This window comes from Centropristis striata, chromosome 14 (genome assembly GCF_030273125.1).
Source record: "Centropristis striata isolate RG_2023a ecotype Rhode Island chromosome 14, C.striata_1.0, whole genome shotgun sequence".
Taxonomy (NCBI): domain Eukaryota; kingdom Metazoa; phylum Chordata; class Actinopteri; order Perciformes; family Serranidae; genus Centropristis; species Centropristis striata.
The window spans coordinates 7,938,103-8,054,943 of NC_081530.1; the positions used below are offsets into that span (position 1 = coordinate 7,938,103).

Sequence of the window (116,841 nt, forward strand, 5' to 3'; positions counted from 1 at the left end):
ATTGTCATTATATAGGCAACTATACAACAAAATTGAAAGTGCCACTGCGTAAGGTGCATAGTTATGACAATCATAACACAAAACAACCTGAGTAAAAACATCTAAAAAAATACCGAGCTAAACAAGGACAAAAACAAGAACAAGGACATGTGTAAATAAATAAATGACTACTGAAAGTGCTATCATTTATAGATGAGGTAGATTGTATGTTTTGCACATATCAATTATGTTGCGTTTTATTGCACTTTTTAATTAATTTATCCTGTGTGGGTGTTGAGAGTTCTGTGTGTTGAGAGTTGTGACAGCCCAGGGAAAGAAGCTGTTTTTCATCTTTCTAGTTCTTCTTTTTAGGGTTCTGTACCTTCTCCCAGAGGGCAGCAGGCTGAGCAGGTGGTGACCTGGGTGGAGGTGGTCACGGGCGATTTTCCTCGCTCTGGAAAGACATCGGGAGCTGGCGATGTCGTCCAGGGAGGGCAAGGGGCAGCCGATTGTTATTTTTCAGCAGACCTTATCACCCTTTGCATCTTCTTTTTATCAGCTTCTGAGCAGCCTGCAAACCACACAGTTATCGAGAACATAAACACACTCTCGATGGTGGAACGGTAGAATGTTACCAGCAGCTTCTCCTCCAGTCTGTTCCTTTTTAGTACCCTCAAGAAGTGGAGTCGCTGCTGGGCCTTCTTCACCACTGTTGATGTATTGTTTGACCAGGTCAGGTCCTCTGAGATGTGAGTCCCCAGATACAATACGACATGCTGAGTATAGTTGCTCTCCATTGCTGGCTATAGTCCATTCAGATGACAAAAGATAGCAAGCCCAAAAATGTCGACCAGTAGACCGGTCACAAATAGCTAGCGGTTAGGAAATTGTTGTCATGCGGTTGAATTGTACAAGAACGAAGGAAGTGCGGTGTCGAGTGGGAAGTTGTTCGGATGAGTGGTATTGTAAACAATGAAGGCAAAGCAATCGGCCCAATCCAGTTGGCAGAGAAAATGCTGGCATTGTACTTTTCTGAAAAATACTGATATGTTTAATGTCAGCGTTTCTGAACCTAAACCTGTTCCCTCACATGGTGGTAAAAAGTATTTAATGAAAACAAAACATGTCAATGCACTGAGTTGCAGTTTAACACATGTGGTTAACATTGTGAAATAAAGCAAAAAAGTATTTAGTTATTTTTTAGGCAACAAAACATACTTGGTTATAGCTATGAAAAATCAAGGTTTGTCAACTACTACTACTTTTCGTACATAAATACAGGACGCCGTGTAAATAAAGATTTGAAAACATTGTACTGGATCTAGTAAAAGGAGGTTACATAGAGCTTGATGTTAGGACAGGACATATTTACATATGGAAATTTACTTCAAACTTAAGAAAAGTAACAGATTGACAGTGTCATGTCCAGCAAATTACCTTCTATGTGGGTTTTTTGTATATCCTGTTTTATTTTGTAATCCTAATTTTTTCTGATTGTCTTTAGTTTTGTGTTTTCCCGCCTTTGTGATTAAATGTCCCTGATTTGTTTCACCTATAAGACGCAAATGGGCACAAAGTGGTTACCAGCCCAAAGCTAAAGCAAAAGGATGCTGAAAACATTTCATATCAGCATACCTCTGGTTTTCAAAAATCTACATTGCCAACATTTTTTCCTGACGACTAAACTGTTTGTCATGTTCTGAACAAACATATTTTGAAAGGGCATTGCACTAGCATTGAGAAACCCACTTATTAGACAAGAAGATATGTTGAAGGGGGTCATCCCTATGTTCCCCGCTTTTAGAAAACAGGTCCTATGTTCCCCGTTTTTCCCCAAAAAAGGGTCCTATGTTCCCCTGTAGCAATACATACTGGGGAGCATAGGGCCCTTTTTCTAGAAAAGGGTCCTATGTTCCCCACTGTTGCATGGTTAGGTTTGGGGTTAAGGTTAGGGTTAGGGTTAGCTTGAGACCTGCAGGTTTGCCACCCCAGACCGAATCGTTCCTCGTCTAGGCCTATTTGCATATGCGTGTCAAACAGCCCGTAGGCCTACATAGGTCTACATAGGCCTATTTGCCATGGAATTTGGCAGTCATGGTGGAAAAAGTAACAGACCAGGGAACATAGGGCCCTTTTTGGGAAAAGCGGGAAAAAGGGTCCTATGTTCCCCAGTCTCATACAAAGAGGGGAACATAGGACCTGGGACACGCTCCTGTTTGAAGGATAAACATAAAGGTTAGCTGACGTTAGCTTAGCTAAACTAAGCTTAGCTAAGCTAAGCTTAGCTTAAGTATTGGAAACGGGGGAAACAACTGGCCTGGATCTGTCTGGTGGTAATAAAATCATACCAAACAGCACTTCCAAAGCTCTCTTATTAAGGATGAAGGTATTTTGTTATCTTTTGACAGAGTCCTTGTGCTACTCTAAGCTAACCAGCCGCTGACGGTAGCTTATATTTACCGTATCTACACAAGAGTGGTATCGACCTTCTTATCTAACTCTTGTTGAACTATTCCTTTAAGTATTACATCCATTCCTCCTCCATTCTCCAATTTGTCTTCCTGCCACTCCTTCCCTCCTCCCTGCTCTAATTCAAAAATGTATAATTGAAAGCACATTACTTGATATAAAATGAATCTCTCGCTCTCTAATTGAAATATGCTTTATTGAAAATGGCATGAATATAGTATGAAGCTCTCTCCCTTTTACTTCTGTGAATATTCATGGGTGTGTGCGTGTGTGTCCATCGGCAACAGAGGGTTGCCACGGGAGACAACCCATCGAGCCTGTCCTCATCCTCTCATCCCTCTCTTCTCTCTTTCATCTCTCCAGTCCTCTGTCACCATCCTGCCATTAATCTCCACACTTTGGCACTGTTCGGTTGTACTTTCCTCCACTCTGCTTTTAACTACTTACTCTATTCCTGCTGCAGTTTTGTTATTGTTGCCATTTTTATGTTGCTTCCTGCCTTTTTATTTAAAATTTTTCTCGAATAATTTAATATTCCACCAGAAAGAAGTGAAATATTCATTTCACAGGCTGATTTTTGAATCAAAAGTGAAGAAAAATGACTTGTTACTATTCTTTTACAATGCACTGTTATAATAGAAAGGGCAGACCTGGAAGATACGGTCTGTGTAGATCACAGCACGTAGCTGTGATCTCAGGCCTATTCCCTCGGCGAGAGGTGATACAATCTTATCCATGCTAATTGATGGGCAAGTTGGCTGCCTGATAATGAAATTCAAACCTCCATTCATGTCTCCGTGTGCGTCTGAGGTTGCATGTGTTGTGTAGTTCTGTGCGATGGTGGCCTGTAAACTGTCTAATTGACCTTTCCACACTCCACAAAGGACGGCTCCTCCGCCCGCCTCCTTCCGGATGTTATTCCCCTCTCTTCTCCTCTTTCTCCCATCCTCCTTTTCCATTCCCCCTTGATACTTCCACTACATCTGTCCTCTAGTTTCTCCTCTCCATTTTTACCGTTCTTTGACATTCATTCATTTTGTTGTTGATTCATACAGTATTTTAATCTTGATATTTGGTCTTATTTTGTAGCCTCAATGGATGTTACAATTACATTTCCTTTTTTAAATTAAACATTATTTATGTTATGTTGGCATAACCAATGAATACCAGACATAGACTGGATTACAACCAAGATCAGTGTGATGATTACTGAGGAGACAGTGGACAGCTCGAACAGATTGTTCAAGGCATGGATCCACCAGCGTGGAATCCTGCCAAGCATACTCTGGCCACTGCTTGTTTGTGAAGTCCCCAGGTGGGTGGCATGGCCCATTTATGGGAATAACACCAAACTCCAACTACACCTGTAGTACCTGGCGGAGGAGCAAAAGGTGACTCTGGCGATGCTGTTCAAAGACACCAGTGACCCCAAGGCTGTCCAGGCAGGGATGGAGCCATTGGGAGCCGATGACTTGGAGAAAGAGCTGGTCAAGGAACAGGTGTGGAGGAGGAAAGGTCCAGCAGAGTGGTCGGCTTGAGGCTTAGTGGCCCTGGACAGGATGGGAGCAGAGCATGGACCAAGAATCAGATGAACTGATCGCTTGCAGGCCAAACCACAACCTATCAAGTGGTCCAGGCAGTGTATGATGTCCTGCCCTCCTCATCTGGGGCAGAGCAGAATTTCTGGGTAGTATTGGGCAGAGCTGATCAATCAATCAATCAGACTTTATTTGTATGTCTAACTTTTCATACAAATAAAATGTAACAAAAAGTGCTTCACACAATACAACAACCCACCAAAACACTTGGAATCACAACCAGGTAGGGCTGCACAATTAATCGAATTTTAATTGAGATCACGATTTTGGCTGCCATGATTAAATTAACCTGATTGTCGGCGATATTTCAATTTTAAAATGCGGCTCTCCTGCATATCTAATCAAGCACTTTCTACACCAGTAGTCCACCAACCACCAGGGGGTGAACGCATAGTTAAGGTTTCATGTAGCTGCCTAAATAAATAACGAGCGAGCACACCTTGCAGCGGTACCTTCAAGCACTCTGTGGACTGTAGCATAAAGGGTGTTTCCACTACAGCCCAATACCCGGAATGAGGCGGGTCTCACTCGCCGAAACGCCCCTAATTTCAATGTAAGTCGTCCTGAACGGGACTTTTTTGGCCCTGTGGAAGAGCAGGGCCGTTTTTCTCCCCTGAAAAAAGCCTGATTGCTGATTGGACAGACCACTAAGCAGGATGTGATCTAGTACTCGACACCACAACAACACGCATCATTTGTAAAAGCCGGCAAAGCAGTATTGCCAACCTAGCAACTTTGTTGCTATATTTAGCGACTTTTCAGACCCCCTTAGCGACTATTTTTCAAAAAAGCAACTGGCTACAAATCCAGGGACTTTTTCTGGTGTTATTGAAGACTCGTTCTTACTCTTCTTAACGAGCCGCTCTTCTTAACGATATTATTATTAATCGTAATTAATAATCGTGATTACAATATTGATCAAAAATAATCGGGATTATCATTTTGGCCATAATAATGCAGCCCTACAACCAGGATCTAAAACCAATTGCAGAAACCTGCAAATCAGCATGGGAATCAACAGCTGCGGAAAGAGACGCCCAAGCACCCAAATGATCAGCCTCATGAAGGCTGGAGGGAAGCTGCCAAGAATCAAAGTAGCCAAGAATTCATCACAAAACCTGGTGACTGCGCTGGACTGGCAGCTCTCTGTGGATCTGATGAAACAGCTGAAGTTCCCACTACACATCGCCATGACTCCTTGGAGGCCAGATATCCTCGAGGTCCCATAGGTGACAAAAAACATCAACTTGTCTGACAGTCTGACAAGGACCATCTGGTAGGCTGGCGGCTCAGTTGGTAGAGCGTTCGCCCAGGAACCAGAGGGTTGGTGGTTCGATCTCGACCATGGCAGCTACATGTCGAAGTATCCTTGAGCAAGATACTGAACCCCAAATTGCTCCCAATGCTGCGTTCATATGTGTGTGAATGAATTCCCAATGGTGGCAGGTGGCACCAATGTGCCCTTGTAGCCTCGGCCCCAAGTATGAATGTGTGTGTGAATGGGTGAATGAGCGTAGTGTGTAGTGTAAAGCGCTTTGGATAAAAGAGCTATATAAGTGCACCACCATTTGGTAGCCCACAAGAGGAAAAAGACCAAGATTTGGGGTTGAGGTGGGGGATAGGGAGGGGTAATCATATTTCATAGGGGGTGCATCCCAAGCCCAATATTCTCAGATTTATGCAACTTATTACAACCTTCCAATTTATATATATAGAGATCAATTTATATAAATTTATATCCATTGGGAGTAATATTCACTATACTAAATGATATATAGCAGTAGGAAAAGTAAGAGTGTGGTGTTGGACTGGATGAATGTATGGCATGTCTGAATTTGGCTGTCAAGTGTAACGAAGAGTGTGTGCGAGAGAGATGATGGGTGAGTGTCTAGGAGACAGGAATGTGTCCAAGCAGCTAATTGCCACAGCTGAAGATTAAACACATCGTGTGAACGCTGTGTATGTGTGCTTCAGTTTTGTCGATCGGTCTGGCAGAAATTTGCAATACTTTCTCAGTCTACTTTACAGATCTTGTAGTGTACCACAACTTCTACCATCACCTTTTCAGGTTTTAAACCTGCAGCTGCGTCTGAACCAGAGTCCAGTGACCTTTCAAAGAAGACCAAAGACATTCCTCTCATGTCTCCTTTTAATGACCCTTCTTTTCTTCCCTTAGCCCTCTCTCTCCTCTTTATTTCTCCTCCTCTCTCCTGTCTGTGGGGATGTAATGAGATTAGGGAAAATGTCTTGTAATGACCTCTCCATCGCAGGTCAACATCTGCCAATTTGTTTGATGGTGTAGATAGAAACTGGGAGTCAGGACGCCTAAAACAATACTCTAGCATCAGATCAGCAGAGGAGTTATTGTGCATCATGTATGCAGGTGTTATTCACCATCATCTTATTATTCTGATTGAGTTCAGCCTCCTCCTTCTAGACAGGCAGGAGGAGTCATTTTAAATTAGCTGAAATCTTAAATCTGCTGATGAGAGAACTCATTCCAGTGTGGGAGTGTGTGCTGTCAATCGATAAAATCTGCAGTGAAACTCGTTTTCAAGACGTCATTTTACAAAAGCCTTGAAGCACAATTAGGAATATCATACATTCAAATAGTGCTCATACATGTCCATGACTTATATAGCGGAGCATGAAAACCGTCATATGCAATGCACGTGAAAGACCACTGCTGCATTAATTAGGGAACATTCTTTTTAAAACATCTCTGCAAACACTTTTTAAAAAGAGAACTGGACACAGCGTTGGAAACGGGGCTCTGTTCATTCCTATGAAAGTTCCTCAGTGGTGAATGAAGCCAGGTCTTCTGTGCATGTAGATCTTCTATGGCTTTTCAATAGTGGGGCGGCATAGCTTAATATATCATACCAATTGTTCATTTTGTGATAAAAGCACCAAATTTGGCAGATGTGTTGATAATTATATTGGAAACAAAACTGGATACTGGGCCATCACAAACTCAGACCCTGGTTGCCGTGGCAGCCATTTTATAAATAGGCAAACATGCTTGTTACCAATGGATTCCTTAAATCATTTTTCATAAGATAGTTTCATAAGATAGATATGATGTGAAAATTAAGCCCACTATAGCCCCATGGAGTCCAATGTGTCACGGACACAGTTCCATTTATTACTGTAACATACAGAGGCAATCTCACCATTTTGTTGCATTTTCTTTAATTGTTTTACATTGTCAAAAGACATATTTTCACTTGAACTTTTATGTAATTAATATTTGTGGTGTTTTAAACATGTGAACAGCAGCTTGGGAGCGGCCCAGGTTCTATCTGCTTGTAACAGCTGGCCGCCATTTTGGAAAATTGCCGGCCATGGTCATCAGATTGTGAATATGCAATGGCCCAATATCCAGTCTTTTTCCAAATATGTTAAGCTATACATGTACCAAATTTGGTGCTTTTATCACAAAATTAACAATAGGTTAGCTATGCCGTCCCACTACAAAGGTTATTGGATGGAATGAATCACATTCTGACCGTGGGACATGAAAATTGAGAGGGATTGTTATGTTTAAAAATATGTATCGCCTGATTTCCGTCACATGATGGACCTGGGGATTGTAACTCCGCCATCTGGCTTCAATTGGCTTCATTGTAGCAAGCCAGGCCCATAGTAGGTAAATGGTTGCAATTGGCCTGACCAGTTTTGAATGGAAGGGAGACCAGCTCATGTCCCAGAACGAATAAGCATGGTAGCCCTGAAAAACTGCTTCTTAGCCTAAGTTTATATTACTCTTCAGGCATGTTTTACTGAATATTCTTGAGCTGCCAGTGTACTCCCTCAAAGCTGATTATCTGAGGGTAGGATAGCTTTGGATAGCCCCTCCCCACATTTTTCCAATGTCAGATTATTTTATAAGGGCTTTGTCCAATAATTTGTCTAACTTTCCGAACCCAACAATTCAACATTCAAGGCCACTTCATGCTGTGATTGGTCAGCTTTGTGGAGGCAAAAAAGGAACGGGGGTCTGAACTTCTCTTTCTAAAATATTTTATGATTCTCTAAACAACAATGTTACCCACTTTTCATGTGTAACACTGTGAATGTCTTCCAGGAGAGACTGTCTGAAAATGTTGTCTGCTGCTGTGATGCTGCACCTCCAATTTACTGGCAGCATGTTACTTGTTTGTTTGAACATTGGGTGGCAGAATCAACTGTAAAACCTCTACCATTCTATCACCACTGGGATAGTTGCTGCCTAATCTGGTGTTTAAAAGCAAACATCAGTTTATCTACCTCATGTATTCTAGGTGTTTTTTTGTGTACTTAATACTCCCCTGAACATATTATGAGGATAAAATGCTGGCTATAAGCACCTTCAGTCAAAAAACAAACCCTGACATCACCACTGGCATTAAAAATCCAATATTACTTCAGGCTTTTTACATTGGTAATTCATATTACAGTATGAACTTTTCCTCAAGACGACTCACCTCTCTGTAGAGTACGCTGGTGTTAATGACCCTGTCTTTAAGCAGACCAATGGATGTACCACCTTGGGCACTGAAGCGCTTAATCATAAGGGGACAAAAAAGGGAGCAGCCAGGGACAGATGAGAGGGGGGAGAGCAGGGGGCGGGGGGTTAGGCAACCATGACGATCACCTCGCTCGGATCAGGCAATGATTCTACCTCAGTGACTCCACATGGAAAGAGAAAAAAAGCAAAGGGGGTGATAAGGAAAAATAAGAGAGGAGAAAGAGGTAGTCTGACAGATACTTAATTAGCTGTGGTAATGAATATGAGAGGAGAGGGGGAGAGGAAAGAGTGGGATCCTCAACTCCTTCATCCATCTGCAATGCCTTGTTATAAACAACTCAAGCAGGCCCCTCCTTTGTTACTGCTGCTATGCCTGTCAACCTTTCCAACCACACAGACTGTATAGATGAAGTGGGTGTAGCCTCCAGGTCAGAAAAGTGAAGCCAATGTGTAAATGCCTTCTGCATGCATTATTTCAAATGGCCAGCAGGGGGCTACTCCACTAGTTGCAAAAAGAAGTAAATTTGAATATGAGTCTAATATCAGGAATGGACAGGAATCTGAATATAGGGATTTAATAAAAGCCTACAGTAACTGGAGTCACAGGAACTATCTCCTAATTAACACCTCAAAGTTGGAGTAAGGACTAAGGAAATGATCATAGCTATTTCCGAAGGTTCAAGCGGTTGGACAGACTGGTCTAAAGAGCTGGTTCTGTGGTTGGAGCCAGGTTGGACACACTGGAGGAGGTGGTGGAGAGATGACCTGTCAACATGTTCCAGGCCATCTTGAAATATCCAGATCATCTGCTACACAAAAACAGCAGTGGACGGCTTCTCTCTCTCTGTTTCAGGGCGGAGAGATACAAAAGATCCTTCTCTCCTACTGTTAGAATATTCTGTTATTCTGTCTCTGTTGACGTAGGTCACTATCTATGCATGCGTAATTCACTATATGTGTGTGTGTGCCCTCTTTGTGCATTGGTAAATTAATCATGCAAGCTGCTTTGCTATAATGCTCATGTGCTAATATTGTTGTTAAACTATTGGTGAACAAGATACATTTACTCTGCTTAAACTTCCTCTACCCTTTTTAGAGTAAGAATCTATCATCACAAAAATATAGATTTTAGGTGGATATTTTTTGTTGGAAAATCTGTGTCTCCAGTAATATTTCTGCAGGTCATATCAAGGCAGGAGTTTGTATTTTGAAAGTTTGTTACAGGTCAGGTCATGGACATGATGTGCTAAGCAGAGAAATAACTGTCTTCTCTGCTTGGTGACATGACGTGTCCACGTATTGAATAAACTGACAAATCAGCGGATCGAGATGGAGGAACCTTCTGGAGAGATCTACCTACATTCTTAGAAAACTTGTGTCAGGCTATGAACTGGGTTTTAGGGAAATTATGATAATGTCATGTCAGGGATGTGTAGTTTGAACCCAGAGACTCTGTAACTGCACATTTCTTGACGAACTGTAATAAAGTGAAGTTAAACTGAGAACTCGGACGTCGTTTTTTTAAATGGCGAAAGCTAAAATGCCAAACTCAAGGCTTCGAGACCGTAGTCCACAAACCAGTAGTTGATGTCATGTTGACTATGTCGTCTTTTATGCAGTCTGTGGTTTGTAAGTTACACTTGAGCAGATAAACTCACTGTTGAAACCATTCCTTTACTCTTGCTTTTGTGTTTTTCTGTTGGGAAAGGCTAACCTACAAACATTTAAAATACATCCAGTATCTGTCAAGTAAAAATTGGTCTCAGCATGTGGAGAAATCCAACACTCGGCAGGCCTGCCATGCCTAGCCACATTTGCTCACTTATGATTGGGCAATCAGTATCCAGAAAGGTTTAACAATCTTGGTAGTTTCAATCAGTAATGGAATATTGTTATATTATCAATATTTTTTTGATATAATGAATATAATGATTGTAGCATCAACAAAGTGTCGTAAGCAGAATGTTGTCCTTTTTATGTTGCAATATTACTCAGATGTAATTTCTATTGTGATTACATAATAATATAATGTCACCGTTATAGTTAGAATATTATGATTGCCATGTAATGTCAGTATCCTCAGAAATTACTTAATTATAAGGCCATACATACCTCCACAGATTTGCATATGAAGACAATGAGCACATATACACACCAGTTCACACACTTGCTTGTCACATCCGCGTCTATTTCCAGAATGCCCCCAACCTGCACACACATGTCACTGACTGACACACACACCTATCGCTGATACAAACACACGTGAGCACATGCAGACATACGCACACACAGGGAAAACACGCACGTTTCACTGCCATGGCTACCATGAAGCTGACCCAGTTTCCATGGCGACAGCGGCAGGGTCGGCTGCTGGCTGCCGATCCCCAGGCCACACCCTTTTTTCAATACAGAGAGAGACAGGGATGGAGAGATGGGTGGTGAGACAGAAAATTGAAGTGATGGAAGAGTCAAAGAGAATCACAGAGAGAGATGATAAGAGGTAAAGAGATAAGAGACACAGAGGGATAAGAGAGGGATGGGTGAGAAGAAGTAGAAGAAGTAGAGAGGAAGTCAGGAGTGAGGAAAGAGGAGAGAAGAGAAGTTTGAGACAATGCTGCAATAATTTACACAAATATCCTATGAAAAGTACCTCCTGTCATATTGTTACAAAATGGTAATTTGCTTTGTTAATCCAAATGTATGATCATTTAAATACTGTCAAAATTATGAATCAAACTCTGGAGCTGAAAAATGAAGTCAATGCGGAAGTGCCAAAAACTGCAGTTCCTTAGATGGCCACTTGAGGCTAGCTCCAAAACAAAGTCAATCCCTATAGACACCCCATGTTAAAATGCCCAACTTTACAGCAGAAATAAACATGTTTACAGCCTGGTACAAAAACAATTTAAGTCTCTATAGCTATATTCCCCGTTTATGACAATTGTCATGGCGGGATTTTTATACTCCTCACCTGTTTAAATCATATTAAGGCTTAAATGTATGCATAATTAAGGGCATGGTTGCTGTGAGTGACAGGTGGGTGCCATTACGAGTGGTGTGTTTCAGCCTTAATGGCGGCAAGTATCAGTGCTAGCCGATGTGACTTTCACGACAGCACTAATTTAAAAAAAAAAAAATTATGTCTAGCTTGCAAACCAAATGGTCTGGTGAAACTCAACTTCTGTTTTCAGTGTCAAAGAGTGATTGAAGTGGTTAACAAGTGAACTATCTTTGTTGAGCGTTGCACTTGTGCAGAACTGATCGGGCAGATGAGACGTATCGGGCAGTTGTGTGCAGCAACTTTTGTTAAAATTGTTGTGATACATTTTTTGTCAGACAAAATATGCAAATTATTATTACATAAGTACATTGGAAGACTTATGCAAATTTAAATGATGTAAGCAATGACAATTGTAAACATTTTGACAAATTACGAAACAAATGAATTAATATCATGCAATGGCAATGCAGTTTTTGTTTGATTTCTTTGAAGTTTTTTATTAAGAAAAAGTTTGACATTTTTGGTAAGAAAGCATTTACCCAAAATATAGAGCGTTAGCTATAGATTCCTTTAGATCCTTTTGTGACAAATTGATTCCATATAAAAGACATTGCCTTTCTCTCTTATGAGAGAAAGTAAGAGCTAAAACCTACTCAAACCTCTGTCTGCTCCTAGCTCCAGCCATGATAAGACTTCTGTGGCAGAACAAAGCTGGAAATCAGTTTCTATTCTTGTAGATATAAATGTATTACAGCAGACAGAAGGTGATGTATGTGACAAAGGCCCTAAAATAACTGCTGGGTTAAATTTAGGCACAGCTCGCCTCCGGCACAGTAGAATAAAATAGAATATATGAATGAGAGCTGGGCTGTTGGATGAGCTGCGGGTCTGCATTTACTATGACAAAGATAACAGGTGGTGGTCATTTGTTGTTTGTTTGTGTGTGTAGAGCGAGAGTGAATGAGAAAGTGTGAGGTGAAGGTGACAGGGATTTTCACTTCAAAGGCAGGCAAGAGCACAACGCAGATTAAAGCGCACCAGGAATCAAAGGGCCTCAGGTGGTAGCTAACACACAGGTGTCTCCCATGTGTGTGCGCGTGTGTGTGTGTGTGTGTGTGTGTGCGTGTGTGCGTGTGTTTGTGTAGCAGAAGAGAGTGCCCATCGTCTATTTTTACCTCTTATCTTTCCCCCCACCTCTCTTGGTTCTTACTGTCTGTGGTTTGCGTGTGCGACTGAGGACTTTCAACATGGAGGTGTTGTTGTGGGAGATGAAGAAGTCTCCCACAGATGAGAGCTGCTCTCTGCGTTTGACCTTGTTGAAGTCCACAGAACATGCAACATTTGAGGAGCCTTTTATACTGTGCAGCATCTTGTCCCACTATTGGTGGTATATACAGTTTTTCTCAGTTGCTTTGGTGCATTTCTCACATCACTATTAACATTTGCACGACAGTTATTACATTTCTCAAAATAATTAGTACAAACTGCAAAACCTAGTTGATAACCTGGTGTGTGTCACTTGCTCAAAATGGATAGCTCATTCCTCAACAGCAAGTATTCATGTCAATGAAAGTGTCAGTGATATCAAGATGAAAAGTCCTGACACCATTTTTATCCCATAAGAATCAATGGTGACACCAGTGTAACAACCACTTTAAATCTTCTAGAATCTCCCATATTCAGCTTTATGCTTCACCTTAACTCTTTAAATCCCTAAGCGACACATACTCAACTCCCTGGTGTGGTGGTCATGTGACTTTGACAAGAAGTGACTTCTGCAAAATATGTGTGACTGGAAACAGAAATAGTAAATAGAAAATAGAAAAAGTAGCTAATTTAAAAAAAGCTATTTTTTTGTTACGAGGCTAAGTTTAAACACAATATTGTTTTATATATGTGTTATGGAGATGCAAACAAAAAGGCGAATGGTTATCTGTTTTTATTTATTATTGATGTATTATTATTTTGTTAGTTAAAAACAAATCTGAAAAATAATTTATTGTTAAACAGCACTATTAATGTCACAATTTTGATAAATGTTGTTTGGATGCAAAGAAAAAGGCAAATTTGTGTTTCTGTAACCAGAAAATGTGTCTATTTTTTATTTTAAAATAAGAAATATCATAAACATAAATACCATAAACGCCCAATGTAACGTTTATGTCACATCACAGATCTTTGACATTTAGGGCTAGTGTTTTAAAAAAAACATCATAAATCAGTGAAAGCTGAGCTTCACCTGAGAGAAATGTATTCAATTCCGGAGACATTTTCAGTAAAAAATAAAGATTTTAAAAAATGTATAAAATTTGCTTGACAGATTCTGACAAGTAGTTCAACATTTTTGTATGTAATGACTCAAGCAATGAAAAAGGGACTAATGCCCTGCTTAACCTGCTGCCCCCGCGACCTGGCCCCAGATAAGCGGATGAGAATGGATGGATGGATGGATGGATGGAATGACTATTTAGCATTCACAAGTATAGTTCATTTTGACTGACATGACATAAGCAAATGATACTGTTATAAAACAGCAGAGAGTTGTATGAAAGCAATTGATGCATGTCCAAAAGCATTTGTAATTTATTGTAAGAAATGAGAAACTACTACTATGACGTGCACAAATGACTAAATGTTGTGGAGGTTGAACTAACTGTTGTGCAAATGTTAATGATGTGAGAAATGCACAAAAGCCACTGAGAAAAACTGTAATACAACAATGTACGTGTATTAGGTGAAAGTCCTGCATTAACATTTTGAAATAGGTATGAGGACAAAGGTATTCTCAAAATATACAAGTGTTCAGTGTTGAAGTACTCATTAATCTTCCCTCAAAGTAGACATTGAGTTAATTTAAATCAAACCATGTCATCAGTCAACCCTGCTGGCAGCACAACGAGCCTCAAGTATCACCTCAATGCTAAACATATAGCAGCTAGCGGCTAGTGTGGTAGCTAGCGTGGATTGTGTTTTACTTAAAAAACCAAAGTATTGTAGTTTACAGAAGGTCTACCTACCTATAGGCTACCTGGATTTATGAAATGTACTATATTTCTAAATATGCTATTGCTACACTTAATGGCAAAAATTGCACTGGTCTGTTGGACTTGAACAAAAATAAACAATATTTTTGTTGCTTAAGCTTATGTATTCAGTCATTATTCAATGGTATACTAAAAATCCATGTTAAAAAATTACTTCTCGCTGTTTTCGGGTCAAATATTTATATGCGATTAATTTTGATTAATTAATTACAAAGCCTCTAATTAATTAGATTAATTTTTTTAATGGAGTCCCGGCCCTATTTTAAACTAAAAACCTTGCCCAATCTTACACATTACCCCTTTAATGTCCAATATAGGATAAGGTGGTGAATTTCGATTTCTTAATGCTCTTCACTTCATTCCCTTTGACAAAAGTATGTCGATGTCATCCAAAATGATGCAAAAAAACCTATAATTTTTTTTCAATATACCCTTCTCAATGCACAGGCACATAGAAGCTCCTCTATGCAGAGCACTTTTCATCAGCCCAGCAAGGAGTGTGAGGACGCAGATTAATGCTCAAGAGCAGCACACACTCTCAGGTTAGGAGGAGATAAGTGTCAGGCCAGGTCAGTAATGCTCCCAAGATTATTTAATGGTAAGAGGAAAATGGAGGCAAAAAGAGTGTGAATATTGGTGCAAAAGAGTGTAGAGAGAGAGAAAATATGACGAAAGGAGGATAAATACAGGGAGGAAAAGTAAGATAGATGGATGGATGGATGGATGGATGGATGGATGGATGGATGGATGGATGGATAGATAGATAGATAGATAGATAGATAGATAGATAGATAGATAGATAGATAGATAGATAGATAGATAGATGGTGCAAGGATCCGTAGATAATGAGAGAAGAGAGGAAACCACTTTAGACTATTGACATTTACTTTGTGTTTCACCTCGTAAGTGAAGTGTGCAAAAGTAGCATTAGGGAGATGGAGAAATAGGGCGAACAAGTGTACACACCCACATGCAATCACACACACACACACACACACACACACACACACACACACAGACACACTGTGAAGTGCTTCCCCCTATCCAGAGTGCAGACAGCCATTACAGCCCCGTCCCTCCCAGTGGAGAGCACCCGGCGTGGGCCACAGGGCTGAACCTCTCAGCCTCCCTTCACAGCCGGCCACGGCTCTCCACACACCCCCTCAGCACTCCACCTCGGGTGGGTGGGGGGGAGAGTGTGCGAACTCCATTTACTGCCCCAACTGCTGAAGGAGTATCGTGCAATGTGTCTCCGTCAATCACACCGAGCAAGGAGCAGGATACACCGCTTAACACACTTTTTTCACTCATCCTCTCCCCTGTCTTGGCAGTCTTCCAAGTACACATTGCCACACACATGGGTAAACACACTCACACAAATACACTTACACAAACTGACAAGTGACTGCTTCAGCACAGGTTGCCATGGCAACACGGTCAGCAGCGTTCTTGCTCTTTGGCTTCGTTGAGCAAGAAAGCGAGGTTAGTCAGTGTTTCAAGTACACTCGCACGTGCACATATGTACCCACCTCTTAACACACACACACACACACACACACACACACACACATCCTTGTACTTCTATCTTTATGAGGACCCTCATTGGAATAGTGAATTCCCTAGCCCCTTACCCTAACCCTTAACCTAACTTTCACCATGACAACTAAATGCCCAACCCTAACCCTAACATAAACCTGATTGTAACCTTCACCCTAAAACACAGTCTGAACTCTCAAACAAGTCTTTCAAGAAGTGAGGAGGACCAGCCAAAAATGTCCTCACTCTGTTGGTTTAAAAAATGTTCCGGTCCTCACTATGTGGGAAGCACAAGAACAGACACACACACACACACACACACACACACACACACACACATACACACATCCTTGTACTTCTGTCTTTGTGAGGACCCTCATTGGAATAGTGAATTCCCTAGCCCCTTACCCTAACCCTTAACCTAACCTTCACCACGACAACTAAATGCCTAACCCTAACCCTAACATAAACTTAATTGTAACTTTAACCCTAAAACAAAGTCTGAACTCTCAAACAAGCCTTTAAAGAAGTGAGGACCGGCTGAAATGTCCTCACTTCACAAAAATGTCCTCACTCTGTTGGTTAAAAACGTGTTCCGGTCCTCACTATGTGGGAAGTACAAGAACACACACACACACACACACACATTCACACAGCATGCATTTTCACTTCACACACATCCAAGCATTTATGAACTGTATTCTCCTGCACATAATGTATGACAATGTTACTCTGATTCATGTATTATGGGCTATCTCTGGTGGTCTCACAGGTTATTTGGCTGTAAATTTTCTGGTGAAACAAACAGAGACAAGATTAATAAATACCGCCACCTACAGCAAAAACACTGCAAATGCATCAGTTATTGCAATCAACTAAAAACATGAACATTACAGGATCAAAAGTAAGTAGCCATCTGTACAGAAGCTCTTAACAGCCATGGTTCATATATTTTATATCCTCCTTATTTCCGTAATAAGTTAATTAGGGCCTGAGTTTGAAAGTGACAGGGGACCAACAGAACCTGTTGTTTTTGTAGAGATTATTACTATTGTTATTTATCATTAATATTATTATAATTATTTTGTAATATTTTTTATTATTTTTCTGCTAGCTGGTTTCATAGTGCCCCTGAACGCAGGGCAGGATTGGGATAACGTTCCTTTGATATTCACAAAATGTGGCTGGATCATTGCTCTCTGCTTTCACGGATATATTACATTTTGTGGATTTTTTTGATGGCAGCCATCTTGGATTTTATGTGTCAATTTTCATTTTACGAAGATATGTTCAAGGACTTTAGGATGCACAAAACTCCTGAAATCTTAATCTAAATCATTTTTTGAGTGAATGAAAAAAAGGCGACGATATCGCTATATCTTGGGAAAACAAATAAAAGCTCATTATCTCAAGAAAATGATAATGTTATCAGCATTTATAAATACAATTATCTTCTCATGGGAAAACAGAGGGAATAGAATGTTGAAATTCATGGCAGTTTAGGGCCTCCATACCAAAGTGTTGCCACAAAGAAAACTATTTTCTGAACTAACATTGTATGTTGTAGCTTTAAGATTTTCTTTCACTAGGTAGTATAGACTCAATTGAATGATACAGCTGTTTAATAAATCCTTATTCATAAACACACGTATAACATAGAGGTAGAAGCCGAGTGAAGAGAGTTCAGGACCACGGTCAGCGACACACAGACTCACTGTAATGAGCACATGTGACCACTAGAGGGAGATACAGCTTCATATCAGCAGCACTTTGACTCAGTGAATGTGTCTTCTGTGTGTGTTTTCATGTTTTGGCACCAAAGTGTCAACTCTTCTGAAGTGAAAATATCTTCAGGGGGTACTGACTGTGATCTTTGACCTTTTTGAGAAGTGGAGCAATAGAAAGAAAATATTGAGCTTACACATGCATGGATTACTGAATAGGCCTGTCAGGCCTATGAAATCTGAAATCTTGACTATTATGTCCATTAATAAAATATGTTAAAAAATATTTACCATGCCATGTTGGTATCAGTTTTTTTGAGTGCAACCTCACCTATATGTCCTGATAATTCATTTTTAACTTTGACTTACTTGATCAAAATTTTGAACCCAAAAGAAACAAAGGAAAACATAAAATCTGATATTGAAAATGATGTTTCACACACAGAAATGTACATGTTGCAAATATGAACACAGGTTGCAGATATAACATATAACAGGTAAAATGAGGATAATATGTAGTTCAATATTTTTATACTAAATATATCTGACATTATCTCTGGTTTTACTTGGCCGAATATCATCCAAAAAAAAAAATCTGGTATGGAGCTTCAAGCCAGAAATTTAGAGGGAAGCTGATGGCAAGACTGTGTCTTATAGTGTTCCTATAGAATAAATGTGACACATATGCATGAGCAACTTGGTTGGCTAACTATCATTCGAAGAAGCTACAAAAAAATGTCCAACTCACTGGACATCCCACAGAGTTCAGTTAAACCATCATTAAGAAATGGAAGCAGTATGGCACTTGTTTAAATCTGCCTAGAGCTCAACATTCAGATAAAAAATGATAAAAATAAAAATAAAAACTTGGAAGAACATCTAAAATATTTACAACCCATTGAGAATAAAATAAATAAATAAATAAAGGTACACTGTTAAAAAAATAACAATAAAAACACTGTCAAATACATCAGAAATAGGGCGTAAAATAAAAAATTGTATATCACCATATTAGACACTTTTAATTAATCAAAATCAAATCAAAGAATAGCATAAAACTTTTACTTTTTTCTGCCATAAAGTGGAAGAAACACACAGTTGTGCTGTAAAAATATAACATTTTCATGCCAAATTTATGGAGAAATACCATGATGTGTGAATGAATGACACAATTACCCTAAAAATAACAGGAATACTCAGTCTAAATTACAGTTTTTGCTGATATTTACATTTAAATTTAGAATAGAAAATCCACTCACTGTAATTTTTACGGTGAAGTTCTGGCAACCACAGCTGCCGGTATTTTACCGTAAATTAAACAGAGTGTACATTAAATATTCTTTGTGGTTGTGAGAGTGGACATTCCAATCAATAACCTCAACCTGCAGCTCCTCACAAGGTCCAGACCCAGAACATGCTGCAGTACACATTAACTCTGGAGAAATTCAATCCACTTTTCCATAAACAATATGAAGAACTGTTTGGTAGAGGAAGAATATCTGAGCTCTGTTGTTCTAATCTATCTCTACTCTCTCAATTATGGTTGATGGACTTTAAGATCTTGGTTCTAAGGATCTTTGGCAAAGGAGACGGATGTAATGTGATGCACGAAGAAGGGAAAAAATCAAAACTCATCTTGTGGGAAACAAAGATAGAACTTTTTCTCTGCTGAAGCCAAACATTCACCCTGCAGACTGAGCCCAGTAGACTTTATACTTATGTGTACAATATATATTTCTGTGCCACAAGGTTGGGTATTATTTCTGGCCTACAGTCATTTTTTACACATTCATGTTGTTTGTTTTGTGTATTTAGCACTGTCACGTCTGTAATACACCCCACAGGCTTTATTTGTTTAGGTTGCTGTTTTACTTTTATTTATCTATTTTATTCAAATTTTGATTTTATTTTTTAATTGCTTAAAATAATAATAATAATAATATACATACACATACATATATAATTTAAAAATAAAATGTTTCATTCAAAATAATAACAATAATAATAATAATATATATACTTATATATATATATATATATATAATATATATATATATATATATATACATACACACATATCATTTTAAAATAAATGTTTTAATTCAAAATGACATTTGTTATTCATATAAAAAAAATATTGAAAAGAATTGTGGATAATTAAATCAGGCCCTACATCTGTAATACAGCCCACAGGCTTTATTTGTCGAGGTTGCTGTTTTACTTTTATTTATCTATTTTTAATTACTTTAAAAAAATGTATATATATATATATATGTAATTTAAAAATAAAATTAAAAAAAATATTGAAAGAATTGTGGGTTATTAAATCAGGCCGTACATGGACCGGATAGATGTGGATTTAGACATATATATATATATTTATACATATATATATATATATATATTTATACATACATACACACACACATATATATATTATATATATGCACACACATATATTATATACATATTTTTATATATATATAATTTAAAAATAAAATTAAAAAAATATTGAAAGAATTGTGGGTTAAGTCAGGCCCTACATTGACATTGATAGTGAATTTAGACAGCCCTCACCACGATCAACAATTAAGAAATGAATGAAAGAATTTAATATACTATATTTTCAAGAGAAAAAAATCTGAAAATCCTGAAAGATTTTATTTTATAACAACTTTATTTGGTTGTTGTGTGTTAACTTTGTTGCACAGTGATGAACAGTTAGAGAACTACAGTATCTACCAATCATAACGTTTGGCTGATCTGAGTGCAGCACCATGTGAATATAACAGTGGTAGTTACACAGTTATAGCAGAGGAAGATACATGATATGACATAGGTGTATTTAACATGATAAAGTATAATTCTCTGAAAAATAAATTGCATAGAAAAAAGAAATCAAGATAAATCTCAGTCATCAATAAAAAATATATATATACATCCTTGCAAATCCTGTTGTTATCCTCTGCATAATAAATTTCTTTGGTGGTAAGACTTAATATTTCCTCTCCATATATGGAACCAATGGAAGCACTGTGGAGCAGCGATGCTCTAACCAGTAGGTCCAGACACATCCAGATGTGCAGCCAGTGGTGGTAAAAGTGGGAATGTGCAAGTGAGAAGAGAGAACACCACAATATGTATAGAATACAGGTTTCAACACATTAAAAAGGCTTGGGAAATATTATACGAGGTAGTAAATAGATCTGATGTGTTCATTACAAAATGACACATGCATCTCTACATGGCACCTTTGTGCTTCTTGGCCAGGTGTGATTTGTGTTAGTACAGAGAGACACTTGGAAAACATGTTCATTAGGCTGAACTTTAAAGTGATATCAACTTGAAATGAAAACTGATGTCAACCCAGAAATCCACCTTGTAGTCAACCACCAACGTGACATCACTGCTGGCAAAGCAACAGGAAGCCGTCAGTATTTGGAGGGTACATGACAGGAGGCCTGCTGTCACTTGGAAACAGTCTGTTCCTCCATACCAGCCTGTGTCATGAGCTCAGACACGTTCTTCTCAAGGCCATCGATGCGGGTTCCCATCTCATCTAGTGTGAGCGTGAAGGAAAAATCTGCTGGCAACTGAACATGTAGCCTGGTTAGAACCAGACGGCCAAAATACAATGCAGCAACTGATTCTGATAATAACAATTTACAGCATACATTTAAAGATGTCACTCCTAATCCTAATAAGTTTTTATTGGCACGAATGTTAAAAACCAGTATTGCCAAAGCACAAGTTCAACTTTTTCCAAATATTTGGACAATACACAATAACAGCAAGACATAAGAATCAATAAAACTAAATAGATACATTTCATAAAATATATGTGTGAGACAAATCAATGACATATATGCAATTCATTAAGTAAAAATAGTAAATGAAGACAACAACAATTCTAGCTAGGCGAGCTTACGATTCCTGAGATATTTCTATGAAATCATATTTATAGATGCTTATTATGGCATATTAGTAATGTTGGTTGGTTAATTTAGACCGAGTAGGTTATTTTATCTTCATTGTATGGTTCAAAATAAGGTTTGTGGCTCCATTCCGACATTTTTCTCTTTTTTTGGCCAACAATGGTTCTTTAGTTAGTAAAGGTTGCAGACCCCTGACCTAGGTTAAGGTTTTACACTGTCGCCTGTAAATGTAAGTGTTACGCCCCCCAGTGGCCATGCACGTTACCACAGGTGTGTTTTTGAGGGGAAGACAGTCTTTACCAAGTGCTCTCAGGTGTGTTTTAGCTAACTCGACACTGCTTTCAGGCACGAGACCACTAGCTTACTCTATCCAAACATAATGCCATGTGCCAATGCCATGCCAATGCCGTCATTTGTTAGGTAAACCGGAAACGTTAAAAAGTGAAGCATGCAGTGAAGTTAGTGGGTGTGAAGTGTCACATTAGGAAGAGGTTACTAAAAGGATATTTTTGGACTCCAGCTGTTCAGACATTGCCTGGAATCTCCCCTGAAGTCGCTGCATCGTTTCCTCCATCTAGAGGAAAGGGACATGTCAGACACAAAACGTTTTGATAAAACATGTCGTTTCCAGTGGGATTTAAGCTCACATCAGGCAAACTTACCGCCTCTGTCATGTCTTTAGCGGCTTTGCTGTCTGTTTTTGACATCTTTTCTTCAACAACACTCTAATGTTTCGATGGGATTCCGCCCTCGGCCATACAGCCTGACTAGAGTTGTTTGTGGCTGTGACAACGACTGTAAAATCCTTCACTCAGTTTCCCCTCAGAAGCGTTGGCAGTGACTCGAGTGACTCCCATAACTTTGCGGTAAGTTGAGTCGACAGAGTAAAAACAATGTCACTTCCTCTTGTAGTGTTCATCCTTTCAAAATAAAGGTCGCTTGGCAACGCATTGAACAGAAAATTCTACTAATTATTTAAATGTTTCTGAATTAATGAGATAATTGTGTCACAAGGTTATTATAGTTAACGAAAACTAACGAAATAAGGAAAACTAGAATTGAAAAGAGTTTTTTAAAAAACGATAACTAACTGAAACTGTATTTTGTGGTTACAAAACTAACTAAAACTAACTAAAATTATAGTAAAAATGTCCTTCGTTTTTGTCTTTGTCAACTTTTTTCATACGTAAACCTTTTTGGTTGATATGAAATCTATTTAATCTATCTGGTTTTATGACTTAATAACCTTATTAGGGTTGAGATGGATAATAAAAGGAAATAAAGGCAACATTTATTGTGACTTTTTTGTTTTGTGACTTGAGCACTTTTTTCTTGTTTTTTAACACAAAAACATATAAAAAAGCATTTTCCCAAAAATAAAAACTAATAAAAACTAGCAAAATCACCCTAAAAATTAAATAAATGTAACTGAATTTGAAAACAAAAATTCACAATGAAATTAAAACTAAAACTAATTAAAAAACCAAAACTATTATAACCTTATCGTGTCATTAATTCAGAAAAACAAGAGGACTTTTTAAAAAATTCTGATACAACTCTCTAATTATTCAGAAAAACGGTGAATATTTTTCTCATTAAATGAATTCATTATACTTCCGTAATATGAGTATTCTGCACTGAAGTTATAAACTGCTGTGATAACAGCTCCCCTTAAAAAAAGGGAAAGTTATTAAATTAGAAAGTTAGTTTATATATAAATATGAAGTGACCCGCGACCCGGCCCCGGATAAGAAAATGGATGGATGGATGGATGGATGAATAAATATGAAGTTATATAATATTAATATGCATTCATATCCCCATTATAGTTAAAATTCAAGGTTGTAGGAACCAGTAAATCACAGTGATACCGGTAAGTGTCACTCAAAGAGGCGATGAGTTTTATATTTAGTTTCTTCACTAACTATTCCAACTTATCATGTGCTTTAAAACAAACAGACAAAATCTATCACCAAACATACCAGTCAATTTAGGGGCATGTCATACTATTGCACTTTCCAAAGGAAAATAAATGGGACCCCGAACCTCAAGGTTTTAAGATTTCAGTCTGTAGGTTGGTTGGTTACTTAAGGTTTGATTATATTACATTTAATCTTTTCTTGAGGCTGGTAAATGTGTCTATAATAACAAATGGGAATTTCAAACAAAACAGTAGTAAATATATAAAATATTATAGATAGATAGATAGATAGATAGATAGATAGATAGATGTGTGTAATGCTAGTAGCAGCATTACACACAGATTCAATAACAACACAATTAAAATAACAACCTAAGCATACTTCAAGCAATAAAATACAATAAAAATAAAAATGTCTAAAGAAGGAGTATGGATTCTAGTGCAGAATAAAATATAAATATACAGTATAAAAATATAGGTGCCATGAAACAAATAAGGTACAGTGAACAGTGTGCATAAAAAACACAAAGTGCATAGGGACTGTATGTCATGACCAGACTTTTAGCTGTTATTGTACAGTGTGATGGCATGTGGCAGGAAAGATTTTCTATCTATATGATTTGTATGGGAATGTAATTATTCACTTGAGAACACTTTTTTGTCTTGTGAATCAATTAAATGATTACATCAAAATTCTGAATTAAGTTTTCATGGGTAAAAAAAAAAAATAACGTTTTTCAGGTTTTATGCTTTTATTGTGAAGGTTCACTCTACTGAACGTCCGGTCTCTTATTAACTTAGTTGGACTAGCTTGACTTTGACATCCGTCTGGATGTATGCACAGTTGCATAGGGGCAGGGCATTTTTATTAACTCTTTGTAGACCGGTTTGTCCTGTCAGGCAGGTCACAGTGTTTGTGCTGCAGAGAAGCAGGAATAATTCTCTCTTTCCACACTGAGCTTTGGTTTTTATATAAGAGATCATCCTGGATCATAGGGACAGATGAGAGATGAGAGGCTGTCTGCCACCAAGGTTACATAACTTCCATTAAACCTTTTATAAATCTGTATAATCTGGATTTAGTGTCAGTGACAGTCACTCCTGCTGAATAAATTAAATTTAAACTGTGTAATATGATTAAGAAGGACAGTTAATCTGGAGTGCAGCATTCAGTGTACTTGCACTAGTGTTATGTGCTGAGTAATAAGTCAACTAAAATAAACCAGGTTGCATGAAATATTTAAGATGAAGCCCAACCATCAGAGCATAACACAGGCAGAGGGGAATTCTTTGCTTTCTATTTCCTTTCTATAATACAATATTTATTGCCTGCAGCAAGGCCAAAGTAATCCAGTATGGGGGCCCCAGGGAGGAAAAGGAGCTATAATGGGCCATAACTAAATGTAATTTACAAATAGGGCAGAGGTCCTTTTATGTCATTTTAAAATGACTATGGTCTTTTACGTTCAGTTAAGAACTTGTACCTTACCACTGGCAATTGAGGTAGGCAGATAAATATTCCTGCAGAGCAGCATTTATAAATTCAATTCCTAACGGATCCTTTCGTGAAAGTTTTGCAATAACGATCCATCCTCAACGCTGTTGGTGTCTAATGTCTAGAAAGCCAATATAGGCTGAGCACCCGATGGTGCAGGACAATCAATCAATCAATCAATCAATCAATCAATCAATCAATCAATCAATCAATCAATCAATCAATCAATCAACCAACCAACCAGTGGTGGAATGTAACTAAGTACACTTACTCAAGCACTGTACAATTTTGAGGTACTTGTACTTTACTTGAGTATTTCCATTTAATGTTATTTTATACTCCCACATTGTGAGGGAAATATTGTACTATTGATATTGATATTGGTATTGACCTACTCCACTATATTTAGCTGTCAGCTTTAGTTACTTTTCAGGTCGAGATTTAACATGAAAACATGTTCTTTTTTAAATTAAACCTCATTATTAAGTAGTTTAAATGACCCCTAACTTAACTTGAAACAATTAAAACACTGCTTATATAAATGCATCAATAATAATATTGTAAAATCCAATAATGTATTTAAAATATATAAAACAATCTGATGGGGCCATTCTGCATAACAAGTACTTTTAGTTTTTAGTCTTCAAGTACATTTTGATGCTGATACTTTCGTACTTAAGTAAGTTTTGAATGCAGGACTTTTACTTGCAGTGGAGCCATTTCACAGTCTGGTATTAGTACTTTTACTTAAGTAACATATCTGAATACTTCTTCCACCACTGCAACAGACCAACCAACCAACCAACCAACCAACCAACCAGTGGAGTTGGCTGCTGATAGATTAGCTATCCAACAAGATGACTATATCATATAGTACATTCAATAATGTGTTTTGCTGGTAAACCATGTATATATTCATGTATATCCATAGTTGACACAGTCTAGCCGTACGTTTAAAAAATCCTTGTCCCGAGCAAGGTTATTATAGTTAACGAAAACTAACGAAATAATGAAAACTATAATTGAAAAAACATTTTCGTTAACTGAAATAAAATAAAAATGAGAGTTCTTCAAAAAAAAGATAACTAACTGAAACTGTATTTTGTGGTTACAAAACTAACTAAAATTATAGTGAAAATGTCCTTTGTTTCGTCTTTGTCAATTTTTTTCATACGTAAACCATTTTGGTTGATATTAAATCTATCCATCTGGTTTTATGACTTAATAAACTTATTGGGGCTGAGATAGATAAGACAAGTGAAATAAAGGCAACATTTATTGTGACTTTTTAAAATCTGAAACCCAACAAATACCCCATTACAAAAAAAAAAACTAACACTAAAACTAATAAAAACTAAATTAAAACTAAGCATTCTCCCCAAAATAAAACCTAATTAAAACTAGCAAAAACACAATCACAACGAAATTAAAAACTAATGAAAAATCCCAAACTGTTATAACCTTGGTCCCGAGCTGGCTGTCACCGTCAGTATTGGGTTAGGGTTAGGTTATTTGAGTTGTAGTGAACTATCTTGACTGAGTCGAACATCTTTGTCGTAACACGTCACGCATTACGTTTCAGGAAGTGTGGGCTTGACCGCATAGAATAGAAACACAGTGGGCCAGTCAGTGAGGAAACTATTGTCATTTAGGGACTCTGAGCGGAAAAAAAGCTATTTTATTCCAAGTTTCCACAAGATTTCAAGGGCTTTTTATACAATTTCAGGAACCTCGGGAGTTTCTTCTCCTGAGTTTAGCTTAGCCTTTTCAAACAACGCCAGCTAGCATCAACAGAAGTGTTGAATCAGAGATTAACAGCCGTCTGTCTCCTCCACTGAAACACAGCCGCTGCCTTCAGTGAGCGTTGTTCTGTCGGTAGTAGCTAACATATTGATGTTCTTACTGTGTGGGTTATTGTTCTCAGATGTTACTGTAACGTTACCACTCGGCTCGTCGTTCCTCTCTCTCTTTGACTTGTGATGGCGTGGCACTAGCTGCCTCTTTGTCTCTATAATCCGTGTCAGGACTATGCATGAAAACACGGATGTGTGTCTTTTTACAAAGTGACAACAAGGAACCAGAGGACAGACACCTCATCATAGTCTCCACTGAGCGAGAGACAGCCAGCTGACATCACTTCACAACTTCTGGCCAAGGTGTTAGGTGGACTAGTGCGCAGCTGAACATGGAAGATGAGGTGTTTGACCAGATTGTGTTTGTGTTTCACAACCTGGTTTCGTGGGTCGCTGCTGGTGCCATGGTGTTTGGTGGGGTGGTGCCCTACATCCCCCAGTACAGAGACATCCGCCGGACCCAGAATGCAGAGGGCTTCTCCACATATGTGTGCCTGGTCCTCCTGGTGGCAAACATCCTACGGATACTCTTCAGGTAACAAATCACTAATGCACTTTCTGTTCTGAAAATACTGAAACTGTCACTCATTTATTTTGGTACTGCCCCTTTGTCCAAGGTCTTTGGATTGAGATTTGTAACTTTATTGCAAGAAATGTTTATAAAGATTTTAAGTTGTTTTGGAGGGATGTACTATTTGGGCTCTTTGACAAAAATAAAGAAAAACTCAACGAAATATTTATTAGAAACCTGATCATACTGATGGCGAAATTTCATATTCATAAATGCAAATTTGCTAGAAGAAAACCATCTTTTGTTGCCTTTCACCATGAGCTCAGGCAGTACATCGCCTCTATTAAATTGTCCAATAACCAAAAAGCTATCAAAACAGTTGATATTTGTGAACTATTAAACATATTATTGTAAGCCCTTCCCCCCGGCGTAGATTATACATGTGAAATTCTTTTGTAATGAATTGTATATTTTTGATGTTTGTGAAACAAAGTTATAATAAAAAAAAAAAAAAAAAAAAAAAGTAACAAATCACTTCCTGTCAACTTACACCTGACCAGCTTCTGACCGATCCCCATTCAAAAATCTGCCAATTAAATACTTTTTTGCTTATAAGATAAGCCTTATAAGACTACATATTATGGATCAAGAGTTATGTTTAAATAATCACCGTGAAATTGTCTGACATTTGGCCTAAAGAGATTGTCTTTTTGAACAGTGATTATGACCAAAAGAGTAACCACTGTCACAAATTTCCATTTACACAAGTTAAAGGTATAATGTGAAAGAATTTGCATGTATTAAATGCCCTGTGTTGCCATTGAGGGAATGGATTGTGCCACAACAAGACGTGCCATTTTTAAAAGCCGGCAAAGTAGCGAGTAGCCACAACAATAATTCATCCATAATAATCACCGCCATGTGCATGAACACAGCGACAAGAAACGCAGCAAGCTCTGCTCCTTCCATCTCAGCGTCTCCTTCCTTATTGTTTACCTTTGGCGAATAAAATCCGTCGTGTATGTGACGTCAATGTCGATACTGTCGCTAAGTGATGATGCGACGATCGAAGACCGTACGTCACCTCAAGAGTCTCGTACATCCTTCTGGGGCCTTTTTTTGTAATGGAGACACATCGAGTGAGTGGCCATTTGAGAGGGTGTGGCCTGAAACTTTCCCAGCGGCCACTAATGGAAACGCTAAACCCTAACCCTAACCTCTTTCTACTAGCCAAGAGTGATGCAAAACAGGGGCGGCTAAGGCAAGGCTCAGCTAAGGTTAGCCAGCTAGCTGTAACTTAGCTATGTGTCATGGGTTTGGCATTGGATGTTTTGTAATATTAGCTGATAAAGTAATTTGCAAACAGCAAGCTAGTTAATAATGAAGCCAGTGATAAAAAAATAAAGTACAGTCTGAATATGATTGTAATTATGATGTTATGATGTTAGGGTGTTGTGACAATGGGTGTCATCGAAATGGAATAAAACATGTTCTATATTATTTCTATCATGATGCCGAAAAACCAGTGGCCGAACTGCCATACAGCAATATTTGCGTAATTTGAACGACTCTTTGTGTTCTGATTTTTGAGCGAAGCAGGAGTGAACCATAGAGGTGCTGTTTTTCTAATATGAAGTATACAACAATATGCTTTACCAAATGGTTATTTCGTATAGACCTGCATTCTATCAACATAACCCATCTGGTCAATCTCATCCAGTAGCAACAAAATACTTTTTGTAAGGTAATAGCAATACATTGATCTTTATCAATATATGTTGAATGCTCAATGTGCCAAAAATCAAAATTTCAATACATATTATCATCTTAAAGTTACACCTTTATTTTAAAATCCTCACATGATATTTATTGTTTTCTTTATTTGAAACAATAGATTCATTTTTATTTAAATATCTGGGAAAAACTCAAAATCCTCTCATGTAAATGCCAAAGGCTCATAGGTCCTTGATAAGAGGGGCTGTAAAAAAAAAATATATATATATATATATATATATATATATATATAACTAATCTAATGTGGCAGGTACTTTAAAGAGAGCATTCGTGTGAACCTTCTGTGATACTTTTTCTTCTGTAGTATGTTCCTGGAAGTTAAAAACACTTTACAAGTTGCTGCAGCAAAGTACCATAATTGTATTGCGCTGTCTTTGCTGCAGCACAGATTCTGTAAGAGAACTACAAAAACATTCAAAGCATGTTTAGTATTCCTCCCTGAGAAAGGTCACTGTATTTCATGCCTGCTACGTTTTACATAGTAAGTTCACCGTGTTTTTTTCCACCAGATTTGGCCGCTACTTCGAGACTCTACTGCTGTGGCAGAGCATCATCATGATCGCTACCATGCTCATCATGCTGAGCCTGTGCACCAGCGTCCGCATGGCCACTGAACTCAACACCAAGAGACGCTCCTTCATAGGTCAGAAACCCTCCGCAGGGCCTCTTTGCAGTTCAGATAAAGCTCAGTTTTACCTCAGTTTACTGTGTGTTCCGCTTCGCGTTTAGTGCTTAGAAGAGCGAGAGTGTTTGTGGGAGTGTATGTGAACTATGGGTGAGAGAATGTGTGATGGAGTTGTTATTGTGTACGAGAATATAAAAATATCTGAGAGCAAGCGAGAGTGAATGTGCGTAGGTAGGTGCATGTGCGAGTGTTTGTAAGAAATGTTAGAGTGTGAATGATTGTGCAATGAGAGTGTGTGAGCATGTTGTTAACAGGTCCCCTTACCTCTCCTTTGTGTGAGACACCTTTAAACGGGGATGTTTGAATAATCCAGTTAAACCTGTTTCAACACTTGTTGCAAACTGAAAGTGAACTGAACTACAGATGGTTATCGCCTGTGACAGGATGTTCAGGTTTGTTGAAGAGATTATTCAAAACATTCTTAAAAATCCTCCTCCTAAAGAAATGACACTGGCTTCATACGTCACATCAAAACTGTTGGATGAACTGCTTATTTAGGTTTCTTTTAAATGACCAGATTCGTTGGAATCTTTGCATCACAAATCATGATATATATATCAAAAATGTGTTCACTACCACAACCAGTTTTCCATAAATAGACTGGTACCTGTCAAAGAATGCTGACAGATGATTGATTTGTTGGTCCAGAATTATAATATGTTAAAAGGGGAAATATAGATTTAGAGATTTACATAGGCAGCTTTTTACTATTCTGTTAAATGAAACATATTAGGTACTTTCAACACTAGATTGTATTAATTGATTCAAATCCATCTGATTATCATGTGCCCCTAACAACTCTTTCTCCTAAAAACACATTCCCATACAACAAAACTGCATTAAAACTAGTGGTCGACCGATATGAGTTTTTTAATGCCGATACCGATTATTTTGACATCAGTCTTAACCGATCCCCGATATGTGCTGCCGATTATTTTTGGGCCGATTCTTGAAGCCGATATTGCCTTTTCTCCCTCCATTTAAATGATAAAAATGACACAATGATACCAAATGTTACACAAGTCTCAATTTAAACAAAAAAAGAAACATTTATTAACAAAACAAACAAAACATGTCAACAGTTGGATAGCAAACAATGTGTATTTTGTTCTAGGCCTGGAGGTGGTGGCGCCTCAGATGATCCACATATTTGATGTGTTTTTCTTTTTTCCGGTATCAGCAGCAGCTCACCAGAGAATGGCAGATGTTGTACCGAGCCTTGCCTGCTGTTGGCTCAGTGAAATGGGCTAACTGACCGGCGAAATAGATTATGTATTATGTATAAAAACAGTACTGTAAATAAAAATACAGTAGTTCTACTGTAAATAATAATTACAGTAAGTAACTTGTTAATTGCTGCCAATAATTTACTGTAAAAATCACAGTAAATTCTTTACAGTGTACTCAACAGCCCTATAAAGTTGCTCAACACCCTACTTGTTGACACACTGGATCCTGTTTTTCTGTGTACATCCTCCTGCACACCACAGCTCTCTGTGGTTTTGTAAGTCATTAGCCAGTATGACGTGTTGCATGCCGTGGTAAGGTCTGCTCCTAATGTTCTAATACTCTAATGGGTGCTCAGCTATGGTTCCTTTCCCTGTGGCAGTCTGAAGACAGGGGAGTGGAAGACACTTTAATAATGAGCACTAATGTCCCAGGCTCAGTATCTAGTTACTTGTGCTTTACATGAGAAAGATGTTTTTCACTCTTGTATTTGTCCAAAAAAATATGATTACAGTAGCCCCTGGAGCTCACTTTTTATCAAGTTATCTGTTTGTTTAATTCAGACAAAATCAAATTTCTACTTTCCAAGGGGGTTATGTGCCAGTCTGTTTTTTGGCTGGGAGGAATAACTTCTTTAAGTCAATGTGAGGTTTAAAAATAAGTGTATTATTGTAGAAAAATTGTATTACCAAAAAGTTGAACACTTACTATTGCCCTAAAAACTCTGATATAAAAATGATGTTCCCACAAAACAATTATTGATTCTCATTTCCATTTTGAGTAAAATGTATTTTTTCCCGGATACGGTCAAAGTTTTGAGCAGGTGGTTAGCGTTGAAGTTGAAACAAAACTACTCGATACTGTTTAGGAAGTAAAACTACTTGATTAGGTTTAGGAAGCAAAACTACTTTGTTAGGTGTAGGAAGCAAAACTACTTTGTTAGGTGTAGGAAGCAAAACTACTTGGTTAGGTTTAGGAAGCAAAACTACTTTGTAGGTTTAGGAAGCAAAACTACTTGGTTAGGTTTAGGAAGCAAAACTACTTGGTTAGGTTTAGGAAGCAAAACTACTTTGTAGGTTTAGGAAGCAAAACTACTTGGTTAGGTTTAGGAAGCAAAACTACTTGGTTAGGTTTAGGAAGCAAAACTACTTGGTTAGGTTTAGGAAGCAAAACTACTTGATTAGGTTTAGGAAGCAAAACTACTTTGTAGATTTAGGAAGCAAAACTACTTGGTTATGTTTAGGAAGCAAAACTACTTGGTTAGGTTTAGGAAGCAAAACTACTTGGTTAGGTTTAGGAAGCAAAACTACTTGGTTAGGTTTAGGAAGCAAAACTACTTGGTTAGGTTTAGGTAGCAAAACTACTTGATTAGGTTTAGGAAGCAAAACTACTTGGTTAGGTTTAGGTAGCAAAACTACTTGATTAGGTTTAGGAAGCAAAACTACTTGATTTAATTGGGTTAAAGTAAGTAAAATAAGTTAAAATATGTAACATAAGTCACTAACATGAGTAAGGTAAGTTTCTGGTTTGGTTTGATTTAAGTTAAGTATCTTATCTAAGTAGGTGCATTGTGTATTTTTGTCTTAAATCTTTTCATAGTGTGTTTTTAGTTAATGAAAGATAATTCATGATTGTGCTAGCATTAGCTGGAAACTCTTCTTCCCCAGCTTTAGAATCTCATCAAACTGGTCACTTCTGGTTGTGAAAAAACAAGGCGTACACAGCCAAAATGTCAAACTCAAGGGTTCATATTGTTACTTTATAAAAATAATTCAACACAGACTTTGGGTTCCACACCGGACACAAACAGTGGTTTTCTAGTTGTATAAGTCCAACCCATTTTCTCCTGAGGTAAAAATATAACTCTCTCAAAACGTAATTCACAATGCAGTTTTGTTGTACTAGAACATCATTTTTAGGAGACCATGCTGGAAAACTTTAAAAATCTACAATTAATAATTTCTGACTCAAAAACTCTTCAGAACTGTTTGCTATTTATTGATTTACTAACAGTGACCTGGTCAACAAAAGCAAACAGCCTTAGTTTTGATTGTTGACATAACTTTTTCCCCACTGCGCCCTGCTCATTTCAAAGCATTAGGAAGCATGAACAAAGACACAAATAGAGAAATCTCTCACCTGAAAAAATCTGAACTGTTCTAAATTTGGCAGAAATATGTTTCTTTATGCAGGACCACATCACTTGTAGTATAAAGACAATGAGAATGTGTTTTCAGGGCCTTCAAGGTGCAAAGATGCCAGGGATACTTGAACAAACACTTCTACACTGTAAAAAATGTTTGTTTTATGGTCAAATCTTTAATTCATGCAGCATTTATAAAGTATTTCTTGTCAATTGTATGGCAGAACAGCGAAAAACTTTTTTTTATTTTTTACGGTAAAATATGGAATGAAATTACAATCTTAAATGTGAAATCAACAGTGTTAATATAATTTTACCGTAATATTACAAAAAGTTGCACCGTATTTATTACGGTAAAGTTCTGGCAAACACAGCTGCCGTTTTTTTTACCGTTAAAACAACAGTTTGTTTTTTCACAGTGAACCTTTCGAAAGCTATTGACAGATTAATGGAATCACTGTAATCAGGAGATCTTCCCCCCCCAAAAAATAACCCCATAAGACCAACCTCATGTGTAAATGCAACTGTTACGTTAAGGTCAATGGACAAGATGATTTTCTGACACCAGTAGGGGCTCTTATTGAGCAAACCCTTTTGTGCAATTGCAGAGAAAATAGAAGGTAGGAAGCAACAAAATATATATGGTCGTATCACAGTCTATATAAAGAAGTGAAGGCAAAACTTCTTGTTGGCTCACTGGTGGCTGGCTGCAGTATAGGTCATATTAACGGATGGGACATGGGCCAAACAAAAAAATCATAGTACATGTCAAAGTTAATTAAAAATAAATCCTCCACCAGCTGATCTCCACTGCACAGACTCAGGCTCCAGGTGATGTCAGAAGTGCAAGATGGTTGAACCCATATGTGGGATGTTTTAACTTCTCTTTTGTGCAGTGGGAGAAAGTGTGGATGTGTTGTCCATTATTAATGGAGTCCATGGGTTCTATGGGTTCACTGCAAAAAATGGTGTCTAAAAACAAGATAAAAACACTAAATCTGAGGGAAATGATCTTGCTGCATGGACAGATAATTTCACTTTACAAGATTTCTTAAATTAAGATTATTAAATCAAGATAAATTAAAGCTGCAAGCAGCGATGAACTGGCCCGACCAGAGTGCACTGCAAATTATTTGTTTCTTACCAAGATTAAAAAAAACCTTTAGATTTAGAAGTGTTACATAATTTATCTTGTTTTAAGAGTTTATTTCTTATTTTAAGTTTTCAACATGCTTATTTCTAGATTAAAAATCTTAATTTAAGAAATCTTATCAAGTGAAATTATCTGTCCATGCAGCAAGATCATTTCCCTCAGATTTAGTGTTTTTATCTTGTTTGTAGACAACACTTTTTTGCAGTGTTGGAAGACTTGTTGGTGATCAGTAACTAATCCTGGAGTGGTTTTGCGGGCTCATTGATTACTCATAATAACCTGAAATGACTGACTTACTGTGACAATATTACAAAGTCACTCCCAAGTTCATGAAGAAAACCAAGCTCTTTTTTCTTTCCTTTCCTTTTCCTGTTTTTTTTTTCTTCTCCTTTATTTTTTATTTTGTGTCTGTAGCGACAGACAGTAAGGACGAGGAGATCAGAATCCCTAAGAGGCTCTTTCTGGGTATGTACAGAACTTACTGTGTCTGCCATGAAACATCAGTTGTAGTTCATCTGCCTCTCCATCTCTGTGTCTTGTGCATGATGACCCAGTGTGGCTCTCCCTCCAGCCCAGCCAACACTAACTGATGACTAACACTTTTACCACATGTCTGGATGAAGCATGAGCCCATTTCACCCGCATGTAGTCCTGTTGTTGCATCCATGTGTGATTAACAGTACATATTGCTGTCCGTCCATTGTAGCCACTGCTTTCAGTGCATGTTACACTTCACATCGTCAGAACAAATGAAAGATCTGCTTTCACTGAAATGTGTGAATGTGATTTTGCATGTATTGTTTGTGGTTTTAAAATGACAGTTTAAGTTCTAAACTCGCATAGATAAGTTATTAATCAGTGATTAACACTCGACTAACCTGTTGATATTCCAGTCTTAAGCCTTTTACTGACATCTTGAAGTTGTCTAACTTCATGCTGTTGTTTCTTGCGGTTTGGAAGTATTGTTTGATGTAAGCTCTAAAATCAAATGTGTTTTTTAATGTGTTTAATACTGATTTTGATACCTAACCATGTGTTTTAGACGATACCAAGTAGAGCAAGGCTGTTATTGAATTTTTGTTTCTAATAGCAATGTCAACTATAGAGAAAAATTCATATGTTACTGATATTGCAGCTGATATAGTGAATTTTTGCACTGGAATGACCTTTTCAATGGGGATTGTGCACAGATTTTGCACCAATATTGTAAAACTAATCTCTTAGACGAGGCTGCCTTCTTGAACAAATAACTTTATTAGAGAATATTTAACATTATTATACATTATAAAAGAATGATTATGATATTGATATATATATATATATATATAATTTTTGTAATTATTAAAGGTGGGAATCACCATAGGCCCCGCCAAATAATTTTATCCCGATACTTGAGTCACGATACGATATTATTGCGATTTTTTAGCGTTTTGCGATATGATGAGTATTGTGATACAATATATTGTGCGCCTGTTCCACCCCCGCGCTGGCGTATGACCCCGGAACAAAAACATCCAAGAAAGCCGATCGTATTAGCTCCTCGCACATTAGCCGCTCGCTCATTAGCCGGTCAGTAGCGACGGCACAAAGTATCGCACTGAGGTCAAGGGGGACCGTTAAGGGGACCGTATTAACCTGCTGAAACGACGTATATCGCCAACTAGTGTTGAGGAGGAGGACACGTTCCCGTCAGTTATTACATTTTCTTAGTTGCATGTAAACTGGGACAAGGACAGAAGTCAGATTAGATGCCAATATCGATTTTTAAGCATAGCTCGAACTGCATGTAAACGCACTGAGTGAGCTCACTGAATCGATATTATATTGCCACGCAAAATATCGTGATGCTATGCTGTATCGTTTTTTTTCCCCACCTCTAATAAATATAAATTACAGACAGAACCTTGTATCGAATCGGTGCATAGATTGTTACAGTTGCTTACCAAACGTTATTCGATTCTGCATTTTAGGCGCTACTGGTATTGGTATCAGTAAAACTCTCCTTTAAACTGGTGCATGCCTACTTTATTCTGTCCTGAAATGTGAATGTAAAGCATCTTTTGTTTAATGGCTGTTTTATGCAAATTGATGTTGTCTTCTAACCTCCTTCTTAAAATTGTTCTTTGAACTACACTTGATTTCAGCCCAATGTTCCTCTGGTTGTGGATATGTCATGAAATCTACGGGGTGGGGTGTACCAAACTGTTTTTCTGTGTGGAGCTATTGTTATTGTTCTTGCCATGAATAATTTGATCATGTTCAAGGAGTCTGCATAAATGTAACTCTATAGACATGCATTGCGTAGGATAATGCAGTTTAAACATAACGCTGGTGCCTAATTTAAGGATAAGGCTAGTGATATTTCTCATTTTTCTTATTGACAACGAAAGCAATAATTTAGTGATGATACTAACAAGTTAAGGCAATTAGGAAGAAACAAAATGGCCACATATAAACCCCTTTTACTCACATTTTCATGGTCCTTGGAATGAGTCCATATCGCCATTCTTGCCCTATCCCAGATTCTAGAGCATTTGAAATTTGGTTCAAAATCAAACCCAGTTTGGGGTCAAATGTCCTTATTTTTGTAAGAAACGCATTTTTTTTAAAAACGTAAATAACAGACATACAGCGCAGACATTCTTAATGTGGTAAATGACTATTAAACCTGGAAACAGCTGATTTTCTTATGAACTATTATAATAATATTATCTATTGTCAGCAACCATCACTCCTGTGTTCCAGTAGCACATTGTGTTAATCCACATTTATAGTGTTGAAAGGCTGATTGATTATTAAAACACGTGTGCATTATGTTAGCACAGCTGGAAACTGTTTTGTGCTGAATTGAGAAGTAATAAAATGATCCTCCCTCAGGCTGGTTGAGTATCAAGAAGTGAAAGTTGGAGATTTGTACAAATTATTATTTCTACCCTTGTCAATGTCTTTACTATATTTTGATTAATTTTGTAACTCATTTCATGAATACAACAGTTTGTTTTCATGGAAAACAACAGACGTTTTCTAAGTGACTCCAAACTTATGAGCAGTAGTGTATATACTGTATACTTTCCCTTTTCAAGGGTCAATCATAAAGCGTATGGAATCTGTTTGTGCCTTCCGAACTTTTGGATGCATCATTTCGTCTGTGCCCCTACCAAATATAATTGGTTGTAGTAATCATGTGTCGGAAGATATTGAACTCTGACAACATTGCCAGTGAAAAAAACTTTCTAAATTCAGCCAAAATATTGGCTGACCATCACATTTCTTTGTTACAGCTGCCATTCTAAATTAAAAAAAATAAATTAAAAAAACATGAAGGATCAGTATAAAGTGAACACTGTATACAATAAGTATGCACTATGGAATTAGGACATAATATCAGTGAAGAAAGAGCTTTTTCCTGGTATGGACACAAGATGGCAGTAGAAAACAATGTTTGTATGAGATGGAGAAGCACAGAGTACACTTGTCTCAGCAGGTTTTAATATATGATAAATTCTCCTCTTGGGACTCACTTCGGCACACTAGATGGCTTAGTGTTGAAGCACTATTTTGTTCCCTTTTGTTGGATAATTTTTTACAAAAAGGGGTGAAAAAGCAAGAGCAGAGGGAATATATTTTTTCACCAACATTGTGGCTTTCAGCCTGTTTCTGGCATCAGAGGAGGACCGTCTTGTCTTGTCTTGTCTTCAGTGTCCAGATGTTGTGCTGCTGGCTCGGTCTTTGCCCACATGTTGGATCCAGCTTTTAGACGCCTCCATAAATGGTCATTGATCAGTGAACTCTGCCAAGCATCATTACAATTGACAGAACACCGTGTTCTTTGATCGCAGCTCTGCTGGCCTGCGTCTGCCCATTGATCTGTTCGTGGAAGTATCCAAGATAAGCATGTTGTAGTGTACTGTTAGAAGGAGGAAAACACTGAGAGGAAGAAATAAAGAAGTGAAGCAGAGCTGTGGATTGGTTAGGTCTGCGGCATCACTTAAGGCCTGGAGCAGCTGTGGCCAGTGTGAGGTCTGTAAGATGGATGCAGGATCTGAGATGCAGTAAATTACAGAGAGCCAACAGAAAAACATATAGCACTAAACTGGTGTCAGTGTGCAGCCGTCAGGTGGAACAGCTTCACATTGTAGCTCTCTGCAGTGACTCAACATAGTGATGTTTAGTCAGCAGGACACATTCTCACCCTGTACATTTTTCTTATTGTTCTGTCTGTTCCCTTTATGTGCTCCAAGCCTGGCTTCATCATAGCACATATTTGTTCTCATAGCAGCAGCACTTCATTATCACACCAGGCACCTCCATCAAACAGCTGGACGTTTGTACTTAGAAGACAAACACAGTGCGGCTGACTTTTAATTTTAACTTTCTATGTTACCCAAATAAGGCTGTATTATAATAGATATTGTTGGCTGGCACACATGATGTAGAGAAATTGTGCAATTTGGTAGGTGAGATAACATTTTTAGGGCTTTTCCAGTGAAGTCAAACCAAGGCAGCTGTGCCGTCAGGCCTGAGATGGTCTGAAGTTAGGTTAAAGTTTGCCCAACCCCCTCCAAGTGAGTTATTGTGATGTGAAATGGGTTTTGTTGTCATTTACCGTCATTTCAGCAGCATGCTTAAATGGCCGCTGCTTTTAAACGATATAAAAAAAAAAGGGCACTGCTTTTAAACGTCATCAAAAAGAGGGCGCTGCTTTTTTAAAATGTCATCAAAAAGAGGGCGCCGCTTTTAAACGACATCAAATAGAGGGCGCCACTTTTATACGTAATCAAAAAGAGGGTGCTGCTTTTGAACATCATCAAAAAGAGGACGCTGCTTTTAAACGTCAAAAAGATGGCGCCGCTTTTAAACGTCATCAAAAAGAGGGAACTGCTTGTCAACGTCATCAAAAAGAGGTTGCTGCTTTTGAACGTCATCAAAAACAGGGAGGGGCTACATGGTGGTTAGCACTCTTGCCTCACAGCAAGAGGGTCGCCAGTTCGCCTCCCGCCTGCGGCTCTTCTGTGTGGAGTTTGCATGTTCTCCCCGTTTCAGCGTGGGTTCTCTCCGGGTACTCCGGCTTCCTCCCATAGTCAAAAACATGCATTTAGGATTAATTGGTGACTCTAAATTGCCCGGTGTCAGTGTGATTGTCTGTCTCTATGTGTCAGCCCTGTGATAGTCTGGAGACCTGTCCAGGGTGTACCCCGCCTCTCGCCCAATGTCAGCTGGGATTGGCTTCGACAAATGAATGAATGAAAAGAGGGCGCTGCTTTTAAACGTCAACTTAAGACAAGCACATCATCAGTTACAAACACACCTTCAAGTGGGTAACTCCGTTGTAATATAGATTGAAATCCCAGCCCCACTGGGATGATGCACAGAGACAAACAGAGTCAAGTTCAATCAAACAATGTGAAGAAGATTGATAGTTTAGTTCTATGATGATAGGGTTAAAGAGAACATCATTGGCGTGTCACATCTGCGCTCTCCAGCTTGTTCCTAGTTGTAGGCTGCGTCTCCGATGGGAGAAATCTTGGTGTAATAGCAGCTCAGTGTGATTTATATGGAAGACTGCCTCCTGACTTTAAAGAGATTAAACGATTAGATCATTTGGCTATGTCGGCATCAGAAGGGCTGGTGATCACTCAGGTGGAGGTAAAAAGGTTTGGAAGGAAAAACCAAGATAAAATATTTGAGGAAAAAGTTCAGGCAGTGACAGTGGGGAAAGTTTCACTGTTGTATGTGAGGCAGAGTCAAACTTTACCTTTTTTTTTTAGACTAAGCAGACAGAACCCTGATTGGATTTTTCTGAATCTCTAGCGGCATATAAATGAATTTGCATCAGCAAGCAAACCATCAAACAGGGCTCTGCTCCCTGATTGAAAATCCTTTATGTAAACTTTGGGGCGTCTGTGGTTTCAGACTTCGAGGTAGCGTGGCTGTTTATCCCCAAGAGGCAGCAGCTCTGTCTGTGACTACAGTTTTTCATTCTCCTGCTGTGAATAGTCTGAAGATGGATGGAGGTCTCTGAAATCTTTGCATTTATTCCAGTAGGCACATCTACATAGAGATGTTCTGATACTTGTGCTGTGGGTATTGGCCGATACCGAGAACCGATCCAATGCCAGTATGTTATAAAATAAAAAATATCATACTACAGCTTCTAAATTCACAAAGGGGGTATTTACTGACATGTTTTATGTCATAAAACAATACATGAAAACTTAAGCCTGTGTTAACCAAGGACCTTATTTCAGACATGGAACCAAAAACTCATTAAAAAAAACACTGACTTCGAGATAAGGGAAGTGCAAAAATGCTAACTCATTCCTGCAGCACTCTATTGGAATATGGAAAAATCCACAGTTATCTTGATTATATCACACTGATTGAGTAGTCTCGTACTGCACAGATGCTACCTAACAAGGTGCATGGCACTACAAGAGAATTCCATTCATTTCTATTGTTTGGTTGTGGCTCATAGCTCATTCTGGTCACATGGGGGTCTGGAGCTGTAGCTTCATTGGGTTTGTCAGCTTAAAATAAATCAAAGTGTCCTGTAGGTGCCGTTATCCCCTCCCAAAGGGACAGCCAGAGGCCTAACTTCGCCTCTAAAGAGACTTCAGACGAGGTGGAAGTGCAGAAAAGATGGTGTGCCTTGGCTTGGCACTGAAAGCCTATTAGTCATAGTGAAAAAGCTGTTCAAATTTCAGCAAAATGAAGGTCGCTGAAATCTGAGCTTCAATTTCCCCGGCTGTTCTAACTGTCTTTCATAATAACGTTCCTGCTGCTCCCACGGGCGCATTTGAGCGACAGCAAGCCATTATTTCAGCTACCCCCATAGACTTTTCCCGGGCCTGACTGAAGCTGGCAGGGAACAGTTGGTAAACAAGCGATTGAAATCTCCAACTCTGACCGCGTCTTCCTACACATGTACCACAACTCTGTGGGGCTTCAAACCGAGCTGTGCACAAGACGTTCGGCCACCACGGGGAGTCTATTGTATGCAGCTCCAGTCTGTTCCCACACAGTGCTGCTGCGGCTGCCACACAGCACAGGGATTAAAGAGGAACAGGATGCCCTGGGGTACACAAGTGGCACAGCTAGAGAGGGTGTGTGGCAGAGAATGGCTAAGGTACAGTCCTTGGATAAATGGAGTGCTAAGTTCGCAATAGTTTGAAACTGATCCGTCTCAAAGATATTGGTTTTTATATTTTTTGCTGCTCAGAAATGGAAGATTTGCATGCATCTTCAAAGGGAGCACACACAGGATTAAGAGATGATGACAGCACAGTACTGGCGTGAAGGAGTGTAATCATTAAAATATGAGCTGGGAAACAAGAACTGTACAAATAATTGAAAAGGAATGTCTTTATCACAATGCTGTTGCCTTTTTAGTTAGAGCCAAAGGTGTTCTAATGGAAGTTGTTAAGCCATTTGCAGAATCCCTGGCTGCCAAATTAAGATGCAAGATTGAAACATAAAATAATCTTAATTTCACTACAGAGGACATTTCATGCATTATCTCTCCACCTGCACTCCCCATATCCTGAGAGACGAGCGACGGGAAAAAGTTAAGAAAAAGTTCTTAACCTTTTTATTCTAAGAACTGCAAATTAAATATGATTAAGAGAAATTCATGCATATACAGACCTTGCAACATTCCCAATCATCATGATCTGCCTAGGTCATTTAAATAAAATAAAAAAATTGATAATTTTGTAAGACATGAAAGGTCTCAAGAAGTTGTACATTTAAAATAGTTGACAAGTTACCACAGCAGTTTAATCAGGTAGCAAAAAAAATGACTGTGGTAGAATTAAATGACTAAAAGCAATTACTAAGCCGTCCAAATGATTAAATGAAAAAAGGAAGAAATGGTTAAAAGTAATGCATAAATAGTATTTACTAAAAAGCACTGACTAAACAGTTCAACAATTGGCTAAAATGAATCGATAATGATCGAAATCGGTAGCTAAAAATAATGTTTAAACAAGAAAAAGTTAAAAGTAAGGTAAGTGATTGAATGATTGTAGCAAAACGTAATGGATAAAATGTTAAAATAGGCAGCTAAAGGTAACATTGGGCCTAATTGATAAGTAGTTGAAATGGTAAGCTAAAAGAAATGGATAAAAGCTGGAAAGATTTAGCTTCACTTTCAGTAGTAGTAGTAGGAATGCTGGCTAAACCAACCTAAATATTGAGAGTTCAACTGGATGAAAAACATTGACAAAATCGACATTATTAAATATTACAGTGTTATACATTTGGAACATACATTGGGAATCGATCAAGTGCAGTTTTACGGGTAGAAGAGACGAGCTAACATACAGACAGCGGAGTTGTTTTGGCTAACATGTTAGCAAAACCTGACACAAACTAGCATATTTATACCTTCAGCAGACACGTACCAACATTAGCATTCAGTCATTGTTGTGTTTTTGGACTCTTGACAACCAACTGTTCCTCAATGCAAACATTACCCTACCACCAGATCCTGCAGATTCTTGCTGCATAACATCAGGAGAATCCGCCCGTTTTTCACCCAGAAGGCAGCTCAGGTCCTGGTCCAGGCGCTGGTCATCTCACGCCTGGACTACTGCAACTCCCTCATGGCAGGTCTGCCTGCCAAAGCCATTCGTCCTCTGCAACTCATCCAGAATGCAGCTGCTCGATTCGTCTTTAATCTTCCCAAGTTTTCACACACAACACCACTCCTCCCCTCCCTTCATTGACTACCAGTGGCTGCGCGGATACGCTTCAAGACTCTAGCTCTGGTGTACTCCGCTGCTAATGGTTCAAGTCCTGCTTACATCCAGGACCTTGTCAAACCCGACACCCCTGCTCGTCCTCTCTGCTCTGCATCAGCCAAACAGGTGGAGACCCCCACCCTGCGTGGCTCAACTCTCCTCAAAACCACTTTTCTCTGTCCTGGCACCCAAATGGTGAAAAGAGCTCCCCACCAACATCAGGACCTCAGACAGCCTCTTCTTCTTTAACATATATCACTCCTGTAGCAATTACAGATGGCTCTTAAAAGTTATGTACTTACTTGATTCCTGTGGTCTAAGGCTAGTACCTTCAGGTTGAATGCATTTATTGTAAGTCACTTTGGACAAAAGCGTCAGCTAAATGACGTGATGTAATGTAATGGCAAATTTAAGTCCAGTAAATACTCCTGTTTTAGCTCTGTTGGAGGGCTTTTACACTGTTGACTAAATGTGTTAAAGCTAATTTAACACGTGTGACACTGTGTTCAGCCTTGGTCTTTACCCCACAAGTCTGCTGAGCTGGAACCTACTGTTAGCTAGCTAAGAAGACAGCCGGCTAGCAAAGCTATATACTGTGTTGTTTTCACTGCTTTTGCCAACTACTACTACTGTATGTGTGTGTGTGTGTGTGTTATACTATCCAAGCCGGGGGACAGTCATATCATCACTTTGAGCCATACATTAAATGTCTCACATTTTCAAGCTGTGTGGGCCTTTAGCAGCCAGGTTGGTGTTGAACGCTGCTCTATTGGTCTCTGATTGCTTCCCTCTGTGTTTGGCTGTTATCAGGCAGCACCAGCCTGGTGCTAGTTGGCCCGGATTCATAGTCGTCTGCTGCCAGCAGGGCTCCACAGCCACACCAGGCATCTGCAGCTACAACACCTACAGAAACACTGCTATACAGTACACAGAGCAGCTCTCAAAGGGTATTTTGGTGTTGATAATACTCCGAACAGAAATGCATGCTCTGGTATACCTTTTAGGAACTGTTTTAGTTCAACACTGCATAGTGGTGCCATCCTATGTGGTTGTAAGGTTTTGCATGGTGCATCTTGGTGTATGGAGTATGTGTATTGGGTTGAAGAGGCTGTGACCAGCCCTGAATGGCTCTTTGAGATTAATTTGATTACATTTATAAGATGTGTTTGATTTGTCTGTCAGAAGGGAACAATTGGATTGGCTCAATATTGCAAAGCCAGGTTACCTTGCAAGCATTCGTGCCCGCAGTGCGTATTCATGTAGAAATGCCATCTAAATGTCACAATCGGTCACCATTAATTCTCTAATGAAACAATATTTCATTATACCAGAAACTGAAATGTCATAAACGCTAAATAAATGCTATGAAAATAACAGGTTTGTTTAATTTAGGCACCGTATTTCGTGTTATTCCAAACATTGCTTTTCTTTTTGCTTATTGTATAGGCGCTTCTCTGGGGGGCCTATGGAGGCCTATACACTTGGCCTCCTTAGAGTGCTTAGATGTGCTTCTTAGATAAAAGAGCCTCATTTAAACGTGATTAAACGAATCAGCTGTATTGCATTTGAGGCTTGTACAAATCTCATTTAAGATACAGTGGCAAAGAAACATCTTTCGCTCTCAGCCATGATTTGATTTTCCTGATAAACTCTTTTAATGTCCTCTGCTCACGCATTAAACCAGCAGCTAACAATGTATATTTCTATCCCTTCGTTGTTAACCTGTAAGATCTGCTGAATTGGTTTTAGCAGAGAAGATATTGGAGGTAAAGATGTCTGGCATCGCATCAGGTTTGCCGCCTTGAGATATTATCACAGAATGATTAGTATTGTCTGTGTTGCTTATTACAGGAAGCCGTTGTTGCTGTGCTCAGAATCTGTTTCTCAACATTTCGTTGGGGAAAGAACACACACAAGAGGTGTAAGGGCAGAAAACAGAGTTTTAATCATTCATCAGAGTACGGATTCCCACCAGCCCTTTATTACCAAGTGAAAAATACTAAACCACGACTGACTGTCTGTCACCCTCCCTCAGGGTTTACCACCATCATCACCCTTTCTCACAAGGCTCCCGCCCTCTGAAGTGAAAGGCTTTTGTCTTGCAGGAATCTCAATGAGAGCAAATGAAAATTGTGCGTAGTACAGATGACCTATTTGTGGAAGTGACTTATAGTTTTTTTCTGAATATGACAATGGGGTTGTGGGAGTTGTGTGAAAAATCGCAGCTCAAGTGTGAAATAAGTAAAAAATAATCGAGTTTGTACTTCATTTTGTTAGCTAGATAGAGATAGAAAAAATACAAAACATATTGGATTACTAGATAATTACCTCCTCCAGTGCTGGAGAAGTGAGGACAGTGGGGAAAATATAAATTGCATGTAAGTACAAAGATGAGAAGTGTCTCACAGCTGGCTAACTAACCTGGAATTGAAACAATAATTGGTAACACTTAGGGAACACATATTCAACATTAATTAGTTGCTTATTAGCATGCAGATAAGTAACATATTGGCTCTTAATTAGTCATTATCAAGTAGTTATTAATGCCTTATTCTGCATGGCCTTATTATACAACCAGTAAGCCATTAACATTAAGAGTTTTCCCTCAATAACCTCAGAATTATTGCTTATTAGTAGTAAGTAAGGAAGTTGTTGTACTCTACAAAGTGGGTCACTTTGCGCCAATGTTAGTCTACCAGTGACCCACTTTGTAGATTAATGATTGACATTACAATCTACCAATCCTCATCCAATCATCCAAAAGGAGCCACCAGTCACGTCAAAGGTCTGGAGAAGGTGTTTGCTATTTGCCGTTTCCATGGTTTCGTTCGCCGCTATGTAGAGACTTATAAAGTCCATACAAAGTAAAGCATATTAAGATCATAACTCATATACAACAACTTCCTTACTTACTACTAATTAGCAATAATTCTGAGGTTATTGAGGGAAAAGTCTTAGTTAATGGCTTACTGGTTGTGTAATAAGGCCATGCAGAATAAGGCATTAATAGCTACTTAATGACTAATTAAAAGCCTATATGTTACTTATTTGCAATAAGCAAATAATTAATGTCGAATATGTGTTTCCTAATCTAAAGTGTTACCCAATAATTTATGTGTCATTACTCATGCCGCTGTTAACAAACTATGACTCTAACATGTTGCACCAATATAGTATTGATGACCTTTTTCTGCAAAATAGCATTTTTGATTAAATATAATGTTGTGTTCACACAAAAGATGAAACAATTTTTTGCTTCATGTTTGGCCGTGATACATGCTAGCGTAAGTACCGAAAAACATAACTTTTTGCCATCAACTATGCCGGAAATTATGTCAGAAAACCAAATGTCAGTGTGTCTGGGTTCATAATATAATCCAAAGGTGCACACAACTGAATTTAGCCACCATCTCCAGGAAATGTTTGGATTAGTGATGCCACTACAGTTGTATGAACCCCATATAAACATTTTCTGCTTTGATTCAGTTGCACACCTTTTTAAAATGATTGTACTGCACCTTTAAAAAAAAAAGCTAAATCATTGCCAATTTTATCCTGGGACTAAACAACACTTTTTGTGATGTAATGTCTATTGCATCTTCTGTGGGCTACTTAATAAACTTTTGACTTTTTGTTTGTTTCCCCCCAAAAGTCCCTTTGGTATGAAACTCTTCCACTGTTATGTGTCTGAAAAAGTATTTTCATCTCAACCAGGAACAGCATTACTGTTGCATGTCTCTTTTTTTAGAACAGCCTTGCTTTACTGTCTTTATATTCACAGGAAAGCTGCACATCAAGTAATGTTTCTGTTATTATGCCAGTGTTGGCCACCTGGTGGAGAGCTGTACTCCCTTGAGTTCTAGTTATTCAAAAATATTTAATTCTGTGGACTTATTTGTGATATCCTTATGTTTTGCACCATTCAGACTTTGACTGGAACTACTTCTGGTCATGGACTCGCTTCGTGGACTACATACAGTGCGTGCTGGCCTTTACGCTGATGGCAGCCTACATCACCTACCTCTTCCTGGACTCTGCTGTTTTTGTGGAGTCCCTGGGCTTCTTGGCCGTCTTTACTGAAGCAATGCTGGGCACACCGCAGCTCTACTGCAACTATCAGAACAAGTCCACAGAGGGCATGAGGTAAGGAATCAATACTGATGACACTAAGTGCCCGTGGAAGTGAACAATACATTACTCATGTGTAGGAAAAGTTATGACAGAAAAGTTAAAGAACATTTATAAAAATATCCATAAATTAAGAAAAAGCAAGAACCACAAGCATGTCTAAAACTAGAAGAGCACTTAAAAGAGCTCCGATAAGGCAATGCCCTATCTCCCAATCCTAGAGAAAGTGACAGTTTGCATATCCGCCCCATGATTCAAATTCGATCAAAAATTAAATGGGTTCTTCCTTGGCCCATGCTTCACCCTTCCACCAAGTATCATGAAAATCTGGCCAGCAGTTTTATTGTAATCCTAGTGACAAACAAACAGACAAACAAACAAAAAACATGACCTCCTTGGCAGAGGTAATGAATATGTTGGTGACAATGTCATTTCATGTTGAATTCTGATTGGTTGGTTTGTAGACGTGGGTCATAGCAGCAGTAACATTTTGAGAATTTGGTCTTAAGATTCTTACAGCAGCCTGTCTTTGGTCAACAAAGCGCCAAACTGACTGCCTCAGAGTGAGAATTGAGGCTACCTCTTCTGGCAAATAAAGACTTCATCGTTTCTCCCACAATTGACCGCAAAACTCCCCTCCCCAAACGCTCCTCGTCCAATCATACCTTAGCAACCGTTACTAAGAGAAGAAGGTCCATCAATCTGAGCTCTGAGCAACAAATGACACAGTGGACAGCATATAAAGATGGATGACATGACAGCTCCCCAAAAGCCAAACATCTCGGTCTCCCCCTGGTGGCTGGCTGCAGGATAGGTCCCAAACCCCGCCCCCTCTATCTTAACAGATGGGCCAAACTAAAAACTCAAAGTACATGCCAAACAACTTTTTCCCCAAATGGTTTCTGTCATTTTAGGTAGTTCTTATTACATTGATGTTTGGTCAAGTGTTAATTTTTTGGATAATTTTAGTTTTAAGCAGCTATTTGATTCTATAAAAGGGGGCATGACGTTGTGATTGACAGCTGTGATTGACTTGCAGTTGGTTTGCCAGGTGTATGGGCAGCTCTACCAGCCTATCACTCCAGGCTCCGGCTCCAGGCTATAGCGCCACAAGCACAAGATGGTAGCACCCATATCCAGGATATTTTGGCTTCACTTTTGTACAGTGGGACAAAGTAGAGATACATCGTCCATCTTTACATAAATTCAATGGGTTATTTACTGTCACTTTTTCTCTTTTTTTTTCAACTAATCATGCCTTGAGTTAATTCAACAACAGTCAGTCAGATGTAAATCAAAACAAAGCTTGTTGCATCCTTGATTAATGATAATGTCTTTATCCTGATGAGTGCTGTTTTATTTATAAGTGCCACTTCCATCACAGGCAGCTTTGAGGGTGTGTTGTACTCTGGCACTAACTCGTGAGTAATGGCTCAAGATTATATTGTCTCACATATGATTATTAACAGTGACACATGCTTATTAAGTATTTCTGGCACCTGTCGAACAGGAAGTAAGGACGGGGCTCCTGACAACTATTTATTATGCGAACATGACAGTTGACCCTCTGAAAATCAATATGGTAATGAGGTATTCTGTCTTGCCGTATTGAGTGCTAATGTATCATTTTGGCTCATTAATGTTGCTTTGCATCAAGTGTCAGGCTGTAATTACAGGCATAGCCGTAAAATAGATTTCTGAAAGCATATAGTTACAAAATCTCATTTAGCTATAGCCAAACCCCTGCTTTTAGTGTATAGCACTTTTTAACAGTCAATAAAGAAGCAATGATGCATTCATGGATTTACAAAGAACCCAACAGCTCCACAAGAATGAAACAAGATACAGGCTAAAAGAAGTATGATACCAGAAATGTTGAAGTTGTAAAAAAAAGTAATTGAAAAGATGAATCTGATAATGCGTTGAAAGACGTGTGAGTTTGAGAGTGTCCACAGAATACACAGGCACGATAAAAAGTGGTCTCGCGGTGTGTGTCCTGCCTCCGAGCAGTTCTGCAGCAGACAGATAACAGAGCTCCAGCAGGGCTGCCTGTCCACTTAACCGGCCATGACAGCTCCCACGCTGGGCTTTCCATACCCTCTCTGTCCCATGCCTTATTTATTTTTGATTTTTCTGTACTTCTTACTCCCCCGAACACCTCATTGTTCACTGAGCTGTCTACAGTATGTTCTTACAGAGGAATCCAGCCGTTGGTTGCTCTTACATCACTAAGTCTGTTGTATTTCATGATTTTATTTTTTGATTAACTAGTGTATCAAACTTTTTGGTGGTTCCAACTTTTCCATGACATTATCAGTCAGTTTTTTATCTGGTTTCCCAGAGTGCATTTCAACAAACCCTCCAGACAATGGTTGTAAACATGCTTACACTCAGGGTGGACAAAGAGGTATCTATAAATATACCATATCGTCAAAAGGCATCATTTCTTGTATAGTTGCAATGCATTGTGGTATATTTTGGCCACAGTTAACCCAGGAAATTGGTGTACATGTTACTTTCATGATGGATTTCCACCTGTCTGAATATTAAAGCACTTTTATTCAGAAATCCTCCCAACAAAACCCTAATGATTGCTATTAATGTTTTTAGAAAGAGCCAAAAATGTCTTGCTGCCAAACCCAAAAGCAGGAAGTATCATGTCATCTACATTTGATCAGTCACCCATGGGGATACTACACCACCTAACACCACAATGGATGCAGAAATACGAGGCCTAATAGCTGTTATCGTGTGGATTACTTCCTGTGGATAACTACAGTATTTTGCTCTGGCTTTGACTCACTTCTCACAACAGTTCCAATGTGCAAAACTCCTAATGCAAAGAGGCAAATTGACTTGCTAAATTCTTTTAATTTTGTGACACCCGTGGTTTCCGTGGTAACAGCAAGTGCAGTTCAATAGCACAGCAAAAACTGCCTTAGCAGCCACATTATCAGAAATGCAAAATAAGATTAACTGGTTTACAGTCTGCCCAACAAACTCACATTGTTTCGATAAAGACTCCAGGCAATGTTAAATATCATTGCGTACATAGTTTTCCACACAACAGCAGGACACAATAAAATTTGTCCTTCTTGTTCTATTACTCTCTCACAAAATGGTAATAATAACCCACTGTCAAAAACAATCTTGTTCTTCCTGTTGCTGCTTCACAATAAAAGCCACCCTCTTTCACCAGCTTTTTTTTTTTGAGACAAGATTCAATTTGCAGGAGCAAACATATAACGTACAAAGGGCGAAATGTGGGAAAGTTTTGGGTCATATTTGAATGAATAGTATTGCTTTTGTTTAAACCCAACCATACACTTAGATGGGTGAGGCAGATATCAGCAAGATAACATACATGCATCATTTCCTGTTGCTACCGTCTTTCTAGAAAGGTAGCACCCCACCACAACCAATATAAAACTAGATGTGTTGACGTAATCTAAATACAGATGTAAATACATTGAATGGCTATTACAGAAAAAATGAGCACCATATTTTTTTTAATGAAAATGAAAGTTTACTTACTCCACATCATTTCAAACACATTAATTTTATATGAAACAATGATTAAAGTTAATTGATAAATAACAATGTTATGAATTGATAAAGGTACTGCAGTATGCATTACCTAATGTGATGTAGACATTTTCATTGTATGTGTTGTGCAAGATTTAAGGCCAAAAATAAGCTATATTGTAATGTGACCCAAATCGAAACTTGTCAGATGGTGCCAGATTAATTTGAAAATACTGTCATACCCAGACAGTAGGTCATGTCTTTTCTGCTGGTCAGTTCTCCGGTTTTACCTTGTTACATATTCCTGCCTGTGCAGATAAAGCTCCCATAGGAGGCAGAGGACATTGTCATTTCCATTTCTGTTTATTGTTTGTGTCCTCTCCTCCCTTTGTGCACAACCTGTTGAGTCTGGCAGGCTGTTGCTAGGTTACTTTACCTCAGCACTCCGTTCAAGGTTCCTGTGTGTGTATGAATGTGTGTATGTGTAGGCATAAAGTGAGGATGTTTTGCTTTCAAAGTGAAATTTATAAAAGCAAAACATTTTTGCTTTTAAAAGATCATAACCCCGAACTGCAGACCGGGTTTGTGTTTATGGTGAGGGTATGTTTAGGCATGCGGAAGTGAGGGTTAGGGGATGGAAAGTAGATATCTATATATGACTGCAGAAACTGTAGGCAACAGGACAAGATTTCAGAAGCTTCTGGTTTCTGTTTGTGGTTTGTTTGTAGTCCAAGTGGTATTGACCAATCATGTTTGAGCAGGTTTTGGTTGACTTCAGGTAAACAGTCTGTGTAGAGCAAAAGAGGCTGAATGCATTGGCCAATATGCAATTTGGAAACCTCTCGGCTGTCATCTGATGATGTAAAAACACAAAAGAAAAAATCTTTATTCATATGCACATGTAAACATCTGTTTACAGAGATTAGCTGAGAGTAGATAATCAAACTGTAAACAATGACTGGCAAGCGAAAGAGGAAGTCTTGGCCTGGATATTTATTATCTGGATATTCGTTGGAACCCCTGAAATATTTGCCATTGCCCCCAAAGGCTAAATCGCCATCAGACTGATAGCCAATAGGTTTACGGATAGGGGAACTGGGGAATTAATGAATTAGCACACACGTGCTTTTTGCATTATCAAAAACAAACAGACAGGGAAGGTAAAGCAACATGCCAGTTCCTCTAAGTACACTGAAGAAAAAAACAATAACATCCCAACATCCATCCATCCATCCATTTTCCTCCGCTTATCCGGGGCCGGGTCGCGGGGGCAGCAGGTTAAGCAGGGCATTCCAGACGTCCCTCTCCTCAGCCACAACGTCCAGCTCCTCCTGGGGGACCCAGAGGCGTTCCCAGGCCAGGAGAGAGATATAATCCCTCCACCGTGTTCGGTTTGGGCATCTGGTAAGGATGCCTCTGGGCACCTCCCGTTAGAGGTGTTCTGGGCACGTCCAACATCCCAACATCCTCCCATTAAATGGCCCAGCCAGTATGTCCCACACCGTCTGGAGAATAATTTGTAACTAGAGTCAAAATACTTCCAGTAGGAAGCTTCACCACCTTATGCACCCTTAGTAGGCAGGAGATAGAGTCAGAATATGGTAAAAGTTTCCAGCACAGTGAGTCATATTGGATGTCCTCAGTATGTGGAACAACCTTCCAAACTCCATACAATCTGCTGAATCCCTCTCAATTTTCAAAAAGAGACTGAAGACCCAGCTCTTAATCAACACACAAAAAAACAAACAAAAAAACAAAAATACCTGCACTTGCGTCCCAAAACGTCCTAAAAACACTTAGGTCCTAACAGGACTCAACGTAATATATGCCACTTATTCTTGCTTATTCTTGTGGTGTTTCTTGACTTCATCCTTGCTTGTGTTGTGTTATCTCTCAAATGTGCGTCGCTTTGGATAAAAGCATCTGATAATTGACATTGTAGATTGTAGACTGTAGTATGTATACACATCAGTGCTGCACCGTGGCGACACGTCATGTAGGCAGTATAAGCCGTTTTTAATAATGAAATATGGATAGAGTTCGGGGGGAGGGTGATGCGTTGGAGGCGTTTGTCCCAGGAGGACTTAGCTGAGGGTCTTGGTATTTGTCTGATGTTAATTGACCCCCAGGTTCTGTGTTAACCTCCATGATGCTGTCTGACACCGCTAACTGCTTGGTTACCTTAATGGGTCCTTGGGGATTTGCATTAATGCCACTCATACATTGTGTATGTGATGGTATTTCGCTATTCAATGTCCCATCCAACCCTCATTTTGCTTCTCCTCTTCCACCAGTTAACTTATACTGTTCACAATGACACGGACAGAATTACCATCGAAATGTGTACTAATATTTACAACAATAGGTCCATAATTTCACACAGAAGTCAGACAAAAGCAAGATTCTCATTTCTAGTTAAGATATTCAAGATAGTCTAGTATTAAAAGTATTATAAGGGGAAAAGATTTATGTGTATATTAATGTTACATAACCCCCACACGCAACAGAATTTAGATTTATGCTTTGTTACTAGTAATTTGCAAACACAACCTGAATCCCCACAATGTAGCTTGCATTACGAACCCTTTTTCCACTCAAATCAGGGTGTGTTTATACAGGTTTTTAATGTTTTTTAATTTTAATTAAAAAAAAATTTCATGTGGGAAAAGCTGCTAGAAATAGGCCTTATACTTCTTTCCCTATCTCTTTCCTTTTTTCTGGCGTGTCACGTTCAACATCACAAATGCGCCAGAAAACTGTGTTAGTGAACAAAACAAATGTAGACGAATGGAAAGTCTCTCTATTACACTTGGAGCCCACTAACTTGAACCAAGTTTGAGCACTGCTTGGACACACATAGGTGTCATGTTTTTATCACTGCCGATCAGGGCTTGAGCAATAAATACCTGACTACTGCAGTCATTTGTCTGACAAAAGCAAAATGTTAGTGGGTTTTTGTCCAGTGGGAAAGGGCCTTGGTTGTAAAAGGTTGTTGGCCAGGCACACAAATGTTTGCAGCCCACTTTGAAGCAGAAAAACAATTTTTTTTCTTGCACTTGTGCTCTTGTGTTTTTAGCCTTGAAAAGCCTTAAAAAAAGATTCCACTCCACAAACTCTTGAGGTAGTGAGATGCACCACTTTATATTAGCATATGGAGTAATCCAAAGACAGGAGAATTGTGTGTGGGTGGGAGGTTTGGAGAACACAACCATGTAACACTTTATACTTCACTCCAAAAGTATCACTTATATGCACTTTTCAACAATAACATATTGTGGTGAAATAAAACCTAATACCTTTGTGTAAGTGCTGAACTAAATTGCCAATATGACGGGTGGCCTTTTTCACACTGATAATATTTAAAGAGGATGTTGTGAATGTACTCCTCCTCAGTCTCAAGCTTCTGTGTGCATTGTCCTTGGCTCATAACCATGTTTGATTTTGTTTATTGTCTTTTCACTCCATCCACCAGTTGCTAGGAGCACAAACCCAGGTCTAAATTTCACCCATATTTGGAGAGAAAAGAAAAAAAGAAACAGCGCCCTCGTCCTTCTTTATGTCCATAAAGCGAGCCAATTCATGTAATTTGTGCATCTACCCGAGGGCCCTGCCCTTTTTGCGGACTAAACTGTGATGCAGTTATCAAGCCCATACAGCCACTGGCAACCAAGACCTCTAATTTTACAGCTCAACTGAACCCTCGAGAAAGGGAGAAGAGGCACAGTGGAACCTTAACAAGGACAAGGGTCATTATTCATTTATTTGAAAACACTGATATCCAACAACAATGTGAACCAAAATCATAGACTATACAACCCAGATTCCAAAACACTTTGGAGGCTGTGGAAAATGTTATAATAACAGAATACAACGATTTGCAAATCCTCTGAGACCTACATTCAATTGAACACAGGCAAAAGACAAGATACCTAATGCTCTAAGTGGGAAACTTCTATTTGTACATCTATACACTCATTGTCATTTGATGCATACTTTTCTTTATTTACGTTTTAAACAGAATCCCAACTTTTTGGGGATCTGGGTTGTATAGTAAGTAGATGTAGCCACTATGACAGCCATTGTTTCGTGGCCTTGAGTTTTGAAGTCATCAGTTTGGCATTTTGGCCATGGCCAGCTTTTTGCAGTGACCATATTTTGATGAAAGGGTGAAGCTGAGGAGGTTATGCAGATAACCAGCCCTGCAGGGCCAAATACAATTTGCATAGCAAATAATACCTTACCATTAAACCATAGATAGCTTGGTTAGCAATGTGCATCCTAAATTCATGTTAACTGTAATATCAAATCAAAATGTACTTACTGGAAAAACAGCTGACTCCTGAATGTTTTAACTTTAACTTTGATGACCTGAAAACACACTATGAAAGTGTCAAAGTTATAAAACAAAATACCAACAGTGCCCAAAAGCAAGTTCATGGCTATTTTAATGTGCACAGTGCCATGCATATGCATAATTTCACCTAATTATTAACAGAACGCTATGGTAGCAATTTGTCAACCACAAGGTAACCATGAGCTAAAGTGTACACTGCTTTTCCATCTATTATATTTTAAATACAACCATGATTCACAGATACATTTGTGTACTGATGAAGATTCGGAACTAGCGATCCTGAGGTTATCAATCAAGTGAGATGTAGGGTCATTTTCTCATAGACTTCTTAAAAATTTGACTTCTTTTTAAAGCCAGCAGTCGCCCCCTGCTGGCCATTTAAATGAATGTAGGTTTAAGGCACTTGGTTTCACTTTTCAGACCCGAAGTTTGCTTGAACAAAACTAGGAACTCTTAAAGCTGGCTGTTTTTTGTGGCCTAATTTTAAATGTTGAATAATTTTCAGTCTTTTTCAGTGTAAATTACCATAACTTATACATTTCCTAAATCATTTGAACTAGTATGAACCAAGTGAGACTATCTCAGCCTGTGCAGCTCTAAATACATGAAGATGTGGGACATTAGGCCAGATGAAAGGTGTTTAATATGTGTGAGTGTGTGGGGGTTGACATTGTTTCGAAGTCTTGGTGTTAATAGTTTTCAGGCTGCTGCTATTTTTAGATTGTCTACAGCTTGAAGGGCCAGAGGTACATGCTGATACTGACCAGCCTGCCATAAAACAAAAAAATACAAACACTCAGACAAACACAAAACAGGGAGATGGGACATCCAGACAGCCAACTGCAGCCTTATAAGGCTTGTGGTCTTGAGCTGCATCCCAGTATGCTAGATAAGAGTGCCAGTGCCTTATTTAGCCCGCGGGCTGCTGTCCACACACACACACACAAAGAAGGCCACGTGCTGGGATAGATCTGTATTGACTACTGATGCTGCTGGGCCGTCACCCTTGTGGCCGGCTGCATGGGGCTGCTGTGTGCAGCAGGGCTGTAGAACAGAGCAGCTCTGACTCCCTGCAGCGGGAGAACCTTTAGATCATCTGTCCAAGCCTCTCCACCTCCATCTGCTCACATCACTCACAGGGAAGCTCCCTCTTTATCAGGATACATGAAAATAAATCAATTTGTTTCTATTCCTTCAGGGTGAAAACCCTGCTGAGATTTGCCGATGGAAGTGAAGAGTTATTTTGCGAGGGAAATGTCTCAGCATTTTGTATGCTGTGCGTTTTTCTCACAAAAGAAACTGCAGGTAATTAAGTCACGGCAAAAAATGATACAGTTGATATAGGAAAGGACCACCGGAATAGTGTGGCGTCAACTCTTATTACACTAAAATAAAGTTACTAGTCATAGGAAACTCAATGCAAGTAAAAGTAAACTGCTTCGTCCACAAAATGCTAATGCTCTTCCAGCCCAGACACAGTATATAAAAAAGTGGATGATGAGTATGAGCGAAGGCACAGTGAGTGTCAGACCTCTGATCTCTGCAAATATTTGCACAATGATACATAGTTTTCCTCCAATATCCCCAGTACTATGTGAAATTATATTATATGAAACTTGAGGTGAGGTATGAGGTAACCCTTCACCACCCTCTGTTACATCTTAATTTCCCCTTAAAGGATAGGATCCCATTTTTAAAACAATGCCCATATGTATTAAAGTTGGGTCAATTTCCAGTTTTTCCAGTCCAGACTGGTGTACAAGCTCAAACCGGTTTGATTTTATGCCAACCAGCTGAACTGTCATTTTTCAATATAACAAATTCAGGTAAATTTAAAAGGTATCTTACATCATCAACCTGTGCAGATGGTGGCACAGCGCTAAATCCAACCTGTATTTACAGTATTTCCCACACTAAGACTTTACTTGGGTGGGCCATTAACTTTATTAAGCCCAGTTCAGCCTGACTTAACATCGCCACCATTGTACAGTGTGAAGAGCCACGATGCATTTTGGGGCAGTATGTCTAGTAAGCTCCTGATGCAGACTCAGAAATTACATAGAAGGTGTAGTATAATATCTGGGTATTTCTCGCGTACACAAAATCCACATACTATGTAATGTAATCCACTACATTCTCTTTTTTACGTCATACTTATAATTGTGTGAATATTATGGCAAGAGAGAGAAACATTCTTTTGTGATACAGTAACTTTGGAGGGCACAGATGTGGTGTAATATGACAGCATGGTTAACCTGATATAGCCATGTTATACTATGGCCGTTGTACCGGACCGTTGTAGTAAAGAAGGAGCTGAGCCGGAAGGCAAAGCCGGTCCATCTACGTTCCAACCCTCACCTATGGTCATGAGCTTTGGGTAGTGACCGAAAGAACGAGATCGCGGATACAATCGGCTGAAATGAGTTTCCTCCGTAGGGTGGCTGGGCTCAGCCTTAGAGATAGGGTGAGGAGCTCAGACATCCGGAGGGAGCTCGGAGTAGAGCCGCTGCTCCTTCGCTTTGAAAGGAGCCAGTTGAGGTGGTTCTGGACACATCCAACTGGTAGGAGGCCCCGGGGAAGACCCAGAACACAGTGGAGGGATTATATCTCTTACCTGGCCTGGGAACGCCTTGGGGTCCCCCATGGAGGAGCTGGACATTGAGGCTTGGGAGAGGGACGTCTGGAATGCCCTTCTTAGCCTGCTGCCCCCACGACCCGGCCCCGGATAAGCGGAGGAAAATGGATGGATGGATGGAACCTATGTTATGTTATTACAACTTAGAATGTCTGACAGACACTTCTTCTCTCCAGTCCATACTGGACACCTCGTGTGTTTCCATCCACCTGTTTTTGTTCAAATTAAGTAGCCACAGATGAAAACATCAGATGTGTGAGGAAATGCCAAATTCCCATTATTTAGTTAATTTTTTTGAGGTTTGACTGGCACTTGAATTATACCATCTTGTTGCACCCTATTCCTCTGAAATGTTCTAATGCTATCCAACTGGACTCTTTAATGGACCTACTCCTAACTTTTGCACAACCATAGTGGATAGAAGCATTCTTTGACAGAGGCAGGCAGAAATTCCACAGTCGTTCTGTGGAAAAATGGTTTTGAAAGTTAAGTCAAAGTCAGTATGAGGCTTTAGCAGTCTGAGACAAATCAAGTGGGTGTCTTCCAGCATTAGTCTTTTAGTACAAAATTCCCTCTTTCTGTTACTATCATTCTGCCATGGCTCAGCCAGCAAGCTGTAGAAGCTTAGAAAGCAAATTTTGTGTAAAAATATCCTAACATATTTATTTGTTAGTAGGGTTGTTGAGTTTAATAAGAGTGGAGGCTTTTCATTTTGGGACACATAGCCTTTTCCTTCAACACTTTCCTTCTGATCTCCCTAGTATTTACCTCAGTTATACATCCCAGTTTATAGGTAGTATTTTAGTAAGTGCATGATGATTCAGTGCTGGACCCTCCTATAGCTCCACCGTGTCCTCAGTGCTGCATCGTAGTTTAGAAGCGAGGAAACTCACAGCTGAATCCTAAGAGAGGCACTGAAATACATAAAAGCTGGAGAGACACGATAAGAAATTCAATAGCTTCACTAAGTCTCTTTAGTAAGACACGACTACATACTATGAAAAAGTAAGGTATATTTACATCAAATATGTTTAGCCTCCTCAAATGGAAGTGGATTTTGGTTCAAAATAGGCTTTAGCGCTTTATCCAAAACAGCTGAGGGGCTACTGTCTCACTTTAGCTCTCACTTAGAAACCGCTGGAGCAACTGGCTCAAACTTATCCTAGTTAAAGCTAATTAAAGCTTTTATAACTACTTATTATATATGTGACATATATTGTATATGTGACTAGGTATGTGTATGTTATTCTTCTGATCAGTTGCCTGGTTATGAAATATTTACGCCCAGTAACCGTCAGGTGTGGCTGTTGCCAACAAAACATGAAGCTATATCAATATTATATTATAATTATAATATATATATATTATAATATGTTATGTTGTTCAGATATAAAATGCTGTTTGAAAATGATTGGGAATAATTTAAATTACATTTGACAATTACATGACAACATACCTGGAATTGTACCAAATAGCGTAAACTAGGTTAGCATAATCAGATTATTCCAAAATTAATTTTATTTGAATAATGTAGAAATCTTCTGAATATATCAGGCTTCAACCTCTAAGGCTAAAGAATGAAGCCAATGTGGAAGTCCCAAAAACTGCAGTTCCTGGAATGGCCACTTGAGGCTGCCTCCAAAAGTGAGTCAATCCCCATAGAGCCAATGTTAAAATTTACAGCTTTACAGCAGAATTTAATATTTTAACAGCCTGGTTGAAAAAAAAAAACTTTTTTGGTCTCTATAGTGAATTTCCCCATTCCTGGCAATAGTACAGAGCACACATTTAAAACATACCTTTTTTTAATTATATTAACACTTTAAGTTATGCATAATTAAGGGCATGGCCACATTGGGTGACAGGTGGGTGTCATTGCAGGTGACGTGTTTCAGTAACCATTCATATTTTATTGTACTTTTTTTAATGTTTTTTTTACCTTTTGCAGTTTCTTGCCCTGGATTGCGCTTTAGTTATGTTTTGTTTTTTATTTACGTGACAGTACATTGTTGGTTGCTTTTGATTGGACAATGCTACAAAGCAACTCGGAAAGTTTTTGCACAAACTTTGTCATCGATTCAGACGGTACAGCTCCTTTTCTCCTCCCTTGTCAATATTACTTTTTTAAAGTCATCTTTTATACCCTGAAATGGTTCCAAAATACATTTGGTTCTTTCCAGTGCATTCATCTGGGCTTAAAAGACCCTAAAAAAATCGCGCTGGGCTTTAACCTTCAGTGTGTCTTTATGTATTCAGCACAATAAAACCAAAGCCAATGTTCTGTGTAATGCCTCTGCAGCCCACTGTAAAAACTGTCTGGTCCAGCTCTGCGTGTTTCTCTCTTCCTCCCTTTATTTATGTCTCCAAGCAGGTGAAAAACAAGTAGCCAGACATGTTTGCAACCTGTTCCCTGGCCCTCCCTACGTTACCTCGTATTAAGGAACCAGCGAAGGAGCTGATCAAACACGAATCCTGCCTCTCTCATCATTACCTGCAGATACACATCACCACTGCTCAGACAGCAGCCACTGAGGAATGTGTGGGGGAAGGAGAAGGGAGTGTGAAAGGAGGGTCTCTTCCAATAGAGCTAACAAGCTCCTTACTGAGAAGGAAAAGTGCAGGGATGGTAGGCAGGGGGGAGGCAAACGCAAACAGGTATAGAGAGGCGAAGGAGGTGGTGGGAAGATGAATGGACAAGGAGAAAGAGAGCTGTAGAGAGTGGGCTTGTGAAAAAGGAAAAAGTATGTGAAAATTGAAGCTAGAAGGGGCATTCAGAGATGCTGCAGGGAAGGAGCCGGTAAAAAGTAAGAAAAGAATATGTGGAAAATGGCAAGGTTTGCAAAAATTGGCTTTACAAATGAAAAGGGCTAAGGTGAAGCTGGGGGCATGAATAATGCAAGAGGAGATTTGGCTGCAAGGCTTTGCCCCGACGAGGCTGAAAGACAGACAGTTGGGGTTGCATTCAGCTCACTCGAGAAGAGAGACCCTAGATTACCTCTCATCCATCCTTTACATCTGTTAAGAGGCTTACACAAAGGCAGGGAATCTGCTAACACAAAGACTCGTCCTGTTTTCTATATTGTCAGACCACCATGTTTCACCTGCTGCAGGAATCAAAGCTTTGTTCTGTGACGTGTTGATCTCCATGTGGTCCGTCAGAGCATCCACAGGGGTCAGCCCACGTGACATAATTCAGTTATGAGTAACAGATAATACTTGACCCTGCCATGGATTAATGGTCATGACCCTGTTATGAGATTACAGCAATGATTAATCCTTGTTACATACATTGACTACATGTCATGATGTTGTGAAATATATGATGAACATTAGCCTCTGGTCTCTTGTTGAGGACTCAGCTGTTTAGAAAAACGGACATGAAACAGACTGGATAGTTCTTACATTACCTTGTCATTCATCTTTAAATGTTTGTGTTTTATAGGGTTAGTTCACTGAAGTTACAATACAAAACTGCACCCATACGTGAGATTACACATCTAAAGGAACATGGCGGCAGGGATTTTTTTATCATTCAGTGGTTGGACAATTCTCAACCTCATTTGCATTCAATGCCAAAGTTGAATGGCAGCGCAGGAAGTAGTGTGGCCTATATTTAGTGAGGTGAAAGGTAAGGGTATTGACTGAGGTCAGGGTGGTGCAGGAGCACGTAGCATATCCGACTCTTAGGAGACTGGAGTTTGTCTCCTACAAGCAATTAATATTTATATTTTGCCACAATCTTGGATGGTGCTAAGCTCATGATGCAGTTTGTAGAAGGGGAATGAGAATCTGTCTACTTCTGGTATCACAATCTCTCCCTGAACTTACAATACTGTATTGTCATGCAAAGATCTTTCAGAAGAAAGAATTTGTTGGTCATAACAGAAAAGAATCTTCCATTCATTATTCTGCTTGGCAATATTGTTGAGTATTGAGTATTGGCAAGGTTGGGCATCAGTGTTGGGTGCTCACAGTCAGCCAGGTATAACATGGCGTTCAAGTCAGCACTCTCGATAGGCAAGTCACGTTCCTCCTCAACCAATTTATAAGCAGATATCTGCATATTAAAGGCGGAATCTGTCGGCATCGGGACCATGTTTTGATATCGTAAGCACTCAGGTTTCCGTCAGTTTGTAGTATCTCATTGGAGCAGGCTTTAGATGACTGTAGATCAACAGTCTGCGTGGAGCGCAAAATAATAGGAACACACTGGCAGAAATGAAATCTCAGAACCCATCAGTTATCGTCTGATGGTGATTAAACTTTTTATTAGCTTAGCTAGCTAAGCTAATTTGGCTACTTGTGAATAGAGGTTGACCAAAACATCGGCCAGCCTATATATATCGGGACGATATTTGCGTTTTTTACTTGTATCGGCATCTGCCAATAAAAAAGAAAGAAAAACATCAAATATATGGACTCGTCTGAGGCGCCACCACATCGACGCCTATAACAACATTTTGTTTCTTTTGTTTGTTTTGCTAATAAATGTTTCTTTTTTTTGTTTAAATTGAGACTTGTGTAACATTTGTTATCATTGGGTCATTTTTATCATGTAGATGGAGGGAGAAAAGGCAATATCGGCTTCAAGAATCGTCCCAAAAAAATCGGCAACACATATCAGGGATCGGTTAAGACTGGTGTCAAAATAATCGATATCGGCCTTAAAAAATCTGTATCGGTCGACCACTACTTGTGAATCATCCCAGTCATAGACGTGTTGTTCAACTCAGTCTCCATTCTTGCATTTCAAGTTGCTAATCGGACAATAAACAATGACCAGTGCATATTAAAGGAAGTCTTGGCCTGGATATCCATTACCTCGATATTTATTGGCTATTACAGGACTCTAGAATTATTGGCTCTTGCCCCTAGAGGTCCAAATTGTCATCAGATAGGTTTCCAGATTGTTCCTTTTCAAACCATGTCTTTATTGACCTGGTGTGTAGCAATGTTTTATGCGAAACTTTTTCCCCAAAATTGGAAGCAAACTATATTTTTTGACAGATGGTTTTGTGCTGCTGCAGCATTATTATTCCCTAAGTTGTGCCTGAGGAGTGCAGCCCAAACCATATAAAACAGCCCCAGACCAAAAGTTCACAAAGGTATGAGGGCAGCACAATCCATCTACTATTGTCCATATAGTTGAGCTTTTATTTTGTATTGATTTTGAGATATCTATCTCTAGGATTTCTACCAACACCCCAGTACAATATCAATTAATTGGTCTTTACAGTACAGTTTCATATGTATTAATTCATAGACGTCCGTTCCAATCAAATGGATTTTCCAATGCAGAGTAATGGGTTTCTCATTTTAGACAAGATGTTGCTGATTATTTACTATGTCTGCTTACCAATATGTAATGGATTCAGGTGGAGGCAGAACATCTCAGCGACATTTGTCTCACAACCTAGACATATAAAACTCAAACCATCTTCATCGCTAGGTAGCATTGGAGATAAGCCACCCGTTTCTAAATGTGGAGGAGCACTTGGCTCAGTGACAAAAAAATCTCCTGCAAAGCTTATTCAAATAGTGCTGACCAACCAAACCGGCACGCTCGAGTGAAAGGATTTCAAATGTCTCAGCAAGTGTTGGTATTGTATAGAGGTTGCTTTAGGAAGCACATCTGAAGAGTCCTGTGGATGTTTGTGTGCACATTGGGTGCAATGTAGACACAGTGCTTGATCAGTCCTTTCTTTGCCAGCATTGCCTACACATATCTCTGCCTCAAGCACAAAAAAGTTTTTTTAAAAACAGCTCTGCAGAAGTGGAGAGGTGTGTTGATGCTGTCATAAACTGTTATGGAAAACACCTATAACCAGCAGAGCTGTTAATGGGGCCTTTAAGGACTTTAAAGGCCGTGCATCCTCATTTCCTCAGTGCAGCTGCATGTCTATTTTTAGAGAGCATGACATGTATATAAAGTTGTGTGTTTGGACCCCAGGGCTTGCTTCTTTTCCCACGTTTCTCCTGCTCTCGTTAGACTTCCTCTTCGATCTCATTAGTTGAGTTCACAGTGCTTCCCAGTGCCAGCGAGAGGACAAAGCTTATGCTTAAAGGAACTCTGCCTTCTCGAATCACATGGCTGCTCTTCACCAGTCGCTTCTAAATTAAAAAAAAACTTTTATTTTACTGTAACTCATCCCCTGGATTGTCTCCCCCTATGAACAACCAGCTCAGTGTGTAGCAGAGACGCTCTAATGAACAAAACAGAATTAAACGTGCCACAGGATGTAGAGTTGAGAACCCTGTGCCCTGAGAAGATTCATCTCATGGTTGTTATTGTGGCAAATTTGCTATTTCCTTCATGACTGAACTGATATTGCATTTTTCTTTCCTCTTTTTCTGGCTTCTTGTGGGCTTAGTAACCAAATTGAATTTAGACTTCATAACCAGAAGTGTGGCCAGAGAGTGCAGACTTCCACCAAGGTCAATGCCCTATCTCACAGTGATGACATGGATTTTCACCAATCGATCCTTCGCTTAGCTCCGCCCCTTTGTTGTCAACAGCTGCTATTTCATCAAGCTGTCGCATCTTCTCCTTGAAGATATATTATGTATTTTGGGGGGGGGGGGATTTTTCATGGAGAAGCAGATATAAAGGCTTGATATGTGTTTGAACTTACTCAGCAGAAAAAACAGACAAAAAAGATAAAGGTAGAAGTTAGAGCAACAGATCAAAGTGTAAAGTGAATCATCACATCACCTGACATGAGTGATCAAGACTTGTTTTGGAATTACATTTTGTGGATTAAGAATGCTTTGACATTTTTAGTTGCTCTAGCTTACAGTAGCTAGATGATGATTTGGTGGCTCTTGATGAGCTTGCTAGCTAAACCCATTTAGCCTGGAAAAAATGCCTGTAAAACCTCTGGGCGATTTTAAAATAACCCCCTAAAACCTGAAGTTTTTCTGGAAATTCAGAAGAAGTGTCAGCGCTTCCTACTAAATAATAGTTTTTTCAGCCTCTGTAGCAGATAGAAATGAAATTCAACAAATATTTGAGAGCTTATAGCTGTTATATCTGAGCTTCCTCCCTGTAACAGCGATTCCATTTGGTCCAGGACATATTTTGTCATATTCAGTAAATATATACTTTTGGTCAGGTGTTCATACCAAGCAGAAAAAATGGAGCTCAAAAATGAAGCCAAAGCACAAGTGCTAAAAACTGCAGTTCCTCAAATCGCCACCTGCAGCTGGCTCTAAAAGAGAGTCAATCCCCATAGACCCCCATGTTAAAATGCCCACTTTACAGCAAAAATAAACATGTTTACAGCCTGGTACAAAAACAGGACTTGTCTCTATAGTTGTTTTCCCCATTCAACTGTGCATGGGGGGAATTTTCTATACAAACCACCTGTTTAATTATGTAAAGTCTTAAAGTCATGCATACACAAGGACATGGCTGATGGTAAATCAGGCACATGGTAATGTTCTGTAGGAGCACAGAAGGGAGGGGTGTTGTTTATTTGTTTGGGTGTTGAGTTCAAATGTCAACAATCTTTCTTAAGAATCGCTGACTCCACCTTTAAGAGAGGCAGGGGGTACGTGACTGATTGACTGCTGCTGTTGAGAACAACGCTGTTGAGAAAAAGTGACAATATGAAATAAAATCTGACTTGAATTAAAAGTGTCACTGGGGGGAATATGCCACAATAAAATAAAAGCAGTTTGAAACATGTTTGACAGGTTTGAAAAGGAGTATTTTGAAATAAAAAATTATAAAATGACCTCCAGCTGTTATTTTGAAAATAAGAATGATGAATAATGTTTCATGAAATTGAAATGAGTGTTAACAGTTTCTGTTTTAATGATGACTTTTTATTTTTTTCCTCCCAGTATCAAGATGGTGCTGATGTGGACCAGTGGAGACACCTTTAAAACAGGCTACTTCCTGCTCACCCAGGCTCCTGTGCAGTTCTGGACCTGTGGCCTGCTGCAGGTCTTGGTGGACTTCACCATCCTGTTCCAGGTTTACTATTACAGCCGCTACCCACAGAAACCAGTGTCCCACACTGTCTCTCACACCACCAGTGCCAAAGCCCTCTGAAAGTCTGTGCAAGCTCTCTGAGGACATGCCAACAGTCAAAAACAGCAGTGAGGACGCACTTTTCGAGGCGCTGCAGACATGTGTAAACATACACGAGTACCAAAGCACCTTGAGATGGTGCAGGCTGCTCACGCTCACCCCCGAGTATACATAAAGACACATACACATCCATAAATAAGGCATGAACATACACAGACACTTGGTCGTGTCGGTGTCTGCAGCGGTACCTGAAGGACACTTGTTACAAACAAACCTTTTCATTTCATTTATCCTACAGACTTCTTCTCAACCTGACAGTATGCTTGTGTCTTGGAATGCAGACACAAAAGAATATATCCTTGAATCGACCTGTGCATGTGGAGAATATTATGCACATAGATGAATATAAATAACAGCAGGCGTACGCACTGAAATCTGTGCTCAAGGAAACCAGCTTCTGTCGTCCACATTAGCTGATGATTGTTGCATGGACCCTCTGCCTTAAAACACACACATTCAAACATGGCTTGCTGCACAACCGGCAAGATAAATGTATGAATCAATCAAAAATAATTAATACACAACATTAATGAATGTACAAATTGTTATTTAGTTATTTTTTTTCCAACAGTGGGGAAATGCTGGTCAGTCTACCACTTGTTGGACCGATGGTTGCCATGTGCTGAGACACACGGGCTCAATCTTGTGGGATGACGGAAGAATGGAATTGTAAGAGAGGCAATCAGACTTTACGGAAAGAAGAAAAAATCCCAAAGGCTTGAACATTGCAATGGCTTTTCAAAAAAACAGTCATCAACATTAGTGGCCTTGATGGTAACAGTGATGAGGGAATCAAGCTGTAAAAGACATTAAGACTGTCTGCTGCTGCAAGCTGTTGAATTGTTCATTAAAACATCATGAACATTGAGACCTCTGTTCAGGCCAATGCCAAGAATTTTCTACTGAAGCTGTTTATGCTATTTTGTATATAATTTTCATCATTTTCATTCCACAAATTCTAAAAACCCCAAAAGGAGATCTGGTGCATTTAGACCAAAAACAACAAAAAACATATTTTCTCTTTTATCTGTATGGCTTTTTATCAGTCTAGATAGTTTTTGTGTGAGTTGCTGAGTGCTGGAGATTAAAGCAATGTCTCTTTCCAGAAACTCTGACCCAGTTACTTTACATAATCCAAAGACTTTGGGAACTATTTTCCTTCTGCCAAATTACACCTGCCAGGCATATCACCGCACAGAAGGAAGTACATCTACTGTAATGTAAGCTCGCTGACCTGAACTAGCTAACGTTACAGCTCAACTGAGGAAGACACCAGTCATTATGTCTTGTGCTGTCACGAATATGAGCCTCTCATCCAGGAGCGATGCTTCCTTCTGCATCATTATACGACTGGCAGGTGTAGTTCGGTAGAAAGAAAATAGTTCCTACATGAAACTGCTCACATGAAACTGCTCAATGTGTGTTTTTTGGTGCTTTGTATGCACCCTAAGCAAAGTGCCATATAGTTACATTAAAAAGGACAGACATCTCTACAGTCAATATCTCAAACACTTGGTATCTCACACCAAAACAATCTCAATTGATAAATAGAACTACAGGTAAGAGGAAAATTATATATTTTTTTATTTTCAGGGTGAACTGTCCCTTTAAGACAAGGCACAATTGCATGGAGGCATTAATACAAGTGGGCGAGACAATGCTGTGGACAAGGACAAGAGGAAAAAGAGAGACTGGACTTTATAACAAAAAGAACTGGAGTTCTTTCAAAGTTCTGAGATTTCATCAGAGGCTTGACACACTCTGTATAGACTCGTATGCATGCACGAGCCAAGTTGCCATCCAATTTAGTGCAGGCTTTAGTCATGTTTCTAGAAAATCAGCAAAAGAAAATGCGAATTAATACTTGTTTCTATCCACCGTTATGTGATTATTAGAGTTGGTTCATGGGAATAAGCCAGAGGTGCCGCCAATTTTTCAGTCAGAAAAACATTTTTATACCATTGCAGAAGAAGAGATAACATGGTTAAAAGAGCACCACCTCAGATAACTGTAAAAAAAAAAAAAAATGTAATTGTTTGGTATAGGGACCAAACCACATGGTTAAAGTTAGGAAAAAAAGAGCAGGATTGGGCTCAAACAACAGTATTTCTTGACATTACATCCAAAAATGGGACACAAACACCGGACTTTGAAGGATAGTAATTATTTTCAGTGCATTAAGTTTCGTAGGAATAACTAAGAACTGTTGATGAGAACACGCCTGCAAAGATGCAGCGTTATTTTTCAAATGCGGCCATCACTCCAATCTGTAAGAAAAATATCCACCAAGTTAATTACTCATCATTGAACAGAGCAACATCGCTACAAAGACCAGTGAAGCAGTTCAGCCAATAGAAATAACAGCCAAATACACCTTTTACACAAGCTCACAGACTTATATTTCTGAAAATTTCCAGCAAAATCATACCATAACTTCCCATCATGTCAGCTGTGGCCAACACTGACTGGCCAGTTTATTATTTCTATTGCAAATCCAATAACATCACCTCATATTCCATGACTCCACATCTCTCTGTACCCTGTATGCATCACCATTTTGTCATAGGGAATTAATTTCCTGTTGGGATGGGGAAGCAGTCACATAACACAGTGGAGATTTTGTTTGTTATTGTTGTTTTGTAATCTTTCTCTGGGGCTGAAGTGAAATGCCAAACCATGAGGTGTCAGGACTGTCAGCCCTTCAGTGAACTGTGGACCACAGCAGACCTGATTCTGTCCTTCTCTTCTAAGCCTCAAGAAATGGAAACTTCCCTTTTTGTTCCACAGGGACATGGCAGGAGATTTCTATGAATATTTCTCTCCTCGCTCTTAAAGAAATACGGTGGTTTCTTTCTTTTGGATGTTTACTTTTTGTGTTCACACCTGTTTATTCACCTCATTTATTTTGTTATCCCTTTTTATAAATCTTCAAATGTCAGTGTACGATAGTGCTTGCCTGTTGTTTACTCAGACAGTGGTGAGGGTGGCTGTGTCGTATGGATAATGTGAAAGTTTCACTTTATTTACTGTTTCATTCCATGAATCTAGTTTACTTTTTTTTTTTACTTTATTTTGTATCATTTATTCATTCATTTTACCATGTGAAGGTATTTTCCCATAGAAACTGCCATATTGTGTTATCTGTGAAAACCCACACATAGTGTCAATGTACCAAAAAATTTAATTCTCAGTATGTTTTTATGCTTTTTTTATTCTCACATTGTTGGTTTGTGTTTCATTTTTCTTTTAACTGCCAATTGTCCATCAACACCAACTATAGTTGAGAGTCTACAGCAACGTGGCTTTCACGCCCAATAAAGAGGACACGGAGAGACTCGTGCGTCATGTTTTTCTTTGATGGAGATGTTTTTGTAAGTTCTGCAGACATCCACCGTTGCCCCCATCAGCGGCGCAGCTCTGGCAGACATCAATTGTCAAGGGAAGAATAAGCCGACCGGCCCTGGTTCGTCTTTGGGCATATGCCATCTAAATAATAAGCACATAAATTGCAATGCGCTGGGCTTTCACATCAAGCTCCCCACTGGTACAGAGAGAGGCAGTACACAGATAATAGATGTGCCAGAAGAGAGAGATGGGCTAAAAAGATGGATTTGAAAAGGCATTTTCTAAAAGCAGACCCAGATTTATAATGTTCTCTTTTTAAGTCTTTCTCTGAGCCATCAACTGAGATTATGCCTTTTGTAGATTAGGCTTAAATAACGTGCATTGGATTTACATTTTTGTTGATGTAAGATATTAATTTGCTAAACATAATCACAAGATAATGGAAAAAATATACACAAAACACACAACACTGTGTAAAAGTCTTCCCTACAATACATACAGTCATGGAAAAAATGATTAGACCACCCTTGTTTTCTTCAATTTATTTTTAATTTTAAGGCCTGGTAGAACTAAAGGTGCATTTGTTTGGACAAATATAATGATGACAACAAAAATAGCTCATAAGAGTTTAATTTAACAGCTGGTACCTAGACACTTTCCATGGTTTTTTTGATAATAACCAAAATCATCATCAATAAAACCATGGAAAATGTCTAGATATCAGCTGTTAAATTAAACTCTTATGAGCTATTTTTGTCGTTATCATCATATTTGTCCAAACAAATGTATCTTTAGTTGAACCAGGCATTAAAATTAAAAATAAATTGAAGAAAACAAGGGTGGTCTAATCATTTTTTCCATGACTGTGTACTGTATAGGTGGACTTCAGAACTAAACCACACACCTGGGCACTCTGATAGAGTTGTGTCTCTAATTTAAACTCCAGGTCAGGGATTCATAAACACAATCCTCAAAAAAAGATTCTGAATTGTGCTCAGTGCCTCTGGTATTTGAGTGGGTGTGCAAGAGCTTCCTTGCATGATAAATACTGTAAAATAGCTGCTACTGACTTGCTAAATCCTCCAGTGCCTTGTGCTGTGCCAGTGTCACCTCAAACATCTTCACATTTGCATCGCTGCATCAAAGTGACGAGAGTATTCTAACTGATGCGCTTCACTAAGATCAGCTTGCAAGAACTTTATATATTAAACTCTGACTGTGCTACCTGGAGTGACTCTAGAGTGGCTCCATTGGGATATCTGTTTGTACATTTAACCCTTTGGAGTTTGGGGCTATTTTGTCAGTTTAGGACTCCTTTTCATTCTGCCTGTATAAATCACTTAACAATCTTTACCATGACCTGTTGCTATCATTGTTTTCAGCACAAACTCACCAATATGACCTGATTATTTTTTTCATTTTGGCTTACTGGATCAACATTTTGAACACAAAAAACACACACACAAAAAACACATAAAAACACACACAAAAAACAGTAAACACAAAAGATTGCATTAAAAATGCTGAATGCACACTGCAAAATTAGGAAAAAAATTTAAATCATGTTACTACACTTGGTCAAGGTGTTTTTACCTTTGCTTATCCTTGTATAATCAAGAATCGAAGTGACGTCTGGAGTATTACCTACAGTTAGTGATGGCCAAATCAAGCTTCCTGAACTATTTTATTTTCAGAGCCCACTAGATGGCAATCTCAATCAATAAAGTGTTTGAAAGAACCATTTTGCCATTCCTTAAGCCTGTTTCTTTTAACCAAGAGCACCATCTGGTGGCGTCAACAAAGAAAACTAATGGTTCATGAAGCCTCATTTGGTCATCACTATCTATAGTCGATGGTGGCTGCCCCAAATGAGTACTGACACAGAAGCTAAGAAATGTACCGCTGTGACTGAGGGCAGACAGAAATATGTAACAATATTATAGGTTTGTTTAATTGTGTAATCGTGTGACTTTGCGTTATTGTGTAATTTAAGTGAATCTGCAATAATTCTTTGAGACATCAATCAAACTTATGAGCGAGGCAGAACTTTATCAACTAGTGGACTGTGATATAAAATTACTGCTTTTGTCAAAGGAGTCTAGTGACTTCAGCTCCCTGTAAAGCAATGAACATATTCCAAATAAAGAGTACACTTAAACGTCTTAAAGTACCTCATACAACCCTCTTCAAAAAATCTGAACTATCCCTTTAATATCTCCTGCCTACGCTGCAAATTATTTGTTTCTTACCAAGATTAAAAAAAACTTTAGATTTAGAAGTGTTAGATAATTTATCTTGTTTTAAGAGTTAATTCCTCATTTTAAGTGTTCAACATGCTTATTTCTAGCTTTAACAATCTTAATTTAAGAAATCTTGTCAAGTGAAATTATCTGTCCATGCAGCAAGATAATTTCCCTCAGATTTAGTGTTTTTATCTTGTTTTTAGACACACCTTTTTTACAGTGTATACAGACCTACAACACAATATTCTCTCACTGACTTGTGATTCACACAGGCATTTAAAAACATACAACAACAAAGTGTTGCACTCTGAGGTGAGTTAAGTTGAAGGTCTATTTTTCCCTTTGGCAACATGATCTTTAGCTTGACCTTGCAGTGTGAACAGCAGAGCCCATTCAGTGAGCTCCTTTTGTTGAGGACTTCATTGAAGCACTGTCATTATTTATCAGTGCATCGTGCCAACACACCTCCTGGAAACAGAAGTAATTTATTATTCATAAAGGATGTGGGACAAAAAACATGAACCAAGCCACAGACAAACCAATTTAGGATGTTCTAAGTGCAGAAGTGTGGCACACACTCTAATTTAAGAGCGTCCTTGTGTATAATGAATTGTTAAATCAAAGCCTCTCCACATGGGGCTGTGTTCATTATAATCTTTATTTCATTTTTCAAAGTAGGGTGTTCCTCAGGCTATGGATTCATGATGCAAAGCACAGCTCCATTTAAGTTGGCTTTCTACGCAAATGATGTCTCAGTGCACCATTTGCTTCTCATCAAAACAATATTTTCATTTCTTAAAACCTAAATATTGTAGATATAATAGTTTAAAGTGTAATATTTCCATGCTCCTTAATGATTCAGTTCATCCAGTGACTGCGATTCAGAGTTGGTAGATTGAAAGTGCCCTTAAAACCTGTATGGCTGGCATATTAAACATACCTAAAACTTAATTTGCACTCTTGAGCACTTACGCTGCTTTGATGAGTTCCAACTTGACAACAATTTGGGGAAATGGTTTTTTAATGAGTCACTTCAAAGTACAAGGCACTCAAGTCAAAGAAAATGAAGTGCTGTGTATGCAACTATGTGAGAAAATTGTGTAAGACCGTGAAAATTATTATTAAAATGATTAATCATCTGAAATGTTTTTAGACTTAAGCAGTTGGGGTCTGTTTTTTTCTTTAGGTGGGTGTGTATTTGCCACAGTCAGTCAGCCTCTTTGAACTGAATTGAACTGTAATTACACCTCTCTGTTAGTGAGCTTCTCTGATTATTTTCAATTTTTGGTCCACAGCTCACTTAATCCAAATATGTGACAAGAGGACTGGCACCAACATCCATCTCTCCAACAGATGCAGCAGCTCTAAGCAGGGTGCACTCTACTTTTAGTACCAAGGATGTTGAGTACTACAGATGATGAGAAAATGATGCAGCCATTTTACCTTTGGGTGGTTATTACGATAATGACACACACACAATCCTGTCTGAGTTGTGTAGAGGATTGAGCAAAAGAAACTGCACACTTTAATTAAATTAGAAATTGTAAAAAATTGCCTGTAGCGGCAGGAAAGGGCAGCCTCCCACCTGTGACTGATTGAAAAAAAATATATATATAGCCTATATTCTTAAAATATATATTAAATAAGTAATCTGTTATGTTTAAAATGCTCACAGAAGACCTGTAAGTTTTATTGTTTGCCAGACTCCATTGACTTGCATGGTATTGTCTTACTCACTGCTTTTATAGTCAATATTAAATTAAAAATGTATTTTCATCCCTTTTAGATCATGTCCCTGATTATATGTATAATTATTTATCTGATCGATCCCAAGCTGTGACTGGCGATGGTTTTATATCAGAATTTTTAAACATATACAAAGGGGGACCTCAGGGTTCGGTTTTAGGACCTCTGTTTTTTTTCTATTTATATCAATGATTTTAATTGTGGTGTCTCAAATAGCTTAATTCATCTTTATGCTGATGATTCAATCATATATCCTTTTGCTCCATCTGTTGAACAAGCTCTAAATAATCTTTGAGGTGATTTCTGCATTATCCAAAGAACTCTGTCTAACCTTAAATTGGTTCTAAATCCAGGGAAAACAAAGCACATGATTTTTACAAAAAAACGCACTGTTGACTTAAATAAGTTTACCCTCGACGCAGATGATGGGACTCCCTTCGAAAGGGTTTCTTGTTATAAGTAATTGGGTATTTGGTTAGATGAAAAATTGTCTTTTAAATTACATGTTACAGAACTTTTAAAGAAGCTGAAGCCTCAATTGGCATTCTTTTACAGAAATAAATCCTGTTTTCCTCAGCACTGTAGAAGGCAGATAGTGCATGCTACATTTCCATTATCCATTATATCCATTTTAGATTATGGTGACATTATTTATATGCATGCTTCCCTCTGTTCTAAAACCACTTGATACAATTTATCATTCTATTATTAGATTTATTACCAGCGATGGGTAGGTTGGACTTCCCTGGCTTTAAGAAGGGAGCAACACTGTATATTGTTTATTTATAAGGCACTACTAAAAAAACTTGCATTCTACTTATCGATCCTACTGAGCTTCAGATCTCTTAACTATCCCACTCGTGCACATAACCCACTGGCTCTTAATATCCCTGCTGTTACAACAGAGGTCGGGAAATTCACTTTTGTTTATTTCGCTCTTTTTAAATGGAATAATCTACTGTCTCAGCTTCAGTTGGATACACTGATTCCTTTTAATCATTTTAAATACATTCCTGTTGATCTTATGATTTCTGAATGTACATGTGCTTGTTTAATCCATTATGTGCTTCTGTTGAGTGTATATTATTATGGATTTGTATTGTGTTGAATTGTATTTGTGCTGTAATCAGGGCGCCATTGGAAATGAGAGCTTGCTCTCAATTGGCCCTCCCTGAATAAATAAAGGTGAAATACAGCCATTTAACAATATATGCTGAAAATGACACAAAAAAAAACAATTTATTTGTAATTTTATATCAAGATTCAATCATACTTTCCTCCTGTAAAACAAAATATAAAGTGTGCTTAAGTAAACTAATATAAACCAATTTTAACCAATAATGTCATGACTTCCACCTGTTATAAATGGAGTACAGAGCTAAGATTCATTAGCTGCAAGCCTGCTCGCTAGCAACAGCTGTGAAGGGAAAAAGGCTAAATTAATTTTTGGATTCTGTTTGAGTAGAGATGTGTCACATGGATTAACTATTCAGGCCTTTTAAACGTAAAAGCTGTCCTAACTACGGCAATCACAGAGATCACTGCTGTAAGTCACCACTTATCTCCCATCAATACGTAACTCAGGCTGTGAGCTGTTGTCAAAGTAAAAGTAACAGTCAGTAGATTCCTTTTTATTCCCTTTAGTTCTGTCCACACAGGTACTGCAGCTGCAGAAAAAAAAGGCTTTGGTCGAGGGGTCCTTTATCATGATTCCACTGTCTGTTAAGTATTTTATTTTCCCTTCATGGTTCATGTCTTGTGTTTCCTGTTTTATTTTGTCACCCCTGTCTCTGTTTCAGGTTCCAGTCTGCCCCGCCCCCCTCCTCACCTGTATGCACCTGGGGCCAGATTCACAAAGCATTCTTAAGAAGAAAATGTGCCTTTTTTTTAAAAAAAATTTAACTTTGCCCTTAAGAAAAAATGTAATAAGATTTGGTTTTCATGAAGAAATTCCTTTTTTTCTTTAGTTGTTTTCTTAACTTTCTTCTTAATTTTTTCCTAAGATAGAACTTGGGAACAAATGAGATTCTTGAAAACAAAGTTCTTAGATTTCTTCTCATATTTCTTCACAACTTTAAGAGAAACCCTCAGCAGTCTTAAAACAGCTACAGTGAAAAGATAAGTCTTGATATGTATTTACTTGAACAAATTTGTATGACATTTATTTTATTTCTTTAATATTTAGTTTAGCCTTAGACAATGTGGTAACAAATTTTGTTCATTGAAGTTGAGCAGAGTAGTTTTTTTGTGAATGTATCACATAAAGATTATTTTGGCAGTTGACATATAATTAAAATGTCTTTTCCGTCCGTGTGACATGTGACTATTTCTAGATTATACTATAATGTACTCTTTGGATATCACGGAGGCAGTTGTTGTATTTGATACTACTTAATTATTCTAATTATTATGAATATATTATTTAAGTAGGCCAAGTTACTGAAACCATGTCCTTACTATTATTACTTTTAGATGGAAGTTGTCACATTATTTCATGCAAGTGATCTTAAGTAAAAAATCTAAGAACGTCCTAAGTGAGAAAAACTAAGAAGCTCCTAAGATGTAAGAAAATTATGGTGAATAGCATTTAAGAACATTCTTAGGAACATCCTATTTTTTTTCTTCAGAATTTTCTTAAGTTTTATCTGAAAAACAATATTGTGAATCTAGCCCCTGATCTCTGATTATGTCTTACACACCTGTTTCTCATCACTCCCTATTAGCCCTGTATATAACCCCCTTTGTGTCTTGTCTCGTTGCCAATTCATTGTTTTCATGATTCTTTTTTTTTTTTTTAACTCTTGTTTTTATTTCTATTTCAGTTAACGAAAAGGTTTTTTCAATTCTAGTTTTCGTTATTTCGGGGCAAAAAAAAAGAAAAAGTGACCAGCTGCATGCGGTGGCGCAGTAGCTCACAGAAAGTTTTCTCAAACTTCAAAATCAATAAGCATTTGACTGAAAATGTGAAAACTGTCTTTTGAAGCTGCAGCATGGGCACCAGACAGACTAATCTAATGGAGACACATGAGTGAGTGAGCTATCCTCCTGTCCTTTGCCAATGAACAAAACAACCAAACCGACTGTAAAGCCCTTTGACAGATAAATGAGTTTCGTGTTATCATGCTGGAAATTAATCAGCTCCGCTTCATTGCAAATAAATGTGCTGACATCATCATGTGTATGTGTGAACCTTTTATAACAGAGCCCCAGGTACAATAAGTTATTTGATTTGTCCAAATACAAACAGAATAAAAGGAGATGATATTGCACATTAATAATAAACTGCATGTCTGACATCTCAGCAAACATCTTTATTTCAGATGATCCTCTCAAATGCAGCTACATGAGGAACATGAATAATTAGTCTGAGGTTTGAGTAACACTGTGTGATGCTTTAGTGGTGATTTCCCTTTAGCACAAACTTATCTCAAGTCTGAATCGCAGTCAGAGAGCACTGTCTCTATCACTAATTTAATTTCATTTGACTGGTTGTTTAATCATGATTATTGTACTATTAGCCTTGTTTTCAAGTCAAATTTGTGATTACAAAAAAAGAGACCTCTGCAGCTTCTCTGTAAAACTTAAGAAACTCAGATACAGTCTGGTGCACAAGCACAAGCACGATCAAAGCAGAGACCTCAATCTCCAGAGAGAAAATCTCCTCTCTGCTCACAATCCTACAGCTTGTCAACTTGGAAGTCTCAGCATTGGGTGTCAACGCCGCCACTTGAACACACAGAGAAGCTAAGTTTTCATGGATGCTTTAATCTCAGCAGCCCTTTGCGCAGCCATGGACTTCCTCCTCTGCATGGCTGAGGCTGCGGCCTCAGTGATGCCGTGGTAGCTGTCCGTCTCCTGAGAGTCCTCACTGTTCTGGGACTTGGTGCTGTCCTGCGAGTCCGGCTTCTGCCTCAGCGCCCGGTTCTGTTCCTCCTTCAGCTCCACGTAGGAGCGCGAGAATGTGTGAAAGATGGACGTGACGGGGAACGCCATGAGGAGGATGCCGCTCAGGATGCTGCTGAGCGCCACCACCTGGCCGGGGATGCTCCTGGGCACCATGTCTCCGTAGCCCACCGTGGTCATTGAGATGACGGCCCACCAGTAGCTACCTGGGATGCTGGTGAACTCCTGCTTGGCGCCCATCTCGCTCTCCGCTAGGAAAACCAGTGGGGAGAAAAGAGCCATGGCAACGCACAGGAACAGCAGCAACAGGCCGAACTCACGCGTACACCTCCTGACTGTCAGACCGAGAGTCTGTAAGCCTAAGGAATGACGGGCCAACCTCATCACGTAAAAGATCCGTAGAGCTCGCAGGACCCTGAGGACTAACCCCACCTTCTCCAGGTAGTTGTTCCCTGAGCCCGCAGGTTTCCCCCCCACCGACAGAGAGTCCACGATGAGGGTGATGTAGTAGGGAAGGATGGCCACCACATCAATGACGTTCAGAGGCGTACGCAGGAACATACACTTGCTCTGCGTCTGAATGAAGCGCAGAAGGAACTCCAGGGAGAACCAGGCAACGCACACCGTTTCCAGCACAAAGATGTTATAGCACCTCTGGGAGCACTCACCCTGCAGAGAGAAAAAAAAATCACATTAAGGGTTGTGTTACAACAGTAATCAGAGCCATCACTGTGCAAGATATGAGAGCTCCAATGAAGTCAGTGATTAAAAATCTAGTTCAAAGCCTGCTGTTTGATTCGTGGGTTCGTCTTGACAGAGGATGCGTTTGATCTGACAACAAAAGGTGACAGAAGAGAAGAAGAAAGAAAGCACAAAAGACAAGGTGCTGAAAGATTCATGAAGTATAGAACAAAAGGCTTTGATTATCTAATTTAGAAAACCTGTCCAACCCAGGCAGTAGGTTAGAGTTGCTTTAGAAACCCCAAGATTTGGCCAAGCAGCTACAAAGCCACCCAAAGGCTTTCATGATGAAAACTAAAGATGCTTAGAAATTAAAACTCAGGCCCAACTGATACAGACTGTCCTGCTTTCAGGACTGATTAGAGCAGTGGTTCTCAAATGGGGGTACGCGTACCATATATATATTTATAAAGTAGCATCCATGCAAAAATCCTTTAAAAAATAATAATTTAATAAATATTTTAGTAGGCAGTGGCTCAGTAGGCTATTTAATTTCATGATCCTAAAAACCCAGAGTCTCGTAAGACTTCCGGCAGCGGACTACAGCAGCAAGATGCCTCCCTTTTCCACAGATGATTGTGGAGGTATTGTGGAGGAAGTGAATGTGGAGGTAAATGGACAGAATGGGAATGAAACTACTCTGCCGATTTCCCTTAACAGTGAAAGGGAGCAGGCTAATGGAAAGCTAACTAGCACCACCAAGACGCAGCAGGAGCTGGGTGTAAATGGCAATAAACCAACCACTCCTCCCTGGAACTCTCTTGGTGCAAAGCCAAAGCACTACAAATCACCTCCCTCAGTTTTGGGAAGACAGTTATCAGGCAGAACCCAGCACCTGGAGACTTACGATGACACCAAGTGGCCTGCACTACCATCATACAGGAATGAATGAATTATTAATGAGCGTAGCAGTTATAGTTTTAAATGGTTATATGCTCACTGTTTTTACTACATTAGTTTGAATCACTACATTTCAGTGATGAGAAATATTTGCAATAAATTTAGTCATGGATTATTAACATTTAAAATGTTTGATTTTTTTTTTTTTATCAAATCTTTGAATTTTTCTTTTAATCAATTTTTTTAATTTTGTATGTATAGGGGGTACTTGGCTGAAAAAATATTTGTCAGGGGCTACATCACTGAAAAAAAGGTTGAGAACCAACGGATAGAGGGTGTGTTTACACCGTTAACATAGGAGCTTTAGACCGCTGTAAAGCTGGTTTATGGGGCCCGGGGTGAGGACATGCTGCTCGCTGGTGTTGTGCCAGGACAGGAGCCCCTACGGATATTATGGCTGAGGCGAAGAGAGTCAAGAGGACGTTAGAGACGAAAATAAAAATAGAAAAAGGAGAGAGTGACCGAGCAAGAGGCTGTCGGACACAAGTAAATCTGGGACTGACCTCTAGAGCTTTACAAAATAAAAGGCTGCTAAGCAGGACTTCTTTCTGTTGGCCTAGTAAGCAATATTAACTGGCTTTTTATGTCTTGTGTTGCTGCGCTTGTTTGATGTTTGGCTACAGAATAGTTGTTAGCTAGTTTTAAATTCATAAATACTGTAAGTATAACAAAGGCTTACATACAGCTGTTCATATTCACGGCAGTGGTGTAGAAATCAATCACACTCTGAAACTGTTTTTTTGAAACTTTTTGGGAATTGTGAAAATTAAGTTCTCAAAGTAGTAAAAAAAATAATCAATCAAAATTATGAAAATAATTAAGCAACAAATCTTCACTTCTTAGCTATGAAAAGTTTTTACATGAAAAATGATTTTTTTTTTTTGAAAAATGATAACGTTTATTAAAATAGTTGCCAGTTAGTTTTAGCTAATTTCATTACTTTAGTTAATTGATTTAATATTCTAGCTGTACACTGTAAAATATAATCTGTTTAATTTACTGTAAAATACCAGCAGCTTTGGTTGCCAGAACTTCACCATAAAAATGACAGTGAGTGGGTTTTCTACTGTAAATTTAAATGTAAATATCAGCAAAAACTGTAATTTTGACGGAATATTCCCGTTATTTTTAGGGCAATTGTGTCATTCATTCACACATCATGGCATTTCTCCATTAACTTTACATGAAAATGTTATATTTTTACAGCAAAACTGTGCATTCCTACAGTAAATGACAGTAAGAGTTAAAGTTTTGTGCTATTCTTTGATTTATGGTAATTAAAAGTGTCTACTACGGTGATATACAATTTTTAATTTTACGCCCTATTTCTGATGTAATTTGACAGTGTTTCACTGTTATTTCTACAAACATTTTTTTACAGTGTACTTGTATATTTTCATATGGTTTGTGTGCAAAAGTATTTATTTGTAAAGTAAGTAGAGATATCAGATGATTGTATTTCAATAAATGTCTAATATTTTCCTCTGAAAAGTAGTATAAAGTGGCATGAGATTCAAATACTAAGTTCATCCACCTTAAATGTGTACCTAAGTACAGTACTAAATACACTTGACATTAGTTATATTTCAGTGTTCAAGAGGTGAAACTGTACAGACAGAAGTAATTAACTGTCTCAGAGGATTCAGCCATTGACCTGGTTATTACAGGTACAGCAGCTGAATTATTATCCCTTTTACAATGATAATCTATTTTTTCAAGACTGCTGAAATAGCGTTCATAAATATTTAAAAATATAATTATAAGAGATTACTTGGTTATGAAGTCAAAGTCACCCCTGGAGCAGGCTGAAATAAGAGAAAGTGTGCATTTCATTTTTCTGCCTTTACTTAAGTGTTATTAATTACAAAAGTCTTCAAAATCTTTGCTTTATTTTTTGTCAGCCAATTATGTCTGGATTAATTAAAATACGTGGAGCAATAAAGAAAACTTTTTCATTACATGCTATAACTTTTAAGTAAATCCTTCTTTGAAAAATCACGTCATACTGTGAAATCGGTATTTCACACTCTGTCTCCCCATTGTGTTTCTCAGCTCAGATATTCATAACATGACTTTTGAGGTTGATGACATGAGCCATTAGGGAGACAGTTACATACACTGTGGTTATATCTCCAGGTGTGAGTGTGCACAAGCTTGAATATAAAAGCAAACCATTTCCCTTCGTATATGCTCGGTCAACAGCTCTGCTCCATGGAAACATCATTCCAACTGGCTGCCCTCACAGGAAATCAGTCCTCTCAGATTGAGCCTCATGCATTTTGCAGAAAATACACTTAGTTTTGCATATGGTTTTTGCCCTAGAGACCTCAAACTTGCTAAACCCATTAAGGACCATGTAAATCACAGATAGGCAAAGCTGGAGTTGCAGCTTTTCCTACAGCAGCAGCAACAGCAATAAACTGCTATATGAACTTGGAAAAGTAGTCATCGTGATCAAAAGTGGTAAACGCCATTTTCATTGAAATGTGAAATGTTTTACTTGATCAAGGTTGTACACTGTAAAAAATGTCTGTAGATTTTACAGTGAAAAACTGCTAAACCATGTCAGTAAAAGAACGTAAAATGATAAATGGGTTAATTCAGTTTCAGTATCAATGGAACACCGTAAATGTATATATCAGCCAAAACAGTATTTTTTACAGTTTTGTTTTTTGAAAAATACATTACTTCACTGTAAAGTACACTGTAATATGTATTTAATGTAATATATATACAAGCCACCACTGTAATTTTTGCATTTATCTTTTGTAAAAAAATATTTTTCTCAATGTACTAAACACCATATCTCTAACAAAAATATACTGTAATATTTAATGGTACAATCTTTCATTTATGCGTTTTCATTTATAAGTCTTGTCTTGTCTTGTCAATTATATGGCAGAACAGCGTTTCTTTTGATGGAGAAATGGAATAAAATGGCAATCTTAAACGTGAAATCAACATTGCTAATATTTTTTTACTGTAAAATTAAAAAAAGTTCTACTGTATTTATTACGGTAAAGTTCTGGCAACCACAGCTGCCGTTTTTTTTACAGTGTAAATCTCTCATAATATTTGTTTTACATTGAAATGTGTTATGTCGGACCTCCACAGTGTGGATGTGAAAGTGTTGGTTTGGTTTACTTACCAGCTTATGCTTATAAATCATAAAACTTTGTGGTCCATGATTCTTACGTTGTAATCAGATAAAACACATAATTTAATAAGGATTTTACACAAAAACTGTATTTTGGCCATCACCATCTTGATTTCCTTTGCAACCACCACATGTGCAGAACAGCTGACTTGCTATGTTTTGTGTTGTTGCAGTTGCTTGATGTTTGGTTTTGTTAGTGAAGTTTTAGACTTTTTTTTAACCCAAATTTGCAAAACCAAATTCGAACCAGCTATATTACGTGTAAATTAGTAATAAGTATTCTGCCCAACAAAGTCTAACTGCAGTAACTACACTAAGGGTAAAACTGAGGAAAACTGTTTTAAAGTTTATTAACGTGTTTTAACTGGCCAGCCACATGGGTTATAGGTAGGTTAGTGATATGACACTTATTTCTACATGTATTGATGATGTAATTGTTGTGCTAAAAAAAATCATGATTTATTTGACCTTTGACCCCAAAAATTTAGTTACTGCATTGCTGTAAAAGGATCTAATAGTAATGTGAAAACAGAGTGCAGTAACTTCAATGTTGTTGTCTTCTTTCAGCTTTTATATTTTGTTTTCAGTGAATAAACATTTTCAAATTGATTTTTGTTTTAAAGTGTTTCTCTCTATTCAGGAAACTCTATTCAACTTTGTGTATTTTAGACTTATTATAAAGAAATAGATAAATTATATTTTAGTCTTAATATAATTTTATCTCACTTTTTTAATTAAACACTATCTAAATAATAATTTCCCTACCAAATAAACTTATAATTTCTATTATTTTTATGATTAAATTAGTATATATATCTAAAGAAGACCGTGATAAGTGCAGTAACTGCTTGGTTTTGAGTTGGATTTTGTGGTTTTTATATAATTATTTTTTGAAATAAAGCAAAATTGAAATCTAAAACTTTGTCACAAGATAAAACAGACATCAAGGAGTTCATTTTAAGTTATAACTAAATTTCAACCAATAATGTAGTTACTGCAGTTAGACTTGGTAGGGCAGTGTTGATTAAAGCTATTTATTAATACATTTTCAGAGAAGTTGCTGCATGCTCAGAAGTAACCTTGCTCCTGACTGACCCTAGTGTCTGTAAGGAACGTGTCTGACTGGTGGATATATACAAAACCACAGCTGGCATTTGTCTATGAACAGTTGGAAGTTCAAAGTAGTTCAAAGTACTTTGAATTACTTTTTCTCTGATTAACCAAACAGGATTTCTCCCTGGGGTAGCTATGTTGTAGTTCTTCCACTGAAAATTAATTGGTAGCTTGCAAAACTATGTTTTCAAAGTATCTTCCCCAACACTGTATAATTGTTACTTATTAGCATACTGATGTTAGATTAAAACCTTTATTTAAATTTCAGACGCTACAGGATATACTGGACATATTTCTTAGCAAAAGCGGGAACAAAAGCAGTTATAAAGTAAAATCCTCTATTTGAGTTTACAAGTGTGGTGTTACAGTGTTACTGAAGGCTTGTTTACATCTCCTACCACACAAATAAAGTACATCTACAGTACAGAGACTATAGTGTAATTATAACCTGCTTACAAAGGAATAAAAGGAGAGCATAGGGACATATAGAATTTTATTATCTGTAAGTCACAGTCAGAAGGTCTCTATTGGCTGAAATCCACAGTTAAATTAAAATGAACAATAGGGAGTCTGTTTATTGCCTCAGCACAGCTCCATAGGTCCCTGGCCAGCTGCTAACAAGCCTTGGTACTCTCATTATGAATTGAATAAAATAATAAAATAACTGTGAGGTTAAGAGCACAGATTGTTAGCTTCACTTTGAGGTATTTTAGGCTGAATTGGACCAGAAATGTAGTTTAAAAAATAAATAAATAAAACACTTTTTGTTCATATTCTCCCATTTCAGAATGCCAAAAAACATTTGGATAGATTATAGAGGCACCGGTACTTTGCAGAATATTATTGTATCCAGTCAAACTGCCTCTCTATTCAGTCTCATATCGCCAGTCTCATATTTTGTTTTTCTCTCTCTAACCCATTATCCAGACGCTTGGTGTCTGGGTTATCAATCCACCTTTGAGTCCTCGTGCAAAGTATCAGTTTTCCTGAAATGCGGGTACATTAAAGTGCCGCAGCACATGGCAATCTTGAGGCTGTGCTGTTGCAGCGGAGTGATTCAAATTAGAGCTGAAATCCACCCTCTAACCACATGCTGTCATTTCACATCCAAAGTAATAAGAGTCTGAGGCCAAAACAAATAAATGTGCTACTGTCCAAATCCTTAAGGGGCTAACTCGATTTCACATGCTAACCACTATGTTTTGCACCTCTTCTGTCATTTTGCTCTTCTGAGTCCACAAGGGAGTGTGTCTATGAACTGATACTCTCCCTTTCCTTTAATTTGAGCATATGTGTATTGTTCTCTGTCAGAGGCTTTCCAGCTGAGTGCACTTTCCCCTCCCTCCTGCCCGTCTCCCTACACTGAAAAGCTTCTGATGTATGCAGAAGAGCTGAGGATCAAATTAAAAGCACACAATTATACGTCTCAGGGTTTAGGGTGACTCTGACCCCATCACAGCTGAAGACAAGCATGTAAACCAAACAGTGAAGGAGGCGACGGCTCACCTCTGATAAGTTGGAGTGGGTGTGATTTACAAACAGGCTGACTTCAAGTAGCGAGCTGCTTCAGTAGTCGGCACACCCCTGCTTTTAATGCCTTTATTTATTCACCTCACTAGGCTGTGCTGTGGTTAATGAGCGTCTGAATTCGTCCTGCTGGACAGATTGAGTTTTAACACGTTTGCCAGAAATGTAATATGCTTTTTCAACAATATGCGATTGTATGTGAAATGGTTGGAAGTCATGGCTTAGGTCAGTGTTTCCCAACCTTTTTTGTGCCAAGGCACATATTTTACATTAGAAAAATCACACGGCATACCACCAAACAAAAATGTCAAAAAGACAGTAAAAAACACCCTTAATATGTTTTGAACTACATGTGTCATCCGTCCCAATTCCAACCCTCCTCCTTTATCTGGCCTAGGAACCGGCAAAAGTGACCAAAAACAGACTGGCGACTTTGCACATGCACGATTCATTTGCAGACTATTTTTGTCGGACAACGGAGCACGCCGCATCAATTCGGCACAGAGCAGATCGTTCGGGGCAGGAAGTCGTGCACAGACACAAAATAAAACATCCGGTATATTTTCAAAATAAAGTCGTATTTCACAACTTGAAGACGTCATGATGGGCGGGGACAGACCTGAAGTCAACAGGTTACACAGGTTTTCACTCGTCTTTTCACCCCACTGACACCGCTCACTCCGGTGCTTGTTGTAAACAAACAGAGATCACTAACTGAACACCTCCTGCAGCAGCAGCACATACACACTGTACTGCTACAGAGCTAACTGTAGCTAACTGCCGCTCACTTAGAGTACCAATCAGGTAAAATTGGATAATCTTCCACGGCACACCTGATGAATTCTTCTCTTCTTTCGTAAGGGCCCAATAGATGCAGAAGAGCACAGAAAGATCCAGGTATTTTTTATGCAATGGAAGTTGAACTTTTTGGGCATGATGCGCCACATAGCCACTTTCACAGGAAATAAGGAGAGCCCTGTATCCACTTCTCTTTATACATCACTGACTCCTCCCCCGTTGCCATGTTTGTTATTGTCTCCAGTGGATATATCCCCTAACAAATATGTCATTTTAAAGGATGCATTGTCTTTTACTCAGAGGTTGCTGTGTGCTCTGCCCCCTCACTCCTCTGTTACATTTTTAAAATATGCTGCACTGTAAAAAATTATTTTACGGTGAAAAACTGCTAAACCATGACAGTAAAAGACCGTAAAATTATAAATGGGTTAATTCGGTAAAAAATACAGAACATATGTCAACATCTTTACAGAACAACTTGTAAATTTTACATCCTAAAACTGTAGTAATTTAAAAATATATATATACATTTTAAAGTTGTAGATTATAGCGTCCTTTACTGCTAATTTAACAGGATGATGCTGCTTTTATACTAATTATTTATGCAAAATTTACATGCAGATTTTGCTTATTGTGCATTGAATACCAGTAAATTAACATTCAGTTATTATTTATTGTACACTGAATACCAGTAAAATTTACAAGTTGTTCTGCAAAGTTGTTTACATTTGTGCTGTATTTTTTGCAGAATTATTCTGGTAACCACAGCTGCCATTTTTTCTTTCTGTAAAAGCAACAAAAAATCTTACAGTGTACATACTTTTTTAAAAATCCTGCAAAAGTCAGTTTGAAAATGTTCCTACATGCAGAATTCCAGTCATTTATTGACCATCTACATAGTCCATAGAGAAAATATTGTCCGTCTATTATTTGCCTGTCTATTTATACCCCAGGAAAAAAAGACTGACGACCTCCTGCCACTCACACAGTGCATGCTGGGATATTCTCCTGCCCCCCACAGTTAACGATGCATTCAATAAGCACTAATACTCATGTAAGATGTCACATTTCACTGTCACCACAGGTCCTCAAGCCTGTCTACTGTGTATCTAAACACTGTCAGTCAAGTTTATTTTCTATCCCTGCCTTGATTCTTCTCCCGCAACCTTAAAATTACTTTCATTCAGTGTAAAATCTGTGACACTGAGTACTGAAGTGGAGAGCAGGATTGTTCAGGGAAACTTGCCTCAGGGAGATATCTGAGTCATTTTACACAAATTATAACAAATAAGACCGATGTTCCCAAGTTAATAGCTTAGTGACCTGCTGTGTGTCTAATCAATTCTAAAAATGTCCAAAAAATATCGTCTTATTAGTCATTCCTCTACTGCGTGTGTGATTAGGGTGCAGAATCTTGATTAGGAGACAAATTATTCTGCTAAAAACCCAGATTCATAATTACATAAGCTTTCTCTGGAACTTTTTTAAAGATATTATTGAACTAAGTCTTTGGAAAGAAGAAGAGGTCTAATCCACCACCAGCCGTGGAGACGGATCAAAAATTTTAATCATTTAGGAAATTTATTTATTTTTCAATAGCCTGGCTATAACTCTCACACACGGAGCATTGGCTTGAGCCCGACCTGTTTTGCTGCTAGTCAATAAGTATTTATTATTTTCAGTTCTTATGGGGAGGGCAGGGGAAGTTTACAGCAAATGCTTTCTGCTTTCTCTTTCCAACCAGCAGCTCTCAGAATACATGCTTCTGCCTCTGTAAAAGCCACTAACACTCATTTACACACCTTAACCCTTTGGGGCTATTTTGATGGGTTTTGACTATTTTTCATTCTGCCTGTATAAACGACTTAAAAAATGTTCATCATTCCATGCTGGTATCATTTTTTTCAGCACAACCTCACCTGATTATTATTTTGTCATTTTGACTTACTGGCTCAACATTTTGAACACAAAAAAAAATAATACAAAAACCACACACGAAAAAACAAAGCATAAAACACACAAAAAAATGACAAAAAACATACAAAAAACATAAAAACACAAAAAATGACAAAAAAACATAAAAAAATACACACAAAAATACAAAAAACACATGTAAAACACAAAAACACACACACAAAAAATACAAAAAACACAGAAAAAAACACAAACAACACAGAAAAAACACAAAACATTACAAAAAACACATAAAAAAAACACAAAAAACATTAAACACAAAAGATTGCATTAAAATTCTGAATTCACACTGCAAAATTCAATAAAATCTCTGCAAAAACTTCAGTAATATCATGTTACACTTGGTTTAGGTGGCTTTTACCTTTGCTGAAAAGGAGTTGATGTGCTAAATGGGACATGGAAACCTCTGGAAAAGCCAGAACTTTAGAGCGAAGCTGACAGCAGGGCTCCATGCTGCTTCGTTTTTACGTTGCAACGGCATGAGGTGTCATGCTCCGGTGCTTTCGTGGACTCAAGCATGCACGTTATCTGCAAATGCTGCGCTGTTAATAGCCTGCACTGTGTTTGGACTCTTCTGGATACATTAATGCATTGTTCCGTTCCTACACCTGATAACAGCTGAATCCACTTCAGCCTGCGACAACAGGAACACTGTGTCTTTACACTGTTATTTATATCCTCTTCTCTGCTGCTGTGACAATCCAAATTCCCCATGGGGGTCATTACAGATCTAACCTAATCTTAAATACCATCTATACTGATGGTTGTGGCCTAACAAGTGCATGCTGTCACTCTCTCTCTCCCCCCTATGTTACACAACTATTGACCTTTTTCTTTGCCTGAATAAGTGAACTTGTTTTGTCATTTTGTAATCTGACATCCGTTTAAGAGCACAACTGCAATTAATTTGCTTTGCCTTCACATGATTAATATAAGAAAAGAATGAAAAGACCGTATAAAGCATAAAGGAGTTTAAAAATGCATAATTTGGAGGACTATAAAATGAATAACTGCCAATAAAAAATTCTAAATGTGATAAAAAATAGCAAAGAAGGCAATTACAATAGTAATTTCAGTGCAAATCAGACAAAGGGAAAGCTTTTTTCAAGCTTAAAAAGCTGAAATACAGTTTTAATATTTTCATAGGTGAGAAAAGTAACCATTGAGTTTCCCAATTTGTGATCAGTTTATCAGAATAACACGTTTTCGGAGCTGTGAAGAGCTGTGTTTCCTATACATTGATTTATTTTTTTGCAGCTTGATACAATATCAACATTAACCAGCATATTTTTACTCCACTGTTAAGAATTTATTATGATTGTTACAGTAACTTATTGACAGCAATTAACAAGTAACTAACTAACAAGTAACAAGTAACTAATTAACAAGTAAGTAATTATTATTTACAGTAGAGCTACTGTATTTTCTAAATGTCGTCCCACATGACTTAAGAACATTTTCAAACTGTAAAACCATCCGATCGCTGAAAAAGTGGTCCAAAGTGGTCTAGTTGTACCATCTAGTTTTGGTTCTTTACAGCTGACCTTTGTAGAGACAACATGTTTGGACTATTGCAACTTAAATGGGCTGATGCCATGAACATAAACATATATATTATACTCCACTTATACAGAACAATTGGACAAGACCTGAAAGCTCAGTCTCATAAGAACATTTATAAAAAGTAATTTCTACCATCTGCAGTCACTATACTAAATAGTGGCCAGTAACACTGTACCCCACGTCATTCTTTTTATTGATGTTGTGTTTTTACTGAAGTGTTGTTGTTTTATCTCACTTCATGTAATTGTTGTGTGTTTTGCATTAATTTTTATAGTCGTGTCGAAAGACAAATTTCTGCTCTGTTGAACAGACAATAAAGATATATTCTATTCTTCTATTCTATTCTATTCTTCTATTCTCCTGAGATTCAAAATTCTCTCCAGGTTCTGATTAGATTTCGGTACAACTATTTCTTCTTCTCCCCAGAGAATCATCAGTCAATTTCCTTTGTCCTTTCCACAGCAGAGTGAGGAAATATTTTCAAATATCGGGTATTACTGGACATTGTTTCAGTAAATGGCAGACAGAAAATTCTAGCTGCAAATGTTTACTAATGCAAATGCTACTATGGTAACAGGATAAGCTTTTCTAATACTTAAAGTCAATGGCGTTCCCTCTTCATGTGTCGAGAGGCTGTTCAGCTGGGGGAGCTTGCAGCTCCGCAGGGAGGAGCAATTAGAGTGAGCACAACTGGAGCATTTTTCAGTTAGCAGTAAGCAACCGGAGGGTTGGAGAAGTGCAGCACATTGTTTAACCTCTATTGCTCTCAGTTTTTGTCAGGTCTCGATTAATCCTGAAAGCAAATAGCAATGCAGCAGACTGACAAAGAAAGCCTCTGTGCTGGTACAAGCTTGGATTTTACCGTAGCAGTTGTTGAAGCCTTGTCAAAATGGGATTTCGATATAAAGGCAGTAGTAGTAAACAGAGCTATATTAGTCTTCAAACATTTTGCCTTATGTTTTTAGGATGAGTGAATCTGTACACTTAAAAGAACACTCCCACGACTTTTCCAACTGTTGCAACTTTTCCTTGCTCTGTAGTCTGACACACAAGTCAAAGTAGCTGCTCGAATCTCTGCTAACACTTTACAATAACCAACTAAGTAATGTTTATAGATAGTTTATAAACCAATTATTAACCATTTACAAAGTGCTATACATATTTAATCTTTAAATATTTTCAACCAATTTCTTAAAGCTACACTGTAAAAATGTCCCGTTGTTTTTACAGAAAAAAACTGGCAGCTGTGGTTACCAGAATATTTCCGTAAAAAATACAGTACATATGTCAACATCTTTACAGAACAACTTGTAAATTTTACATCCTAAAACTGTAGTAATTAAAAAAAAACATCTTAAAGTTGTAGATTCTAGCGTCCTTTACTGCTAATTTAACAGGGTGATGCTGCTTTTATACTAATTATTTATGCAAAATGTACAAGCAGATTTTGCTTATTGTGCATTGAATACCAGTAAATTAACATTCAGTTGTTATTTATTGTACACTGAATACCAGTAAAATTTACAAGTTGTTCTGTAAAGTTGTTTACATGTGTACTGTATTTTTTCCAGAATTATTCTGGTAACCATAGCTGCCATTTTTTTTCTGTAAAAGCAACAGAATTTTTTTACAGTGTATATGAATCATTTCAAAATCATTAACATACTTAATATGGTGTTAAAAATGTTATAATGAGTGCAACTAAAACTATTAATAAACTATTAATTATAATTTAATTGTTTGTTAAAAGTAACTAAACTTACATTAATATACCATCTATTTGCCATTTATAAATGATTTAGTTAGTCAAACATGAATAAATTATGTATTTACCATTCTAATTGGCCTATATACGGTTTATAAATGATGATTAAACATTAATAAACTATCTGGTTACCATTTATAAATGACGGTGATTGTAAAGTGGTACCGAATCTCTTGTCATTAATGGTTATCAAACTGCTGCATCAATACTGCTTCATTATACATTTTTAGACCACAAGGTAGCAGAAAGCAACCCAGTTGCAAGAAGAAAAAGTTAGCATTCTACATTTCTGTAAACCACAGATACTTTCTTGACAATTCAGAACCCCTGCAGCCTCATTCCCTATTCCTCACAGAGCGACGCTCTATCAGGACTCCTTGGAGAAACTTTTTGACAACATGAGTGCTATAGGGCTGTGAACGATTAAACCGATGCGACTGGATATTCAGTTAACAAGTGAGAGATACGGCTGCATCGGTAGCAGCCTCCTCAATAGATACAAATCAGCCATGAGTTCCTAGATGAATCGGTTGTAGTCATGGATCGGGTATCACGAGACTTGGAATCGGTTGGCGGCTTCACACACTTTTGCGTCAGCGTCTCTAAAACAATGCGAGAGCTGAAGCTTCCCGCAAAACAGTGTTTTCTCTTTTTAACAAACAGCTGCACATGAATAACAAGCTGCATTCTTTATACTGTGAACTGTGTCCTGCTCAGGGACACTGGAATGCCTTTATATTATATTATTTATGTATTATTATTATTAGCGTCCGTACATAGACGATCCTGGTGACACCGACCAATGTTTTATTAGGTTAGATGATTAATGGAAAATGCAAATGATGTCACTCAGATCAAACCTGCACTCAGCAATGATCAGCCTCACATGGGACTGAATGGAAATGACGATGTTAAACGATGTTAAAGTGTTTCTTGCTGACAACGGCAATTCCAACATACAAAGTGATTATGTACATTCACTTAGTGAATATTTAGAAAATAAAACATATATTTCTCGCTAGAAATGTGATCAAAATCAATTTTTATGCAGAAACTAAGTCAAAATATTATTTTTTTCACTAAAAATGAGAGAACTGTCCGCCATATTTTTTGTTCTGACCGCCAGGACCTTGAAAGTCACGTGACTTGGAACAAACCAATAGGAAAAAATATCCATGGAATAGCCACAGCATATGACTGTCATTAACTTGCATTGTAGCGAAATCCGTGTCAGTTTCACGGAAATTTGAGTGATTCCGTGGCTATTCCACGGATTTTGAATTAAGCAAATCCGTGGCTATTTCACGGATTCCTGTGAGACCAGGTTCGATGAAAACTATAGAATTGCTTACTGAGCCTTGGATGGATCACTCCATGCGTCATGAGTCATATGATTCAATGTTAATTTTAGAAAATTGATATAATATAAATGATATATGGAGGCTGAACATGAAAAACAACCCCCCTCCAAAAAGCAGATGATTGCAGCTTTAGTTTAGGTCGGTGGTTGTCAAGCTAATTTACTACTCTCAGACAGCTCAGTACCGTAGGCTAATATATCTTTTGGTGGATTTCATGTATTGTTTTTGTTACAGAATAAATGGTATATTACCAACTTTAACTAATTAATACCTTTTTATTAAACATCTCCTACTGATTTGATTCCAAGCACTAAACTAATATTAAAGCTTTAAAATAACATTTGAAATTGTATAGCATTTCCATACAAATATGTTGATCCTCCTCTCTGTGTATGACACCTTTCACATTTTGAAACTGACAATAAAAAGAGGTTTTCTAAAGTCCCAGTATTATATGACAATATTCCCATGGGGATTTACAGTTTGTACTTGAAAAGAAATCACTCTCCAACCCAGCAGAAATTATTCACCAAACACTGAATGAGAAACACAAATCATCACCACCATGATGGATTGCACACTTCCCCGTGCACGAACAGCAGCACGTCTAGCTTACAGTCAGGAGAAATGACTGATGTTCACCTCCTATGTTCAGCAAATTCTCTTTATTTTCCTACAGCATTGTCACCCATTTCTCTTCCACTTGTCCACACCCTCTGAGCTCTGGCTTCCCATTCCCCTGTGATGATATATGGCTGTGGTGAGGGTGTACTTTAAAGTGACTGGGATTTACATCAGAATGGACTGTGTAGGGCTCTGAGGCATGAGCAGAGTCACTGAAAGGTTAGGTCCACATCAGGGCTCTCGCAGGAGATAAATAGGACAGAAACACAGTTTTCAAAGATGCCTATGTGAACAGAGTAAGCAATTCTGAGGGAAGAAATCGACAAAACACTTGAGATGTTTAATCCCCTATTCATCCAGAGAGTGCAACGGGCGACCATGAAATGTGAAATGCAATATAGCTTCTTTTTCCTTTTTTTGCTTGTGTGTGTGTCAGGAGGGGGGGTGGGGGGGAGAGAAGGGCCTCTCAGCCACCACTGACTGCTTCTCTAAGAGCCATATTAGATTAGAAGTCAGGCTAAGTGCTTTCCATTGCAGAGGGCTCCTTAAAATCTTCTGGTTTCTGCCCGAACTCCCTCCTCCGGCTCAAGTCACAGAGTGCATAAAGATGGACACTTCCTGGGTTTAGGTTGCATTGCTCTCCTGTTTTATAGTGCAAATTAATTTAGGAATCCACATGTCTGAGAGCTTCATGACATGACTTCATTTACTGGCAAATAAAAATGTTGAGATGCTTTGAGCTTCTTACGTGAATATATAAATGTGAAAGGAGTTGCTGCTTGCTGTTCAGCTCATTTCTACAAAGTGTTTTAGCATATTTCAGCCAAAGTTAAAATAGTTTTAATTTGTTTTCGTTTTCATTTGTTGTAATTTTTTGTTTTCAAATTCAGTTAGTTTTAATTAGTTTTTAGTTTAGTTTTAGTTTTTTTGTAATGGGGTATTTGTTGGGTGCCAGACTCAAAGAGGTCATAATAAATTTTGCCTTTATTTCCTTTGGTTTATCCATCTCAGCCCCAAAAAGGTTATTAACTTTTACAGTTCCGGGTGTTTTGAATTTTGGTTGGAGTGTAGACATCCCAGTCTCAGTAACATATTTACCATGTGTTCCTGCATGTTCACTAACCAGCAGCTATTTGGTCAAAGCTAAATAAATACATTCCGTATCAACCAAATAGGATTATGCAGTGTTGCCCCGATATGTATACTCCAAAAAAAATGTGATTTGTAATATCATGGGCGAATTGAAGACTTACACTAGCACACAGTGAATGCACAACATTCAAAGTTTACAGAGTGTTACGCCTGCAACAAGTTTGTGCAATCGCACTTCGAATTACCATAATAACTAAATGGTTTACGCTATCGGTGCCATTACGGTAATTTCACTCACGATTCTCCCGGAAGCCCACAAAGCAGGAATACACACACTCAGCAGTGGATAATTAGAAACACTGGATTCTGTATGAAAAAAGTTGACAAAGACGAAAACAAAGAACATTTTCACTATAATTTTAGTTAGTTTTGTAACCACACAATACAGTTTCAGTTAGTTATCGTTTTGTTTTTTTTAACTTTTGTTTTTATTTTTATTTCAGTGAACGAAAATGTTTTTTTAATTCAAATTTTCGTTATTTCCTTAGTTTTCGTTTACTATAATAACCTTGATCTCAGCTCACTGCTTTGGTTTTCTTGCCCACAGCTTAACTGTTTTGGTTCACTCCAAATGGCAACGTCCAGGCCTGAAAAGTGGAGTCAATGCATAAGCCTGCATTCTTTCTAATGGTCAGCAGGGGGCGACTCCACTAGTTGCAAAAAGAAGTAAAATTGTATCGTAGACTATAAGACAATGACCCTCCTTCTCACATGGTTTATTACCACAGTAAACATTTTTCGAAAGACTTTATGGCCTCAATCGCAAGTCCCAAGTTTTCTTCAGTAAGGCTTAATATTCATTATGTAAATTACGTTCCCATTTAGAGTAAAATGGATGACAAAGTAGGGTATGCTTTAGAGCATGGTTACCTTGTGACTGACGGGTTGCTACCACAGCACCACTGTCAGCTGATAACTCTCATCTGACTATGGTCACTCTCACCACTTTCATGGGATTGTAATTGCCGGTAGCCTTTTTCAGCAAGAAAGCTGTAAACACAACTGTAGTCTATGCTACGTGCCCAGCATTAAACAGCAGAAGAAAGTTAGCGACTAGCTTGTAAACACATTTTACATTACCATTTAGCAGCTAAAAAGCCTGGATATTTCCCTTAAAGACCACAATCAGACAGAATAAATATACATTTTCATTCGTAACATGTTCAGAAATTCCAGTAAAAATGATGATGTTGCTTTGTTTCTGCTGGTTGTGTAACAAGACCAAAGCAGCTGTTTTCATTGAAAAAGTCATTAAAATTAACTGTACACTACCTGTTTAGACCATAGGCCGTACAAAGAATGGACGTCGTCAATAAAAATACAGCTAACAAATATAATTGTGATAATAACGTCAAATGTTCCCATTCTGGGGGGAAATGTATCTGATTTCTGCTCCTATACTGCAGGCTGCCACCAGGGGGCGATTGAGATGTTTTGGCCTCACTTGTGGAGAGCTGCCATGTCGTCCATCTTTATATAAAGTCTATGGTTCAGACAGACAGAGGTTAGCAAGTTGGTGAACACACTGGAGCATTTAGCCCATGTTTGAAATGTAAGGGGGGAAAATATTTGTTGTGTTCAAAGCTGTTCCCACTGCCCCAAAAAAATTTAGGTTTTTAATAAAATGTAACAGTCTCAGCCCGCAGACGTATCTTACTTCATTGGAAGGATAAGAATCCTCCCTCCCCTAACTCTTGGCTAAAGGATGTAATTTAATGTCATTTCTACACTTAGAAAAAATCAAGTACAGTATTAGGGGGTGCTCCAACAACTTTTACAAAACTTGGAATCCCATTTTTTCCTTAATTGAGTCCATTCCATCCTTAGATGATTAAGACAGGTGGTTCTAATTAAGATAAATTGATATAACTTTTAAATGGCCAGTAATTGTTTTTGGTATGTTGATTTGGTGGTGGAACTCTAGGCACAACATATACAAATTGTTAAAGCTAATTTGTATTTATTTTTTTCCCAAGCATCTAAAAGGGAAAAAATGGGTGAAATGTTTCCTTGCTGATTGAAATATGTATTATGTCTTGACAACCCAATAAAGATACATATGAAGAAAAATAAATGTAACAGTATCATTTTACAGCTAACAATTCCAGGTAGGATTAAGTTAAGCATCAGGCAGTTTATTTGATAATGAATGCTGCTAAATTCATACTGCCAAACACTGGAGCCATAACTGAAATCTTAAAAACATTACATAACTAATACACAATAAATTACAATCTAGATAGCTGGTATCTGAGGAAATGATCATTTCATTAGTTTCATTATTATAGGGAAGATCTGTGGAGATGTAAATGGCTGGCTATCAAAGCTAATGGATATTAGGAAGCTCTGTAATGGGGGGAGATGAGTGGGCAGACTCGACTGAAAGAGATGTGGTAATTAGCAAGAGCAATTCACCAATTTGAGCGGAATTCATGATAGTGTTGAGTTACGTAAATGCTTTGTTTGACATTAGTGTGAATACAGACAATGCGGGAAGTAAAGCCCACTCACAGAGAACATACATGCGTTCCAGAGCAAGGCCAAATTCTTCTCCTAACATGGAAATGAGGAGAGGAGACGCTGCACAGCCAATTCTGTCAAACAGTGACAGCAAGGTACACAATACAGGAATCACACCTTTATTTTTCTTCTCCAAGGGATAGTTCAGATCTTTTAAAGCATGATTGTATTAGGTACCCACAGTAGATCGATACACCCCAAGTTCGGAGAAGCAGACAGGAGTCATGGATGCAACTACTTCAGGGGACGGGGGCAGCAGCAAAAGGAAATTTAGCAATGTTTTACTAGGTACTGGGATGACTTTGAAAAAGGCCAATTCTCAGTGAGTTTATTTTTGTGAAATGATAGAACGATATATCTGTGCAATCATACTTAAACCTAAAGATGATAGCCGCAAGCGGATAAAGTAACATCAGTTGGATTGACTCTAGGCTATATAGTGTTTATCACTAAACTAAGCTAAAAGTGTTCTGCTGCTCACAGTCTTTATATTAAGTTACGTTACCAGTTTTCCCTGCTTTCATTGTTGGTGCTTAGCTAAACTTACAGTTTCTCCATGCGTACAATCTTTGTGCTACGATACGCATAATTTCCCTTTGCTTCCAGCCTTTGTGAAAAGCGATGCATTCCCAATCTTACTGATCAGCAGACAGTGGTAGTAATCTAGCATCAGTCATTTTCAGTCTCTGAAAAAAAAGGTGAAATTTCAATTAGTTAGCATTGGTAGTGTGTAGAAGTAGACCGATATATTGGCCGGCCGATATATCGGGCCGATATTTGCGTTTTTTACTTGTATCGGCATCGGCCGATACGTGCGTGCATTAGCCGATCAGTTAGCCCATTTCACTGAGCCAACACCAGGCTAGGCTCGGTGCAACATCTGCCATTCTCTGGTGAGCTGCTGCTGATAGCGGAAAAAAGAAAAACACATCAAATATGTGGATCATCTGAGGCGCCACCACCTCGAGGCTTAGAACAACATACACATTGTTTGCTATCCCACTGTTAATATGTTTTGTTTGTTTTGTTAATAAATGGTTCTTTTTTTGTTTAAATTGAGACTTGTGTAACATTTGTTATCATTGTGTCATTTTTATCATGTAAATGGAGGGAGAAAAGGCAATATCGGCTTCAAGAATCGTCCCAAAAAAATCAGCAGCACATATCAGGGATCGGTTAAGACTGATGTCAAAATAATCGGCATCGGCCTTAAAAAACCTGTATCGGTCGACCACTAGTAACGTGTCTACGATTGTCCCACACAAACATACTCTTTGTCCCAAATTTGGTGTGTTAGGATGTTCTCACCCTGGTCTGTACTCTTGCCTGCTTCTTCAAGCTGGGGTGTGCTGACACCATCTACTGTAAGTAAAGCACTGACTATGGATACCATATGCAACTCCACTTTTTAAAAAATTGATTTGTCTCAAACCATTGAGAGAAAGTTTGCTTTGCATTTATTTGTGTGTGATTCATTTATGTGCACACCAGACAAATACAACCTGACCATAAGCTGTAAACAAAAGTGCCATTGCAATACTGTTAGGACAAGGTTTTGGCATATGTGACGCACTTTGTTTTAATTTACAGTCTCTGGTGTTCATGGCGTTTAAAAATATGCAAAGAAATGGCAGATTGCGGTTTGCCTCCCTTCATTGTGGTATCCTGGGCTTTCCAAGAATGACACCTCGTTATTCCCATAAAACCATTCATTTTAGGGTTGTGGCAAATTAGGTTCTCACTTCTAATGAACCACCACCACCTAATTTTCTCCTGGAGGAGGAGCAATACTCATTTTTTCAGGCACCTCTGGGTGGTTAATTGGTGCCACAATGACACTGTTTTCAGCTGTCCACAGTTTGAAACAGTAATCACACCTGTTGCTCTTCTGATTCCAATAATTAAAGCTGCAGATTCATACAGGCGTGTAATGACAGATGACACTTAATTGGAGATAAAATGAGCTGGTCTTGGTGCAGCTTTCACCCACTTTGTTTTCCTGATTGATTTTCCCTTTGAAGCTTACGCGCTTCGTGCTAACACTCCCCTCTCAGCCTGCTGATGAAGACATATCTTTGACAGAGGGGGAAGCTGCGGCGCTCTTCTTTAATCATACACTGGTCTGCTGATGTCATTCAAGGGGTGAATTAGAGCGATACAAAGACAATCTGGCGCTAGATCTCTAGGGCTTTCTGAAGTCTCAGAGGTACATGAAAAGGCTCAGAAGGAAGCCATTGAGTGGACACTGTCTGCTATAATATGCTTTAGTGCTACACTTGTCACAGACTATGACAACATGTGTAGTAAGTGGGAACAAAAGCCTGAGGTAGCAATATTTTTCTTCCTGCAAGATGAAAGCTAAATGCAGCAACAAGTGGATGTGCTCTGCTCTTACTTTCAAATCTTATTAGAGACTTTAAATTACAAGTATCCTCATTATATTTTTATTTTTTTAATTTTTTTAAATCTATCTAACTGGTTCCAGCTTTGACATATTATCATCCATATTTCTATTGCAATACAGTGCAATTCTTAAATTAAATCAAATTCCTTGGGGCATTCTGCAGGTAAAGGAATAGCCTAACATCTCAGAAAGAGTGAATTTAGTTCTATTATATTAATTTCAATTTTTAATTTTACTTAGAACGAGTACATTTAATTACCAAATGAAATTAAAAATTTAAATTGATATAATAGAACTTGTTTCCCCTTTTAATCTCTTCCCCATATGTTGTTTTTCATGGTAAAGGGTTTGTGTATTCGCAGAATAGATTGTAACCAGTGGTTACAGTCTACCATTTCAAGTGGAGAGCCAAGACTGGGGCCACTTGCAATGATAGACCTTGAGGAGCAGCGTAGAAAAACCCATGCTGTGACATGGTTTTAAAACCTTTTGACATTTTTGAGATTTCTGTAAGAATTGAATTTTGGTAGTTGGATGGAAAGAACTTCTATTGTGCAAAATTGCTGAGAGATTGCATACATCCTCTGAGTGCTCTAGGTCTCAAGTAAAAAAAAAAAAAAGATCTCACTAACAACTAAAAATGGCTACTATGGGGACACATGATTACAGCTTCCCAAGACAATTTAGGCACCCCAGTATGCAGAAATATGCAAATACAGCGTTTTTAGAAATAAAACATTTATATTGCACAAAACTGCATGAGCTTATCATACATAAAAGGGACCTGTCTGTAAAGGGTAGATTCAAGGGTGCCCATAGCAACCAATTTCATTAGATATCTTGAGATGAAAGGTCAAGAGACCCTTTGAAAATGGCCCATGCCTTTTTTTTCCCCTTGCCAAACAATGTTTTAATGTGATTTAGCCCCCTTACTGACATATAATGGGACATTTTTTCACCCTAGCTTAAAAACAGTCATGTCAGCCAAGATTTATACCCAGCAAGAGGAGCCAGGACACTTGCCACGTACTGTCTACAGTGCATTTAAAATCCATCTGTTTGAATAAAGCTGTCTTCATGACACAATAAAAAAACGGTTTAGCTTCCATTTACAGCTCCCAATTTGTTTACTGGTCAGCTGGTCTAGATAAGGTTTGGGTAAACAAGCCTTTAACTCTATGGATTAAGACTTCATGGCTATAATTTACATAATCATCATGTTATATAACAATGATGAGCTTATTTCATATTCATTGGATCCTATTTCACATTCAATTTTGGAAGCAGGTCAAGTAAAATCTACTGTATGTGGAGAAAAATACAGAAATACAGAACTGAAGCCCAAAACCAGGAAAGACTATTCATTTAAAGATAAATGAATAGTAATAATAGATAAAGATATATATATATATATATATATTTCCTCATCTACATGTCATGCATACACTTTCAATTATCGCATGCATTTGGGAGAATGTGGCTCTTATGTTGCCAGGAAGGAATGTAACAGAAACAGTGAGGGGAGCACACAATGATCTGGTATGCAAGTGAATGAAGAGGAAGCTTCGGTGTCCCTGAGCCTTCGCCTCTGTCTCTGTCACAATGATTTACAATAAAGCCCAGGAAACCCTATGTGGGCTGCTGCATCAACATAATCTGAATCCTACTGTAGCAGCTGTAAAGAATTCACATCCCTAAGGCTGAAAAGAAATCCTAAGAGCAAGGTTCTTTAAGTTTATAGCTATGTGTGTTGTGTAATGCTATAACTATCGTGAAAATCTGTTCAGTGCATGATGGTTTAACATTCCTTCTGCAGAGATTTCTATTTTCAGCCATGGGAGTGCTCATGTTTTTGGAGAATGGTGAATTTTGCAATTAATGGACATAACCATCATTAACTTTCACGATAGTTTAAAAGGTTCAAGGTTCAAGTGACCATGTAAACTAGTGACTGCATAGTAGTTGCTTTTGATAACAACAGCTGTTAAAAGAACATTTAAGTTTCTTTGTAAAAGACTTCAACTCCTTATTAATTGTAAATACATACTTATCTGTCTTTAGTATATTTGAAACTTTTAACCTTTTAGGATAATCACAGCCTCACTTTACAACCCCAAATTAGAGACCTGCCTCTCAAATTAATCTGCAATCTGCATAGTTTTCAAATGAGATATGACACTTCTATGGAGCATCTACAGCTGACCTGCTATCTCCCCCTAAAAATCCCTTTCTCCCCCCAATTCTAAATGCAGTTTAAGTACCGTAACACTGGGCAATATGGCCAAAAACTTCTGACCATCCTGATAGGTAATTTCATGTCTCGAAAATGATACATATACCAATATAGCCATTATAGATATTCTATTAGGTATAACCAAGTGTTAATGGTGCTATTTTTGTATTCTCCATAAACTAAGTCAGCAAAACAACACCGCTATGGTTCACTCCAGCTGCACTCCCACCAGTAATGACCAGAATCTAAAGCGTTGTCCAAACAATGAAATTGTTATAAATATTGCTTTAACACAACTGGGCCTCTGGGATTCCAAAATCATCATAGAAAGAAATAGTACAGAAAAATATAAACGATAGACATTTTTATCGTTTTGATGATATATATCGTCATAACGACCAACGTACCAGTACTAATCAAACAAGGAATGTAACAGTCAGGTATTGGGATACCTTTCTTGTATCAGTAGGCTATGAACTATATCTCTCTCCTTTTTCTTTTTTTTAAACCTTTCTAACATTGCTAATTTGATCTGTAAATGGCAGCTTAATTATTTGGATGTTGCATGCTGCTGCTTTTGCGGAGTTAAATCATTCCAATTCAATAATCATCATAACTTAATTTCAGAAACTAGATATTGGGAACCAGATATGAGTTTAGACTTTTTGGATAATTTAAATTGAATCCATGGAAAAGGGCAAGTAAAAAACTCTTTGAAAGTGAAAGTGATTAGAGAAGAGAGTGAACTCACCCTCTCCTCCTCCTCTCTGAGGTCTGGCATGGTGCTGACACATAGCGTCACAGCAGTGATGGCTACAAACAACACTGACAGACAGGCGAAGATCTTCCCCGGCAGGCCGGAGTGGGGGTTCTCCACCATGTCCCTCAGTCTTCGCATGCAGCCCCCCGTACGGGTTTCCTCCTGTGAGCCTGTCCCAGAAGGCAGCTGGCTGTCCTCGCAGGACTGTGGCGAGGTGAGCTCCGCCTCCTCGTCCTCCAGCCTCTGCTGCTCCTTGTACTCCTCCTGCCTGAGCCGCAGCTTCCTGAGGCAGCACCAGTCCAGCTTGTTCTCCTCTACCCCCCAGTACATCAGCTCCTCCTGGAAGGACAGCGCGCACATCTCTCTCAGCAACCGCAGCTTCCCCGCTGCTAAGAACGACACGATTGTGCGGAAAGCCGACGGGCTTCGGTCAAAGAAATACTCATTGCGGCTTCCGTCATAGTCGTCGCACAAGTCCATGATCTCGTCCTCGTTGCTGCATCGGCGCAGCTTGCCCAGCCTCGTCAGGGGGAACTCCTCAAGGGTTGACCACGGGATGCGGTACTTGATCCCCCCCACATTGATGATGGCTGCCCCGTCAGCCAGGCCGATCTCATCTCCGTCCTGTTGGCGGGGCTGAGGCTGAAGCAGGAGTTGGGCTCGTTTGTAGAATAAACCCTTCTTGGGTTTGACCTCCTGCGGGTTCTCCACACGTTTGAAGTGGAAGGTGGTGAACTGGTGCTCCGTGCTACCGGCCAAGAAGGCCACCTCCTGGTACATAACTGCCACTTTGCTGGGGGACGGTGTCCTGCACAATGCGATGGGAGGGGGGCTTCACAAGGTATGCCAGGTGACTGGGAACTTGTCAGCCATTCAGCAACACAGCACGTCTCTGTGGACAAAAGAAGACAAGTCAACAATTAGTGTACATTGCAAAAAAGCCAACTTGTATTTTTTGGCCTGAAACAATGATTTAAGTTGGTAAAACTTGGAAATATAAATTAATGATATTTAGTGCAATAATGTAAGTTAGCGCAACAAAGAGAGCCAGTTGTCTGCTCAAAAACAAGTTGGTGAGTTGTTGTGACTTATATCTTTACGTTGGGGTTCTAAACAAGGGACAATAGTTCTGCTAACTCTTATTTCTTTGTTGTGAAATGCAGAAAGCCAACTTTCCGAGTTGGCAATGCACTTGAAGTCTCATTGTGGCTGTGCTGTGCTGCCTCCAGCTGGAGTCAACACAGGTAAGCAACCCTTATCATGTTTAAACTCACAGTTGAGTTGACAAAAATCAGGATTCAGAGTTGAGCAAACTCAAAAGCAAAACTTAAAATATTTAGTTTAATTGTCCAACTTAAAATTGTATCGAAGTTTGTTGCCTTGAAATTTTGGGTTCACCCAACATTTCTTTTTTTGCAGTGTATTTCTAAAGGCACCTGTGTAATTTAACAAGCTACTTGATGGATGATCGAACAACTTCTGCAACCACAGCAAAACACAAATTACATTTGTAACTGAGGTTTTATTCATTTTTCTTGAGACGATATGAAAAACTTGGATGACATTGAACTCTGGCAGTCAGAAAGAATGAAATAGAGGAGAGATTTGTGAAAGTAATTCAGGTACTGTGGTGTCCCTACTACCCACATTACAAGGACAGAAACCTGGTTGAAAATTGACAAAAAGAGCTGGTGCACTGACAGTAACCAGCTGATAAACAGTGAGTAAACTCACTTTTTTAAGTTAAATGGTGCATAATCTGATGAAAAGTAGGGCAATGTTGTTGTCTGTAGCGTCTTTATTAATCAACCACCGTGTGCTAACCATGTGTTGTGGACACAGCATGAATTAGACCAATCAGAGTGTCATCTCCCAGGTGCACCTGGACCTGCCGCATTGATATTTAAATGTTGGATACAGCAAATTGGAGTGAGCAGTGAGTAGTTTTCTGCCTTTACCGTCTCCCAATCCTGTTTTCCATCAAGATCTCTCTGTTTCTGCTGCCTCAAGATAGCAATGCGTTAACAATGCGCCTGACCACACCTCATTTTAAAATGCCCAACATGCCCATGGGTGCACAGATGGGAGAAAGTACATTTGCTACTTACACAACGTGGGCGATGGGTGTGAAAATGACAACTGTCAGTTCCTTTAATCAAATGTTTTTGTGTGATTTTGCTGTGCAACTTTGTAGGGTGTCATCAGACCTATAAACACTTTTGTCTTTTGAGCTTGAACACAGTAAATGGTAAATGGGCCTGCACTTATATATCGCTTTTCTAGTCGTTTTGCGACCACTCAAAGCGCTTTACAATACAGACTGCATTCATTCACCCATTCACACACACATTCATACTGGTGGCAGAGGCTACCCTAAACGGTGCCACCTGCCACCATTGGGAATTCATTCACACACTGATGAACGCAGCATCGGGAGCAATTTGGGGTTCAGTATCTTGCTCAAGGATACTTCAACATGTAGACTGCCATGGTCAGGGATCGAACCACCAACCCTCCAATCGGTGGGTGACCGCTCTACAAACAGAGCCACAGCCGCAGTAAGAATATGTAGTTGTCACACTGTTGTGACACCAAAAAAAAAAAATTGGTAAACTGTTTAAAAGTGATCCACAGAATCCTTGAATCATTACTTTTAACTGCCTTTGTTGTTGGACTAACAACAGAACAGAGAAATAATGCTGAAGACAACCCACAAGTTTAAACAGTCTGTATTTTCACAGAGCAACATCAAATTCAACTGCTCTGGACTGTAATTGCAGTGGAAGCTCAAACAAAAGCAACATGATGTCAAGTTGCAGCCTGAACCCAATGCAGAGAAATTAATGATGTTGTTTTTCTATTTACTGCATCACCAGGCTGTGGAATGGGACAATTTAAAGCATTGTGTAACAAACTGTAGGAAAATCAACACCATAATAAAGACCTAATCAAAACACAATGAGCCAGATATGAACTGAAGGAAACGCCTTCTGTACATACATCACATAACGTAAACCTATGTTCAATGTTTAATGTGTTATTCATTTTACAGTTTATATGAACACAACATCTGTAACAATGTATTATTCACAACAGGCTCTCGTCTCAACATGAAAAATAGTTACTGTTCTGAGCATCAACTCATCCTGTATTTCCTCTGAGTATTTATGTGAAGTTTCGGTTTCTATGATACTATATGCATTGTTCTGTTGCTTTAGTGGTGAAAATATTTCTGTCACAAAACAGCGACTAAAGACGATGTATGAAAGAGAGAACTAATAGGAGAAAGGGAGAAACTTCACAGGAGAATGAAAAAGATTTCCCCATGGATGCACTTAATTGAAGTGTCAGAGTGAAATAAAGAAGAACGAAAGAAAGAAATATGATCACACTGTACTAGTTATTTTATTTATGGATGATATCTTGCTTTTCCCGTGTTGAAAGTATTTTATGTCCATTTCTGGTGATTTTTAGACAGGCTGACATGCTCTAGATGAGTGATCGTAAAAGTGGCACCCTGTGATGCCTTTAAGGTTGCATCATCAAACAGAAGATAAAAGTAATGAATATCAAAAGCACTGCTTTTATTACGCAGTTATGAGGCAGATTGGCTAATGAAATAACAACTCAATGCTTTCCAAGAAATGTTGATACATCTCTGCCCTCAATACAGTCTGACAGGACTAAATCCCAACAAAACTATAATCAGTCAACAGCTAATGGCTTAACAGAATCGTTTTTGCTGCTTTGCTGTTTTTGTGGTATTTTTCATTCCTAACATTGTGTATGTCTGATCTGGCTCGATCCCATCCCGATATACACTCACTGGCCACTTTATTAGGTACACCGGTTCAACTGCTTGTTAACACAAATATCTAATCAGCCAATCACATGGAAACAACTCAATACATTTTGACATGTAGACATGGTGAAGAGGAGCTGCTGGAGTTCAAGCGAGCATCAGAATTGGGAAGAAAGGTTAGATGATTTAAGTGACTTTGGACATGGAATGGTTGTTGGTCTGAGTATTTCACAAACTGCTGATTTACTGGGATTTTCACACACAACCGTCTCTCGGGTTTACAGAGAATGGTCTGAGAAAGAGGAAACATCCAGTGAGCCTTGATGCTTGTTGATGCCAGAGGTCAGAGGAGAATGGCCAGACTGGTTCAACAGTAACTTAAATAACCACCAGTTACAACTCGGGCTGGGCGATATGGACCAAAAGTCATATCCTATATATCATATATTTAGGCTGAATATCGACATACAATATATTTCCCGATATTTTATGGCAAAGTGAGAGCAAATGTTCAGTCAAAGCCAAATATGACATGTCACAAATAGTTTTATTGAAACCGTTTATTTAAGTGAACATCAATACTGTTTAACAGCAGGAGTACCTTTTTTTTTTTTAAATCAATGCTCCATAAAGTGCACATTTAAATAAAAAAATATCTTAAATAAAAAAAGCCTATGAAATAAAATTATATGAGGAAAGAATAACGAACATTACAAAATAACTAAATATGACAAACCCTAATAAGGCAGCGTTTATATATAAAGCAGCTTGTCTGGAGCAAGGATCACAGTGCATATTTGAACTATATCGATATATGCGATATGGTCTAATTCCATATCACATTTAAAATTATGTCGATATATTTTTTATATCGATATATCACCCAGCCCTAGCCCTACAACCAAGGTATGCAGAAAATCATCTCTGAAGACACAACACGTCCAACCTTGAAGCAGATGGGCTACAAGACCACACAAACATTTTATTGGGTACACCTTGCTAGCTAATAAAGTGTCTGGTAAATGTACAACACCTGTCAGTTTGAGGCTATCAGGCTAGCATTTACCATTCAAATGCCTGCAAACTATCTTAGTTTGTTTTTGTGGCCTTGTATAATTCAATATAATATAATAAAACACCCATACGATTTCTGTAACCGCAGGGTCGCGGGGGGCTGGAGGTAGGGTACACCTTTGTCACGCTTCCTGACTACCACAAAGCCGACACTTAGAGACAGATAACTATTCGTATTCACACCTACAGGAAATTTCAAGCTGAAAATTGCCTAACTTAATACATGGATGTCTTTCGAATGTGGGAGGAAGCCAGAGAACCCGGAGAAAACTCATTAACATGAAGAAAACCTGCAACCTCCCCACAGAATATATTATATAATATAGTATAATATTATTTAACCTTTTAAGCATCTGTGTTCATATATAAAAGTTGTCTTGCATGTGGCTCTGTGTGCCATGAACAAAGATAATTGAGAAAATCTATAAAATCAAGATCAATAAAGGTGATGATATAGCAAAAAAATAAGTTTAAACAAGTTTTTGACTTCATTGAGACAGTGATGAATGAACGCCTGCTGTTTCTGCTGGTGTCACCACTCCCTGATCCAACAGCTGAATCCCTCAGTCTGTCTTTTAACATTTTCAGAAAAAGAAGAAGAAAAAAGCTTTTTAGATTCAGTTACACATTTCTGAAACCAAGCAATAAGATGAGACACGTCATGTTTTATTTAACATTTAGCGTCTGGACACACAAACCAGATAACACACTGTTCTTATAGCAACAGGCCAGCGATCCTTTACTCACTAAGGATGACTGTACTGGACCTGAGGCGGTGGAGCTGATGGAGGGAGGCCGGGCACATCATCGCAACAAATTAAGAGTGGGCCCCCTCAAGCTACCCTCAGAGTTTGTTCTTCTATTGTGAGGCCAATCATTTTGAAACAGGCCGCTTTCTCTGAGGTAGGGGGTCAGAGAGCTGCACCTCTACAACGACTCAGCAAAGTGCTTCTGACAGGAGCAGTTTATTGAGCATGACACTGCACCCAGGGGTGGCTTCAAGAAACACAGAGAGAACATTCAAGTTATATAGGAAGAGAGAGGACATGTCAAACAAGGTTTATTGAATGATTGGATTTATATTTTTAATATTATATATAATATATTTAAAATGCAAGATTAAGTCATTAAGTTATATGGCAGAGATTGCAATTTAGAGAGCCTTGTTCCGACTGCCAGCTCAAATCCGTTTTTTGGCATATTCAGGTTGTATCCAGATTGATTTTAGAATGCCTTGACAGCAACAACAAAAAACACATTATGAGGTGGTTTGAAATGCAATTACAGTCAAGATGTGTCTCAGTCCAGAAGCTTGGGCTTCTCAAACTGGATTTGACATTGGCCACAGAGCTTGCCAAACATCTAAGATTGGCAAGCCATCTTTAAATGTTCCCACTAGTCAGTGCTTTGTGGACACCACCACACCACTCACTTCACACACACCTTGACAGCAGCACGGTGGTCACCAGCAACCTTCCTGCCGACGGTATTGCCGCCTTTTCTTGGCAACAGCACATTGATGAAGAATAAAAATCAGACCACAAATGGGAGCGTGTCTATGTTCCCCGGGTCCTATGTTCCCCTCTTTGTATGAGACTGGGGAACATAGGACCCTTTTTCCCCGCTTTTCCCAAAAAGGGTCCTATGTTCCCCAGTCTGTTCCTTTGACTGACTGTTTGACGCTCATATGCAAATAACCTCACCCTAACACTAACCCTAAAAGGAAAAACCTAAGTCTCGATGCAAGACAATATGATTAGGGGTGGGAATATACAAACATGAGTAATCCTAGATTTAAAAAGCAAAAAATGAACTGCAAAGTAACCAGAAAGTAGCTGCAGTGCAAATTTAAGTTTTGGGCTGCTTGAGCTAAGGTGGGCCATATGACGGTAGGCCTGCCCGCTAGATGGCAGGGAATATAGGACCCTTTTTCTGTAAAAGTATCAGAGTTTGTACCAACCCTCCGAACGGCGGCCCACCCGCTCTACCAACTGAGCCACAGCCGCCAACATAGGACCCTTCTTGGGAAAAACGGGGAACATAGGACCTTTTTTCTAAAAAACATAGGGGAACATAGGACCCAGGAAACATAGGGATGACCCCCCACAGATGAGACATATTAGCCAGCTATATCATTGTATCAGCCCCTGAACCCCCTGCCTCTTTCCCTACTGCTGGAACAGAACAGTGGTAAAATAGTATGGCAAATTTTCTGTAACCAGTGTCACTTTTCAACGCAATTAGCAAGCTAGCTAACCAATTGTGCCAATTCCTCAGTTATCATGCTAAACTGGTTACAGAAAATGAGCAGAACAAATGCTTGCTTTTGCAAGTGCTTGCTTGTTAGCTTATTAGCTAACAATGTCATTCCACAGCAACCTATGCAACCTATGAGAACTTGGTGATTTATGGACACACAAGTCCATTCTAATTACTTGCACATAGCAGTACAGACAGTCTGTCCAAAATATTTGATTTTAGAAACACATTTCTTTTCTTTCTGCATACTATACAGAGTCAGGCTAGCTGTTTCCCCTGCATCATTTTTTTATGCTAAGCTAAGCAAAGCTATTGGTCACCTGGCTGTTCATATTTACAGTACAGAGTTTGTACCAAATGTTTATTGAAAGAGCCAATGAGCTTGTACATAAAGGGCTACTCCAAGTAGCAATGCAAAATCTGATAAATTGCCACAGTTGATGTCTTGTTGAGGGTGGAGTTATAAAGAAGTGAGCTCTAGTTAGCTCCTTATCTCTGCTTGAATCTGTCAAACTGCCAGTGGTTAAGTTTGCATTGTGGGTAATGTAGAATGCATAGATTAAAAAAGACAATATCTCTGTTCAATTGTGGTCATGATCAGACATTTCACAGAAGTGCAATGCTAAATCTGTGAAGTACAGTTTTAAAGGACTTGCCGTTATTGCTACATTATTATGAATATTATCAATATATTTTCATTATAATTATTTAAATATCTTTTCAGATTGAAGTTGGGTGGCACAATGATGGCAATTATATAAAATCAATCTTCTTCCTACAATTAAGGTGTAAGTAGTCCCATGTTACTGGTGCAACAGGAGAGTGAGAAAGATGCCAATCAACAGTCTGTACAGTGAAAAACGTGTAGGCGGGCTGTGTGTGTGTAGAGTCTCTGAATCTCAAAACTTCACTTTTACATCTTGTAGATTCAGGATTAAGCAAAAGTGGGTCATGCATTTATATTCTTTCAACCTTTTAAACCAATAGCAGATACTTAGAGGAATGTCTAAATGTGCTGTCTGTCCTATCTAAAATTATCCTTCCAAAATACCTGTGTGCCCACAGTTGTGTATTCTTGGACTGTTTGTGAAGGAACACAGACTGGCAAAAGTGTTAAAGTAAAACCAAGTGTGAGGTGAAGGTTAAGAAAAGGTTTTCTGTTGTTTGAAGGTGGGGAAATAAAAGTATTTTTAAAGTAAATTACATCATGTCCCCTCTGTCCTATGTTCCCTCAGTCCTATGTTCCCTCAGCCCTCTGTTTCCTTCAGCCCTATGTTTCCTTAGCCCTCTGTTCCATCAGCCCTATGTTCCCTCAGCCCTATGTTCCCTCAGCTATATGTTCCCTCAGTCCTATGTTCCCTCATTACTATGTTCCCTCAGCCCTATGTTCCCTCAGTCCTATGTTCCCTCATTACTATGTTCCCTCAGCTATATGTTCCCTCAGCCCTATGTTCCCTCATTACTATGTTCCCTCAGCCCTATGTTCCCTCAGCTATATGTTCCCTCAGCCCTATGTTCCTTCAGCTGTATGTTCCCTCAGCCCTATGTTCCCTCAGCCCTGTCTTCCCTCAGCCCTATGTTTTCTCAGCCCTATGTTCCCTCATCCCTCTGTCTCCTTAGCCCTATGTTCCCTTAGCCCTATGTTCCCTCAGCTCTCTGTTCCCTCAGCCTTATGTTCCCTCAGCCCTATGTTCCCTCAGCCCTATGTTCCCTCAGCTCTATGTTCCCTCATCTCTATGTTCCCTCAGCCTTATGTTCCCTCAGCCCTATGTTCCCTCAGCCCTGTGTCTCCTTAGCCCTATGTTCCATCAGTACCTCTGCCAATGGGGTATTGTTTTGCACCCTCTTTAAATAATGTAATTTTTCAGGTTTTTCTGGCGTTTTTATCAGAGGTGTCCAGCATAATGAGGAGATGATAGAAGTGAGGATTTAAAAAAATTATAAAATGTTTTAATGGGTTTATTATAGTGTGCTGATACATGTAGTAGGGTGGCTTTTCCAGAAATAACCAAAAAAACAAACATATTTTGAGATGTCCAAAACCTGTAAAAAATCATGGGCAAAAATCATCCATTATTTTAGGAAGAAGACAACATTTGCTTGTTTGTTTTTTCCTTTGTTTTTCTGTCTGTGTGCTATCAGATATCATAAGTGTGATATCTCAAAAAGTTATGGACGGATTTTAGAACAAAGCATTTTTTAGTGCCCTTTCACTATTCTCGTAAGGCCCCACATCTATATTTGTCTTTAATATGTCAATAAATCACTGACAACAAACACAAGCAAGGCTTTGACACAAAAACAATTTTCTAATTTAATAAACCAGGCCACTAATGCAACAATTTACCTATTATGTGGGGTTTTGAGTGAAAAATTGCTTTCATTTCAAGTACTTTACATCATTATGCAGGTTGAGTGCAATATATGAGGTCATGTTCTTCCCTTTCATTCTCAACACGAAAGGCTTTTGCCAAATACCTGGCCCTGGAACACGTGTGTGCATGTGTGTGCACGTGCATGTGTGCGTGTGTGTTTGTATTTGTATTCCAGATGCTGAATCTGGATCAGTGATAAAAGAGTACAATAAAACATTTCACATCAGCTGAAGGTTAAGGATGCTTCTTTAAAGAAATACTTCCAAGGTGGATTTCTCTTTCTTTTCATCAGAAACAGCAGGTGAAACAGGTGATGTTCCTATGAACTCTGCTTTGTTCTTTTACCACTAGTTGCTCATGCAAATATAATTTACATGCCTCTTTGCATAAATCTGCAACCGATGCATCACTGACACATCAGCCTTCCTACAACCACTCACTCTTCATTTTCCTAAAAGGCCTGAAGCAGAAGTCTATTTTGGGAGACAAAATCTTGAATGACACTGAACTATCACCTGACCTGCTCCTAAATCAGACTGATTGGGACTCCTCGGAGGGTCTTTTTGTCAGGGACAGTCTGTGCTCAAAAAGTATGAGGACAATTAAGTTCCTTGCCGGCAGAAGCTGCACGGCAATCAGCCAAGGAAAAAAAGATTTCACATTATAGAATGACGCAAAACGTCTCTCTTGAACTGCAATGATCATGGAAAGAGCACTTCTCACAACATAATCACATCCATAAGAGTCTGAGGGCCAGAGATGGAGAGCACCTTTTAGATTCTGAGTCACTAGAAGTGATTTTGTTGACCAGCTGGCCTCACCAAAGAGATGCTTTATTATTTATTCAATTCACAATAGCACCGCATAATGGCCTGGTTTCTCCAGTATCTAACTAAAATCGAAGGAGTCTGTCTGTCTGTCTGTCTGTCTGTCTGTCTGTCTCTCTGTCTGTCTGTCTGTCTGTCTGTCTGTCTGTCTGTCTGTCCGTCCGTCTGTCTGTCTGTCTGTCTGTCTGTTTGACATTTCATTCGTAGACCATCCTACAGCTTTACACTTGCCTGGTGTATTGCATATGATCCAAGGACATGCAGTGTCAAGTTCAAACTCTTGAGGTCTACACTACATACTTAGTTCAACATGGTCTCACAGGAATCCGTGAAATAGCCACGGATTCTCTTAACTCAAAATCCGTGGAATAGCCACGGAATCACTCAAATTTCCGTGAAACTGACACGGATTTCGCTACAATGCAAGTTAATGACATGGATATTTTTTCCTATTGGTTTGTGTCCAAGTCATGTGACTTTCAAGGTTCCGGCGGTCAGAACAAAAAACATGGCGGACAGTTCTCTCATTTTGAAAAAATCTATATTTTGACTTAGTTTCTGCATAAAAATGGATTTTGATCACATTTCTAGCGAGAAATATATGTTTTCTTTTCTAAATATTCACTCAGTGAATGTACATAATCACTTTGTCACAAAGATCTTGCCAGAAAAAGACGATCCGCTGTGTTTTATTTTGAAATCTCCCTGACCCTCTGTGTATTTAACGGATCAAACCTTCGCCCATTACATGCCTTGTGTCTGAGGTTGATTTGCTGATCAACTTATTATTCTGTTGCAGCGGGAGACACTAATGTTAACAAAGTGATGACTTACGATCTACGAGTTACGATCTACGTTTGTCTGCTGTTTTATTTTGTAATCTATCGCATGTGTGGTGCGATCTCATTGAGTCGCGCTCCACTGTATGCCGCAGGTAGTGAAAAAATCAATAATTTTGATTACGTTGTGCATTAGGTGCACACTGTGTGGTGCACTGAGAGGGTCTCTCTCCGTTGCTGGCTTCAAGAACAGAAGAAGAAAGAGAGACCGCAGATTGTAGCAAACATTTCAAGCATCATTGATGTCACTTACGGAATGAACACTTTTGTCACTGGTGCAAAATAGCTAGCTGTTGGCAAATAATGCATATACTCTATATATATATACTCTCGTATTTGCTCAGGACCCAAGGACCTAAATAAAGTGTCAACTTGTTTGAATGAACAGTTCTATTGGCCTGTTCCAAACATGTACTGAACTAGATAAATGGCAAGATGGGTTGATCCTAGTCTTTCTCTACACCAAACCCCATTCATTTACATATACTTGAAAATAGGGCAGGGAGACAATAAAATGTCATTTCATCAGTATCAATTACTGTGACGTTAATGTAGGGTTAACGCAAGTAATAGAACAGCTAGAACAGTCACGTAAATTTAGAAAATTATAACAAAACAAAGAAAAGACAATACTTTTGGTATAACCATATTAAAATTCAGAACTTTATTTACTCTAATATCCCAATATAATAGCTATATATTGCCCAGCCCTACTTGAAAAGCATTAACATCTTAAAAAATGACTTGGACTCCTTACTTGTTGAGTCTGAAAAACAAATATCATCTTAATTTCATTTTAAAAGACCCAGAACGGTGGACAGATTATGCATCTCGTCTGGCCTGGGAACACCTTGGGGTCCCCAACAATGAGCTGGAAAATGGTGCTGGAGGGAGGAAAGTCTAGAATACCTCGCTTAGTCTGCTGTCCCCGCGACCCGGCCCCAGATAAGGGGAATAAATTGGATGGATAGATGGATGGATGGATTACAAAAGAGTTGTTGAAAAGTTATGGGAAGTTCCTGGAATGTAATAGGTTCTTATTTCCCTGAGGAACCACTTTCCTTTCCCAGTTTTTCTAGGAAAAGTTGGCCTACTCACTTTCACATGGGCCCGTCAAAAATACAATGTCCTCCTGTGCCATGGCTGGAGACTTCAGAAGTTAAAACCCAGTCTCCCACACTTAACTGCACACCAGTACTGCTGTACAGAACTTCCAGAAGTACTGTGACGATCTCTAATTGAAAAGTCCAGAGTCTGACTGTCGGTGTCAAGCCGTTGATTGAAAGGGCTGGATTTAACAAAGTGTGAGACAGGGAGGAGGTAGATAATGGGCTGAATAAATTGAAGTGAAAGGATGTATTTGATGGTGAGCCTGAAGGCGGAAAATGGTGATGTTATTAGGACAGAGAGTTTAGAGATCACAGCAGCAGAATACAAAAAGAACAACAGCCGCCTACAAACACATGAAGAACGTGGCACATCTCAACTCTCTCTCCTCTTTTCTCCATTTTACATTTTTATTATGTTGCTTTGTAAAAACACAAAGAAACGCAGCTTTTGTCACCAAGAGTGTGCAGCTTTCAACTCACCTTTAGATACAGAGCAGGAGGACTAATGAGTGACATGAGCGGCAAACCTGACGCACGACATGTTAAAATACCACGGTGGTTTGGAAGAGACTGCCATATCTGGCTTCAATCTGTTCTCATTAGTTTGTCCTCTATGGTTTCAAAGGCCCACTGGTGTGTGCTTTACGAGAATTTACTGCGCAGGAGAAACACAAGCATCAGTCTCCACACATCAGCAGGTTAATGAACCCGGCACAGGAGGGGGGCAGCAGTGACATATATGTATATATGCACAATCCATACATGTAAGGAAGATGATAACTCTTTAAAAAGCCTCTCATCCACTTAGGGTGAAACTGTACACAAATACTGACAGGTAAATCCAATTATCCATGGAAAATGCTCCAAAAAGCTGTTTTTTTTTCCTGATGAATGGAAGCTGCTCTCCTACAAATGTGATCAAATTGAAAGTAAAGCAGTGTTGGAAGTCAAAAGCCTACATATGATGACTGAAGCTCATTAAATATGCAAGGAAATTAAAGGCAACGCCTACTGTATAGTAGTGCCCATTAGGAATAGTGTAATAATATAACAGGAGGAGATACATTAAGTGCCACAATGGCACTTCGGGAAGCACTCAGACTCCATTGAAGAACATTATAGTATTATTATAGTAATGAATAAAAAATAACATTATGAAAGCATTAATTGAGAACCATTTCCCGCCCTGTTGGGAATCCCACATGGAAGAAGTTTGGCACATGTATGAAAATAGGCTGGTTCCATTATAAAAGACTTGTTCAATATGTCATTGGTGTAATGTTTTTCTCTCTCCAAACCTCATTTGGCAGTTTAGACTTATATTTGTGGTATTATAAGCAAAAACAAGCAGTAATGTGATAAAAACAGACTTACCCAGTGTGTTGTTGGGCTTGTGTCCATCTGTTTCAGCTTGCTCGCACGTTCCCAACCCTCAATATGCAGCATGCCGTTAAGTTTTCCACGCAGATGGTGTGGGGCATTGTAGTACAATTAAGCTCAATTTCGCAGAGCGCGCACATGCCGCGCGGAGTTTTTAAGGCTCCTTAAAGTCGCCGTTTAGATGTTGAAAATAAAAGCCTCACAAAGAGTGATTTGGTCCGTGGGAGACGCCACAGAGGTAGACATGTTACTCCACACCAACAGAGACTCCGTCAGACTGTTCCGCTCTCCATCAGAGACGACGTGGCAGATGTTGCAGTGTGTGTGTGTATGTGTGTGTGTGAGAGAGCAGGTGAATCAGTGTTTCCAGCTCACTGCTGGTCTGTCTCACCGCTCTGACTGTTCCAGGAGCCGTCCGGAGCTGCGCGCTCCGCGGTGCGCTGCGCTCTGCCAAACTGCGTCTCTGGGAAGCCACGACTGCTTCCACAGCGTCAGTCAGGGGGAGTGTTTGTTATGTATTTCTTCACACAGTTATGAGAAAAGCATGGGCTCTATTTATTTATTTTCTGGTCAATGATTTTGATTTTTCTTCCCTTCTGACTCCAAAAGGGAAGAAAGGTTTCTGCTTTGTAAAGTTTGGCAGCGATATTTCACAGATGCTTAAGTAGGTCGTTTCACCTAACACTTTATAATAAGGGTACCAATCATAAAGTCAACCCTTTGGAGTTTTGGGCTATTTTGTCGGTTTTGGACTCTTTCATTCTGCCTGTATAAACCACAGTTGGTATCATTGTTTTCAGCACAACCTCACCTATATGACCTGATTATTTTTTTTATTTTGACTTACCATTTTACCACTTATCATTTTGAACACAAAAAATAAAAAAAAACACAAAAACACACACAAAATTACAAAAACAACACACAAAAACATTAAACCTTTTTTTTTTTTACAAAAAAAAACACAAAAACAACATGAAACCACACACAAAAAACACATAAAAACACACACAAAAACACATAAAAACACAAAGAAATTACAAAGAACACAGAATAAACTCAGAAATTACAAAAAAACACACAACAAATACAGTAAACAAAAAGATTGCATTAAAAATGCTGAATGCACACTGCAAAATTAGAAAAATCTCTGCAAAAAAGTAAAATCATGTTACTACACTTGGTCAAGGTGTTTTTTACCTTTGCTGAAAAGGGTTAATGTATTAAATAGGACATGGAAACTTCTGGAGAAGCCAAAACTTTAGAGAAAAGCTGACAGCCGGACTCCATC

At 38.6% G+C, this 116,841-nt stretch overlaps 2 protein-coding genes across 3 annotated transcripts; one reads left to right on the top strand and one right to left on the bottom strand.

The window, feature by feature from the left end:
- Nucleotides 1–26,674: 26,674 nt before the first annotated feature.
- Nucleotides 26,675–69,390, top strand: LOC131985570 (solute carrier family 66 member 2). 2 transcript variants are annotated; one of them, XM_059350751.1, is made up of 5 exons: nt 26,675–27,600; nt 29,880–30,013; nt 34,993–35,043; nt 47,246–47,462; nt 65,807–69,390. In XM_059350751.1, exons 1-5 carry the CDS (start codon nt 27,398–27,400, stop codon nt 66,015–66,017), a joined length of 816 nt encoding a protein of 271 aa, XP_059206734.1. In that variant the 5' UTR covers nt 26,675–27,397; the 3' UTR covers nt 66,018–69,390. The 2 variants fall into 2 exon arrangements, with proteins under 2 accessions (XP_059206734.1, XP_059206735.1); XM_059350752.1 differs by lacking the exon at nt 34,993–35,043.
- A 7,296-nt stretch (nt 69,391–76,686) lies between these two features.
- On the bottom strand, nt 76,687–116,010 carry kcng2 (potassium voltage-gated channel, subfamily G, member 2). Its single transcript, XM_059350772.1, has 3 exons — nt 115,545–116,010; nt 101,877–102,777; nt 76,687–77,962 (listed from the first exon to the last, which is right to left on the bottom strand). Exons 2-3 carry the CDS (start codon nt 102,663–102,665, stop codon nt 77,135–77,137), a joined length of 1,617 nt encoding a protein of 538 aa, XP_059206755.1. The 5' UTR covers nt 102,666–102,777; nt 115,545–116,010; the 3' UTR covers nt 76,687–77,134.
- Between the last annotated feature and the right edge of the window lie 831 nt (nt 116,011–116,841).

Bases quoted from the DNA above. Each gene is read 5' to 3' on its own strand.
- kcng2 (XM_059350772.1), bottom strand. From the start codon at position 102,665: ATGTACCAGGAGGTGGCCTTCTTGGCCGGTAGCACGGAGCACCAGTTC. The intron at 77,963-101,876 runs GTGAGTTCACTC...TTCTCTCTGCAG, and splicing joins TCAGAGAGGAGGAGGAGAGG to GGTGAGTGCTCCCAGAGGTG.
- LOC131985570 (XM_059350751.1), top strand. From the start codon at position 27,398: ATGGAAGATGAGGTGTTTGACCAGATTGTGTTTGTGTTTCACAACCTG. The intron at 27,601-29,879 runs GTAACAAATCAC...TTTTTCCACCAG, and splicing joins ATCCTACGGATACTCTTCAG to ATTTGGCCGCTACTTCGAGA. The intron at 30,014-34,992 runs GTCAGAAACCCT...TTGTGTCTGTAG, and splicing joins CAAGAGACGCTCCTTCATAG to CGACAGACAGTAAGGACGAG.